Source organism: Amblyomma americanum, chromosome 1 (assembly GCF_052857255.1).
Source record: "Amblyomma americanum isolate KBUSLIRL-KWMA chromosome 1, ASM5285725v1, whole genome shotgun sequence".
Taxonomy (NCBI): Eukaryota; Metazoa; Arthropoda; class Arachnida; order Ixodida; family Ixodidae; genus Amblyomma; species Amblyomma americanum.
Genome location: NC_135497.1, coordinates 394,104,906 through 394,249,084, shown reverse-complemented (window position 1 = coordinate 394,249,084; position 144,179 = coordinate 394,104,906). Strand labels below are relative to the sequence as shown.

The following is a 144,179-nucleotide window of genomic DNA, read 5'->3' as shown; positions in this document are numbered from 1 at the left end:
CGAAACGTGAAAAGAATATCAGCGACCGTATTCGGGTATTATGAACGGCTCCCGCTCACCCGCCCACATTTCGTATTCGCAGTACGAGACTGTGAAGTAACCTCCTTATTTTGGCGCCTTTCAGTGAAAACAATGCTTTTAAGATGAAATATATTACTACTTCATACTCATGAGGTCTTCCTAAGAAGCCCAGAGTCCGATTATTTGTGTCAACACTGCAAAAGTTTAAGCCCATACATGAGTGTGCTAAGTTTTGTGTTTGCATGGAGGCTGTCGTGATGGTAAAACTTTATTTACCAAGAGAATTCGAGGCACACAGGCCCCGGGTGCTAATCTTCGAAGCATCGATGTGTGTGCAAGACATGGTACTCCGTGTACTGCGCGTAAAATCTTCGTGAGAGACGATTGCCAGTCATTGTGCAAGTGGACGTCTATATTGTATAAATTACCCTATAAAATGTATTTCATTGTGACGTCATGATCCTCCATTTGCTCTACCTCTGTCTTTCCTTCCGTTCCCATTTCCCGCGTGTGGACTAGTATTCCAGGGTCACGACCACCCTCTCCGCCGTTCCTCTGATTGAACTCTACTTTGTATCCCATGTCAATGTAATTTAATAAGCGAGGCTACAAGTTGACGCATCAACGAAATCAACGAATTCTGTATTACTGAAATTTTTTCAAAGGGCAACTCTTAATCACTTCTCCTCGGCACCGTCAACAGCACGAAAAAGCCAGCGGCTGGACCTGACCGTCGCTGCGCAAAAAAGAGAGATTACAGACACGACACTGATTCTCAGTGTAGCATGGTTCCAGTAAGTGTATACAATCCAATAGACTCATACTACTACTACTACTACTACTACTAATAATAATAATAATAATAATAATAATAATAATAATAATAATAATAATAATAATAATAATAATAATAATTGATTTTGGGGGAAAGGAAATGGCGCAGTATCTGTCTCATATATCGTTGGACACCTGAACCGCGCAGTAAGGGAAGGGATAAAGGAGGGAGTGAAAACTCATATTACATCCAAGAATTGATTTCATCAAGGCAGTAGCTCCTAGAGATGATGATACAACCGCCGAAGTTATGTATCTTGCTGCGTTTTTCACAAAAGATGCAACATGCGGACATAAACTTGACGCTATAAACTCCCAAGGGTCACTTCAGCGTACTTGCATTCAAAGAATCTTCAAAGGCAATTTTTCACATGATTAAAAATAATTACCTGAACACTGAGTTTGGGATTACAGAGAAGGCTTCCGATTTTTCGCATTCGTACTCGAGATCCTGCATGGTTGAAGGCCCTGCAATGTAACCATCTGTGTTAAACGTTCTCGTGCTTCTTGCTATGTTGACTATGGGGATGTGACAGACGGGGAAAGTGCGAGCTTTGCTGTGCGTTACCTGGAATGCAAGCCACTAGTTTGCCTTGGACAGGTCGTGCTGTAGGTTACAGTATTTACTCCAATATTGGGCGATGCGTCGTTTAGATTGAGCCCCTAGATTCGAAATGCACAGAAAGGAAAACAGTTTCATGTCATATATGCTGACGAAAGCAGGCTACAAGCCTCCAACATTCAATTGTTCTACCTGCTTAGTGCATAACATGTAAGAGCTGCAGCTGTGCGGTGAGGAACTTGCCACCAAAAATTGACACTTTGTCCTGAGCAACACGCGATAGAACACGCTAGGCGTAAATGCCTTTATTTCGTTTCATTAAAGAAATGCAGGCAGTCACAACGTCCGAAGTGTCGTCGATATCAGCCACAAACGGCAAGCGCAGATGGCGCATGCCACCATTGCGCACTAATGGTAGCGCCTGCCAGATTTGCTGGTGAATGCTCGAAGTGCGGAAGGCAATCATTTCCACAGCAACATCCTCGGTTTGATTATCTCCCTTCCATTACAGCTTTAACAGTTGAGCTTACACCTTGCCCTGGCCGAGATTTGTGTAATGTTCGAGCACAGAGTTTGGAGAGCGCAATTTTGGAAAAGCGGGTTGATCTATAGGAGAGTAAATGCGTTAGGTAACATGATAGCATTAATCTAGGGTTCACTGAACCACGCGTTCAAAATGGCGATCAAGGTATACCGTTAATTCTTGCTATAGCCTCAGCCGCTCTCAAATGGTGAAATTCTGTGCTTTACAGGCAATTTTTCAAAATTAAAGCGTTCACTAAGTGTTCGTTTAGGTATATCAAGTCCAGCAATTTGACAAAAATTTTGAAAACCGGAAAATTGTAATATAGTTTTTCGGTAATATTGAAGGTAATGGTCCCTTTTTCTCATATGCTCCTGTGTAGCAAAATCTTTCGTTTAAGGTGTTTCCATCGGTCGCATTTAACAGACTCCCTTGGAAATCCAAATGGGAACGCTTTTGGCGATAGCAAAAAGGTTAATAGATGAAAAAATTCAAGACTGCCGTCGGGTGACCTGCAGATATATTGTTATAGTGAAATGTTACATTATAATAAAAAATTGCAATCATAATTGGTTTCTCGCTCAAAAATGCTTTTGTGCAGAATTTCGGAGTATGCTGGAGATTTCTTCCGGTGCGTGCACTGAAGGCTCTTGCAATTTCCATTGCACGGCAACTCGTGCGACTGTATATGGGGAGGAATATTGAGACATTAAAAGTAGCCGATTTCTTAATTATTCACTATTAGAGAAACGCATTGATTCAGATCAGTCAGCCATACACATCGCCTGTAAGCACTCTGGTGCTCAAGCTCGAGGCATCACCCGCGTAAATACCTTGAGACCATGTCCGACGCTCAGGAGGCAGCATCTTCCAAAGCAGGCCTAATTACACGTGTCAAACGCTACACCGACAACAGATTAGGACCTATGCCTGAAGGTAGGAAGTGCGAAAGTTCATAACGTCATTGCGGATCAGCGAAAGTGCAGGAGCAGCTAATTCGTTGCAAATTAAACTAGAATGCCACCCACTACAGATAGACATAGGGTAGGGCAAAGTTAAGGAAGCCTGCTGCTTCACTGCTGCTGCATCGCAAGATGTCAGTGAGTAGTGGCTGTTTCCCTCTTTCTTGAACTCTTTAAGAGAGGAGGCCATATATAAAATAAAAATGTTAAAATATACAGTCATTATAAGTATCATTTTATCTAATGGGGGATGTGTCCTTAACTTGTCGTGCTATTTAAAACGTAAACAAAGGCGCAATTTATTTTTAGTATTTATTATTGCAAAAAATGCATAATTGTTAGCCCAGAGAAGAGATATAAAGTAATTTCTGAAATATCGAATTAAAGAAAACTGATCATATATTACCTGTAAGTGTGCCCTGTGCAGCGAAGTAAGATAATTAAGTAGAGATTAAAATTAAGGATGAAATCTTCAAAGACTAAACAAAATAAAAAAAAAACTCGCGTAATTTCAATACCGGTACTGAAACAATGAGCTGTAACGTCAGAACGTTCGGATCTATTTTATTTATACTAGTTCAGTGCATGTGCCTTTGTGTTGGGAAGAGGCAGACGAAATTTCACTTTAAAAATATTTATTCACAGAAAAGCTATCAATTCGCGCATAGCACAATGTTCACCGAAAAGTTGAACAGTTTGTATAAATATTTTATGCTTCTACGTAATGTAATAATTACTACTAATAATAATAATTGGTTTTTTGGGGAAAAGAAATAGCGCAGTATCTGTCTCATATATCGTTGGACACCTGAACCGCGCCGCAAGGGAAGGCATAAAGGAGGGAGTGAAAGAAGAAAGGAAGAAAGAGGTGCCGTAGTGGAGGGCTCCGGAATAATTTCGACCACCTGGGGATCTTTAACGCGCACTGACATCTCACAGCACCCGGGCACCTTAGCGTTACCTTAGCGTTTTTCCTCCATAAAAACGCAGCCGCCACGGTCGGGTTCGAACCCGGGAACTCCGGATCAGTAGTCGAGCGCCCTTACCACTGAGTCACCGCGGCGAGTTAATAATTACGTAAAAGCACGAAATGCACGAAAAGAATTTCGCTAAAACACAGTGAAGTCGACTTGTGTTTGAGTTACTGCTCGTCTCTTTGTTACTCGTTTCAGGTAGTTACCTTAAGAACAATAAGCCCTATGTATCCTATGGTAATCTTTGGTGATGCGAGCTTTGTTGAAAAATTCGGTGGTCCTATGCCAGCACATTCCTTATGGTATCCGTAATGCACCTGCTTCTAATGGATACCTGACCTAAATCATCATCAAATTCTGAGCTCGCTAAGCCCATTGACGCACTTCTTTGCATGTCACATTTTGCCGTGCAAACATTTAGAAAGTAGCCCACCTGAGAACGGATGACTTACTGGAGCTTCGACATTGTTATATCTCGTTTCGGAAGGCCACGTTTAGGCGCATAGCTCCCTTAACCCATCGCTTCTGATCTAATCCATTCTAATCCATGCGGTGAAAACCGTGCCTTTGATGTGCGTGTGAAACAGTGAAACGCACTGGTTTTTGGAGCTGTAATATTTCTTCTAAGATCTTCCACGTTTGTTCGAAAGGTGATGCATTATAAGATTTATAACTGACCAGCCAAGACATCAGCAAGCTTTCTTTTTCCACTGACATCACATATTGTCTTCGTTCTTCGCAAATTCATTTTGCGGCAATTCTTAAGCAATGTGTTTACCTAGTGTACGTATAGCATATTGCATAAGTAACGTTAAACATACAATATTAAGACAAATATTTACTATAAGAAAGTGAAGAAACAACTTTAGATGCAAAAAATGGCTGTGGTTTAGCTCTCGTTAAAGCTGGAGTGACGCGACAGCTACAGCTAGCCGAGTGAAACTCGTCAGTCGAATTGCCAAGTCAGTCTCGCTGCTGCGTTTCGCTGGGCGTTCCTCCTTCACCTTCGTCCCTGGACATGGATTCACTCTCGCCTCCTCTCCACTCCTCCCCAACTCGGCTTCGCCGGCGTGCCGCGCCGCCGGCAGCTGCCACGGTGGTCACGGCGCCGCCACGCTGAAGGCTCGAAATGCTAGCGTAATGTAAGCGCGCGGCGTGCACACCAGCTGGGTGCTCTGACATCACTCCGCGCATGCGCACAACTGAGAAGACGAGCGGCGTCTGCTCCGCTCCGAAGGGGCAGCACTCGCGGCGTGGAGCGCAACTGCTGCCGGATAACTGACTGCAAAACTTTATTTTCAAAATATATACAGGGAGCTCAGTCCTTAAGGGTCCTTATAAATGCTAGGTGGGCTGCTCATTACAGCAGCCAATTGGCGGTAGCTGCTGCTCGGGCGCGCGCGACCAGGGCCTTTTGGCTCGCCAGGTCAGAGCAGCCGAGCAGGGCCGCTTCCCAGTCCTCCCGGGTAGGGTTGGTGATAGGGGGAAGATGCGGAGTTAATTGGCATGCCCACACCATGTGGTAAATGTCCGAAGACTTTCCCCTCCAGTGCGGGCACTCCCTGTGCACGCAGGGCCGAAATGTTTGATGACTGCCGGGCACAGAACTGTTTTAGTATAAAGGCGAAGGAGTAAGTGTTCCTCCGCCTTCGTGAGGCCCTTGCAGGGCTTAGGAAAGATTTCGTGGCCGAATTGGTAATACTGGATGATTTCCTTGAAGATAAAAGGCGGATTAAGGTCTGAGTCCGCATCGGTGGGAGGCGAGGGTGATGCCCGGAGAGTGAGCGCGCGGGCAGCGGTCTCGGCAGCTTCGTTGCCCTCGAGACCCGTGTGCGCGGGAGTCCATACTGTTGTGCGGGACGCGGGAGCCCCTAGATAACTACTATGTTGAGGAATTCGGTATGCCAAATAGCGAATAAAGCCCCTTTCGATGTTCCTGCTGGCCCCCCGCGAGTCGGTAATGATAACCACGAGTCCTGATTGGCGGTGGCGAGCGCGATAAGATCGCCGCGCGCGGGCTCATACGGCAGCAACCCGATCGCGGTGGCGGGTCCCGATGCATTCTCTGTTTGCCATTTAAAAATAAACTGCTGAGTCGTCGCATCGTTGTGTATTGCAGAGGCTTGAAAATAGGCGATACTTCACCAGGAACTCTGTTTGGCAACTCAAGTCACTTGATCGTGCTTGTTCCACTGCAAACATTGCATCACACACTAACGTTTGATTGTTATCAGATAATGAAGCTATGAATGCAAATTGCATGCAAAGATAATTGAGGTTGGCTCCCCACACGTCAGTCGAGAATGTGTGGCAAGCTTTCTGTCGGGAATGCAGAGCCAATTGAGACTGAGCTGGTTTACTTCCGCTCGGCACTGTTATAAAAGAGACTGAGCTCTGGCTATGGGATCACTTTATAGTAGTGCAAATTTTTCTGAGAAAAAAAATTTCTTCAGAACTAATTTGTTTTCAGCACAAGTCCCGGAAACCTGCCTCATCGGATCTGCGCTGCAAAAAGAAACGTCCATCACGGACTTCTTCACAAAGAAAAAATTTTATTTTTTGACAAGCAACTGTCTTTAAAGCTGTGGTGCACTTACTACGAACTTCGGGATATAACAAACGGACGCCGCGTGACGCTCATGTTCGTTATAAACGGGCTCGAATGTACAATAGGAATATTTATTTACTTTAGAAACGCGTTTGACTTCATCAAGCATGACATCTTATTGCAAAGTGTAAATGAGTATGGGATAAGGAAAATTGCTCATTACCTAGTTCAAAATTATTTAAATTACAGACTACAGTACACAGAAATACTTAGTTTTTTTTTTATTCGAGAAGTGTTTCATGAGACATAAGTTGAAAAAGGAAGGGGGTAAGGAATGCACGGGATTGAAAGTTAAAAGAAGGAGTGAAGAACCGTTGCGCTGAGGTAGTCGCACAGGTTGCTAATGAAACGGTTGTCCATAGTCCACTTCACGTAGTCACTTTCGCGCTTCCACCGCAGGCCCAGCTCCCTGAGGAGCCGTTTTCTGATAGCAGCCGTCGCTGGGCACGTCCATAACAAGTGCCGCACATCACAAATGTCCGGTGCAGCGCTACAGTGAGGGCACCTGTCAGGTGCTGGCAGATCTTTGGCACGCCACCGATGACGGACAGATGGTGTCAGAGCCACCCCTGCCCGAATCCGGCGCACGGATACCTCCTCCTGCCGAGTAAGACTACGGGGGAGAGGGTGCGAACACGGAGGAATTAGAGCGCGTGTTCGCTGGCGCAGACCTTCGGAATCGGAAACTTGGGACAGGAACGGATCTGGGGGAAGAGGGGAAGATGGCGGATCGTCTAATGTATGAAGATGAGTCATAGTCAAGGTACACAACTTACAACAAGGGTAAAATACGAATTGTGGCATGCAACAGCAATCATTTGTTATAGCAGATTTTTTAAATCGCCATCCTGCCATTACGACCTTAGTAAATCGATCACCTTTGTGGAAATATCTGGGCGACAGTTTTCCGTCCCTGCCGCACTCCCACACCGCGGATGCAGCGTTCCCGCTCGCTAACCGCGGATGGGGTTCGTGCTCGAGGGACAAAGGGAAGGGACGACAAAGCGTTAACACTCATATGCTATTTATCACACTTGCAATTAATACACAGAGCGGGCCAGCTATCTACAAAACATCAACGAGGCATTCCTCGGAAATAGAGGGCTACGTGAGAAGGACTTCGATTTACCGGCGGGGGCAGGGACGCTACTTTGGAGGTATCGGCGGCGAACTTTCGTATGCGCCAATAATGGCGGCCGGGTTTTCCCGTGTGCGCCACATTCTTGGGGCAAAGTCGTTCTCTAGCATTTGCTGGGGAAGGCGACCAGAGCGCGCGTTTGTTGCACTCGCTTCGCTGCCTGGGACCAGAAGTCTAGCGGCAAGGCCCAACAGATCCCCGTGCGCCTGCCGCGGAAGGTGACGGGAGCGTGCGGCTGCAACCGGTCACTACGCTGGCCGGATCCAGAAGAGACTGTCCGGTCCCGCAGAATTCCGCGTAACCTCCGAGGTGGCGCTCCCGTCGCCGTTTCCTTTCCCCCATGAGGGAGACTTCCCTCCTCGCCCAGCCGGGGCTTCCGTCCCGACGGCCGGGGGACTCGCCCCGCGCCCACCGACCGGAGCAGACGTGCGCGGATGGGCTCCCGCCCGACCCCGAAAGCTGCGAGTATCTCTCCCCACCATCGCCTGCTGTGAGCCGGCTGCCCCGACCGCCTCCCTACCGACCCGACTGGTTTCGGCGTAAAACCTGCTTGCCGGATCGACGGCGCCGTGGTATGAGGGCCTTCCGCTCGCCTCGCGCCCCTCGTGCTCGAGCTTCGTGTTGGTGACTTTCATCGAACTGATTTCCTGTGAGGCTACAGGACCACCAAATGGCCACTGGGTCGTCGTTGAGCGGCGCGACACCGCTATGCGGCACCTACCCGAATGCATACTCTCCAAACCCGTTGCACGACGACTCCGAAATGGATTCCCGTGACACTTCCCCGCAGAACCAGGATCTTCTGTCCTCTTCGTCCGTGGAGAATGCGAGCTCACCTCTTGGCGGTGGTCCAGGCTGGCAGCACGCACTCAACAAGCGACGGGACCAGAATCCATCCACTGCGGACTCTTCTGCCTCCGTGGGCGGAAACCCGCCGAACACGTCAGGACAGTCATCGAACGCAATCCGTCAACCGGGCACTCGCCGTCCCAAGCTTCAGCCCCTTCCAAAAAATGATATAAAAGTCGTCATCCGACCGACTCGTGGGCTAGCGCTCAAGACCTACCCGACCCGCGTCATTTCGGCGGCGCTCGTCCATTCCTGCCGAGACCCGACCAAGGTGAAAGGCAAATACATACTCCGACCTCATGTCGGGTCCAACATCCTCGTAATCAGCACCCCGCACGGAGAAACAGCGGCGGAGCTCTGTACGATCACCCACCTCACCCTGGACGAGAGCCCCCACCCCGTGCGAGCGTACGTCCCTTTTCCAGCTACCACACTCCGAGGGGTCATTCACGGACTCGATCCCCAGGAGACACGCGACACCCTCATGGCGGGGGTGCGCATCAGGGACAACCGTATCGAACTGTTAGACGCCAGAATCCTTTGCTCTTCAACGACAGCCCTTCTCACGCTCGAAGGACCCCAACTCCCCCGATCCGTATACTACGACGGCTGCGAATACCCGTGCTTCGTGTACAGGCCAGCCAGGCAATTCTGCCATATATGCATGCAACCCGGACATCGCCCGGACGTCTGCCCGACACCAAAAGTCAGAGTCTGCCGCCTATGCGGGGCCCAGGACCCGCCCATAACACACCAGTGCCAACCCAAGTGCGGACTGTGCGCCGGCCAGCACGAGACGGGGTCTCGGGAGTGCCCAAATTGTCTAAAACCAGCAAGAACACCACGACCCGCTACTAACAAGGCGCCAAGAAGACGACTACTCACCAGTCCCGTAAAGACGCGGGACCCAGGATCTACAACAACAGATGGTTCTCATCGGACGACGAGGAGACTACAGGTCGTAGCCAGAGCAGCAGCCGCTCACGGAGCGGTTCCAACTCCAGACCCCGGACGAAGACACCAGTCCCACCCCCAGCCCTTCCGGCCGCGGACGAGGGAAAACGAAATAAGAAGACGCCACCACAAGGCCAAAAGCAGACAGCACCTCAAGGCAGCAGGCGGGCGAGCCAGTCTGGGAGCCGTTCCCGTTCAAAGACCAGGATCCCGGTGCCGCCCCGGACCACACCGAAACCGGCGCCAAGGAAAAACAAGCCGCCGCCGACGACGAAACAGGTGAGCTGGGCAGAGTAGGTTACGACCTCCCTTCCTCCTTCGTTAACTGACTCCCGAACTGCTAAACTACAGGCCCAAATCGCGGCCCAGGAAACCCGCCTAGCAACACATGAAAAGCTTATAGCGGATATCAACGCCAAACTAGATCGCCTCCTCGCGCAAAAAGAATCCCCTGTCCCTAGCCCGACGTACGTCACGCAGGAGCAGCTCTCCCGATTCACGGAGCGTCTTGACCAAACAATCCAAACCGAGGTAACCTCCCAACTCACGCACCTCCTTGAGACCAAAATCGAACCGCGCCTTGCTCGTATAGAAGCGCAGATTGAACACGTTCTCAGTACACAAACACAAAACGCGGCGGACATTCAGTCCCTCCGGTCTACGCAGCGAAAGCGTGCCGCCTCGAGCGACTCGGGCCCCACCCGAAATCGGGGTCGTGCAGAATCGACCAGCAGTGAGGCGGGCGTTTTCCTTGCCCCGCAAGCCCACCAACATGGCCCCACACCCTAGACAGACACCCACCGAACACGTCGAAATTTGGCAGTGGAACTGCAGGGGGTTCCGACGAAAGTTAGGTCTCCTCAAGCAGTTCATTGCTAAAGCTCCTATCAGACCCGATTTGATATGCCTGCAAGAGGTCAAGGCCGACAGAGCCCCCTCCGTGCCGGGATACTACACGGTCGTTCATCCCCTCATGCCGACGGTTGCAACCCTGGTTGCAAAAGATGTGACCGTTGTCGAGCACACGCTACCTGTGCCGGATGTAGAGCACTTAGCGGTCGAAATAGTGCCTAATAAGCGTGGCCGAAAAAGCACATTCTTCGTAAATATGTACAAACCACCAAACCCAGCGAGAGCTGACTTCATAGATTTCTTAACGGCGGCCGTGCAGAAGGCGCAATCTAACCAACTTGTCGTAGTCGGCGATTTTAACGCCCCGCACAAAGACTGGGGATATCGCACCAACTCGGCAAGAGGAGCCTCAGTGGCTAGGGCGATAGCAACTCTCGACCTCGAACTCCTCACCGATCCAGCCTATCCGACACGAGAGGGAAACAGCGTCACGAGAGACACTTGTCCGGACCTGACCCTTGTCAAAAATGTCACCCATGTCACATGGACGAATTCCGGAGAAACTCTAGGAAGTGATCACTGCATCCTCAGTACCTCGCTCACATCGACGAAAATTCGCAGAAACCTTGGCCCGGCACGGATAACTGTCTGGACTAAATTCAGACAATCAAAAATTTCAGAGGGCGCCATCGAGTCGCTCTCGGATTGGTGCGACGCCATAAGACAGGCGCATGCTTCCGCCACCGAGATAGTACAGCGTACGCCGGAATCGCCGGAAATAGATCGGCACCTGCTCAAGCTATGGCAGCAAAGAATCAAACTAGTGCGACGGTGGAAGCGTCAACGCCTGAATCGCCCCCTAAAGAAACGCATCGCAACACTTACAGAGGAGGCCCAAACGTATGCCCTACAGCTTTCTCAAAGGAATTGGCAACAGTTCTGCGAGTCGCTGAGAGGCACGCTGGGAACATCGCGTACTTGGACTATCTTGCGAAATCTAATCGATCCCACGAAGTCCAAGACTGAATCAACTCCTACGCTGAAGCGCATCGCTCATCTGTTCCCGGGAGACGATGCAGCGCTGCTCCGAGCCCTGGAAAACAGATACGTCGGCACAATGCCGACACCGCCGAGCACGGTCGAGTACCGAGGAAATCCCAATTCGGCCTTGGACGCTCCCATCACTACGGCGGAAGTCTACGCTGCGGCCCGTTCGTGCGTCCGGAATACGGCGGCGGGCGTGGACCGCATCAACAACGCAATGATCCGGAACCTCAGCAACGCTCAAATTCGAGACCTGACAAAATATATCAATGATTCGCTCTGGGAGAAGAACGTCATCCCTGAAGAATGGAAACATTCGGAGGTGATCGTAATCCCCAAACCCGGGAAAAAACCTACAATTGAAGCCCTCCGGCCCATCTCGCTTACATCGTGCCTCAGCAAGTTGTACGAACGAGTAGTGCAAACAAGACTGCAAAATTATTTAGAAGAAAACAACATTTTCCACCCATCGATGCTGGGATTCCGGGCGGGTCTCTCTGCGCAAGACGCCTTCCTCCTTCTGCATAACGAGGTCCTTGTCGGCATCCCGAGAGAATGCGAGCACTTCATCATGGCTCTCGATCTCAAGGGAGCTTTCGACAACGTCTCGCATGACGCCATCCTGAACGAACTGAATAACCTCCACTGTGGTGAACGGGTATTCCAATACGTGAAGAATTTCCTCTCGAACCGCACGGCCACGATTGGCATAGGCGAAACACGCTCCGACGTCAAGAGCATGCCCAACAAGGGCACGCCGCAGGGATCCATCATCTCCCCGCTCCTATTTAACATCGCCATGATTGGAGTGGCAAAGGCCTTGCAAGAAGTCCCCAACATCGAATTCACTCTGTATGCGGACGATATCACCATATGGACCACCAAAGGCTCTTTGGCGGCCAAGGAACAAGCGCTACAAGTGGCGGCGACATGCGTCGAAAGAGAAGCACTATGCCGCGGCCTGCAATGTTCCCCCGAGAAATCAGAAATAATCAGAGTCAAGGGGTTTGCTTACAGATCCCAAGACACCCCGATCAACGTCCTACTTCACGGCACCTACGTCAAGGAAACCCCTCTAGTCCGCATACTAGGTCTCTGGATACAAAGCGACCGCAAAGCCACACACACCTTCAAGCTCCTGTCCCACGCCACCCAGCAAATCGCCCGAATGATACGCCGGGTGGCCAGGAACAGAAAGGGCATGCGAGAAGAAGACACATTAAGACTGGTGCAGGCGCTTGTCCTCAGCCGCATCTCTTACGGTCTTCCGTATCACACACTTCTCAGACAAGACTTCAAGAAAGCGGACGCGTTGATCCATACGACATACAAACACGCCCTCGGACTGCCCCTGTATACGACCAACGCTAAACTCGAAGCACTGGGACTTCACAACACCTTCGACGAAATCAGACTCTCTCCTCCTGGCACAACGAGAGCGACTCCTTCGCACGGAAACCGGCAGGCAGATACTGAGTATAATCGGCTTCCCGGCCGATATCCAAGTCATTGAGTCGACGGAAAATCTTTCACCTAAATACTGCAATAGGGTTCATGTCAATCCATTGCCCAAGAACATGTCACGCTCGCACAACGAGGGCCGACGCAATGCTCGGATCGACTACCTAAAGCGCACAGTCGCCCGCAGCTCCAAGACTCTATATGTAGACGCCGCCCTACACAGAGACGCAACGCGCGCCACGGCAGTGGTGGTGGACTCGACATTCCAAGAAGTGGCCAGCGTTTCCCTGAGGCACTGCACGGTCACCGAAGCTGAAACGGCCGCGATAGTGCTCGCCGTCCAATACGGAGATACTCACGGCAAAGAAGTACAGATTGTGTCGGACTCCCAGGCGGCATGTCGACTTCTTCTCGCAGGAAGAATCCCAAAAAAGTTAGCCAGATTTGCAACAACCTCTCCTGTACACAATTCCGAACTCCAACACGAAATCACGTGGGCTCTGGGGCACTCGGGGCTCGAGGGAAACGAGGTCGCGGACCTGTCAGCTCGAGGGCACACCAACCGAGCGACAGACACCCCCGACCCGGATACCACACCCGAAATCCCCACTGCATACAGTGCACGGCTCCAATACTTTAGGATGCTTCGCCAGCATTACCCCCACCGCATAAACGGCTAAATGCTCAGGAGGCACGTGAATGGAGACAGCTCCAGACCGATACCTTTCCTAATCCATATAAGTACCACATTATTTTCCCAGGCCGTTACAAAGGTTCCTGCCCGTGGTGCGAAGAACGTCCCACAACCTACCACATTACAAGTGGATGCGTCGGACCAAAACCATTACAGCTAAAATTCCCTAGAACGAAGGAGCAGTGGGAGGCCACTCTGCTCGGCTCGGACATTGCCATTCAGCGAAAGCTGATTATGCAAGCCCGGGCGGCAGCGATAGCCACTGGGGTCCTGAAATGAGGACACCACCCGTTCTGCAACCTTTCCTTTTATGATTTTCTTTCATTTTTGTCAATAAATGTTTCAACAACAACAACCCGACGGCCGGCGATGAAGATGGGCCGCATCGAAATGGGGGGGGGGGGGGGGGGAACAGGTTTCCACATCCCTCCCTCCTTAAATGTTGGCCTACGGTTGAACTCATCCACGACGTAGGGGCCACGAACGTTGCGGTGATGACTGCAAGACAGTCGTACAGGCAGGGTGCCGGGGTCATCCGACGAGCAGCAAGGTCACCGGGCACCCGTCGTTGTCCCGCGGCAGGCATCCAAAATTAGCGTGTTGGGAGGGTGTTGTTAGCGCCGACGCGCCTTTGTTGGAAGGTAGAAGGAAGGGCTGGCCCCGCCGCTCTCGTAGCCGCTGCAAACTGCTCGCCGGAGACTCCGAAGCTCGATGACTCACGGCCGCAAGGCAGCAAGCAGGGACCCATACAATGGACAGCTGGCCGGGGCAGTTTTTCTTGAACTCTGCATATCGCATTTGGTAAAATGCGGAGCAATGCGAGTGCCAAACAATCCTATCTGGCACCGCCCAAACGCTCGGTTCATTTGAACGTGGCTGCCTCTCTTCACTCGAAGCAAATTCGCGGTTCGCTTTCCGGCATGGTGACATTAAGCTCACTTGAGCTGCGTTAGCGTCTCTGGTTCCGCGAAAAAATAAATTCTCTTCGCAGCCGTAAAAAAGTACGAAGTTCGTTTGAACAAAGTAAGCTTTCTATAGTTGAGCGAGACCTCTCGGCTTAGCGAGGTTAAATATACAACAAGCAAGCCTGTTTGCGCGTGCTTGTGCCATGGTACGACTATGTCCTCCCAAAAGCGACAGGCAGCTCCCGAAGAGCCTTAGGCTTACTCGCTCTGACACTTGCCGGTGCCAACAAAGGGCCAAGTACAACAGCTAGAACACGATGCCACGAGGAGATACGTTTCTGCCAAGGTGACCCTAACGCGAACTGCACCTACCGTTTCTCGCGGTGTCGCAGCGCCCCGGTGCTTTTCCTGTAATCACGACTGCAATCCATATCAGCTGATTACGGCACCCGGCTGCCAGAGCCAAAGAGACAGAACAGAGAATATTTACAACTATGTACAAGAAAAATCGGGCCACCCTCCCGGCTTCCCCATTCACTCGCTTCTGGCTTGCTGTTCTCCGTGGACGTCTCGGTCTCGCTCTCCATGAGCGGACCTCGCAGGTTCACCTTCAAAAGGTGTACCGATGAAGTGCTCATCAAAAGCGTAGCATGCATGGCAATTCTCCCATGCTGCTATTACGATCATCTCGCTGTTAAGAAAGCACCTTAGCCTTGCTAGCAACTCCGAATTCGGGTCAGGCCTAACACTGTTCCAAATCCGGGCGGACATTCCACAACTGACTGTCGTCTCTCGTCCCAAGAGCTTGCCCCACGTTGGGACGCCATTGTGGAAATATGGGGGGACCAAGGAAGGGACGACCAAGCGTTAACACTCATATGCTATTTATTACACTTGCAATTAATACACAGAGCGGGCCAGCTAGCTACAAAACATCAACGAGGCATTCCTTGGAAGTAGAAGGCAACGTAAGAAGGACTTCCGACTTACCGGTGGGGGCAGGGGCGCGACTTCGGAGGTATCGGCGGCGAACTTTTGTATGCGCCGATAATGGCGGCCGGGTTTTCCGTGCGCGCCGCATGCTTGGGGCAAAGCCGTTCCCTAGCATTTGCTGGGGAAGGCGACCAGAGCGCGCGTTTGCTGCACTCGCTTCGCTGCCTGGAACCAGAAGTCCAGCGGCAAGGCACATCGGATCCCCGTGCGCGTGCCGCGGAAGGTGACGAGAGCGTGCGGCTCCAACCGCTCGTAGCGCTGGTCAGATCCCGAAGAGACTCTGTCCGGTCCCGCAGAATTCCGCGTAACCTACCAGGTGGCGCTCCCGTCGCCGTTCCCTTTCCCCCATGAGGGAGACTTCCCTCCTCGCCCAACCGGTGTTGTCCTGATCCAGTATGAGTAGGGATCCAAGGCTCGATCCGAGAATTCGAAAGCGCGCCATGAGCCGGTGCCCGAGCGGACTCGCTTCGTGGGCGGGTGCTGCCGTTCCAGGCGCAGCTGGGCTCCAATAATTCCGATGTAGGGGGTGGGGGCAGGTACGCGCGGGATGCCGAGATTTCGGCTTGTACCCGGCGCGCTTCCACAGCTAAATCGTTCAAGTCTCCGCAGCGATTTCCCCGCAGATAGAGAGCAAACGTGGGGTGGCTCTGTCGGACTACCCTTTCCACTCGCTCCGCGTTTGAAGCTCCGGGATCGGCGTAGTCGGAAAGCTCCTGCATCGCCCTGACGTACTCGAACAAAGATTCGTCAGGGGCTTGCGTGCGCAGCTCCAACTCCCGGCGCATCCGCAGCTAGTAGTCGTAAGGAAGGAACTCCTCCCTGAACATCCTGCGGAAATCGGCCATCGTGCTCGCGGTGTGGCCGACCAACCGGTGCCACCGAGTGGCCTGATCGCGGAGCGCAACAGGAATCACTCTCCGAAACATATATCCGCGGAGTGGGAGGGCAGACAGAGGCAGAAGGCTGTCTCCCCGCCGTATTTCCACAACTTCGTTAGCAGCGTTCAAAAAAATTTTGAATGCATACTTATTGTCACTTTAGGAGTAATTTGACTTGTTAAATCATGTCCGGATGCTTTCAATGCCTGCACTATATTTTTTTTATCCCTCCAATGCCACTCTGTGTCAAGGCCTGTATTATTCTTAGTTTTTTTTCTGCTCTTCAGTGCATGTAATCGATTATTTTTTCGCACCCTATGCCGAGGCGTTGGGTGCATTGAGAGACTGACATTAGTCAGGCATCCGTGCCTTTTTGTCAGCCTCGTAGACAGGCGTGTACTTTTTTGTGCCTTATCTGCATGATATAATCTTTCAGATTCAAAATTCAATTCAAATCAGGAGTAATATCAGTACGCAAATTCTAAGTGCGTGACATGATTATATTAAATAAGAAAATTCTCAGGCAACCACATCGGGGGGTGGGCAGATCACCTTAATCGTCGGACAATGAAATTTATTCCATCCATCCATCCAGGCATCCATCCGATGAAATAATTTGCAGCAGATTGGCTCGAAAGCTCTTCCGATGAGAAGGTCGATGAGATGAGAGAGCATGTTCAGTCCGGCGGAAAAGACGCTTTCGACACGCGAGTGAAGTGGCACATCACATTGAGCCTTCCTCGGAAAATTACTGTTTTTTATGAGGAACTCCAGACTAATCTTTATAATCGAACTCTTCAACCCGCCGCTAGATATCCTTTCGCGGTTTCAAAAACACTGGCGGCGACATCGCTGCCCCACTGTCGTTTCTGGCGATAGACAAAGACCCCAATCGGTCTAAAACATGGACGGAAATAGGCACGTAAACAGCCGTATTTGCGTTCAGAGCTGTAGTGCGTCCCGATACCACTTTCACTTCGAACATGAAAAAGGCACGAGCGTTCGTTACACGGTTGCACCAAGTAAGCAGCGAGCTACGATATCCGCAAATAAGAGCCATTGGCGCCATCTGTCGGCACAGCCGCCACATTTAATTTTCTTTCGCAGATCATCCTTTCCAGTCAAAGTGCTTGACAAATGGAGGTAGGCTGGAAGAGGTTGGCACAATTCATTTTCCAACCGTTCTCACTGCACCAGACCTAAAGTAAACAGTTCAAACTTTCTACAAATCAAATGTAACCAAGATGGTTCAGTCTGATGCAATTCTGTGTGCGCGTGAGTGACAAATTTGAGTACACGAAGTCTGCAGATTTTGAGCTTGCAAACAATTTGGACAGACGAGTGCAACTGAGCGTATACTAGCAGTAATATTGCAGGAGCACGAAAGTGGCGAGAACTGCTAATCTCGACCTCGTATTAGCTCAGTGTAATTTGAGCGTCACCCATAGGCGTGCAAGGCCTCTCCATAAAGGCAAAGTTTACGGCACTGCCCGTTCACGTCTGCAGGGTAGCAGCAGACAATACGGTGCAAAATTCACGCCTACCTTCTCCACATCTATATTAGGGGGGGGGCACTGCAACCCCCACCCCCTCGGACCCGCCTATGGTGTGGGCACTCAGTCGCCTAAGCGCGGTGGCCTATACTCTCTCGCTCTACCTCGCCTGCTGGAGGTACGGAGTTCAAACCCCAGCGCCGCCGGGCACCGATCGGTCTCATCTGAGATACGTACAACACTTCTACCCCTGGCCTAGTGGAGCAGGCTTCTCTGTGGTGAACTGTTTTAAAAATGCCTGTCTATTCCCACACTGAATAGGCCAAAACAACTTTTTCATAGTGCTCTTTGGTCCACGGTGCTCTTGCCATTAAAATTTATCATCAATGGCCAAAAAAAGTGCAAGAAATTATAAAAATATTTGGAAACTATTGGCAGTCTGGCTCGTTTTTATAGTTTTTAATTGGTTTCAGTTGTGTTTTCTGAGCATGCTTGCAAGGCTGTAGCTTCATCGGCTTCATTGGCTTGGTTTAAAGCGGTGGAGACACCAAATTTTTGGTTGGCCTGTACTTTGTTTCAAATGTTACGTATTGTCCCAGGACGCGTGATACACTCTGCGCAAATCATACATGTGCGGTAAATAATTTATTATTGTATTATTTATACTGAGCGATTTCGGTTTCGGTTTCTGAGCGCCGGGGTGTGCTGCGACGTCACGATCAGGGAAGAGCAGCAACCCTGGTCACGTGGGCCCCAAAAGCTATGACACACGGAGTGCTGCGTCGTCTGCTCTCATACACATGCTGTGCATAGCAGCGTCTTTCGAAACCATGTGCCGACAAACTTAATTGGTCGGTACGGCAGTATGTTGAGGAAAGCCGAGCGAGCGAGGAACGACACTCAGTCCTTAAAGGGGCTGCGAAACACCGCTTGAACGGATGCTGGTTACACTTCAGATGGATTCTTTATGTCGCACAGATGCTGACTCAAAAAGGATTACGAGAATCGATGCATAGCAACGGGAGTTATTCACGAAGAAATTTCAAAATACGAGCAAACGAAATGCTGCCCTCAACTCTATTTTCGCGCAGCTTCCCATTCCTATTTCACTCTCCCAATGACGACACACTGTGCGACCAATCAAAACAGCCAATCTTAGCACGTGGCGGAAGTTTACACTCCATGGTTGCCTGTTCTCTGTAACTCGTTCATGCCAAGGCTGGCGGCGCCGTTTGCATGGTTACAATAACCATGTGAACGCCCAGCTGACTTAACGATGCTTCATCGTCACCTCGACGGCGCAGAAGGGAACACTGATCAGTGACGTTCCCTTACTTATGGATCCCAACTCGAGTGCGAGATACTGCGACGGTGTGACAGCCTGCGCAAGATATCTGACACATTTAGCATAGCGCGTACCTCTACTGATTACCGCCAACCATCGCCCCTAGCGCGCTGGTTGGTCACGGCGAGCAAGGAGCGCGCGCTGTTGACTGGGAACGTGGCCGCCATCTGGCGACGCCGCCCGGTGATCCTCCACAAGCTGACGATGCGCACCGTCTGCTAAATGTGAACTGAACGCATCATTCCTTGGGACCGAAACGAACGCTTATAGAGTACGATGGCTCGATCGGATCAACTCCGCAAAGCCGCTCTCAGATATATAGACAGTACCCATAAGTGTTAGTGCTAGGTCGTAGGATGTTTACAGAGAGGCGCAAAGTCCGTCGATTCAAAAAGTAGCCAGAGCCTCTACTGCTATATTTTTGTTTTACTTGCTTTACGGTGCTTTTATCTACGGCAAAGTTGGTTTTGTTAATGTAATATAGAACACAAAAACTTGACAAAACATATCTCAAGTTATTAACACAATTTGCAATATATTTACTCTTTATCCAATGATAAAGCTTGCCCTCCGTGATGTCATATCCGCTGCTAAAAACCGCCACTGTATGGTGACACCGTCAGTGCAATGAATTTGTTTTTGCGAGCTAATTAAAATATTAAAAACAGGAGTACACGTGGTATGACCGATGCTAATAGCATCACTATAACTCATTCTATGCAACCAACGGGCAAAACAATGCGTTTAAAATGTGTTTCGGGGCCCCTTTAAGAGGGTTCACCAGTGACAGTGTCCATAGGAAATACATGGAAACTTTCAGAAGCGTACCGTGTCTAAAAATGGCTCGATTTTAACGAGGTTTGTGGCAGCGTTTTCTTCTTTAATGAATGGAGGAAATGTTGCAGACAGATATTATTTTTTAATTTTCAGTTTTTAACAAATCAGAAGTAAATATCCAAAAAATTGCACTTCTAGATATGTCGGTCAGTCATGTCATCTCGTGAAAAAACTAAGCCAAATATCAGAATTTCGTCCGCAACATTTCCTCCCTTTTCTTTCTTGATTGTCAAGCCGCAATTTTCATTCCTATCGAGCGTAATATTTGCGTTTTACAGGCTCTGAAACTTGTGTATGCATTTTTTGTGGGGATTTGAAATTCGCGCCAAATTTAAAGCGCGACTTCGCTCCATCTGGCGTCAGAATATTTTGTCGCTACTACACTCCACTACCAGCCTCATGGTTGTCTGTGTTCGTGCGCGCAGGTTTTTACTCAGAACTTGGACGGACCTGAGCTCTTTCTTTCCTTTTTTCTTGCTTGGGCTGTATTCGGAAAGGATTTCTGCGTTTCTTTTTTGCTTGAGCTCTTGGTGCGGAAAGGAAGTGGAATGCAAGGCCACACCCAAAAGTGCCCCCCCCCCCCTTCCCCTCCCGGCAGCCACACAATAAGGCATTGTTAGTGCCAAAATACAGGAAGGGGGCTCTCTATTCAGTACAGTGTGGGAGAACAGCATTGTTCCTTGCCCAGCGCAAGTGTGCAGTGACCTAGGTGTGGATACAAGTCAAGGATGAAGCTGCAAATATTCCTCATAGGAGGGCTTCGAGCCGATACCGGCGCTTACATGAACCCGCAAGCCTGGTTGTTTGAAAACCGGTACTGGTACGCACGCCGAGCCGGCAGTCGACGGGTCAGGTCCAATCGATTCCGCCGAAAGGGGTACGTGTCTCAACTCGGCCTTGAACCGATGTGCTTGTAAACGCTGTTGGGTCGAAAGGTAGGGTTATTGAGAGGGAAGGGGATAATTGCGAACTTGCTTTCCACGTGCGCCGTCGCACCTCCGATACAGCGGTGGCGTGCCTTAATATTGGAGGCTGCAACTGCTTGCTCGACGCTTGGTTTCGCTACAGCTAAACCGGCCTCGAATCGCTAAAATCAAGTTCATGTAAACACGCAGTGGTTCAGTTGGATTGGCCATGCTCAACCCGACCCCCGAAACAACCCGACGCTATCGGGTTCATGTAAACCGGGCTAATGGTGTAAACTGATTGTCATGACGTAGCGATTAAACTCATTTCACTGAGGCACGTGCTAATCACCTGCGATTTCACGCTATACTCGCGGACAACTATATATGCCAGCGCAACAGCCCACATCAAGGGGAGAAAGGACCGTCTCCTTCCTTTTCTTTCTCAGCCCCTGCTGCACTGCAACTGCGACGTCATGAGAACCGGTCGAAGCCAACGTTCGGCTTTGGCTCCAAGCTAGTGAAACCAGAATGTGTCGTATCGGTATCGAAACATCGGTTCTCTAACGAATCTTTGGTCGAGCGTCGCTTGTTTTCCCCGATTCTCCTCGCGACCAGGCATATCTCTGCCAGCATGTTCGCGTTATCAATGCAGGTGCTGTCCACTGTACGCGGGTAAGGTGGATAGATTGGAAAGGTGTGAGAACCGGCCGGTGAAACATGGCCCCGCAGCGCGCCGAGGCCGTGCGGCGGCGCTGATGGCAGAGGCGCGGTAAGGCGCGCAGCCAAAATGAGCGAATCGCGTAGGCTAAATTTAACCACTCAAGCGAAAATGAGCCCGTTTTGCTTATCGCGCGTTTTCTGCTAGTGTCAAAGAATGGATCTTTATCATAAAATAGTGTTTCGTCAACCCGCATCATTATTCCCATGAAATGTGCTGCTTCACACGCCGAGTTTGTATTGCATAGCTGGACTGAAGCGCGTTTTGTGCGTGCACATTTCGAGACGCTGCCCAGGATTTGAGGGACGCTGTTAATGCTGAAGCGGAAGGTGTCGGAATAACTTAAATATTAATAATAATGGTTCTTGAGGGAAAGGAAATGGCGCGCGGTATATGTCTCATATATCGGCGGGCACCTGAACCGCGCCGCAAGGGATTCCACCTCAAGAGGCGGTAAAGCAAGACATACGTTCCTCTGAATTTCGTTCAGAAATCACTAGCATAATAAACACTATAGCTGCTGAACAACTCGGAGCGATGCACCAACAGCTCATACAAGCCCAGGCACAGCTGATACAGTCCATGATGGATAGGATAGAGGCTACGATCAACTCACGCTTGGAAAAACATGAAGCCGGCATCAATAAGCTTTTCGAAGTTGTACCTCATGAGGAATTGCTTCGCAAGCTGCGCGCAGTTCAACACGCTGTCTGTCCTGATCCAGTATCTCCAGACCAGCAACATGGCAAACAAAAGAAGCACGCAAAAAAGTTGGCGGCGACGCCAGTCCACTACACCAAAAGAAACAATTATATGGCAATGGAACTGTCGCATCATACGCTGAAACCAAGCACAACTAGCAGCATATATCGCAAACTCCCCTAATCCCCCCATGTCATTGCTCTGCAAGAAACGGAAACAAATCGCATTCATATCCGCGGTTATCGCACGGCAGTCCTTACGCCACGTACGGCAATCTTGACACTCGCATCCATGCCGGTGCTAGACCGCACACCGAAAAACACGCCAGCAAGCACGGACACTCAGTATAGGCGATGCGCGCGCCCCTCGCGGCGAAATGGGCAGACCGGGTGGGAGACGCGCGCCGGCCCGCGCCGCTCAGATGCGGCAAAACTGCCTGGGAGCGCATCGTATTTTTCCTTCGTTTGTTGTTTTGGTAATATTCTGTGGTCGCAGATGAATTGCAGCGCAGGAGTCAGCAATAGCACATACTTGAACTCACCAGGGACAATGTTTTTCACGTCCGCAAACAAGTTCCACGAAGAAAAGCGACAGGAACAGTGGATTGCTCTCGTCCCGACGGGCAGTGAGCCGGCAATCATGTCAGTATTCGCCGCTTGACGTCGTTCCCAAAAGATTAAAAGAAGGCACTCTACAAACCCCTGCATTCGCAATTTTTCTCACCTTCTGAAAAGAATCGAGCTATTCCGCAATGTTTCCCTCGTATTTTCTGTTCCCATTTAGCCTACCCGATAGAAGGAAAGGGCCTGCACTAGGAACCGCAGAACGCGTCTGGTGGCGTGCACCGACGTAGATAGTTATTCCAAAACGCTCAATTAACCCGTGGTTTGGTCTATATTCTCCAAACGGGTCACTGCGTCCGCTATAGCATGCGTAAGCACCAGCACCATGTAGAAAAATTAATGAACTGGCACAATGGCGTTCGCTGCAGTGACCGTGAAATACGGAAACGGCATCACCAGATTCATAGTGTGTATATTGTGTTTTCTTGACATTTAGGTCGCCAATTCAAGTGATTTTTTCCAATATGTGAAAAGAAGTAGCCGGCGCCGCTGTCAGGCACCAATCTTCGCTGTCATATCTGAGCAAATAAAATAAACTACATAACCCTTTGAATTTACTGCAGAAGACTACGTCATTGTTCCGTCTACCGAGAAATGCCGCTTCTTCTGCATACCTGGCAAGTTGGCCGATGTAAGGTTTTGATCAGCTTCCCGTATTTCAATGCGTTGTTTTCTGATGTCTCTCTTGCTTAGAATTGTATTTCAATACGTTATTTTTATTTCTCTTTCTTGAATAAAATAAGTTCATTTGCTTTAGTTTTTTTTTTTGTGCGTCCTTACACTCCTTGTTCTTTTTTTTTCCCCGCACCTACCCCCTTTTCTTCCAGCTTCACCGCCGTTTCTATTCTCGAGTGGTTTGACGACCCCCCCCCCCCCCTCTTCCCAGTTTTTTTCTACCCGTCCTTCGCTCTCCTCCTGCTGCCTTGTTACAGTGCTGCCTTCTAATTGTAAAGAAAGTCTTTGTCAGTACTTTTGTTCTCTTTTGATGATTGTAACTGTTTTTTCCCGGGAAGTGCCCCACAAACACTCGGCTTCGACACAGGCTAAAATGTGTTCATTTTCCAATAATAATTCAGTCTCTAAGTAAAACGATAATAAATTTTATAGTTGCGATGATTTCCTCTCTGACCATACAGACGCGAAAACAAAAATTTTTAAGTCATGTGTATCTTGACGGCAAGTAAAAAAAAATCGAAATCGTATGTTCCAATCGGAACATTTGTAAGGGTCTGCCTAGTATGCTGAATCAGCGACCTCCTGTGCGCATACCAGTGCGATGTGGAGGGAATGATCAAAAGGCGTCTTGTTGATGTTCGCTGCGGAGACCGCCGCTACATGCCGTCCTTTAAAGGCTGTTCTGTCATCAGGAGAAGAGGAATGCGCCCCACCGGAGAGACAATTGAAACCTTTGAAAATAATTCCGCCTGTCTATACGTGAGTTACCTCAATTATTCGCACAGACAGGGAGATGTCTCTATCTATGAACCTAGCCGGCCGACGTACGCGAATTTTCAGACATTTCGTCAGCTTCTCGTATTTTGTTTCCACTTCTCCGTTTCAGCTCCCCGTCCGTTCATTCCTTTCCTTCTTCTTCCGCACGTTTTCCTTCATCCTCCAGGGGCACCTTCTTGGCAGCGTTCTTTTTCTTTTCGCTTTCTGAGCTTTTGCCTAAGTGCGTCCTCACCTCTCATAACAATCTCCCTCCGGCTGTCGCGTTCGGTCGACGTGCTTGTGACTGGCTTTGTGTCGCGCTGTACCACACGTGGGGGCTGCCACAAATCTTATTCTGTATTTTTCTACTTCTTTTTTCATCGTGTTTTCTTATCCTCTCCCCATGGTTTTGTTGTGTTTTTCTCCTTATTCTTGGGCACCCTTATCCTTGGGTCGTCTGCTCTGTTTCTCGTGCTTTCCTACTTGGAAATAAACGCCCAGCATAAAGCCAGGGCTCGTCCTTGTCTCTCTATCTGGTGTATACATGGCTTGCACCGACGTCATCAACAGGAATGCTGGGATACGCGGCCGCCATATTCATGACCCACCGCCGCTCCGTGCGCACTGGAGTGGTCGCGGTAGTGCCAGCTCGTGTTGTTTTCCGCGTGTGCGTAAGCGTTGCAGTCTCAGCATGGTCAACTGCGCCGTTGTGGGCTGGTCCAATCGCAGCGACGTTACAGGGAGAAAGAAAAGGCCAACTAGCGCGAGGTTTTTCTCTCTGCCGAAAGTGATCGAAAAACAGTGCGAGCGAACCAAGACTCTGAGTGCGAAGCGCCGCAGCTTGTGGTTAGCACGCATAAAACGTGCTAATTTCAACCACGAAAGCCCCAATGTGCGCGTCTGCGGTGTGCATTTCATAAAAGGTGAGCCCACTGTATGTATCTCCGTTTTATAGAAAAAAAGCCAACACGACTACGTGGAACGCTTTGAAAACAGCTTTGCGTCCGCAGGAGAACCGTCCAACCTGTTCGACGAGACAAATCCAGACTGGGCCCCGTCTCTCAGTCTCGGCCACGGGACCAGGCATGCTGATTCCGCGCGGCACGATCGCAGAGCAAAAAGACTCGCTCACAAGCGACGGGCCGATGTTGAAGCGACAGCAGTGGCATCGGAGGCGTCGCCGCGTGCCTGTCCCGATTCCCCACAGCCACCGCAAGCCGAGGAAGTCAGCGCCGATGAAAATGAGACAGGTCAGTAGGCATTTTTTTTCCATAGTAATGCATGGTCATTTGTTTTTGCTTACGATGCATTCCAAGGCCTTTGGTGCGTCGGTCCGCTTACCTAGTGCTTGTGATGCCTAGCCAGCATGCAGTTTCGCTGGCTGCCACTCTAGTTTACGAGCTTATAAACTTTTTTTTTATACAGGAATCGCTGCTCAAACCGACATGACCATGCAAGATATACAGGCACTGGAGCAGCATTCTGTAGTGCTGAATGAACATCTGTACACATTGCAGAAAGAGAAAGAGCAGCTCGAGGTGACTGAAGACTCACTGAAAAGTTGTGAAGCAAAGGTGCGACTGTACACTGGGATGCCAAACTTTGCTGTTTTATTTGCTGTGTTCGAAGCACTAGCAAGCTTCATTTCACACAATGTCAACAATAACCTCACAAAATTTCAAGAATTCGTTCTGTTCACGATGAAGCTAAAAGTAAATCTGCAAAACGCTGACCTTGCATTTCGGTTCAATATTTCAGAGGCTACAGTATCGCGCATTTTCGACAAGTTGCTGCACGTGGCGTATTGCAGACTTAAAGATGAAATAATCTGGCCCACACGAGATGCTTTGCAAAAGACAATGCCACAGGCATTCTACGACTCGTTTGTTGCGAATGTAGCAGTCATCATCGATTGCTTCGAAATCAAGATAGAAAGGCCATCATCGTATCTTCCAAGATGTGAAACATGGTCCCAGTATAAAGGTAGCAATACAGCCAAGTTCCTGATTGGGATTGCTCCACAAGGTGTTGTTACATATATATCCGAAGGTTGGGGAGGCAGGGCAAGTGACAAACATATCACCGAACACTGTGGATTTTTGGACAACTTGGTGCCTGGAGACGTTGTACTCGCAGACAGGGGTTTTAACATCAGCGAAAGCGTTGGTTTCTACTGTGCAAAGCTTCACGTGCCAGCGTTTACCAGGGGAAAGAAACAACTTTCAGCAGAAGATGTGCAGAGCACAAGAAAGCTCGCAAACGTGCGAATACACGTGGAAAGAGTAATTGGACTCATTAGGAATAAGTTTATTTTTCTGAAGTCTGTCTTGCCAATAGATTACGTTGTGTGCCGGCCAGGAGATGAAGTCGCACCACTCGACAAAATTGTAACTGTGTTGTGTGCTATCTAACTTGTGTGCATCAATTGTTGCTGCACCAAAGGACGCCACTGGACAGCAGGCTTCAGGCTCAGTGGATGAGTGATTGTGAATCCTGCTTCAGCATGTCTGAATAAAGCACTGGACAGCAGGCTTCGGCCTCAGTGGATAAGTGATTGTGAGTCCTGCTCCTGCATGTCTGAATAAAGCAAACTCAGAATCTGCTGACGGCATTGTCATTTCTCAACGCCAGATTTCAGCGTGTCCCATATGGGCCACGTGTGTTCCAGCCTCAAGACGCACTTCCAAGGTTGAAACATGAGGCAGCTGTCCAAGTTGTGTTACAGGTTGCTTAGCCTTTGGGTCCTTTGCACTCTGGACAAAACCACAGTGTAGTTTTTGTGCTCGCTTGAGTGCCACGCATGAAAAGTGGAACCATTTGTAGTGGCAGGATGCGTTGTCGCAAGCAACCATCTTTCCAGTTTCTGGTCCACGGCAAAAACAGTAGACATCACTGGGAGAGTTTACCACTGGACCAGCATGCTGCCTGGTGAAGTAGGTGCTGAAAAGCTCGGGCAGGATTGCATGAATGAAGAATTTTCTTCCAGCAGCCAGAATTTCCTCACAAAAGTGCCTGTCTTTCTGTATTCTCTCCACGTGCAACAAATTAGGTGTCCACACCACGAAGTCGCACCACTGAACATCACATACAGCCATTTGTGTCTGCACTTGGTAGAAATATCCGTGTTGTCGCCGTAGCTGGACTACACCATTGACAGTTTCCAGGCAGGAACCTGCAGTAGCCATCTCTGTAACGTCCTTCACTTCCCTGAGCGAAAATGGGCACTTAAGTTCAACAACACCCTTCCCACAGCATGCGCAACAAACAAGACCGTCTGGTGTTGCTCCAACAAACGGATATCTTGTACTCAGGTGCAGCCCCGACTTGGAGCACTTGAACATGTCGTGCTTCTCGGCTTCACTGGTTTGGTATGCCCTGAAGGCACGGGGCTCATTTTTCACTCCCCATGTGATGGCAGGCGTCTTCAGCGACTGCTTTTCAGGATAGCATATCAGTTTTAGCAGTGATATGCTAGGGTTATCAATGCTTGTGTGGCACACTCTTTTCATTACAGAAGCAGTCACCCTGCCCGCTCGGTACAAAAACCAATTAGACGAGCTGCTCTGTTGCCTTGTCAAAGCTTCAACGGCCTTTACGGTCTCTTCACTTATAATTATTGATGGCATGACATCATTGGCTTTCTTAACCAAAACATCCAAATCATGCGCCAACATTTCTTCGGAGTAGAGGTTTCTCAAACGGGCATCATGCATCGGTACAGGATTTTGAAAGTGTCCATCATATCCGGGGAGGACTGAAAAAATTGAAGGAACAATGCCGGCATCCTGAATTGAGCCGTAAAGCTTGGTACGCTCCTGCTCTGAAAGTGGCGGGACATGAGCCCGCTCCTTGACTGGACCTGCCTCAAAGGAATTGCTATCAAGCTGCCGCTTTTTCCCTTTAGATGATGTGAAGTTTATGTCCTTGAGTCGCTTATATTGTACTTTTTCGACATAAGCGGGCAGCCACATATTATCCTTCTGGGTGCAACTTCTTGACTTCATCATTTTGATGCCGGTCTCAACTGCAAACAAACAGGCTCCAACATGGGAGCATGCTTCCCCTGCTCCAGCCATACATGTGCAGTGCGCAGTGATCACAGCGCCATCCTTCTTGCACAAAATCCACACTTGGAGAGGTTTGTGCCCCAGCCTCTGTGAGTGGTTCACCTGCGAAGACAACGAGAAAAAACGTCGGCTTTACTGACCTATCGTTTCAAAATTGCTGCGGTTCAGTTGCACTTTGCCTAGGGATGTCGTCTTAGAACAAAACATTTGAGCCGTTTTTTTTTTCAGAGTTGCGGTGCACGAACTTGTCTGTCTGAACCTGCTCATTTGCAATGCCATTCAGACTGTGCAAAATAAAAACAAAGGCACATAATGGGAGCTGCAACTCGGTTCTTTTAATCTGTGGGAGACTGCGCTGCCCAGCTCGGACTTGGCTGTTCAACGCCGGGTCCTCGAGCGAGCTACCGAGGTCATCACGAAGCAAAGTATTCTGATCACCTATATTTGACCTCAAGTTCCGTTTTTCTGTTTGTTTTTTGGAACCGATAAGGTTTTTCCGCCTCCTTTCACGCTTTGCGGGCACTTCACGTGCTCGCGTACATACATAACCGAATGTCGCGCTTCAGATGCGCCGCACAGAGCGCTTAGCGCAAACGGCGTACGGACCATTCGTCACAGCTTTGCTCATACAGATTAACAAGGTTTGCAATCATCAAATGGATTCGTAATGCTTACCTCGCCGAGCAGGACAACTTTGCCGTCCTGGAATTCCTTGGCAGAAAGGTGCTTCACCCAGCCGCTTGTAAAATAATTGTGGGACTCCAAAGCTTTGTACGCTTTCATGTTTTCCAAAGTCACAAAGTTCGCGGAAAACACAAGATACGTGACGATGTCGCCGTGCGAAATCTCGGGGAAGCCACTCACATCGGCACTTGTGTCCACTCCGGGCCGCAGCGTGTATGGATCGATATCATCGCACAGATTCAACTTGTCTTCGTAACGAAGGCGAATACTGCCGATGAGTTCAGAGTAATAACCCGCGTTTAAAGGTTCATGCGGCGCCATAGCAGGCACAAATCGGATGAAGAAGAGCTGTGAACGGTGCCGGTGCCACGAATTTGAAAGCATCCGCGGCAGCACAGCACTGAACGAAGACTGAGCGACTGGGTCACAAGCATGGTCGCCGGGTCAACGAGCAGGAGGATGTGACGTCACGTGCAAGCCATGTATTCATGTTCCCGCACAGTTTATCCATCGCTGTGTCACTCCAACCAGCCCAAATCGCCGCCACCTTGCTGCAGCAATCCCGAAAACCTTCCGACGGCCGCCCCAAACTAGGCGCTCGCACAACCCAGGCGGCCGCGACTCTCACAACGGATTTGCTCCGGTGGCCACCGGCGGCGCTGCCTGTTCGCCGAGAGTGCTGCCACCTGGGTTCCTGCACGGTGCCCATACCTCGACAGAGCTCAGCTCACGCGGGCACACATATGGCCTCAGTTACATTCGGGCGACCGCCCGTCTGTGTTGGCAGCGTGGTCAGCAAGACTCACCTGCACGCAACCAGCACTAAGCTGCTTCGGTATGGTTCCGAGCCACGCGGTAAGAATCGCTCCCACGTTCGAGACCCGAGTACTGAGAGCGTCGCCCATGTGGATTCCGGGAACCAAGTAGGGGGAGCGAAGGCCCGCGGAAAGTCGCCGCAGGGAGCGCCAAGCACCTGACAGCACCGAGTGCGGCTACACTGGATACACTCTTGGCGAAGCGGAGTGGCCGCCGCAGTGAGCCAGCGGCAACTATTTTTCCCAGTGGTCGTGACACATTTGAAAAGCCGCTGAGTCGGCTGTTAGCTGAAGTGTAGTCGGTACGTCTTTACATGCAGAGAAAAGGATTATTAAAGTGTAGCATTTCACTTCATAGAAATGATTGCAATGCATCCGTTTTTTTTTATCATTAAAAGCTGGGCATCTGCCGTCATCATCACACGTTTTAGCCCTACGGTAACTTGTTACAGGAGAGGCTGTACGCTAAAACGTCTTCTTGCGTGCGCCGCGCTAACCAGAAAATCCGGCGTCCGATAACACGGTAACGATATGCTACAACTCTTGTTACGTCTCGCCTACAACGCGCGGTATAGCCGGCGCGGATGCAACGGACGCCGCGGCTTCGTTCATCGCGGCCGCAACGCCTCCCGCCAAGCGCGTCCAGGCAGGTTTCAGTGCCACGTGTCGTCGTGCGTGCGTGTGTGTGTGTGTGCATGTTTTGCCCACGCTTGTCAAAGCGCGGCAGCCGGGGAGAGGAGCTCCCCAACTGGGAGGCGAGGAGGTCTGACCGGCGCCGGCCTGGCGGACGCGCCCGTCACGTCTGGACATGTTCAAGCGTCGCCGTCTTGTGCGACTCATCCCAAGCCGCTCCTTCTTGCCCTCGACTCCGAGGGTATATAAAGAGAGCTGCCCCGGACGCCAACGAGAGACTCCGATTTCTTCCTTCGAGTAACGTGGTCGCCCTGACCGGCTGCTCTTTTGCGATGCCAGAATAAACAAGTTGTTCTGTTGCCAGTCGACTCATCCTTTGCCGGAACCTTCGGATGTTTCCAGCTTTGCCCCAGGCCGCCAGGCCAACGCTACCCTTGGGGCTTGAAACCCAAATGCAACAACTGGTGGCAGCGGTGGGATCCCGACAACGGAGGCCTGCAGCGAAGATATGCGTTCAACTGTATGCTGAGCAGCACAACGACCATCCGGGAGCAGTGCAACGAGCCCTGTGTGATGACTGGTTGCCTGCAGCGGAACGACTGCGCTGAATTCTTGGCTGCGAGGTTTGGTGAGTGCGGGACTTTCTTCTTCTGAGTTTTGCCAGGCTTTTGTTAGTGTCAGAAACAGAGCTGGTAATTGTGTTGTCGTTGCTGCCGGGTTAGTTTGCGGCAAGACAATAGTAGGCAGTAGAGAAAGCAGCATTCGGAGCAGCCATGGATTTGAAGTCGTTGCGCAAACCGAAATTGCTGGAGCTTGCAAGAGAGTTGGGTCTGGATGTCTCAGACAAACTCAGAAAACCAGAACTGCTAAGGGCTATTCTTGAGTTGGAGGCTGAGGATGACGAGCTGTCGGAATGCCTTGAGACGATTGAGGAGAGGGAACAAAAAGTAAAAGAGAAAAACGAGCGCGAACGTAAAGAACAAAAAGAGAAAGAGGAGCGCGAACGTAAAGAGCAAAAAGATAAAGAGAAAGAAGAGCGCGACCGTCAACACGCTTTGGAAATGAAGCGTCTCGAGGTAGAGATGGAACGCGCTCGTAATGGAAGTCAGGCACACGGTGCAGGAGAACGGGTATCGTTCAAAATGACTGACCTGATGCGGCCGTTTAAGCTTGGAGAGGACATTGGTTTGTTCCTGGTTAACTTTGAGCGAACGTGCGAGAAGCAGGGGTTCTCTCGGGAAACGTGGCCACAGCGCTTGCTCACTTTGTTACCCGGCGAGGCGGCCGACGTAGTCGCTCGCTTGAAGAGAGAGGAGGCAGAGGATTTCGACCAAGTGAAATCGAGTCTGCTAAAAAAGTACAGGCTGTCAGCGGAGGCGTTCCGTCGGAAGTTTCGGGAAAATGAAAAAGGCAGAAACGAGTCATATACAGAGTTTGCCTACAGGCTTATGTCAAACATGCAGGAGTGGCTCAAAGAAGAGAAAGCGTTTGGTGACCACGAGAAAATTCTGCAGTGTTTCGGGCTGGAACAGTTTTATAGTCGGTTACCTGAGAACGTGCGGTACTGGGTCTTGGATAGGCCAGACGTTAGTACAGTGGCTAAAGCCGCCGAGCTAGCCGAGGAGTTTGTGACGCGTCGGGCTCGCGGAGCTAAGGACGGTCAAAAGGGTGAATTTGGCTCCAAGTCTGAGAGGCCGAAGTTCACACCCCTGAGAGCAAGGGGGGACACGCGTAGTGCGGATGCGAGTGAAAGCAGTCCGACCGAACGTAAGGAGACGGCGGCAGCCGCAGCCGAACGCAGAAAGCGGTTCGAGGCGAGGCAAGCGCGCGTGTGTTATACGTGCCAGAAGCCGGGTCACTTTTCGGCGCAGTGTCCAGAAACAAAAAGAGAAGTCGTGTGTTTGTCATTATGTAGCACTGACGAGAACATGAAGCTTCTCGAGCCTTACATGCGAGACTTCCTCGTGAACGGGAAAGAGTGCCGAGTGCTTCGTGATTCCGCAGCTACAATGGATGTAGTTCACTCCTCTTACGTAGAACCCGATATGTTCACGGGCGAGTGCGCATGGATCAAGCAAGCCGTGGAAGCTCATAGCGTGTGTCTGCCCGTAGCAAAAGTGCTTGTTGAAGGACCTTTCGGAGCACTTGAGACGGAGGCCGTAGTGTCATCTAGGCTGCCCCCCCAGTACCCGTACCTATTTTCGAACAGGTCCGATCACCTCCTGCGCGAGAAGGGGCTTTTGTTTGGTGAGGCTAGCGTTCAGGCCTTAACCGGATCGAGAGTTCGGGAGCTCGCTGCAAAGGCGGTAGTTGCGGGGCCGACGTTGTCGAACAATGAGAAAGGGTCGGAGGCGCAGCAAGGTGGTATTGAGAGCACGTCCGAACTGAATAAAATTGAGCCTGTAGCGTTGAAGGCACCAGGTACTGGAGAGGAAATGCCCGACAAGGGAAAGTTAGAAGAGCTTCCGGTCGAGCTTCCGGGACTAGGCTCAGTGACGAACAGGGAAGACACTGATCAGGTCATTAGTGACTTACTCAGTAAAGCACCGCTGTCGCCTGAGCAGAAAACCGAACTACACCAACTCTTACAAGAGTTTCAAGGTCAGTTCTCTGAGAGGCCTGGTAGGACTTCTGTCCTTACTCATGATATAGAACTTACCTCGCCAGAGCCAGTACGATCCAAGGCGTACCGGGTGTCACCCCGCCAGCGCGATATTATGGAGGCTGAGGTAAAGAAAATGCTACAGCTCGGTGTTATTGAGGCGGGTGAGAGTAATTATACCTCCCCTTTGATTTTAGTTGAGGTACCGGGCAAGGAACCTCGTCCTTGCGTCGACTACCGCAGGCTTAATTCCATTACTAAGGATCAAATTTATCCGATCCCTAACATCGAGGAGCGCCTTGAGAAAGTTAGTAGCGCTCAGTTTATTTCCACCCTAGATCTTGTCAGGGGTTATTGGCAGGTTCCACTTACAGAAGAGGCTAGTAGGTATGCGGCGTTCATTTCACCAATGGGAACATTCCGTCCTAAAGTTTTGAGTTTTGGTTTGAAGAACGCGCCATACTGCTTTTCAAGCCTCATGGACAAAGTGTTGCGGGGACAGGAAGAATTCGCTTTACCGTATTTAGACGACGTAGCGATATTCTCCGCATCCTGGTCTGAGCATATGGCACACTTGCGGGCAGTGCTAACCCGCCTGCGCGAAGCGGGCTTGACAATCAAGGCTCCCAAGTGCCAATTAGCACAGGCCGAGGTTGTCTACCTCGGTCACGTGATTGGACAGGGTCGTCGCCGCCCCTCTGAAATAAAGGTAGCCGCTGTGCGAGACTTCCCGCAACCGCGCACGAAGACCGATATTCGGTCGTTCTTAGGTGTCGCCGGCTACTATCAGAGGTACATCCCCAGGTACTCCGATATCGCGGCTCCCCTGACGGATGCTCTAAGAAAAACAGAGCCCCAAACAGTCGTCTGGAGCGAGACAAAGGAAAGAGCTTTTAGCGCCCTAAAGAGCGCCCTAACAAGCCAGCCTGTGCTACGATCGCCAGACTACACAAAAGGGTTCGTTGTTCAGTGCGATGCTAGTGAGCGAGGCATGGGCGTTGTACTGTGCCAAAGGGACAATGGAGAAGTGGAACACCCCGTCCTGTATGCTAGTCGTAAGCTGACCTGTCGTGAGCAGGCGTACAGCGCCACCGAGAAAGAGTGTGCGTGTCTCGTGTGGGCCGTTCAGAAATTGTCATGCTACCTAGCCGGCTCGAGGTTTATCATTGAGACGGATCATTGCCCTCTCCAATGGCTGCAGACCATATCTCCCAAAAATGGCCGCCTCCTGCGCTGGAGCCTCGCTTTGCAACAATATTCCTTTGAGGTGCGTTACAAAAAGGGGAGTCTCAACGGTAACGCCGATGGCTTAAGTCGAAGCCCCTAACGTAGGAATCCGCCTCAAAGTTGTTGGTTACTGATGTTTTCTTCCTGAGGCAGGATTTTTAACATATTGCTTTTGTTTAGTGTTTCAAAGTGATTATGTGCTTTCTAGTGCAATTTTCCAATTTGTGGACGCGTTCTGAGTGCTGCTTGACTACTGTAAGGAACTAGGCAGTAGTATAAAAGGGGAAAGAGCCTGGCAGAGCTTAGTGAGGGTTGTCTCGTGCTTGCTGACTGAGCGGTTGCGTTTCGGCGTAGTTCTAACGCTTGCTGGGAACGAGCACAAAAATGGCAACTCTCCCGAAGTGACTTTGCAGTGTCCTATGTGATCCTGAACCCGAGAACGAGGCCTTCTCTGTGCGCTGCGCTCAAGCAACGTCGAGGGACGATCGGTTTCGATTACGAGCATCATCGAGCGACATCCCTCTGGACAGCGGATGCAGTCCCCTGACCATCGGGATCTCCTTCTCCCGGCGGGGCGGTCTGTTACGTCTCGCCTACAACGCGCGGTATAGCCGGCGCGGATGCAACGGACGCCGCGGCTTCGTTCATCGCGGCCGCAACGCCTCCCGCCAAGCGCGTCCAGGCAGGTTTCAGTGCCACGTGTCGTCGTGCGTGCGTGTGTGTGTGTGTGCATGTTTTGCCCACGCTTGTCAAAGCGCGGCAGCCGGGGAGAGGAGCTCCCCAACTGGGAGGCGAGGAGGTCTGACCGGCGCCGGCCTGGCGGACGCGCCCGTCACGTCTGGACATGTTCAAGCGTCGCCGTCTTGTGCGACTCATCCCAAGCCGCTCCTTCTTGCCCTCGACTCCGAGGGTATATAAAGAGAGCTGCCCCGGACGCCAACGAGAGACTCCGATTTCTTCCTTCGAGTAACGTGGTCGCCCTGACCGGCTGCTCTTTTGCGATGCCAGAATAAACAAGTTGTTCTGTTGCCAGTCGACTCATCCTTTGCCGGAACCTTCGGATGTTTCCAGCTTTGCCCCAGGCCGCCAGGCCAACGCTACCCTTGGGGCTTGAAACCCAAATGCAACACTCTCCAGTAGATCAGTTTCCGCGTAACGCAGCTTTAAATGTTTGCGGTTATTCCTTCTTTTCTAAGATAAGGCCGGAGTTAAAAAAGAATTCCTGTGGCCATGTTGGCGAAATTTAAAAAACCAAATCAAGTTTTAAAATTTACACGAAAAACTGCTCGTATTCTACAATAACTATACATTCCCCGCCTTAAAATGTGAACACATGTTTCCGGTACCCTAAGTTGGCAGACGCAGCAGTCCTGACGTTTGCCAACGCCCGTTCTTGTAGAGTGCCGGCTATGCTTTATGGTCGTCATTTCCCCTCTTTTGCCCTTTTGATATGCTTTTAATCGTTCTCTCCGAAGCCTAGCTGTGGCGTTCCTTTATACCTCTTTTTTGATTACAGTCCAGAAAAGGCGCGCGAGCCTCCATTTTTGGTGTTTCTCTTGGGACACCTTTAATATACGAGAAAAAACGTTGCCTCCTTCTCTTTTCTCCGGCAAATCATACCGCAGACGCACTGCAGCCGTTTTCATGGCAGTGTGGCTCTCTGGGTGTTTACCCTGTATAAATTCGTCCGAAGCGCTTGACAATGGTTTTCATAACCAGAAAACAAAGCAAAGCATAGACTCCTGCGAATTATGCTCATTAATTAAAAAGCTTATTTACTTGACTATCCTATTTCGACAGGTAGGCATACACAAACATTAGTTGCGGTTGCATTTATCTGGGACCCAAATAGCTATGTGGTCCTATCGTAATTCGTTGAAATGGATCGCATCACACTACTGGCCTCGGCTTTCAGTGCACTACAAGTCTACAAGCTTTTTGACGGGCGGATTTATTAGGCTCGGTCTGGGTGGTGGCATGGTTGAAATTTCGTCATTTCGGCAAGGACTGTCTACAAGCAAATGTGACGCCACGGGAAGGTGCCACACTTTCCTTACTAAGTGTGGCGGTCTAGACTTTTTCCTAAATGTAGTCGGCAATTTATGAGAAAGCGGAAGTTCTCGCGATAACACTGCGTAGATCTCGAAGTTCAAGACTGAAAACCTCAAGCGTTCCTCTCAGAATTGTTCGCTATCTTCAGGCTGTCATTCTTTTACTGCCGTGCCATCACCAGTAATATTACGTCATATATAGTGTGCAGAGTGCAAAGTTTGCTCGCAATCCTGAAGGATGCTTCTACGGATATGAGGAGCCTGAGTGTGCTAATAAACATTTTAGCTCGAGCGAAAAAAAATTCCTGTCCAAATTTCCAGGGGGGGTGCAGCCGACGAAGCCAGTGGTGCCTGTTAATGCGTCCGTGCTAGCGGTGCACGGCAGTTGTTGTGAGCCCGACGAATGGGGCTACCGGCCGTCAATGTGTTCCTGGCTGCTGTAACGTACTAGTCTCGCCATGTAACCTACTGTACCTCTCCTACCACTAGCACATGCGAAAAAAAGGCCAAGGACACATATATGCGTCGCCTATCGACAGGGAATGAGAGTAGCCTAAACGCGAAAAAGCAGGAAAATTGCTCGCTGTAATCGTCCCGCTATCAGAAAGTCAGCATGTATGTATACGCACGCCTGACCTGTTGTCTGTGAAAATGTTCAAGGCAATTCTCGATATCATGTTTTACCGTTTCAGTGTTTTAGCAGCACAGTGAGCTGCTGCTGATCATAAAATATTTTACGACTTCGTTGATTGCCTCCGCCGTAAATTTTATGATAGCGACACGTGAACATCTCGCTAAATATAGAGAACAGCGTACGCAGCTTAAGGCACAATACAGCCGCCAGTGGGTTTGAACACGGACGCCCAGAAAGGGAGCCCGCGCGGGCCGCTGCTTCGCGCTTTCGCTTGAATTTTACGACGGAGCAAGAAGACGGGTATCTGTCAGTTGACGTGGCGTTATAGCCCGCGACGCCACGGATTGGGTGAGTATTTCTGCAACATGAACTCGCGCCACAAGAATTCGGTCAGCGAGCCACTTCCCCAAATGTGTGCACTTGTTCAGGACTCCCCCTCCGTGACCCATGGGCTTAATTAACTCGCGCGAACTCCGCGACTCGCTACTGTGAACGCACCTTTAATACCCATTCACACTTGCAACTCGAAGCAGTTCCGGGGCACCGTTTCTCACACTTGCAAGGGTGACCTGCTGGTCTCCTCTATAGTTTGATTCTCGCCTGAGATGAGAAGTCTTGGGAATCACGCCAATCGCGCGCTTTCGAGAGTTTCGTCTGCATTGGCCCAGTGTCCTGCGCCCTCGCGCTCTGTCCTCTAAACTGTTCTGGTCCCTCGCTTTAATAGTGTACTACAACAACCTGAGCGAAGAGGGGGATGTCGTGGCGGTTTTGATGTGCACCACGGCCATGAGCGTAAGGGCGCGTTTCTCGAGGCCGGCTTGCCAGCCTGAGTGCCGGCGGCCGGCGTCCGAGAAATGCACTAGTATTGTTTTTGCACGTCGATACTGAGGTCTGCGATAGAGTATCGTTTGCCAATATTGAGTTGTTTGTAGAAGTGATAACAGCAGTACAAATTTCTACTAATTTCTTCGCCTGTCCTCTGCTATAGCTCCGCTCTTGAAGGGCGTCGCGGAAACAGAGCACTTTATTTCACTATGCCACGCGTTCGCAGTAAGACGGTGACGAGAGTAGCACCTCAGTGCTAGGCATTTCCAAAGCGCACTAAGCTGCGGCATCGATGTGAAACCATCTATGCTTAGCGACGGACGAATAGGGCAGTTAGGGAGCAGTGCGCAGCCCGGAGCGCCCGAGGGTGGCATCGTTGCCGAAAGCTCGGCTCGCTCACTGATTGGCTCAGCAGCTTGCGACTTCCATTCGCAAGTCTGGAAAATTCAGAAGCGATCGAACAACTGGCCTGAGCCTGGACGAGAGTTTATGCCCACATTTGCAGTGTACAGGCGAACAATTAACCTTTAGCGCACATATATGCTTGGGATATCGGCTGCGTTGCGGTGATTCTTAAGCTCGTCCTCGATGCCATCGTCACCGTTCGTGCGGAAACCGAGCATATTCTGACTTGGCTATGAGGCGGGGCTCAAAGTAAATCAGTGAAGAGAGTAGCACCTCAGCGCTAGCCAGTTCCGAAGCGCACTCAGCTGCGGCATCGATGTGAAACCGGCTAGGCTCAGCGACAACTAGGCCAATCAGAAAGCAGTGCGAAGTTCATCGTCCGGCGCGCCCGCGGGCGGCGTCGTTGCCGAAAGTTCGGCTCGCTTGCTGATTGGCTCAGCAGCTTGTGACTTGCCCTCGCAAGGCTGGAAAATCGAGCAGCGAGCGACTGGACTGCGACTTAGACCGCATTTACACGGGCTACCTTATATCGGCTGCTTTGCGTTGAATCTTAGGTTCATCCTCGACGCCATCGTTATTTCGTGACACACAGGCTGAGATCTTCAATTCGAGTACGTGCCAAAGCAAGCTGCTCATAATTTTAAAACACGATTGCTTCGATCCGCTTCCACGTGGGCTCTTGCTGGCGAAAGTACACGAGGACAGGATGCGGCGAGTGCGAGCCGCTGTTGCATATGACCTCAGGTGTCGACATATTTTCATAACGCAGGTGATAGTAAAGCAATCCGCTTGTACAGGTCACATTAAGCTCTCAGTTTCATGTAGATCTCACGTGAGCATGCCAGTATCGCAGCTGCTCTCCGTCGTGTCACTCGCGTCTAACTTATCTTTGACATGCGCCAGGTTGAGAAACGGTGCATTTATTTGCTATTTTTCTCGCAATGAAGTGATTTTAGCAGACATCCAACGAAATTGCATTCCGTCAACATCGTCGTCTGCGCCGTCGTCTGCTACGACATCCGGGGCACCTATGTGTGGGTGGATGCGATCACAGGATCGCAGCTTTTACAAACGGCTTGCCAGAAAAAGTAGCTAAAAGCGCTTTGATATCCACAAATGGTGAAGAAATAAACTTATGCAATTTGCTACGTTTTTTTGTTGTGAAAATAATTCAATTATTATTGATCCAAGAAATTGCGTTTGTGCAATGCCTTCTGAAGGACATTACTGATGCGTCAGGGGTTTTACTGCATAGAGCTACTACTACTGCCCGCCGTAGAGCGCGCGTCAGCCGTATGGCGGCGCTGTCAGATGACCCTCTGGCAGACGCCCCGCAGACAGCACAGAATTTTCTTGTGACTACCGTTGCAGGAAAAAGTATGTCTTCTGGTGCACTGTTTCTTATATTATTTGTGTGATGTGTTTAGTGTTACTGTTTGATAAGTGACGCGTCGATGACTGCAGTATCTGGAGGGAGCAGCGAGCGAAAATGCGTTGCTATTGCTTCAGTTTTGCATGTTCAGTCAGCAAAACAAGAAGTCCGGCGTTTCGTTCCATGAAATTCCTGCCGACTTAGAACTCAGGGAAAGACGGCTCAAGGTAATTAGAGGAAAAGGCTGGCAGCCAGGCACAACATCAAATTATTGTGCAGTTTGTAGCTTGCATTTTAAGCCCAGGAAATGCTACTGTAGACAGTTTGACTGCCCACCAAGACAGGGGTGGACTCTTTTACCCGACGTCAGAGCTCCGAAGAGTGTTACATGGCCTCAAGAAGTTCGTCGATATCATGCTCAAAGACCGAGCGCATCTTCAAAGGCCACTGGACACATGCTTGCTCTACAACTAGTGTGAATAAAATCGCGGGTTTGCCTGTCCTGACCTGTGAGAACAAAAATATAGCATCCACAGGGAAGCACTACTGCATATTATATGCAAGTGGCAGCGATGGCGTAGAGGTAGAACATCCGCCTCGCGTGCAAGAGGACCGGGGTTCAAATCCTGGTGCCGCGCAATTCTCCACCGGGTTTAAAAAAAAAAATCCGCGTGTCGATGGAATTGCATAACCAGGCCTGGAGTGCGGCCTGATCTCGGTGACCAAAACCGACAACACACTCCCTCACCAGAGCAGGATTTGGCCACCCTGGTGTTGTACTCGGCCACAACCTTCTATGATCAAACCAATTAACCCTCGGCCCTCAGTCCCCAGCGGCTGCAGAGCAACTGACCACGGCGGCGGTCAGACCTGTGACGCAGCGGAGGGTGCTAAGAATCTCTGGCTCCGGACAGGCCGCCATTGGAATCTGAACCTGGCAACGTTTAACGCTAGAACTTTAGCTAGTGAGGCTAGCCTAGCAGTGCTGTTTGAGGAACTAGCGGGAATTAAATGGGATGTGATAGGGCTTACCGAAGTTAGGAGGACAGGTGAGGCGTATACAGTACTAAAGGACGGACACATACTGTGCTATCGCGGGTTAGAGGATAGACGAGAACTAGGTGTGGGTTTCCTCATTAATAAGGATATAGCTGGCAAAGTAGAGGAGCTCTACAGTATTAACGAGAGGGTAGCAGCTATAGCAATTAGGCTGAATAGGAGGTACAAGCTGAAAGTGGTGCAGGCCTACGCACCCACATCCAGCCATGATGACCAGACCGTTGAAAGCTTCTATGAGGACGTAGAATCAGCAATGAATAAAGTACAATCACAGTACGCTGTACTGAGGGGCGACTTCAATGCGAAGGTGGGCAAGAAGCAGGCTGACGACCACGCGGTAGGTGACTATGGGATAGGCTCTAGAAATAGCAGGGGAGAGTTATTAGTCGAATTCGCTGATAGAAATAATTTACGGATCATGAATACCTTCTTCCGCAAACGAGAAAACACGAAGTGGACCTAGAAGAGCCCCAATGGTGAGATTAAAAATGAAATCGACTTCATACTATGCGCTAAACCTGGCATCATTCAGGATGTGGCCGTCCTCGGAAGGGTGCGTTGTAGCGACCATAGAATGGTAAGGTCTAGAATTAGCTTAGACTTGATGAGGGAACGGAAGAAGCTAGCGAAGAAGAAGACCATTAACGAGTTAGCCGTAAGAGGGAAAGCACAGGAGTTTAGGATAGCGCTGCAAAACAGTTATTCGGCTTTAACTGGGGAAGACGATCTTGATGTTCATTCAATGCACGATAACCTGACATCAATAATTACGGAGTGCGCAGTAGAAGTAGGCGGTAGGACAGCTCGAAAAGATACCGGGAAGCTATCTCAGGTGACGAAAGATCTGATTAAGAAGCGCCAAAACATGAAGGCATCTAACACTACCGATAGAATAGAACTAACGGAGCTATCAAAGTTAATAAATAAGCGCAAGGTAGCCGACATAAGGATGTGTAATATGGAGAGAATCAAGCATGCTATAAAGAACGGAGGTAGCCTAAAAACAGTGAAGAGTAAACTAGGCATAGGTAAAAACCAGATGTATGCATTAAGAGACAAGCAGGGCAATGTCATTAGCAATATGGATAAGATAGTTAACGTAGCCGAAGAGCTCTACACAGACCTGTACAGTAGCCAATGTAATCAGAGCGCTAATGAGAAAGACAGCAGTGCACAGCAATGCGTCATCCCGCCAGTAACGAAAGATGAAGTAAAGAAAGCCTTAGAAGCAATGAAAAGGGGGAAAAGCAGCTGGGCAGGATCAGGTAACAGCACATCTGTTGAAGGATGGAGGGGACATCGTTCTAGAAAAACTAGCCACCCTGTATACGCAATGCCTTATGACCTCGACTGTACCAGAAGCTTGGAAGAATGCAAACATTATCTTAATTCATAAGAAGGGAGACGCCAAGGACTTGAAAAATTACAGGCCGATCAGCTTACTATCCGTTGCCTACAAAGTATTTACTAACGTAATCGCTAATAGAGTCAGGGCAACGTTAGATTTTAATCAACCAAATGATCAGGCAGGCTTTCGTAAAGGATATTCCACAATAGATCATATTCACACTATCAATCAGGTGATAGAGAAATGCGCAGAATATAACCAACCTCTATATATAGCTTTCATTGATTACGAGAAAGCATTCGACTCAGTGGAAACCTCAGCAGTCATACAGGCATTGCGTAATCAGGCGGTAGAAGAGCCTTATGTCAAAATGCTGGAAGATATATATAGCAACTGCACAGCTACTATAGTCCTCCATAAAGTCAGCAATAAAATTCCAATAAGGAAGGGCGTCAGGCAAGGAGACACGATCTCGCCAATTCTGTTCACCGCATGTTTGCAGGAGGTTTTTCGAGGCCTGAATTGGGAACAGTTGGGAATAAGAATAAATGGAGAATACCTAAATAATCTGCGATTTGCTGATGAGATTGCCTTGCTGAGTCACTCAGGAGGTGAACTGCCAATCATGATCAAGGAGTTAGACCGGCAGAGCAGATCGATGGGTCTTAAAATTAACATGCAGAAAACCAAGGTAATGTTCAACAGCCTAGCAAGGGAACAACAACAACAGTTCACAATTGGCAGCGAGAGCCTAGAAATTGTGCCGGAATACGTCTACTTAGGGCAGGTAGTGACAGCTGATCCGGATCATGAGAGGGAGATAACTAGAAGGATAAGAATGGGGTGGAGCGCATATGGCAAATTCTCGCAGATCATGAGTGGCAGTTTACCAATTTCCCTCAAGAGGAAAGTGTACAACAGCATAATCTTACCGGTACTCACCTACGGGGCAGAAGCGGGGAGGCTAACGAAAAGAGTTCAGCTTAAGTTAAGGACAACGCAGCGAGCCATGGAAAGAAAAATGATAGGTGTAACGTTAAGAGATCGGAAGCGGGCAGAGTGAGTGAGGGAACAAACACGGGTTAATGACATCCTAGTCGAAATCAAGAGAAAGAAATGGGCTTGGGCAGGGCATGTAATGCGAAGGCAAGATAACCGCTGGTCTTTAAGGGTAACGGAGTGGGTTCCAAGAGAAAGTAAGCGTAGCAGGGGGTGGCAGAAGGTTAGGTGGTCGGATGAGATTAAGAAGCTTGCAGGCAAAGGGTGGATGCAGCTGGCAAAGGATAGGGTTAATTGGAGAGACATGGGAGAGGCCTTTGACCTGCAGTGGGTGTAGTAAGGCTGATGATGATGATGATGATGATGATATGCAAGAAGTTCATCAAACCGTTGCTAACAAACCATGCACTTGACATAACAGACAAGAACGCAGTTGCGAAGAAATACAACAATAAACGTCGTTGCCGCAAATTCTTGAAACTGCAGTAAGAGACGATTTCAGCCGCCTTCATCGCACCGACGCATGCCATTTTTCCTTGTAAGTGCGCACGTGTCTGTGTCTTCAAGCGCAGTTTTTTAATATTCACAAGTCGCTCACCATGTCTGATACTCCCCTTGTTCTAGTTGTCATTTTATCAACGCACGTCCTTGTCATTAATTTGGAGAAATCCGGTCACTCAGGCCTGCTGTGCTACTCCCAAAGTCACTGCAGCCTGTGCATCACACAGGAACCTGTAGAGGTGTGTTTCTTGCGGAAAGAATAGAGAGGAGGGGCATGGGTTTATCTGAAATTTGTTAAAGTTATTCAAGGATGTACTTTTCGGCGAAAGCTCGTGGGAAAAATGACAAGAAACAGCGCAGGCTTGGCCCTCCAAGATCTGCTTCACTCTATCGAAACATCTCTCGCAATGCTGCGCAGAAAGACTGGAACAGCCGCGCGCTTCGCAATGTTCTAAGAACATTAGATATGAGGGATGTGTCCCGTGCGGGCCAACGACTGCCCAGGCAGGTTACCGCGACGGTTTTGGCAAGCTTCCATCGATTGAGCACCATGCAGTCTTCCTTACCCACGGGGCACCTGGCTACAGTTGAGGGCTCAAGTGATTCCGGACTTCCTCCGCTCCTTATTCTATCTCATAGTTTTTTTTACCTTTTTGCTTGTCCGAAGTAGTTGATTTCTTTCCCGTGGCAACAGTACAATGTATCCATGCATCATTCAGTGTAAATACTTATTTTGCGGCATTTTAGAAACTTCAAGCACTCGTTGCAATATGGATGTTTCGAGGATGTTCCTTTTGTTGTAAATCGTCCAAAAGTTACTGGTTCTGCAGCAGACAAAAGGTCCTAACGGCATAATAGAACTGCGTGCACAGGCCGCTTTCAGATTTCGAAATCGAAACGGATGATCTTTCAGTATTATGTGGAAGTCAGCTCAGACTTCTTAAGCATTTGCTGCACTCTGAGACATTCAAAAACATGCTTTTGTCATTATCAAAATAAAATTTGTTGCTCAAAGCCCGATAAAAAGATGAAACAGCATGATCGCGGGCGCCGTGCATCACAGTCTCCTAGCCATTGAAACCGAAATTGAGGGTCATCTTTTACCGCCGCTTAGCGGGTTTGCTCAATGTCGAGGCTATCTCGGGGCTCATTGAAATCGAGGAGACGCTTCAGACATGATCTTCAGGTGGCATTATTTTGTGGTTCAGGCCAAAGCAAACACTATTTTTTCTGTGCTTGGTCGAAGGCTGCTGAAGCGCCGTCTGACTCCGCCGTGTTTCTCCGCGGGGCCGCGCTGCCAGCCCTGGATGGATGGTCGTGGGCGTAGTTGCAGCCGGCTGCAGGGGCTTCGGCGGCGGCGGCGGAATAAACGTGGGCATTGCCTATTTCTCAAAGGACCAACTCGTCCTAAGCCATTACCAATTCATGGCTACAACAAAGAGGAACGCTCTCTTATATCATCTGGAAAATAAACGCCAGTTAATTATCAGTCCGCAGCGCCGAGCTCCTCGACACCAAATTTTTTCTTGTGTGTTTTCTTCTTTCAAATTTTTGCATTACTTATCTCGAAGTCAACCTTGTTCATATGCCTCGCAGTGTTCTGCGCTGTTCATTAACAGGGAAAGGAGCGCGATGGCGGAACACTCCCTGGCTGACTCTAGGGAACATGCATTGTGCTCACTGCCGAGAAATCAACGCATAACAGTCAACGCCACCACAAAAATTACGTCACTGTGCTTTATGCCTAAGTGCCAGCGAAACCATCGCCCGAATCCTGGGAAAAGGGTGGTCTCCAGGTTGGGCCCAATTCTACAAGCACTGCTGCGCTTGCTTATCAGGTGTTCCCAAAATCGGCCACGGAGAAAAAGAGCCCAAGGCATTATCTACAAAATTCCTTGCGCCGTCTGCGACGCAAGCTACATGGGCGAAACCAAAAATATATATATATAAAAATTCGGCAACACAAAAACGACGTCGGCAACTATACGCGGCGGCTGCGTTTTTATGGAGGAAAAACGCTAAGGCGCCCGTGTGCTGTGCGATGTCAGTGCACGTTAAAGATCCCCAGGTGGTCGAAATTATTCCGGAGCCCTCCACTACGGCACCTATTCTTCCTTTCTTTCACTCCCTCCTTTATCCCTTCCCTTACGGCGTGGTTCAGGTGTCCAAAGATATATGAGACAGATACTGCGCCATTTCCTTTCCCCAAAAACCAATTATTATTATTAACTATGCAAGAAAGCGCAGTCCTGTAACTGAACATTCCTAAGACACACAATCAACTTCGATGAAACCAGGATACTCAGTGCTGGAACAAGTTCGCAAAATGCGCTTCCTTGAATCCTGGCACATTCAAACGACCCCGAACAACATCTACAACACAAAGGGAAACCTGCCCAAGACAGACAATCAACTTCGACGAAACCAGCATGCTCGGTGCCGGAACAATTATACACACAAACCTGCAGTCACCCAGCGCGCGGACGAGTTTCCACCGGAGGTGAAAAGTCTCACCGAAGACATTCTCAGGACACAAAAAACGTTGCTGCCAGCGCCAGACCCTGCAGCACTTGCGATGTTAGGAGGTTATTTGGCTCGCGTTGTTAAAAAAAAAATGATTGCAGAAGCTGCACTGCTCTTCTAACTCGACCAGCCTCATCTCCGCCCAGTGACAGTTTGATCCGTCATCAGGACAGAGGAGGCCTCCTTTATCCTTCAACGCAGTTTGTGTACGTTCTGTACGTCCTGAAGAACTAGGTCGAGGTGTTGCTCAACAAAAGAAGATTTTTAGCAAAACCCCTGCAACTGCAGCCAACAATGTAGTTGATGCTCTTGCAGAACATGGAGCATTGAAATGTGAGCTTGCTTGCAGTAATCACCACGGCCAGCTTCTGAAACTCATCTTTACAAAGTTGTTCCGGCCTGTTTTTGTGAACTATGTGTTATCATTGACAAGAACGAGGTAGTGAAGCCGCTCACATCAAAGCTATCTAGAAAGCTGTTAAAGTTGTCAAAAATTTTTGGCATGTATGTTTTATTCTAACTACGACAGTAAAGATTTTTCCATTCACTCATTGCTCACAAAAATGATTCCTTAAGGTTTCTGCTTATACAGTATTGTTCGTTTTTATCGCGAAGACTGAAAAATTTCCCCACCTCTACCGCTGGCTCATTTGCCGTGGAACTGCACACAGAGCTTGCATATTATAGTAACTTTTGTATCGTACCAAGTTTGACAACGGCACTTACTGAGTTGAGCCGTGCATGATGCGAAAACGTAATCGTCTACGTAGAGATCGGCAAACCAAAACCCGCAGACGAGGTTTTTTCGCTGAAGGGCGGTGGTGGCGTCATCTGTTTTCAGCAGGGTAAAGCGTCATGACAAGACCGCCGAGGCGAGCGTTGCAAACAATATCCTTTGAAAGGTAAAGCCTCGTTAAATCAGTTGTTCTGATATTTTTTCCGCTCATTTAGCCGAAAATGTTGTAAGCGCTTCAGTTGAAGCAGACGAAACTGCCGGAACGGCCTGAACGTCATATTCAAAGGGCCCGCGCATTTTGCAGCGCTCACCTCGGCGGCCTTGTCGGGACGCTTTCGACTGCCGTAAACAGACGGCGCCACGGCCGCCATTCAGCGAAGGAAACGTCGTCTGCGGGTTTTTGTTCGCCATTCTCTACGCAGACGATTACGTTTTCGCATCATGCACGGCTCAAGTAAGTAAGTACCGTTGTCAAACTTGCTACGATACAAAAGTTACCATAATACGCAAGCTCTGTGTGCGGCTTCATCGCAAATGAGCCAGCAGTTGAGGCAGGGAAACTTGTGAAAATCTTCACGATAAAAAACGCACAATACTGTATATTGGATCAGATACGACTTGTGCTGAGAATGCGTGTTTTGTACAAAGAAGCACATTAATAATTACCGTCGATAAAGCTGAAAACTCAGGCATTCATCTAGCCACTGCAGCAACGTTCGATCTGTATGCCCGGCCGCCGCTTTCATAATTTCCTTGATGAGCAGCTTTTATTAAAGTAAATGTGCACATGGCTTAACAAAACCAACTTAGCACTTTAACGACCGTGCATATCACTCTTACCAAAAAAAGAAGAGGAGTATACGCAGTAGCAGAATTGTGCGCCGCATTTTACGCTGCGTGCAACTCCTGCCGCGTCGTCTGCTCCATCCAGGGCTGCGCGCGCTACTCGTCGGCAGCTACGCGTACTAGCGCGAACGGCGCCTAAGAACGGCGTTCCCCGCGGTTGAGCGGGCATGAAAAAAAATAGAGGTGCCTATGTTCAGGCGCTGGTGGGTTGCACATTTTCAACGACGCAAAAGCGCAGCCGTCGGCGCCATGTCAGCGCAATTAATGCATCCCGTTTTGTGTTATTTGGCTCTTCGTGGCATTGCGCGGCGGACATGTATGAAGAACAAAAGTGAGTTTTGGAAGTCAATGACAAGAGTTACGCCCTGTCAACACTGGCGAGTTTGAACGGGTAAAACTATGAAAGGCAGCGCTGCACCATGTCATCTGGGAAGGCAATGAAGACTCCTGCGTTGTATTACTAAGCCTGGATGAATCGCATGACCGGTGAGTCCCGCTCTACGTTTCCCTACTACTGATCTGTATTCACACGCGTTATTAGTATGCGGCTATACAAGGATGGGAGTGGCGATAGTCTGCGTGCGGTTGAATCAGCTAAAATGCGTCGCCAAAAAAGAACGGGCGTATAGCCTGCGTGACACAGTGTTGCTCATAGTCTCCATGTGCGTTTAGTACTCAGGTGCCGTGGTAAATAAAAATGCCACTAGATATCACAACAGAGTTACGCTGTTGCTTGCTATCGCTTTAAAATTACTATGCAGAGAATGTTTATTGTATTCGAGTCAGTGCGAAAGCATGTATTTGTACTGCGTAGAACATGACGATGAGCGGGCAGTGCCACGCTGTATAACTTTCGCGCTAGGCCTTCTGCGAGCAGCCAAGAGAACGAACGACGGACGATTTTTTGCTCGCGGCTGGTGCCTACCGGATAGATTTGTGCTACTTAGAAGACGATGTGCGGGCAGTGCCGCGCGACAGTGCGCTCCGCTAGGCCAGTTGCGAACAGACAACGGATCGCGTTCGTCTTGGTCGCCTGGGTTTGTCAGTTGGAACTTAGCGCCTGTGTTGTGTGCGTCTTTCTTTGTCCTGTTTTGCGCTACACTCACATACCATGGATCACTTATTTAAGATTTCAAGCTTTTTGCTGTATGCCTCGCTTGTGCGGCCCACTCTTAAGTCGTTCGCCATTGGCAGTGCCGCAATCGTTTATTTATTTTCAAATTGTTATATATTCTTGGTTGCCTGCCACCAGCTGTGTTGCCGGCGGTTCCCCGAGCGTGGAACTTTTCTCCGGCACGAGACCGTACCCACAGACCTCAGTGCACCACACTAACCAGTTTTATTAGGAATTTTTTGTTTCTCTTGCCCCTACTTGCATTGCCACTCGACAAATTTTTTTGCAGTTTTTAATTGTATGCAGATTTGTTAAATGGCGGTACCAATTTTCGTATGATGCCAAGCTGTGACACGAGATATCAGGCTTCCTGCTAGCGAAAGCATGCTTTTTTCCATTCTCTCTTCTCATTTATGCAAGGAAGACAAGTTGCAGCGTTCAATTTAAGAATACCTTAGACGCTGGTGCAAGGCACCCTTATGGGAATTGACGAAAACCTGTGCTTCCTATATTCGAATAGTTAGCCTCTTTTCATCACGCATAAAAATAGTGGTACTCCAGCCAGCTCATCTTTCAGTGTTGTTATGACAGTCATCCTGGCTGTCATCAAAGAATGTATATGGGTGAATTATGTGCAATCTGTTCATTTTTGTCATGCCTGCCTCTTTAGGTATTTTCGACATAGGCTCGCAGCCGGGTTTAGAAATGCGTGCAGAACTCTGCATGTGCCTCACAGCAGTACCCATCTTTGTTATTACATGCACTGCAGATTTCTGTGAAATACAGTTGCTCACGTAGTTCTTGACTGAGCTGCTTTAACATAAAGGAGTTGGGCCCACTCTAGGTGCAGTGACCATTAGACACCTGTTGCATCTTATGCATACGTGTCCTCAATGGATGAAAATGTTCCTGAATCTCTTTAAAATCATTGTGTTCTACAACGATGCTTTTCCGGTATTTCTGGTGCATAGACCAAAATGTCACTCAGTAATGTAACATTGCATGATGACACCAATCCTTGTATGTCATAACGTCCTTGCAGAGCACTTGGCAAGCTGCACCTGTTAGCATAGATGTATTGCTGGTTTATTGCCATGTCTTATGGTTATACTACACAGTTTGTATCTCTGCCTTAAACCTGCATCATTGAATAATTGAAAATTGGTTTTTGAGGAAAGGAAATAGTGGAGAAACTGTCAAACATCTTGGTGGACACCTGACCTGTGATGTAAAGGAATGGATAAAGAAGGGAGAGAATGAAGAAAAAAAGTGCCGTAGGGCAGGGCTCCAGAATAATTTTGACCACCTGGGGATCTTCAAAGCACACTGACTTACATTGCACAGCACACGGTTTAGCCTGAGTTCTCGTGGCTCATTAACCCCCATAAAGAATGGGAAAACCTTCTTTGGACTAACATTTCATTGTGGTAGCTACTGTCAATGTGTCGTGCAATCAGTTCTTTAGTTTTGAGAATGTACAAATAGATAACGTCCTGAACACAGTGATACGAGATTTTTTTGCTCTGAAGCTACAAAGTCATAGGCTTTTGCATGTGGGCTGTATATTGTATGTATTTTGGGTATAAAGAAAAGGTTTATTTCATGTTAGTACTATCTCAAATGCTTTCTTATTGTATCATGACAGCTATTCTAAAGTAACTTGGTATATTCATTTAATTTTGCATCACTTATGTGTACCTTCTCTTGAGCATGACAAGCTGAACGACATACCTCACAGATCAGAGATAATGCTTTCGCCGACGGCGAGTGTTTTTACAGTACTGTGCATCATTGCCTGTCAAGAATGTACTACGCTGATGGACACTGTAGTCATGACAGTATGTCATACGTTTAGGGATGTCTTACATTTTTTTATTGTAGTTTGATGTCAGTTCTCCATCAGCTATAAAATAATTACACTACTAATTGCTCATTGATAACAGCAAAAAATTAAAAAGAAGCATTTCCTTATGCCGTTCTCGGTTTTGGTGACTTGGTTTTCTCAATATATACATTGAAGGAGTTGTACACAAGTTTTTAGCACAGTTTCTATGTACGTTTTTTTTTTCTTGCTGTGATCTATGCTGTGATCTTGAGCTGCACGCCAAATTTTGCTCTCACTGTTCTAGGAGAGGCTGCAGACTTTAAAAGGAAGGCAATATATTTTATAGCATTTTTTCTCGGTCTGATTTTACATGAATAAATATATTTATACAAATGAAATCTGCTATGGCCAGCCATTAGCATAGACTCTGTCAGTATGCACCCGCTGCTTCTAATTGCTGCTTTATTGAGACCATTATATGGCTGTTGAAGCCACTTAAGATATTCTTATCTAGATGTGCATAGGTTTGCAATTATTGGTTTTGCAAGTGTGCTTTCATATGTGTCAGAAGGATTGAAAGAAGGACCAGAGTCCGTTTTAAACTAGATGGCAGTATGGGAAAGTAAAACCTTGTGAACCTTGTCCACAAACAGCTTTGTCAAGTTTACCAATATATCTGGTGTATGCTAATGGTTTCCGATTTTTAAAGGAGAGTGCTTTGTTGTAGGAAACTTGATAGTCACTGAAGTTAAGTCTATTAAACATCAGTTTTATACTGAGCAAGTGAAAAATCTGTATAACTTAATACTACCAATGTTGCACTGCTTTGCCCATCTCTTGCAATGAAAGACAGAAATAACCTGACACCAAACTTTGGGCATGACTGTTTAGGGCTTCTGGAGTGATTTGGAGGGGGAGGTATTCAGCATACATGAAAATGGTAATGCTTGCACTTGAAGTGTTTGTTTATGCTGATTATGTTTTCATAATTGACTACCTGAAATGTAGCATGGTGGCTACGTTATGCGCAGTGAACCTTAGGTCTGCACCTACTGGCATTTATGTTTAAATGTAAAGACTGTGTCACTTCCAGTGTGAGCTGAGTACACAAAATAACGGAGAGCCTTCTATTAAGCTATGCCATAACGCACGTGAAGGTTTCGCACTTAAAATACAGCTTTTACTTAATCATGTTAATTTGCACTTTGTGGAGCTCTCTCTGCTTGTATATTTAGCCTTTACATAACAGGCCATGAACCCTTGCAGCCGTCGGGGTAGCGAAGTCGTTCTGGTGCTCGGCTGCTGGCCAGAAAGATCCGGGTTTGATCCCGGCCGTGGGCAGTCACATTTCTATGGAGCCAAAATGTTAGATGCCTGGGCACTCTGCAGTGTCAGCGCATGTTAAAGAACATTATCCAGAGCCTTCCACTACGGCGTCCCTCATAGCCTGAGTCCCTCTGGAACGTTAAGCGCCATAAAACCAACTATAAACTCTTGGCATTACTGAAAACTTCAATAATCAAAGAAGCGGACTGGAGCAGTTTCCGTGAGCAGGTTGTGGTCCATGAGAATTTTTGCCCTCAGTGGAGTGCTGTGGAATAATTTGAAGCATATGGGGCTCTTTAACCGCTAACCGGGCTAACTGCACTAAATCATCCACCATTTGTTTAATGATACTTCCGCAATGTGGAGGAGCAATTCAAGGCATATAGAAAGATACTACTAGGTAGTATAGCTCCCCATGTAGAGTTGTCTTCTTCTTACCTAGTTCCTTGGTCTTTGGTTGAGCATAAGCATTGTTGCAACTTAGTTTGGTTGCAAAACTGAAGAGACGCCACGGTGGCTCAGTGGTTATGGCGCTCAGCTACTTACCCGAAAGGTACGGGTTCGATCCTAGTCGCCTCGGTCACATTTCATCGAGGTGAAATTCTAGAGGTCCGTGTACTGTGCGATGTCAGTACACGTTGAAGAACCCCAAGGGGTTGAAATTTCTAGTGCCCTTCACTACAGCGTCCCTTATCGCCCGAGTCGTTTTTGGACGTTAAGCATCCATAAACCATAAAACTATAAAGCTTCATCGCTTCGACCCTGGCACAATTCTCAACAATTCATCAGCTAAAAATACATTAACACTGATCCGTATGCGGAAACATATTTACAATACTCCGAGATAACAGGCCAGAGGCGCGTTTGTCTTAAAAAAGCCTTAGCAGCTTTCACCTAGCCGTTGGAATATTAGGTGTCATGAATTGAGCTGTAAACACTCCTTGCTTGAATATAACCAGCTGGCGGGCTAGCTCTTCAAGCAAAAGGTTCACTACGCTAGGTAAAGTTGATGTAGCCATGCATTGCCAGTTGACATTTAAGTAGACAAGGCTCAAAGGCAGTCACATAACATGCCCATTAACCTTTTTCGTAATTAATCAGATTTAATCTTTGGGCAAAGAAGAATGCAAAATTCTCGATCAAGGAACTGTGGAGAAAAAAATTCTCACATCTTGGTTTGGGTGTCCGCCGAGATATGTGACAGTTACTGTGCCTCAACACTGCACTGCACTCAACATTGACACTGCCACCATACCCGTCAGTCCAACCAGAAGCATCACCACAGCATCTCTGCCAGTCTTGGGAGGCGTTCCGAGCAGCTCATGGTGGAAAGGCCGACTCATACGGGCCTTCGCGGCAGAAGAGAGGAGCATCTCTCACCTTTCAATCGATACACCTCCAGAGTTATAAAAGCTCAAGAATGTGTAGTGCAGTAGGGTCATTGGGAACCCAGGGACCGGCGTGCCCGAAATTCCTTGGTCAAATAAGGTTATTTCTCTCTCTTGCTCCCCGTCTCTCTGACGTCTTTCCTTTAGACCAATGTAGTCATAACAAAAAGAATAACGATTTGTTGTTGCTTTTCATGTCCTCATAATACATTCACGAGAGGGAATTGGTCAGTGCTTGGCGAGTAGAGACTTAGATAACCTGCAGGATTTTACACATATAAGCTCGAGAATAAAGTAGAACAAAAAAATTGAACCCAAAAGAGAGGCCAGCCGTAACTTTGTAACGATTAATTCGGCACTTTTTTATTCCTTACTTCGCCTTTAGTCAGCCATGCCTTTGATACGGCGTCTGGCCTTGCCTGCTATTTATCGTTTGCCAGCAGATGCATAGACAACAACTGATAATGAAGTCCAAAGAATTAATCTCAAGGTAAAGCAATACGACGCCCGTAGGACAGCTTTTAATCGGTCCGTCATAATTATGGTAGATAAAACAAATCTCCCACTATCACTATCACCACTATCGCTGTGATACGAGCTGGCGTTCTAACCACGTAAAGAGCGGCATACGCACTCTTGCTTTCAGACTGCTTCTCGGCTATCTTCCGCTGCCATGAGTTGCCCGGCTGGCTTGATTCCAGGGGCCACACATAGCCTGAGGTACGACAGCGACTGCCAGACTCAGCAGGAGGATGCGCGATGGCAAGAGTTCAAGGGAGAGGGCCGCCTGCAAACCCATCATCTTTCCGAGGCAGTCGTCTCCGGAGTAGGTTCGTGAAAATTCGCCTGCCACTTCTTCGTTCGGTACACTAGGATAAGAAGTGCTTTTTTCTGCTTTTACAGTATACGAGCTATGTTTATTCACTGTGGCGACTTCAATAACATATTCATGTTCCAGTCAAACACCTGTCGTTTCCAGTCGTGTAGTTCCTGCAGTTTCCTGAAAAAAAAAAAACCTGTCACTGCAGGCCGTCCGCATGACATAATCGGAAGAAGCTCAGGGAACCGTGCCCCGGTCCCAGTATCAGCAGAGAATCCAAACGTGCGCGTCGTTCAGTTGTAGTACCTGGTTCCTACAAGGCTCGCTCACGCGCTGGGAGAGCAACCCATCAGAACCCACCAAAGCTAGGAACCAATTCTGTGTGGATGCACTTGTGCCCCCGTCCGCAGAACTGACACGCATGCTCGAGGGTAGGGATTTGACTGACTTTCGCGCCGCTGAGCTCTGGCACCTTGTCCAAGCTCCCAACGGGCACTTGGTTGGACATGGCAAATGTCCTTACGATGTCCAAGAAAGTTTCAGATCCCATTAGGAGGACATGCTCGATGTGTTTGTGACGGCTCGTCATCCACCCTAAAATGTCCTCTGGCCCACCGACCAAAGCTCAGCGGTGCTAATGTCGGTCCAAGCTGTGTTCGTGCATTCGGATTAAGTCAGCGGGTGGTGGTACATTTATAGGACATTCTCTTTCGATCTTGTGAGATATCCCTCTTCCCACCCTACATCTACATCGCATCTTGGCGTTCACGGGAAAGCTTCAACATTTTTTGCTCGATAGTTTAATGTGATTTCCACCATCTCTAGTGGCTAAGTATGATCAGTAAGCATCCTGCACCTGCTCAAGGTGTTTTTGTTGTGTCATGAACAGGGTCCAATAGACTTCTCCTTTCTTGATCGATCAAGTGTTTGCACGTGCCATATTTGGACTTGTTGTGACAGCTTCATAATTAGTTAATTTTCGTTCTTATGATCTGAATGAACGCCTACCTCTTTTATTTAAATTCCAGAAGCTTCATGCACCTCTCGCGCATTTATTTAGGGTGAACACGCAAGCTCGCTCTGGCGCGCCAGTGCAACCCCTGCGAACGCGTAACTAAGCAAACAGGCGCAGGTGTAGAGGGGCATATATGGGACACTTGCAGTCGTCTGCACGCTCTATTGAAGCGATGAGGCCAGTGCACCCTCGAGTGCTACAGCCAACGATGCGAAGCACTTCCTCGAGGTTCCTTTGCGCATGTGCCACTTTGATAATTAGTACTGGTCACTGGCCAAAGTCAATAAAGATGGAAAGACATTTTGAGAGCTTTACAGCTCCCTTGTTCACTATGAAGCAATTGGTGCACGGATCCATTCTTTTGTAACACCTAGCAGCGTTTTTAATGATTTAGCATAGATAGGATGTAGAGCTTCGTAATTCCTGTTTGGTGTGTTAGGTGATCTCTGTATGATAAGAGACTCAAGATTGTGCCGTGCTGATGTGTTCTTTTCTGTTGTCAATATCTTCACTTGACACCAGTTAATCTCGTAGCCGGTAGCCGGCGATGGCGTTACATTTTTGGTTTCAGACGCGTTTCTGGTGCTTTCTCAGGCGTCTCATGAAGTCCTTTTTTTTCACCAATGTATATTGATTAGCAACCGGCGCAGTCAATTTTGTACACAATGCCTGGAAATCTTTCAAGAAGGAGCTAGTCCTTCACATTCACCAGTTCTGTTCACACCTTGCCAGCGATGACTTGCGCGATGTTGATGCCATGCTTGCAGAAAATCTGTGCAAGCGCTTCGCTAATTCCTGCTACGTGTAGGACAGGAGCACGTTTTTCTTTTGGTTTTTTGGTGCTCTCGCTTTCTTCAGAGGCAGGATGTTTTGCTGGCATTCTTCTTTTGGTGTTCCTGATGAAGGAAAGTGGGTAGCCATTTCATTGCAGGTCGGACTCTATTTATTCTTTTCATTTCGCTCTTTTGATTGGAGTCTTGACTACAGACGTGTCTTGCACGGTTGATCAGGGAGACAACCACAGCCTGTTTGTGAGTGACTGGGTGAACAGAACCGAAATGTATCTTCCAGAGTTCCTGCGGTATGCGTTATAATCGGTCTATGCTGTATTGCGTTTCCACAGATAGCCTCTGGCAGCAACCATATGGTGATGCTGACAGCAGACGACAATTGGTGTCCAGGGCGTGTGCAGAGCAGGGACAGCTGGGATAGGTGGCTCCCATGTTCGCATCGCATGGCGGACGCAGCTCATCCACCTGCCTGCTTGAGCCTGGCACAGTGAGGGTGCAATGCCCCAGAGGTGAGTCGATACCGTGGTGTCCAGGAATGGGAGGCAGCCGTCGGTTTCTTCCTCAACAGTGAACTTGATTGATGGTTCAGTGTTGTTCAGGTGGTCCAGAAAAAGGGCCGTGTGCTTGCGCTCTAGGACACAGAAGCAGTCGTCTACGTACCTTAGAAATATTTTTGGCCTTGGCTGGAAAGTGGTCAGGGCTTTGTTTTCAGTGACTTCCATCGTGATGTTTGCCGCTGGGACAGAGATTGCTGCTCCCATTGCTATGCCGAAAGGCTGTTGGTAAAGGTTGCCATTATATGTAAATTAGGTTTTAGTAAGATAGAAGCGCAATAACTTGCATAGCTCTGCTGCGCCGAAAGGGGTTCGTTCTTGCCATGAGTCCTCATCTTCGAGGCATTGCCTGCAAGCTTCAACAGCCAAATTGACCGGTACGCTGGTAAAGAGTGAGCAGACATCTAAAGAAACAAGCATGTCGTCTTCAGGGACAATGCCTTTTACCTTGTTGATAAAGTTGGACGACTTCTTGACGTTTGTTTCTGTATTTCCAGCCAGTGGAGCCAAAACATCGTGTAGGTACTGCAACAGTGAATGCACCGGAGACCTCCTGAAGTCTACAATTGGGCGTAGAGGGGCGCCTTCTTTATGAACCTATAGAAGCTCGTGTATGGCAGGTGCCGAGCCGTTCATACATAGTAGGTGATAGTAGAGGCGTTTCATGGATGGTGGAATGTTCTTGAAGACTTTTGCAAGCATTTTCTGAAGAGACGTCTGCACATTTGACGTGGGGTCTTTTGGTAGTCTGCGATAGGTATTCTCATCCTGCAGCAAGGCTTCCATTTATACCCGGTACGAAGAGTGGTCAAGGATTACCTTGACATTGCCTTTATCCGCAGATAGGATTACAATTTGATCTTTTACCTATAGGCTACGAATTGCCGTGCTTTCTTCTTGAGGCAGGGAGTAGTCAGGGGACGCCTTCATACGAGACGCCTTCGCCCTAACTTCGTGTTGAACGCCTAGGTACAGTAATCGCACCACTCCTTCGACGGCACAAGCAGCCTTTCATGGGTTGGGAACTTTCCCTTGGTCGAAGTTCAAACCTCGGCTGAGTAAGTTGGCCTCAGCAGGTTTCAGACTAGGATAACAAGTTCTTTGTTTCGAAGATCATTGTTGACGTGGTGCCTGTTTTTTTTTCAACAAGTAATGCGTGCATCCTCTGTTCTTGTGATTTCGAGTTTTTTCTCTCGTGCGCATTTCCTGGTTGGAAACTAATTGAACGCTGGCAAGAATGTCCGAAGCAATGAACTCCAGCTCACGTTTTGCGAAGAACAATTCTGTTTCCAGGTGTTTCTTTGTTAGCTTGCATTCTTCTATCCGTGTTTGAAGCAGTTGACGTTCCGCCTTTGCGATGACTTGGAGACCGAAGCAGGTTCTGATGGGTTTCTTCAGACGCAATGATTTCGGGATAACTTGAGAAAACTTGCAATTTAGGTTAAGTGCAAATGCGTGCAGAATGCAGCGTGGCTCACGGAGTTCCTTGCAAAACTACGAATTCCGGTGTTGGCCAGTTGTCCAAACTGATGGCACAGATTGATGTAGTCGAGGGTTTGACGGCATACCATCTGGTGAGGAATCATGGCGATGAGAACTGGTCACTGGCCAAAGTCAGTAAAGATGCAAATGCGTGTCGGGAGCACTACAGCTCTCTTGTGCACTATAAAGCAATCGTCTCATGGATCCGTTCTTTTGTAGCACCCAGCAGCGTTTTAAATGATTTAGCATAGATAGGATGTAGAGTTCCGGCGTTCCTGTTTAGTGTGTTAGATGATGTCTGTATGATAAGAGACTCAAGATTCTGCCGTTCTGATGTGTTCCTTTCTGTTGTCAATATCTTTACTTGATCCCAGTTAATCTCGTGGCTTGTTTCTTGCACATGCTCGGCGATGGCGTTTGTAGTTACATTTTTGGTTTTGGACGTCGTTCTGGTGCTTTCTCAGGCATCTCCTCAAGTCCTTTGTTTCAGCAATATATATTGGTGAGCAACCGGCGCAGTCCATTTCGTACACAATGCCTCGAAATCTTTCACGAAGGAGCTAGTCCTTCACGTTCACCAGTTCTGTTCGCACCTTGCCAGCGGGGACGTATGCCATAAAACCTCGACTACATGTGCCACTGTGCTTCAATGTACGGCTTTGCTGGCAGTCTGCGGACTGTTGCCACGCGCTCGTGTGTTCAAATCAAGAATGGACGGTGCTGTACGTGCACTTACAAAACGACAGTAGTGGTTCAGGTCCTCCTTGTATTGGTCTTCGGTCATCTGTGCGGCACATCGCGAATCATAAAAGCACTTTATGTGATGCATTTTAACCTTGCGGACTGCTCAGGAGACGTTTGCAGAGGTCGCTCCTGAGCCGAAAGAGCCCGGCGCCGTACCTGCTGCCGTGCAGAGACCCACGTCCATTCCCTCCTCTTGAAGATTTCGTGACATTTCGTGACGCCCCCTTCAAGTCGTGAACCCAGCCCTGAGCGCTTCACACCCGAGGACGAACCAGCAGCTCAGCGAGCCAGCCGACGTCTCCAGGGAGAGGAGCCTGAGTTCGGGAAACTGCCGGACCGCACCAGACAGCGAAAAGACGCTGCTACCAGCACTGCAAGCTCGCCAAAGATGTCGACACCGATCATACTGCAGCAGCCGCGGGTGCCGCCAACTTTCAATGGATCCCTAGGCGAAGACCCTGAAGAATGGTTGGACCAATTTGAGCGCGTGGCGTCATTCAACAAGTGGGATGATGCGGCAAAGATTGGACACGTTTTTTTCTCATTGGATGGCTCCGCACGCACGTGGTATGAAAACTACGAGTCGTCCCTTACGACGTGGGAGCTATTCAAGAGAGAACTATTGAAGATATTCACCAGTGTCGTGAGGAAAGAAAGAGCCGAACGACTCCTCGAGTCCAGGATCCAGCTTCCGAATGAGCCCGTCCGCAGTTACGTCGAGGAGATGAAGCGCCTATTTCGCCGCGCCGATCCCGGGATGACCGAGGAAAAGAAAGTTCAGTTTTTAATGCGTGGCGTAAAAGAACAACTCTTTGCAAGCCTCGTCCGCCAGCCGCCAAAAACAGTCGAAGAGTTTATGCAAGAAGCCTGCACGATTGAGAAGACCCTCGACGTTCGAGCTCGGCAGTACAATCGCCCTTCCTCTGCCTGTGCAATCCGTTCGGACACGCCGGCCACCACCAGCGACAGCTTGCAGGAAGTTATCCGCGAAATCGTCCGAGAGGAGCTACGCCGATTACTGCCATCTTCCCCACAGCCACAAGCAGCGACTCTGATGGATGTGGTACGGGAAGAAGTGCTACAGGCACTTGGCACCCCGACGGCCACAGAACCCCAGGCCATGACCTACGCCGCTGCAGTAAGTACTGCTCAGCCCCAGCGACAACCCCCACGTCCTCCCCGAGATGAGCCAATCGTTCCACAACGCCGCCTCCCAGCCCCCGCCCGCCCAGCCTATGACCGACGCTCAAGCCCCAGGAAATGCGACGCCTGGAGGACTTCCGACAACCGGCCGTTGTGCTTCCATTGCGGTGAGGCCGGCCATATTCTTCGTCACTGCCCGTACCGACGTATCGGTCTTCGAGGATTTGCCGTTAACGCCCCACGACCACGCTTCGGACAACGTCCGCACGAAATCGACGAGTACCTGCGTCGAGAAGAGTACACGCCGAACCGCTTTTCGCGCTCACCATCGCCGTCAACCTCGCGCTTTGCGTCGCCACGCCGCAGCTACGCAGCCGAGGTACAAGGAAGGTCGCCCAGCCCCCGTAGGGGAAACTAAAGGCAGCAACCTCTGGAGGTGAGGTTGCTCACGAGCTAAACGCCGAAGATCCTCCACCGACCACGCCCCATGAAGACGCTGCACCCGCGACGCCGCATGAAGAACCGACACTCGCTGCACCGACGCCGCACACAATGAGAACCTCGACCACGACGCAAGCTACCTTGAAATTGACGCCGCCACCCAGAGGAGCTTCGACCACACGCCCAACCCGTGACTCGCATACGCGACGAAGCCGTGACCCGACGCCGAGAGCGACATGCAATGCAAGAGCCAGGACCTCCGACCTAGAAGTGACTATCGACGGCCGGAAAGTTACCGCTCTAGTCGACACAGGAGCCGATTACTCGGTGATGAATGGAACATTCGCTGCGCAGCCCAGAAAAGTCACAACGGCTTGGGACGGCCCACAAATTCGCACCGCTGGGGGCCACCTCATTACGCCATCAGGACGATGCACAGCGCGAGTGACTGTCAAAGGACATACCTATCCTGCGACCTTTGTTGTGCTACCGCAATGCTCCCGCGAAGTGATCTTGGGTATGGATTTCCTTAATGAGCATCAGGCGATCATCGACCTGCGATCCAAGCTGATCACGCTTTCGACAGACGAAGCCATCGCTTCGATGAAAACTCGGGAAAATCATGTTGCCCTAAGTGTCCTGGAGGAAGAAGTGAGCGTCCCACCCCGTTCAAGCGTTATCGTGACCATAGGCGCCACGAAAGCCATAAACACTGAAGCCATCATCGAGGGGAACATGCAGTTGCTACTAGACCGAGGAATCAGCATCGCAAGAGGCATCGCACATTTCCGCAATGGCCAGGCCGAAGTACTGCTGACTAACTTCAGCGAAGAATACCGGCATATTAACAGAGGAACGACGATTGCTTTCTACGACGAAATATCTGGCGTATGAGATTCCTTCGCCCTCTCCGACCCCTCCGCAGAAGATCCGCCTGACCAAGAGAACTCGCCCACTTTCGACATCAACCCAGCCCTGCACCGGAACAGACAAGACCAGATCCGCAATCTGCTTCAAAACTACAGAGAGTGCTTTTCGACATCGCCGAAGGTGCGACAGACGCCAATTGCCAAGCATCGCATTATAACGGATCAACACGTCCGACCTCTCCGTCAAAGCCCCTACCGTGTGTCTCCGTGAGAACGACAAGCCATCCGGGACCAAGTCGAAGAAATGCTTCGCGACGAAGTCATCCAGCCTTCAAACAGCCCATGGGCGGCACCGGTTGTTCTAGTGAGAAAGAAAGACGGCGCACTTCGATTCTGCGGGGATTACCGCCGCTTGAACAACATAACAAAGAAGGACGTCTACCCCCTCCCCCGCATCGACGACACACTGGACCGCCTCTGCAACGCCAAATATTTCTCATCGATGGACCTCAAGAGCGGCTACTGGCAAATTGAGGTCGACGAAAGAGATCGCGAGAAGACAGCATTCATAACTCCGGATGGGTTGTTTGAGTTCAAGGTGATGCCATTTGGTCTCTGTTCCGCACCAGCGATGTTTCAGCGGGTAATGGATACAGTGCTGGCAGGCCTGAAGTGGAAAATTTGTCTGGTATATTTAGATGACGTCGTCGTCTTCGCCTCGAACTTTGAAGAGCACCTCAAAAGACTTCGAACAGTACTAGACGCAATCAAGTCGTCTGGCCTAACCTTGAAAGCAGAGAAATGCCACTTTGCCTACGAAGAGCTGCTGTTTCTAGGCCACATCGTTAGCAAGGAAGGAGTACGCCCAGACCCGCAGAAAACAGCTGCTATTGAACAGTTTCAACCGCCGGCCGATAAGAAAGCAGTGCGCAGATTTCTCGGACTATGCGCATATTACCGACGATTTGTGAAAAACTTTTCGCGCATCGCCGAGCCCCTGACCCAACTGACGAAGGCAGACGTGCCGTTTAAATGGGAAGCGCCGCAAGCAGAAGCCTTCAAGGAACTTCAGCGTCGTTTACAGTCCCCACCGATCCTTGCGCATTTTGATGAAAACGCCGATACTGAAGTTCATACCGACGCAAGCAGCGTGGGACTAGGCGCCGTTCTCGTTCAAAAAAGTGACGGGCTGGAGAAGGTCATCGCATACGCTAGCCGTTCTCTTTCCAAGGCCGAGGCTAACTATTCGACCACTGAGAAGGAGTGCCTTGCCATCATCTGGGCTACGTCGAAATTCCGCCCCTACCTCTACGGACGGCCGTTCAAGGTGGTCAGCGACCACCACGCACTCTGCTGCTTGCCAATTTGAAGGATCCCTCTGGCCGACTCGCTCGATGGAGTCTGCGTCTCCAGGAGTTTGACGTCACCGTCGTTTACAAGTCCGGACGCAAGCACACTGACGCCGATTGCCGCTCACGAGCCCCTGTAGATGCACCGCCGCTGGACGACGATGAGGACGCCTTCCTGGGACCCATCAGCGCCAGCTCTTTTGCTCAGCAGCAACGCTCGGACCCCAACCTAGAAGGCCTCATCGAGTACCTGGAAGGCAAGGTTTCTTCACCCCCCGCTTCATTCAAGCGAGGACTGTCTTCTTTCTGTGTGCAGAATGAGGTCCTTGTGAAGAAGAACTTTACAGCGAACAAAACAGCCTACCTCCTTGTTGTACCTACTTGTCTCTGCGAAGAAGTTCTACAGGCTTCACACGACGAGCCGACAGCTGGACATCTCGGGTTTACTCGCACCCTCCGCCGCATTCAAGACAAGTATTACTGGCCCTGACTGTCTGCAGATGTCGCACACTATGTGAAAACATGCCGAGATTGTCAGCGACGCAAGACTCCTCCCACACGACCAGCAGGATTTCTGAACCCCATTGAACCTCCCTCAAGACCCTTTCAGCAGATTGGCATGGACTTGCTTGGCCCTTTTCCAACGTCAACATCTGGAAATAAGTGGATCATCATAGCGACCGACTACCTGACCCGCTACGCCAAGGCGAAAGCACTACCGAACGGAACAGCAGCAGAAGTGGCCAAATTTTTCGTGGAGTGCATTCTTCTTCGACACGGCGCCCCCGATGTGCTCATCACGGACAGAGGAACAGCATTTACAGCGGAACTCACGCAAGCCATCCTGCGCTACAGCCAAACCAGCCACCGGAGGACAACTGCATACCATCCGCAGACCAACGGACTGACCGAGCGCCTGAACAAAACCATCGCCGATATGCTCGCTATGTATGTTGATGCCGAACATAAAACCTGGGATGTCATCCTGCCTTACGTCGTCTTCGCCTACAACACCGCAGTGCAGGAGACCACCCAGATGACGCCTTTTAGGCTCGTCCATGGCAGGGAGGCCACGACCACGCTAGACGCCATGCTGCCCAACGTTACAGAAGAAGAGAACGTCGACGTTGCCGCCTACCTTCAACGCGCAGAAGAAGCTCGAAGGCTTGCCCGATTACGGATCAAAGATCAGCAGCGGTCCGACGCCAGACGCTACAACCTACGAAGACGCAACGCGGAATACAAGCCAGGAGACCAAGTCTGGGTGTGGACGCCCATTCGCCGCCGTGGATTGAGTGAAAAGCTTTTGCGCCGCTATTTCGGCCCGTACAAGGTTCTTCGTCGGCTGGGTGAACTGGATTATGAAGTCATCCCTGACGCAATGACTGCATCCCAGCGACGCCGCGTACGACCAGAAGTTGTCCATGTAGTCCGTCTGAAGCCGTATTATGCGCGCTAAAGGCCGCTGAATTTCCATGCTCTATTTTCGCAAGATCTGTCTTTTTCCCTTACTAGTCGCATTATTTGTTTTAATGCATCGGGTCGATGCTTCTTTGAGAGGGGAGTAATGCCGCCAATATTTGCAGTGTTTGTTCGTTTTTCAAATCTGCCGCGACACCACCTTATCGCTTTGTTTGCGACGCAAGATGCGACTAGATTTATCTCGATTGATCGCAGCCAGGCAAAGCTGATTCTACGTTGTTCCGGAATGTTCTAGTAACTTTGCGCCCTTTATCTCGAATGTTCGCTATCAGCTTTAAATTGAGCACGGCCGACAGCGGCGGTCATTCTGTTCGACGACCGCCGAGCACGCTTGTCGCTTCGCCGCCGCCGTGTGATTCAGTCCATTTTGGGTGCAAGTCAGCCCAATAAACAGTTCTTTTAGAAGACCCTTTCGTCCGTCTTCATCGCTGCTTCGACTGCCGTCACCACTACCATAGCCTCCTTTATACTTTCTGTGCCTGTCAACGCGCCGCGCGAACCATACAGCGGCGCCGTCGGGTAAAGTTGCGCGGCGCTGCCGCTCCCGCTGCTGAGGGCGCCACTGACGTAGGTGTCGAGGCGCACTGGTGCGAATGCCGGCGCGAGGATGGGAGCGCTGTTATTCGCTCGCGGGATAACTGCTACTAAGCATGAATCGTACAAACTCGTTATATTTACTCGTAAAGCAGACATCCTCTAAGCATAACAAGTGATCACGTTAGTTGTTAGCCAGTAACACCAACGCTATGACATGTTATGTGAGGCAGTTTCAAGATACGTGGGCATGGCTCGAAAAACTACATGACTGCTCCGCTAGCGTAAGTGGTTATAGTACAGTTACAATGCTAGTCTACGCTGCGCTAAAACAAAACTTAAGAAGAAAGGCACCAACATTTATTTACACATTTCACAACAGCCGCTGTGCTACAAGAGTAGCTACTTTTACAGCTTCATTACTTTTCGTGAGAGTGGCTTCTGCCGAAACAGCGGCTTATACAAATCATTCTTGTCTGTTATCGAACAGGCGTAGTTCACCAGCAGCGGTCTGATGAATCTAGTTGCCACAAGTAGAGAAAAATGTTCACGGTGACTGCTGTCACTGAAAGGGCACTTCAGCAGCCTTGATTTACAGATGGCTGGAACAGCTGCATCTGTCAGGTTCTTCAGTGGATTTTTAAGTCGTGGGTTTTCTTTTAAGCTTGTCTCCACAAACAGCCGCAGCGTGTCTAAGACATAGAGTAATTCGTCAGATGGGTAAAGCAGCCCACCACGGTCCTGCTCTCGCGTGAACTGCTCGAGTGGGTTACCAGTAGGTGGCTTGGTTGTGAGTAAACAGCACTGCTCACATTCCATATGTTCACTTATCACACGAGCAATGTAGCCACCTACATAAAACGTGGCCGACAGCTGCAATGTAGGTAGAGAAGCAGGGACATGCTGCACGTCTAAGCGTCCCAAGATTTCCAAAGCAGCCTTTGGAAGCTCATCGATCCTCCCAAGTGCACATAGCCCTGCAGTCCTAAGTCCAGTGCTGTGGTGACTCTCATGATATAGCACGTTGCTGTGTTCAGATGTCGCGGCAATTCCCGTCTTCAAGACTTTTTCTAGTCCTGAGAGTACTGACCGCACGTCAAGTTGGTCGTTGCATCCCAGTGACCGCCTCAGGGTTCCAAACAGCGCTTCAATCGGGTCACTGCTGAATTTCCGCGTTAGTACAAAACAGAACTTCTCCTCAGCTAACAGATAGCGAATGCAGCAAGCAGTCGAGTATGTTGTGAGCAGAAGGGCCTCGTACGTTTCGGCTGTGAAAAAGGCACGAGGATAAGTTGCATCTTTCTTCAGTTAGTCGATATATAGCGGAAATGTAACTTCCAGCCATTCCAGCCTAGAATCATTTTTGTCGTCAAAGTGCCTGACGTCAGGGAAATTTTGCTCGATATGTTGGTACTTGTTGCTGGTGTCGTGCAGTAGGAACCACCGATGGATGTTCTTCATAAAGAGTATTGTGGGTCCCGCATAGGCAAATGATGAATGGCAGCTTTGTCCTGCGTGCTCTTTCAAAAACTCCAGAGCAGATGTAACGCCTGGAGAAAAAACTTCGACAGCTCGTTTGACGTTCATTTTTTCAATATTGTTCGGAAAAACATGTTTTCTGGTTAGGCTCCTCACAGGTTTTACAATCCAATCTTTCTGCATCTCGTAGAGTTTCTTCAAGTGAGATGACGAAACCTCGCCTTTCTTTCCAAGGTCGCGTGCAAGGAACTGAGAGCGGATGTTTTTCAAGACGTGGCAATAATCAAAGCTTAAAAAAAGCAGCCGATCAGGATTACACGGATGCTGTATCCTGTACGTGAGGAATTCGCCGCAGAGGTCCTTCATGGCACTCACGTTTACTTTATGGTTGTCGCTCACAAGGCGCACCACCTTGAAGCCTGCCTCTTCAACCTTAGTGAGAACATATCGCATCAATTTGGACAGCTGTGCGCCATTCAGTCCTTTCGTAAAAAAGTACGATGCTGGTATTCTGTATGAAGTAGACAGGCCGTTAATTACAAAACAAAGCAAGGAATTTGCCAGTACCGGCGCACTGTCAAGATCGGTGGCCACACCCATGTCCACATGGCCTACGAAGCTATCTTGCTGCTTGTTGTACTGCAACCTTGGCTTTATTCGCATCTCGTCGACGATGAGAGAACATACTCTGGACTGCGGCGATTCAAGCTTGTCAAGCTCTGCTTTCAGCCGGGCTTGTACCAAGCGACTAAAACCTGTCTCTCCAGAGGTACTTCCAATGAAGTTTTGTAGTGTGTTCCTACTTGGAAGCTTCAACAATTTTTCCTTTCGGACGTGCTCATAGGCCTTTGTAGAAAGATGCCTAACTACAATGCAGTGTCGCACTACATCTTCAGACCATGTTGGCATTTTTCGCTTGAAATTGACAACTTGGTTGAGCAGGAAAACTGCAGCAATGTTTTTTTCTTCCGCTTGTTCCCGGATATATGTTATATCTCCAAAATTACTGTCTTCTTTAAGCCTTTTCAGCTCCATTTTATATTTATCTACCGTGGTGCGAAGCCTCTCTATTTGCTTTTTTAAGTCTCTCTCCTTCCTCTTCCACTTGATTCTTTCCACTGCCAGCCAGTAGGAAGATCTGATGTCAGCTTGCGTTGTTTTGTCGGCGTGGACAAGTTCTTCTTCATGCTTTGTACAAGTGGCTCTTGATTGGTGTTGCGTCACTTCAAAATAGTTGACACTTGTAGTTGGAGCGGCTTCAGAGACCTCACTGTCAGCATCAGACGCCGGCATTTCCACGTTCGTGCTTTCGTCATGCTTCATGAGTTTTTTCGCTGGCTCATCTTGGCTATGGTGGGGCTGAAAAGCTGCTCTTTTTCTTCCGCTTACACTGTGCCTCTCCTTCAATACTCGAGGTTGCAAGTACGACGGGTAGTCACTGAACACTGATGGTACAACTCCCTTTTTCAGACGGCGCCGTTTGCCCTCTGCGAAGTCAGAGATTTTGAAATGTTTGCTGCATACCCTTGAATAGTTGGAAGTGCAGTTAGGTACCCAGTCATCTCTTCGTATTGCTTTCAGCCATTGCTCACGCTGTGCAGCTTCGACGGGGATCTCATGAAAAGAAACGCCGGGCTCCTTCTTTTTACTGTCCGACCGGCACAATGGTACGCAGCAGTATGCCATTGGGAGCTGTAAGAAGAACAATTTCGGTATCAGCTGTTACATTAATTGATTCATCGCGTCCTGCAAACAATTTTTTTTTCTAACTTGAAAAACAAGGAAAACAAACATACGCGTTGCATCTTTCGGTTTCGCTCACTCCAAAGCAATGGTCATAATAGGTAAAGCTTGTGTTTTTATTTTATCAAAGAATTTCACAATTAGCCGATACATTGCAAAAAAAAATACTGCCCTGGAGCACATGTAGCATACCACACAGACGAGCTAACCAGGGAAGAAATTAGCACCGCAGACCAGAGAACACTAGCGCACATTTAATATTATTGCCTTTCTGGCGCGTAATAAACAGTTTATGGTAATGTCGTTATTTTTCACAGGCCTCAATGCGGCTGAATACGAGTTTGGCGGTTTCCGATGCAAGAGAGGGACACAACGATTGAGTTGACAACATTTTAAACTAATATAGCTTTCCATCGTTCGGTTAAGCTCACTTTAAAGTAGCCACCATAACAATAGGTAAATCTTCTGTTTCTATTTTTTCACAAAATTTCACAATTAGCGTATGTTGTAAAAAAAAATGCGCAGGAGCACATCCAACATACTACGCAGACGAGCTAGGCAGAGAAGCAATTAGCATTGGTGGTAGTGGAATTTTTATTAAAAATAATACAAAAAGGAGCATTTGCAGTCCAAAAAAAAAAAAACACGTGCACATCCCGAATTACTATTGCAGTACTGACGCGTGATAAACGCAGTTTTTTGTGCCGCCACTATTTTTCACAAGCCTTAATGCAGCTGAACACTACGCAGCAATAGCCGGAAGGATAAATCAAAGCTGGCACTCACCACTTGGTGCAATGCTGTATTCCTGCGGCATCGGAAGGCACAGAAAAGTGGAAGTAAGACCTTGCACACTGCAAAAAAGCCCACGTAACGACGACAGAGCAACAGCACGTGGCACGCGGCTATCCGGGCTGCTGTGGGCAGGCTGTGGGTGCCCCAACGTCGCTGTCGCCATCTCTCGGCAGCCAGCGGCGTAACTTCTCAAAGGAGGAGGAGCGGCGACGACGGCCGCGGAGCGCGGAGTTGACAGGCCGAGAAAGTATAAAGGAGGCTATGCCACTACGTGACACTATATAGGTCGAGTGGGAATATAGGTCGACCCCCTTACCTTCAAGTGAAGAAAATAGAAAAAATAGAGAAGCAAATATTGCCGAAACACATTTATTTGCAATGTCGGCTGCGTCCCTGGACCACCGGAGCAGCGACTTCACTCCGAACTTTCATCAGTGTCGTCGGAAGACGATTCCTTGTTGCTCACCGCCTCCCACAGTGCATCGTCCTCAGTTCCATTCAGCGTGTTGCTTATGCAGCACTTCTTGAAAGCCTTTTGCTCCATGGCATCTGGCAAAGAACGCCAGGCCGACAACACCCAGGTGTAGACGGTCGCAAGCGGAGGCCTTTGCAGGCGGCCCGTCGGCATCTTCGGATTGTCGCCGGACATTCACTCATTGTACTCCTGTCGCACTCTGTCCTTAAAGGGCTTGTTGAGTGCCACGTCAAGTGGCTGAAGGGTAGACGTGGCCGCGAAAGGCATCCAAAACCAGCGTGCTCCGATGACGCAGCAATGCACCGGGCCGACGATTCCACACCACAAGAATCCAATCAATCATCATAGCCTCGTCCATGTACCCTTTCTCATTCACGTGCACAACATTTGAAGGGAAGGCTTCCTTCGGCATGGTTTTCCTTTTGAAAATGACAAAAGGAGGCAACTTTGTGCCATCTGCCGTCCACGCAAGCATGACAGTAAAGCGCGAGTGCTCACTTCCTGTCGACAGAAGTTTTACTTCTTTGGCGCCGCGTTCGCTGACTGTGGTAGCCGAAGGCATATCAAACCAGACAGGGGTCTCGTCAGCGTTCGCAGTTTGTCCGAGCATGTAATCGTGCTCCTCACGAAGCCGAATCACATACCGCTGGAAGCTGACGATCTTATCGGCGAACTCCTCTGGCAGCTTCTGGCATATGGATGTGCGGCGACGGAGAGAAAATTCCTTGCGCCTCAAAAACGGCACACCCATGACTTCGGTGCACTGAACTCTTCTTGGTGTAGTCCAGCTTCCCGCGCAGGGTCCAAAGCTTTGCATTTAATGGAATGCACAGTCACGGGTAGTTACCGCGCACGAAGGTGCCGCACAAAGTCCGCAAGTGCGTCCTCAAGTTTTGGATGCACTGCACGACGTCCGCGAAAGGACATTTTGCTTGGCTTGCATGCGAACAACTTATCTTTCTGTCTGCGCCAATACCGCACGCTCTTCTCCGAAATGCCGAACATGCGCTTAGCGGCCATGTTCCCGTTCGCTTCAGCGAATTCTTGAAAGCCACTGTGAACTGCCTCCGCGTGCCGCAGGTACTCATTGCTAACATGGAATTGCGCACGAGGTCAAACAAAGCAGTGCACGCAAAGACCAACAATCCGGTGGCTCTGAACGAAAAGAAAACATCAAAAGCAATCGCGTTTGGATGTCGATACGGCTTTGGCTATCCGTTCGCGAACAGGCTCCGTGGGTTGCCAGACTGCGACTCACATTCTGCTAAGGCCGCTTTATAAGAGGAGGGGCGACTTTCGCTCGCTGTTTTTAAGAAAAAATCTCGACATATATTCCAGTTTATACAGTACATTAAAACTTTCTATAAAACAACAAATACGCAGAACATAACTAGCGAACACGTTTTATAAAAGAGCACTTGTATTTGGTAATTACAGAATATTATTGGTTTCGGCAGTGGCGGTCCAGATTCGATGGAGGCGAAATTCTAAAGGCCCGTGCACTGTGCAATGTCGGTTCATGTTAAAGACCCCCAGGTGGTTGAAAATTCTTAAGCCCTAATTCATTACGGCATCTCTCATACATAGCCTGAGTCACAGTGGGGCATTAAACTATAAACCAAACCAGAATATTTTTTGCCTTCCTTGAGTGTGATTGGTAAAATTATGCACTTGTGGCAGGTGGAGTGAAAAAAGCGGCACCCGTGCTAGTATCGGTAAATTTTTGTCTTTTCCTCTGCCTGAGCAAGAAATGTAAGAACAGGTTTCTAAACAACCATGATACATATATACACCCAAGGGGGTACAGCCAGTCAAAGTGTGTGGTAAACCTTTTCTGTAAAATATTTGATGAAATATGTTAAAGCTATTGACATGTGAACATTCCATAGGGGAAATGGTGACATAATATCTTTTAACTCAAGACTCATGGCTGGGACGAAGCTGTGAATGGTGAAAAATATGTGTGTTTTGTGTTGTGTAAAGGAGTTTGAAATGGGAGCTTTACCACATGCTACTCCTGTCATTTGGGCGAAGTCTCGTCGCGGCTCTATTGCATAACTAGCACGGAGTCTTTCGGTGCTACTAAAATCTTTGTCATGAAAACAGCAGAAAAATGGTGCGACAGAAATTCCTGTGCTTGGCGAGACCATATCGTCATAACTACAGTTCTACAGTACTGCACGTAATTTCATTCGTTTCAACGCGGTGCAAAGTGCAGGATGCAGGATGAAGCACTGTAAAAGGACGTTGAGATATCTTCCTGATCATGGCTACAAAATACTTGTACCATGTAAACGAGCAAGGGATCGCAAATGCGGCAGCCATGGAATGAGATTTCGCACCGAAAAACTCCTTTATCAGATACATTTGATACCTGCAGTGGCATTAACAAGCATGCTCAAATTCAAATCGTTTTCCTTCTTTCAAGCTCTCAATAAGGGGAAGGTCACTGCGAGCTTGTTTCATGGGTGTGTTAAAAAAGAACTTAGCTTTTTCACTTGCATTTTCAATGATGCCGTAAAGAACATGTCAGGAGAATAACACTTTATCAGTGCAACGAACAAGCGTAAATGCACATTTCAGTGTAGAGCAGGTTCTAATTTTTCTATATACTTCTAAAATTTCATGCTTGTCTCCGTAATGGTCATTTCCAAACCCGCAGGCAAAATTCGAAATGAAGCAGGACAATATTGTCATCCAAGAAATTTTCATTTCCTAAGCGCTTGAAAAGAAAAATCAGCGACACATTATTCCTGCTCTCGGGAGGTCATATGGCCAGCTGTAGGGTGTTTCCGTAGCGTTCGTCAATGAAATACCATTCACTGTGCACGCTCAGGGATCAACTAACAAGAAGGGATCTTTTCAGCTATGTCGTTCGGCGCAGCCTATTTCGTACACAATGCCTGGAAATCTTTCACGAGGGAGTTTGTCCTTCACTTTCACCAGTTCTGTTCACACTTTGCCAGTGGGGACGTGCGCGATGTTGACATGCTTGCGGAAAATACTTCCTAGCGCTTCACTAATTCCTGCTACGTATTCGACAAGAGCTCGTTTTCCTTCTGGTTTTTCGGTGCTCTCGTTTTCTTCAGAGACAGGGGTTTTGCTGGCCTTCTTCTTTCGGTGTTCCTGATGAAGGAAAGAATGTAGCCGTGTCTCCGCAGCTCGGTCTCTTTTCTTTTTAGTATTTCGCTCTTTAGATTAGCGTCTTGGCTGCAGACGTGTCTTGCACGGTTGATCAGGGAGACAACCACAGACCATTTGTGAGTGACTGGGTGAACAGACCCAAATGTATCTTCCAGAGTTCCCGCTGTATACACTGTAAGTGGTCTGTGCTGTATTGTGTTTCCGCAGATCGCCTCTGGCAACGACATTGTGGTGATGCTGAGAGCGCACCGAAACTTGGTGACCATGGGATGTGCAGAGCAGGGACAGCTGGGACGAGTGGCTCCCATGTTCACATCACGTGGTGGACGCAGGTCATTCACCTGCCTGCTTGAGCCTGGCACAGTGAGGGTGCAACGCCCCACAGGTGAGTGTATACTGTGGTGTCCAGGAATGGGAGGCAGCCGTCGGTTTCTTCCTCAACAGTGAACTTGATTGATGGTTCAGTGGTGTTCAGGTGGTCCAGAAAAAGGGCCGTGTGCTTGCGCTCTAGAACACTGAAGCAGTCGTCCGCGTACCCGAGAAATATTATTGGTCTCGGCTGGAAAGTGGTTAAGGCTTTGTTTTCAATGACTTCTATCGTGATGTTCGCCGCTGGGACCGAGAATGCTCCTCTCATTGCTGTGCCGAAAATTGTGTTGGTAAAAGTCGCCATTATATGTAAGATGGGTCTTAGCGAGACAGAAGCGCAATAAGTCTCATAGCTGTGCTGCTTCGAAAGTGGTCCCATCTTGCCATGAGTCCTCATCTTCGAGACTTTGCCTGCAAGCTTCAATGTCCAGGTTGACCGGTACGCTGGTAAAGAGTGATCAGTGATCGAAAGAAACAAGCATGCCGTTGTCTTCGGGGATAATGGCTTTTACCTTACCTTGTTAAGGGGAGACACTGGTCTTAAAACAAAAATTTTATTAGAGATATTGTCACGGAATTGGGTATGCGTATGTATTTCTTCTTTCTGTTTTCAAAAGCGTAATTAGTTTCAGCTTATCTCAATTACTTCTCTACTTTTGAGAAATTAACTGAAGCCTAATTAGGTAATTTCTTACGGGTCATTAAGACACTTTCCCTCAACATTTGTAGCCATAGCTGAAACCTGACATGAGCTATTCTATTTATATTGTTATTAAGGTACATCATCATTAGGGGTGTGCGAATATTCGATATTTCAAATACGAATCGAATATGTTTCATATTCGGTTCATATTCGTATTCGAGAAATGATATTCGTGATTTTCCGAATATTCGAAAATTTCCAAATACCCGGCAGCGATCGTATACCGCGCCGACTTTTGTTAATTTGATTGTCGCAAATGCGCAGTATCTGGGCAAATTATCTGAATATAGAGTTTAAAGTTCTAGGAAAACAATATAAAGGCCCTGTTCTTTCTTCTCCATGGTTTATCGCGTGGACCGATCGCATTCCGATGCCGCCAGGCTTGACCTTGTGTGCAATTCCGCAAGTGGGCTTTCCCACATACCACACGTGCTGCAAGCAAGATGGAGGACAACCCGCTTCTAACAACTGCTACGCGAAAGCACGTTAATTTTTTTTATCCTTCGGTAATGTGTTATCTAATTATTGCCTACACCTATGACATTCGTTTTTTCACCTTAACTCTCCGACCGTGACCACCGCCATCTTGTTTTGGTCAACTACGCTATGCGGGAAAGCCTACTTGCGGAATTTCACGTGAGGGTCCCGAAGGGGCGAGTCGAGGTGTCACAACAGGGCAAGCGATCCTGTAAAAATCCCGCCTATTTATTGCATGGTGCACTGTAACCCATGCAGCTCTTAAGTGGGCGTAACGGCAGGCGTGACAACATTTGGAGGGCCCCTGTCACTAGGTCAAAAAAGTAACCTGGCCGCGTAGTTTTGGTTTCTGAGCTTTGCCACTCGCCCGTGGCAGTGGCAACTGTCGGTCCGTGCATTCGCCAGTAGTCCAATCTCAGCACCGTGCCGCTTTCAGACGCTGACTGACGCGTCGCTGGTCAATTTTTTTTTCCTTTTTAGAAGCAGTCTGGCCATTCCGATGTCAATGTGCATTCCCATCTCGCTTACGTTCGCGATGTCTTCCAGCATGCCGAAACTCGGTGCTCGTCACATGATTACAGGTGCTTTCACGATAGAGCCGCCTCATAAGACTACCGCATTTTCGTTAGTTTTTTTTTTTTTTTCGGGGCCGCGGGGCATTTTATAAATCGACCTTCTAATAACCCGGGCGTTTGTGTCGGTTCTTTGAACTTCGAATTAATGAGGTTTTACTATCCATCATGCAGTGGTGGAACTGTTGCGCCGATTGTGCCAAACTGCGCCAAATCAGAAATCCTGCTACATGCTGCTACAAAATCGATTTTTTGCCTACTTTTGCGCCACGTCTGCGCCAAAACGCCGCTGAATAACTCTGCCGAGAGCAGAACCGAAATTCTCTGTCGCGGAACCCGACATCTGCCGGCAACACTGTTCAAAACCTGTGCTGATTGGAAGAAAATGGCGGGACGAAAGTGTCCATCTTCATCCATGCTGGTCATCGCTGCCGGAGGTCATCGCAGTTCACGAGGTCTCCGCCTTGATGGATGAGTTTAGTCTTTGTGTCTCGGAAGATATTAGCCAGAAAATCCGAATGACTTGGCAAAATGACTTCTGGCAAAAATTTTTCGAACTCAAGCAAGACGATGGGGCTCGAAAATATCCCTTGTTGGCAGCACCCGTAAAAGCACTTCTGTGCCTCTCGCACAGCAAAGCTCATTTGGAGAGGGGCTTCAGTGAAAATCAGCAAGTGCTGAGAGGGCGATCGTCCTTTTCAATACAAATTGTAAATGGGCTTAGGTCTTTAATGACATATTGCCAGCGTTTCGGCCGAAATCCAGCTGCCATTCCCAAGACACAACGATTAATCGGAGCGCTGAAAGTATCGCGGAAGTGACAGCTGCAGTGGTTGGAGGCAGATGCAGCAGAGGAGACGTGCAAAACAAGCAAAAGGCTGGTGTACCGCACAAGGACACCCAGAAAAGAGGTCAGAATGAAGAGAAGGTACTGGAAAAGATCAGGCTGGCCAGGAATATGATGACGAATGCCGAGCTGCTTTTCGCAACAGGTGTCAAGTCTAAAAATTTTGCAGATGTTGCAAGCCCTTCTGAAGAATGGACAGGAAAGGCTCGCAGCGGCGCTGTCTGAGATGGAGTCATCAAGGAAAAAAAAGAAATATTACCTTTATTTTGCAGTTCTAAGAATGGTATAATTTTTTATAGCTTTGTTGCATATCTCGTTATGTCGTCCATATGAATAAAAAAGGCTTTATTCTTAGCAAAATCTCCTGTTTGCATATTTTTGCAGCTTTTTAAGGAAAGAACAGAATTTAGACTGAATTTGGGATTGAAGCTTGTTTTTGCATGGCTATGGTCGTCATAAACACCGGAGCAATTGACTGTTCCAGAAATAAAACAAGCCTTCTTTATTTAAGTGCTTCGAGACATGAAATTTTGCTAAGAAAGTTTTTTTCCTCCTACAAAAGCTCAAATATCTGCTGCAAAATGCCATTTTTCCTGCTACAAAACTTGAAATTGCTGCTACAAACTGCAATTTCGTCTGCTACAATAGCTGCTACAAGAAGCCAGTTGTCAGTTCCACCACTGCATCGTGTTACTTTTGTTTCCAGTCCTGTCATGCTATGGATTTCATTTTGTCTGACCACGTTGCAGGTTGGATACTGTTATGCTGTTCAATTAAGTAGTATGCATTTCTGTGCACATCATGAATTTTTTTTTATACGGTGCTCAGGCAGTGTAGTTTTGTTTATTGCAGTTGCAAAGGCCATTCACTATTTTGAAAAAAATATGAGCAGCAATGTTTGCTTGTTTATCTTTTCTGAATTTATTTTGTGTGCTGACCATATACTCGATATTCGAAGCCATTTTTTTCTACATATTCGGATTCGATTCGTATTCGAAAATTTCAGTATTCGCACACCCCTAGAAAAATGTTCAATTATGTTGATGCATTACAAATCTAGAATATTAATAGCTGGTATTATTGTTAACAAAATTTGATATGTTCACTTGGCCACATAATAGCATAGCTCCACATTTCAATTCTTTCTAAGGTCAACGGTGTAAAGTTTATTAAAATTGCATCTTCAGAACATAATGAAAAGTTCCATAATGCTAGTGATGATGGCCAAAAACATGAACCTGCGAAAATCACATTTAACTTTTTGACACTGACTACTAAAAATTTTGGAGGAAATCTTGAGCAGTGGATTTCATTTAGATGTTCCCTATCTGTTTCCCTGCAAAGCAAAACAAAAAGTATTATTCCATCCATGGAAGCATTAATAACAAAAATGTCGAAGGTGTAAGCGTGATGAAGTTGTAAGAAAAATGATTACTCATGAAGTTAATGTACCCGTTGGAATAAGTTCCCGCCCTTCTGCCGCCAGCCACTCGTACTCGTGCCAAAGCAAGTCCTTGAATGGCTTGTTAATGCCAACGTCTGGGAGCTGTGGCTGCCCCGTCAGACCGCTGGGAATCACCAGCATATCTGTATCTTCATTTCGGAGCTCTGCCTTCACTTTCGCGGTAAGGCGGCCGCGAAATGAATCCAGCATGAGGAGGTTCGGATTGCAATTTTTGAGGGATGCCCCTGGCCTCAAAAGCCACACCCGGGCGGTACCAGTCAATAACTAAGTCATTCGTCATAAAACCTTTTTCGTTCACTCGCACAATCACTCCTTTCGGGAACATTTCCTTTGGCATAGTTTTTCTTTTGAAGACGATGTACGTTCGGAGCTTAGTGCCATCTGCCAAGCGTGATAGCATAACAGTGAACCGAAGTTTCTCGTTTCCTGTCTAGAGAAGCTTAACCTCGCGAGCTCCGCTCACGCTCACTGTTGTGTTGCTCGTCATGTCGAAGTAGACTGGAGTCTGGTCCGCATTGCCGATTTGACAAGCAGGTATCGCTGCGAGTCGCGGAGCTTGAGGTTGTGCCTATGGAAGGCGAGAACTTTCTCCTCGTAAGCAGCAGGCAGCTTCTGGCTGGCATACACTAGTACGCCGACGAAAAGAGAAGCCAGCCCTCCATAAATTTCGAAGCCCAAGCCCTGCTGGCTTTGAAGTCTGTTCGGAGTATTCTAGCTTCTGCAGCAAAGAGCAGGGCTTGTTGCGTGATCATTTCGCATGTCACTGGAAGGGACCGATCACGTATTTCGGTGACATACGCTGCAAGCTTGACCTCCAGCTCCAGAAAGCGTCCCGACTTCGGCCCGCGGAAACCTCTTCGCTTGGAGTCGCAATCGAAAATTTTGTCTCTCTGCTTTCACTACTCCCGCACCAACCGTTCAGAGACGTCGAGCTTGCGGCCCGCCGCGCATTTGTTGGTTTCTTCGGCGTAAATGATGGCCTCCCTCTTAAACGCTGCAGTGAATGAGCGCCGAATGCTTTTCGAACCTGGAGAGCTCATGGCGAAGCACGCGACCGGCAGTCGAGTCAAAAGCACCAACTCGAAGCACTGCCAAACAAAGAGTAATCGGCGTCGGCTCTTCCAGCAAACATCGGCATTCCCAAGAAGTGCCGCTGTCACGTATTGCACAACCAACTGAAATAGCAACTCTTGCATCAGCTAGCGACACTCCCGGGCACTGGCGCAGACTCCGCGATTGGAACAGCGGGACAGTGGCCCTTCCCGCGAGTGAAATGAAATGAAAGTGGTTTTGGGGGAAAGGAAGTGGTGCAGTATTTGTCTCAAATATTGGCGAAACCCAGTTGTAAAGGAAGAGATAAAGGAGGGAGTGAAAGAATAAAGGAAGAATGAGGTGCTGTAGTGAAGGGCTTCCGAATAATTTCGACCACCTGGGGATCTTCAACCTGCTGTACTGACATTGCACAGCTAACGGGCGCCTTTGCGTTTCGCTTTCATCGAAACGCTGCCGCCGCTGTCGGGTTCTAACCCGGGTATCCTGTTCAGTAGCACTGAACCATCGCGGTGGGTAACTATGTGTACAGTAAAAATAAAAAATGAGAAATCCTGGCCAAAAAGCCCGCGGAATACCTGAATGCTACGCTTGGAGCCGTAGAGCAAACAAAAACTTCTAACATCGCTGTAGCGTCCCTGATAGATTGTTTTTCTTGCTTTTATTGGCAGTTCAAGGTTTCGTTTCGAATGTAAGTCGACCCCCCACTTCGGAATTTTAAATTTCAAAAAAATTGTCGACTTACAATCGTGTACATACGGTATTCTGTACTTTGTCAGCACCATGGAATCTGAGAGCAGAAAAGCGCAAAGAAATTAGCCACTCTAGCTCTGCGGTGTCCCCGCCACTACGCTTCAAAGTGTAGTGGTCAACCATCCATGTGTGCATTGTCGTCAGTGAGGGGCCTTTTGCCAAATGGGGATTATAATTTCAAGTTGAAGAAGTATTTCTCACTCTCGACATTCGAATTGTAATGTGTACCGTGCTACTGTTTTAACCCAATACATACTCTTTGTGTTGGAGATGTATCACTTGTAGTGATGCAGTACCGTAATTAGAAAATACATCTATTAATACTGCAGATAAATGGTGCATACCTCTGGAACTCACCTACGGAGCAGATGTGTGATGGCTGACGAAAATGGTTCACCTTCAGTTGAGAACGCGGAAAGCTAAAGAAAGAATAATGATAGATTAAAGTTAAGATACACGAAGAGAGCAGAATGGATCACGGAGCAGACGCGAGTTGATGACATCCTTGCCAAAATAAAGAAATGGGCATGGCCAGGCCATATAATGTCAAGGGAAGATAACCGATAGTCTTTTATGTAATTCCAATGTTGGTAAGCGTAGCAGAGGGCGGTAGAAAGTTAGGTCGGAGGATGAGATGAAGCTTGCGATATAGAGTGGCCGCTGCTGGCACAGGGCAGGGTTTATTGGAAAGAAGCTGGTGGCATTTGTCCTGCATTGGACGTGAGGCGGATGATATTAAAACATGCCGTACGATACGCTCCCTGTAGGCATGTTCAAAATAACGACATATTTGGAAGGGTTGAAGAAATGCACCACTTCTAGCAGCATTGAATTTTTGAGCACATTGCTGAGCCGGCACTTATTGGTGGCCAAGAAGCCCCATAAAGAAAACCACTGGCACGAGACAAGCGCTTTCGTAGGATAGCTTCCAATAGACATTACATGAGTGAAGTACATAAAAACTTTCTTTAAACAACAAATACGCAGAGCGTAAGTAGCGAACACCTTTTATAAAAAAGCAGTTGTATTGGGTAATTACAGAATATTTTTTGTTTTGGCTGCAGCGCTCGAATTTCGATGGAGGTGAAATTGTAGAGGCCCGTGCACTGTACGATGTCTGTGCATGTCAAAGAGCCTCAGGTGGTTGAAATTTCCTAAGCCCTAATTCACTACGGCATCTCTTATAGCCTGAGTCGCTTTAGGGCGTTAATCCCCCTGAAACCATAAACAAAACCAGAATATTTTCAGCCTTCCTTGAGTGTAATTGGTGGAATTACGCACTTCTGGCAGGTGAAGTGACCAAAGCAGCACCTTCGCTAGTATCTGTACATTTGTATCTGCCTCTGCGTGAGCAAGACGTAAGAACAGGATGCTAGAGGACCTTCACAATACATATATCCACCTAGGCTGTACAGCCAGTCAAAGTGTGGTAAACCTTTTCTGGTAAAATATTGGACGAAATTTGTTAAAGCTATCGACATGTGGACATTCCACGGGGGAAACAGTGACATAATATCTCGTAACTCTAGACACCCACGGCTCTGGTGAAGCTGTTTATGGTGATGAATATGTGCATAGTGCGTTGTGTGTGTTTTGTGTTGTGTAAGGGAGTTGGAAAGGAGAGCTTTACCACATGTCACTCAGGTCAATTGGGCGAAGTCTCTTCATGGGTCTATTGCCTAAGTATAGCACTGAGTCTTTCGGTGCCACTGAAATCTTTCTCGTTAAAACAGCAGAAAAACGATGCAGCAGAAATTCCTGTGCTTGACGAGACCATATCTTCGTAACTACAGTTCTACACTACTACACATAATTTCTCCAGTATCAACAAGATCAACGCGAAGCGCAGGATGTAGGATGAAGCACTGTAAAAGGACGGTGAGATAGCTTCTTGATTATGGCTACAAAATACTAGTACAATGTAAACGAGCATGTGATTGCAAATGTGGCAGCCACGGAGTGAGAGAAAGCTTGGAAAACTCCTTTATCAGACATTTGATACCTGCAGTGGCATTTAGCAAGTGTCCTCAAAGTCAGATCATTCCCTTCTTTCAAGCTCTCAGGAAGGTGAAGGTCACTGCAAGCTTGTTTCACAGGCGTGTTAAAAAAAACTTAGCTTTTTCACAATGAGGCAGTAAAGAAATGTCAGGATAATAACACTATCAGTGCAACGAACGAGCATAATTGCACATTTCAGTGTAGAGCAATCTCTAATTTTTCTAAACACTTCTAAAATTTCGTACTCCTCTCCATATTGGTCATTTCCAAGCCCGCAGTCAAAATTCGAAATGAATCAAGGCAATCTTGTCATCCAAGAAATTTTCATTTCCTAAGCGCTTGAAAAGAAAAATCAGCGACACAGTTAGTATTCCTGCTCTCGGGAGGTCATATGGCCAGCTGTTGGGTGTTTCTGTAGTGTTCGTCACTGAAATAGCGATCACTGTGCGCGCTCAGAGATGAACAAGAAGGAATCTTTTCAGCTACGTCGTTCGCAGGAGTCAACCTTGACATCTCCTTCACGGGCGATATTCTGGGGCGAGCCCTTTCAACTGGGAGCAGCTCTGTTGCTACGGGTAAGTGAGCAATGTGTAATTTGTTCAATTTTCTCACTTCTCGATCGGCACTCCTCTAGAGCTCCATAAACTCATGAACGTGTAGTGCAGTAGGGTCATGCGGGGACCCAGAGACATGCGTGCCCGAAATCCCTCGGTAAAATAGTTATTTCTCTTTCTCTGTGCCTATTTCTTCGTCTCTCCTTTAGACCAATGTAGTCATAACAAAAACAATGATTTGTTCTTGTTGCTTCAGTGCCAAACAAATGATAGTAAAGACAAAGATAAGCTGCAGAATTTTACGCATATAAGTTCTAGAACAAAATAGAACTGAAAAAAAATGAACCCGAAGGAGAGGCCAGCCGTAACTTTGTAACAATTCGGCACATTTTTTCTTCCTTGGTTATTCAGACATGCCTTTGATACGGCATCTGGCCTTGCCTGCTGTTTATCAGCGTTTGCTGGCGCCAGCTTAGACTGCAGCTAATAATGGAGTCAAAAGAATCAACCTCAATAAAAAGGGATATGACGCACATAGGAAAGCCTTTAATGGCTCCGTTGTAATTGGGGTAGATTAAACAAATCTCCCTCTATCATCACCACCACTATCGCCACCGCACCTCCTGGCGTTCGAACTGCGTGAAAACCGGCGTACACACTCTTGCTTTCAGGCTGCGTCTCTTGTGCGCTCCGCTACCAGGAGTTGCCCAGCCGGCTTGACTCCAGGGGCCACACACAGCCTGGGTGTGGGACAACCGTGACTGCCAGGCTCAGCAGGAAGATGCCCGATGGCACGAGTTGAGGGAGTCAGAGGGCCACCTCCAAACCCGCCATCTCGACGCCGGCGTCTTTTCATCAGGTTCGTAGAAATACCCCTGCCACTTGTTCGTTCAGTACACTAGGATAAGAAATGCTTTTTTCTGCTCTTTAGAGCATACGTGCTATGTTTAATCCCTGCAGCATATTCAGTGACATATTCACATTCCAGTCGTTTGTTCGTTCCTGTCGTGTCGTTAGTTCGGTCCTGTCGTGTACAGTTCTTGCAGTTTCCGGAAAAAAAAAACCTGTTGCTGCAGGTTGCCCGCATGAGATAATCGGAAGCTCAGAGCCGTGCCCCTGTCCCAGTATCATTAGAGCATCGAAATGTGCGCTTCGTTCAGTTGCAGTACCTGGGTCCTACAAGGTTTGCTCACGCACTGGGAGAGCAACCCATCAGAAACCACGAAAGCTACGAACCAATTCTGTGTGGATGCGCAGAACTGACACGCATGCTCAAGGGTGTGGATTTGACTGGCTCGTGCCGCTGAGCACTGGCACCTTGTCTGAGCTCCCATGGCCACTTGGTTTGAACGTCTGCAGGACGTCTCAAACATCCTTAGAACGTCCAAAGACGTTTCAGTGCCCATTAGGAGTTTATGCTCGATATGTTTGTGGCAGCTCATCATCCGCCCTAAAATTGTCTTGGGCCCACCGACCGAAGCTCAGTGGCACTACTGTCAGTCCAATCCACGTGTTCGTGCATTCGGGTTAAGTCAGCGGGCGGCGGTACATTTATAGGACATTCTCCTTTGATCTTGTGAGATATCCCTCTCCCCACTCTACATCTACATATCGCGTCATGGCGTTCACGGGAAAGCTTCAACATTTTTTGCTCGATAGTTTACTGCGATTTCCACCATCTCTAGTGGCTAAGTACGAGCAGTAAGCGTCCTGAACCTGGTCAAGGTGTTTTTGTCGTCTCATGAACAGGGTCCAATAGACTTCTGTTTTGATCGATGAAGTGTTTGCACGTGCCATATTTGGACTCGTGACATTTTCATAATTAGTTTTTGTTCTTATGTACCGAGTGAACGCCTCTTTGATTTAAATGCCGGAAGCTTCACGCGCCTCTCGAGCATTATTTTAGGGTGAACATGCGAGCGCGCTCTTGTGTGCCAGTGCAGCCGCTGCGGGCACATGACGAAGAAAACCGGCGCAGGTGTTGAGAGGCATATATTGAACACTTGTAGTCATCTGCGTGCTCTATTCAGTTGATGAGGCCAGTGCACCCTCGAGCGCACAGCTGAGGATGCGAAGCACCTCCTCGTGGTTCCTCTGCGCATGTGCCACTTTGATAATTAGTACTGGTCACCGGCTAAACTCACTAAAGATGGAAAGACATTTTGAGAGCACTGCAGCTCCCTTGGTCACTATGAAGCAATCGGTGCACGGATCCATTCTTTTGTAGCACCCAGCAGCGTTTTTAATGATTTAGCATAGATAGGTTGTAGAGTTTCGTCTTTCCTGTTTAGTGTGTTAGGCAATGTCTATATGATAAGAGACTCATGATTGTGCCGTGCTGATGTGTTCTTTTGTGTTGTCATAATCTTCACTTGATACCAGTTTATCTTGTGGCCTGTTTCTTGCACATGCTTGGCGATAGCGTTTGTTGTTACATTTTTGGTTCCGGACGTCGTTCTAGTGCTTTCTCTAGCATCTCCTGAACTCCTTTGATGGTTCACCAATATATATTGACGAGCAACCGGCGCAGTCTATTTCGTACACAATGCCTTTAAATCAATCTTTCACGAGGGAGCTTGTCCTTTACTTTCACCAGTTCTTTTCTCACCTTGCCAGCGGGGACGTGCGCGATGTTGACGACATGCTAGCGGAAAATCTATGCAAGCGCTTCGCTAATTCCCGCTACGTATGGGACAGGAGGACGTTTTTTTGTTGGTTTTTCGGTGCTCTCTCTTCAGAGGCAGGCTGTTTTGCTGGCATTCTTCTTTCGGTGTTCCTGATGAAGGAAAGAGGGTACCATTTCATTGCAGGTCGGACTCTTATCATTTCGCTCTTTAGATTGGAGTCCTGACTGCAGACCTGTCTGCCACGGTTTATCAGGGAGACAATCACAGGCCGTTTGTGAGTGACTTGGTGAACAGAACCGAAATGTATCTTCTAGAGTGCCCAGTGTGCCTTATAAGCATTCTATGCTGTATTTTGTTTCCACAGATAGCCTCTGGCAGCAACCATATGGTGATACTGACGACGGAGGGCAACTTGCTGACCAGGGGCTGTGCAGAGCTGGGACAGCTGGGATGGGTGGCTCCCATGTTTGCATCTTGTGGCGGACGCAGGTCATCTGCCTACCTCCTTGAGCCTGGCACAGTGAGGGTTCAATGCCCGGAGGTGAGTGGATACCGTGGTGTCCAGGAATGGGAGGCAGCCATTGCTTTCTTCCTCAGCAGTGAACTTCATTGAGGGTTCAGTGGTGTTCAGGTGGTCCAGAAAAAGGGCCATGTGCTTGCGCTTTAGGACACTGAAGCAGTCGTCGAAATATTTTTGGGCTCGGCTGGAAAGTGGTTAGGGCTTTGTTTTCAATGACTTCCATCGTGATGTTCGCCGCTGGGACAAAGATTGCTGCTCCCATTGCTGTGCCGAAAGGCTGTTGATAAAGGTTGCCATTATTTGTAAAATAGCTTTTGTTGCCATTATATGTAAAATAGGTTTTAGCGAGACAGAACCGCAATAACTCGCACAGTTGCTGCGTCGAAAGGGGTCCGATCTTGCCATTAGTCCTCATCTTCGAGACGCTCCCTGCAAGCATCAGCAGCCTGATTGACCGGTACACTGGTAGACAGTGAGCAGACATCGAAAGAAACAACCATGTCGTTATCTTGAGGGACAATGGCTTGTAGCTTGTTAATAAAATCGGAGGAGTGCTTGACATTCGTTTCTGTATTTCCAACCAGTGGAGCCAATACACCGTGAAAGTACTGCGACAGTGAATGCAGCGGAGACCTCCTGAAGTGTACAATTGGGCATAGAGGGGTGCCTTCTTTATGAACCTTTGGAAGCCCGTATGTGGCGGGTGCCGAGCAGTTCGTAGATAGTAGCTGATGGTAGAGGCATCTCATGGATGGTGGAAGGCGCTTGGAAGATTTTTTCAAGCATTTTCTGTAGAGACGCCTGCACCTTTTGACTTGGGGTGTTTTGGTGGTCTACGATAGGTATTCTCGTGCTGCAGCAAGGGTTCCAATTTTTCCTGGTAGGAAGAGTGGGCAAGGATTACCGTGACTGCCTTTATCCGCAGGTAGGATTACAATTTCATCGTTGGCCTATAGGCTGTGCATTGCCTTGCATTCGTCATGAGACAGGGGCTAGTCATTTGACGGCTTCTTCATATGAGATGCATTCGTTCTAACTTTGTGTTGAACGTCTAGGTCGAGAAATCGCACCACTCCTCCAACGGCAGAAGCAGCCTTTCGTGGGTTGGGAACATTCCCTTGGTTGAAGTTCAAACCTCGGCTGAGTAACTTGGCCTCAGCAGGTTTCAGACTGTAGGATTACAAGTTCTTTGTTTTGAAGATCATAGCTGACGTGGTGCCTGTTTCTTTTACAGCAAGTAATGCTTGCAAATTCTGTTCTTGTGATTTCGAGTGCTTTTCCTCTGTTCTGCCCATTTTCTGGTTGGAAAGTAATTGAACGCTGGAAAGAATGTGCGGAGCGATGAACTCCAGCTGACGTTTTGCGAAGAACAAGTCCGTTTCCAGCGTTTCTTTGTTAGCTTGCATTCTTCTATCCGTGCTTGAAGGAGTTGACGTTTGGCCTTTGCGATGACCTGGAGACCGAAGCGGGTTTTGATGGGTTTCTTCAGGCGCAATGATTTCGGGATAACTTGAAAAAACTTGCAATTTAGGTTGAAATGCAAATGCGTGCAGAATGCAGCGAGTCTCGCGGAGATCCTTACAAATCTATGAATTCCGGTGTTGGCCAGTTGTTCAAACTGGTGGCACAGATTGATGTAGTGGAGGGTTTGACGGCATAGCGTCTTGTGAGGAATCATGGCGATCAGGAGAACTGGTCACTGGCCAGTCAGTAAAGATGCAAAGACGTTTCGGGAGCACTGCTGCTCCGTTGTTCACTGTGAAGCAATCGTCTTGCGGATCCGTTCTTTCGTAGCACCCAGCGGTGTTTTTTTATGATTTAGCATAGATAGGCTGTAGAGTTGAGTCGTTCTTGTTTAGTGTGTTCGACAATGTCTGTATGATAGGAGACTCAAGATTCTGCCATGCTGATGTGTTCCTTTCTGTTCTCAATATTTTTTACTTGATCCCTGTAAATCTCGTGGCCGGTTTCTTGCACATGCTTGGCGATGGCGTTTGTTGTTATATTTTTGTTTTCGGATGTCCTTCTGGTGCTTTCTCAAGCATCTGCTGAAGTCCTTTGTTTCACCAATATATATTGATGGGCAACCGGCGCAGTCCATTTTGTACACAACGCCTGAAAATCTTTCACGAGGGAGCTTGTCCTTCACTTTCCCCAGTCTTGTTTGCACCTTGCCAGCGGGGGACGTGTGCGATGTTGACGACATGCTTGCAGAAAATACATGCAAGCACTTCACTAATTCCCGCTACATATGGGCCAGGGGCTCGTTTTTCTTCTGGTGTTTCGGTGCTGTCGCTTTCTTCGGAGGCAGGCTGTTTTGGTGGCAATCTTCTTTCGGTGTTCCTGATGAAGGAAAGAGGCTAGCCGTGTCTTTGCTGGTCGGTCTCTATTCTTTTTATTTCGCTCTTTAGATTAGCGTCTTGGTTGCAGACGTGTCTTGCACGGTTGATCAGGGAGACAACCACAGACCGTTTGTGAGTGACTGGGTGAACAGACCCAAATGTATCTTCCAGAGTGCCCACTGTATACACTATAAGCGGTCTGTGCTGTATTGTGTTTCCGCAGATAGCCTCAGGCAACGACATTGTGGTGATGCTGACGGCGGACGGAAACTTGGTGACCATGGGATATGCAGAGCAGGGATAGCTGGGACGGGTGGCTCCCATGTTCGCATCGCGTGGCGAACGCAGCTCATCCACCTGCCTGCTTGAGCCTGGCACAGTGAGGCTGCAATGCCCCAGAGGTGAGTGGATCCTTGGTGTCTAGGAATGGGAGGCAGCCGTCGGTTTCTTCCTCAAAAGTGAACTTGATTGATGGTTCAGTGTTGTTCAGGTGGTCCAGAAAAAGGGCCGTGTGCTTGCGCTCTAGGACACAGACAGAAGCAGTCGTCCACGTACCTTAGAAATATTATTGGCCTTGGCTGGAAAGTGGTCAGGGCTTTGTTTTCAGTGACTTCCATCGTGATGTTTGCCGCTGGGACAGAGATTGCTGCTCCCATTGCTATGCCGAAAGGCTGTTGGTAAAGGTTGCCATTATATGTAAATTAGGTTTTAGTAAGATAGAAGCGCAATAACTTGCATAGCTCTGCTGCGCCGAAAGGGGTTCGTTCTTGCCATGAGTCCTCATCTTCGAGGCATTGCCTGCAAGCTTCAACAGCCAAATTGACCGGTACGCTGGTAAAGAGTGAGCAGACATCTAAAGAAACAAGCATGTCGTCTTCAGGGACAATGCCTTTTACCTTGTTGATAAAGTTGGACGACTTCTTGACGTTTGTTTCTGTATTTCCAGCCAGTGGAGCCAAAACATCGTGTAGGTACTGCAACAGTGAATGCACCGGAGACCTCCTGAAGTCTACAATTGGGCGTAGAGGGGCGCCTTCTTTATGAACCTATAGAAGCTCGTGTATGGCAGGTGCCGAGCCGTTCATACATAGTAGGTGATAGTAGAGGCGTTTCATGGATGGTGGAATGTTCTTGAAGACTTTTGCAAGCATTTTCTGAAGAGACGTCTGCACATTTGACGTGGGGTCTTTTGGTAGTCTGCGATAGGTATTCTCATCCTGCAGCAAGGCTTCCATTTATACCCGGTACGAAGAGTGGTCAAGGATTACCTTGACATTGCCTTTATCCGCAGATAGGATTACAATTTGATCTTTTACCTATAGGCTACGAATTGCCGTGCTTTCTTCTTGAGGCAGGGAGTAGTCAGGGGACGCCTTCATACGAGACGCCTTCGCCCTAACTTCGTGTTGAACGCCTAGGTACAGTAATCGCACCACTCCTTCGACGGCACAAGCAGCCTTTCATGGGTTGGGAACTTTCCCTTGGTCGAAGTTCAAACCTCGGCTGAGTAAGTTGGCCTCAGCAGGTTTCAGACTAGGATAACAAGTTCTTTGTTTCGAAGATCATTGTTGACGTGGTGCCTGTTTTTTTTTTCAACAAGTAATGCGTGCATCCTCTGTTCTTGTGATTTCGAGTTTTTTCTCTCGTGCGCATTTCCTGGTTGGAAACTAATTGAACGCTGGCAAGAATGTCCGAAGCAATGAACTCCAGCTCACGTTTTGCGAAGAACAATTCTGTTTCCAGGTGTTTCTTTGTTAGCTTGCATTCTTCTATCCGTGTTTGAAGCAGTTGACGTTCCGCCTTTGCGATGACTTGGAGACCGAAGCAGGTTCTGATGGGTTTCTTCAGATGCAATGATTTCGGGATAACTTGAGAAAACTTGCAATTTAGGTTAAGTGCAAATGCGTGCAGAATGCAGCGTGGCTCACGGAGTTCCTTGCAAAACTACGAATTCCGGTGTTGGCCAGTTGTCCAAACTGATGGCACAGATTGATGTAGTCGAGGGTTTGACGGCATACCATCTGGTGAGGAATCATGGCGATGAGAACTGGTCACTGGCCAAAGTCAGTAAAGATGCAAATGCGTGTCGGGAGCACTACAGCTCTCTTGTGCACTATAAAGCAATCGTCTCATGGATCCGTTCTTTTGTAGCACCCAGCAGCGTTTTAAATGATTTAGCATAGATAGGATGTAGAGTTCCGGCGTTCCTGTTTAGTGTGTTAGATGATGTCTGTATGATAAGAGACTCAAGATTCTGCCGTTCTGATGTGTTCCTTTCTGTTGTCAATATCTTTACTTGATCCCAGTTAATCTCGTGGCTTGTTTCTTGCACATGCTCGGCGATGGCGTTTGTAGTTACATTTTTGGTTTTGGACGTCGTTCTGGTGCTTTCTCAGGCATCTCCTCAAGTCCTTTGTTTCAGCAATATATATTGGTGAGCAACCGGCGCAGTCCATTTCGTACACAATGCCTCGAAATCTTTCACGAAGGAGCTAGTCCTTCACGTTCACCAGTTCTGTTCGCACCTTGCCAGCGGGGACGTATGCCATAAAACCTCGACTACATGTGCCACTGTGCTTCAATGTACGGCTTTGCTGGCAGTCTGCGGACTGTTGCCACGCGCTCGTGTGTTCAAATCAAGAATGGACGGTGCTGTACGTGCACTTACAAAACGACAGTAGTGGTTCAGGTCCTCCTTGTATTGGTCTTCGGTCATCTGTGCGGCACATCGCGAATCATAAAAGCACTTTATGTGATGCATTTTAACCTTGCGGACTGCTCAGGAGACGTTTGCAGAGGTCGCTCCTGAGCCGAAAGAGCCCGGCGCCGTACCTGCTGCCGTGCAGAGACCCACGTCCATTCCCTCCTCTTGAAGATTTCGTGACATTTCGTGACGCCCCCTTCAAGTCGTGAACCCAGCCCTGAGCGCTTCACACCCGAGGACGAACCAGCAGCTCAGCGAGCCAGCCGACGTCTCCAGGGAGAGGAGCCTGAGTTCGGGAAACTGCCGGACCGCACCAGACAGCGAAAAGACGCTGCTACCAGCACTGCAAGCTCGCCAAAGATGTCGACACCGATCATACTGCAGCAGCCGCGGGTGCCGCCAACTTTCAATGGATCCCTAGGCGAAGACCCTGAAGAATGGTTGGACCAATTTGAGCGCGTGGCGTCATTCAACAAGTGGGATGATGCGGCAAAGATTGGACACGTTTTTTTCTCATTGGATGGCTCCGCACGCACGTGGTATGAAAACTACGAGTCGTCCCTTACGACGTGGGAGCTATTCAAGAGAGAACTATTGAAGATATTCACCAGTGTCGTGAGGAAAGAAAGAGCCGAACGACTCCTCGAGTCCAGGATCCAGCTTCCGAATGAGCCCGTCCGCAGTTACGTCGAGGAGATGAAGCGCCTATTTCGCCGCGCCGATCCCGGGATGACCGAGGAAAAGAAAGTTCAGTTTTTAATGCGTGGCGTAAAAGAACAACTCTTTGCAAGCCTCGTCCGCCAGCCGCCAAAAACAGTCGAAGAGTTTATGCAAGAAGCCTGCACGATTGAGAAGACCCTCGACGTTCGAGCTCGGCAGTACAATCGCCCTTCCTCTGCCTGTGCAATCCGTTCGGACACGCCGGCCACCACCAGCGACAGCTTGCAGGAAGTTATCCGCGAAATCGTCCGAGAGGAGCTACGCCGATTACTGCCATCTTCCCCACAGCCACAAGCAGCGACTCTGATGGATGTGGTACGGGAAGAAGTGCTACAGGCACTTGGCACCCCGACGGCCACAGAACCCCAGGCCATGACCTACGCCGCTGCAGTAAGTACTGCTCAGCCCCAGCGACAACCCCCACGTCCTCCCCGAGATGAGCCAATCGTTCCACAACGCCGCCTCCCAGCCCCCGCCCGCCCAGCCTATGACCGACGCTCAAGCCCCAGGAAATGCGACGCCTGGAGGACTTCCGACAACCGGCCGTTGTGCTTCCATTGCGGTGAGGCCGGCCATATTCTTCGTCACTGCCCGTACCGACGTATCGGTCTTCGAGGATTTGCCGTTAACGCCCCACGACCACGCTTCGGACAACGTCCGCACGAAATCGACGAGTACCTGCGTCGAGAAGAGTACACGCCGAACCGCTTTTCGCGCTCACCATCGCCGTCAACCTCGCGCTTTGCGTCGCCACGCCGCAGCTACGCAGCCGAGGTACGAGGAAGGTCGCCCAGCCCCCGTAGGGGAAACTAAAGGCAGCAACCTCTGGAGGTGAGGTTGCTCACGAGCTAAACGCCGAAGATCCTCCACCGACCACGCCCCATGAAGACGCTGCACCCGCGACGCCGCATGAAGAACCGACACTCGCTGCACCGACGCCGCACACAATGAGAACCTCGACCACGACGCAAGCTACCTTGAAATTGACGCCGCCACCCAGAGGAGCTTCGACCACACGCCCAACCCGTGACTCGCATACGCGACGAAGCCGTGACCCGACGCCGAGAGCGACATGCAATGCAAGAGCCAGGACCTCCGACCTAGAAGTGACTATCGACGGCCGGAAAGTTACCGCTCTAGTCGACACAGGAGCCGATTACTCGGTGATGAATGGAACATTCGCTGCGCAGCCCAGAAAAGTCACAACGGCTTGGGACGGCCCACAAATTCGCACCGCTGGGGGCCACCTCATTACGCCATCAGGACGATGCACAGCGCGAGTGACTGTCAAAGGACATACCTATCCTGCGACCTTTGTTGTGCTACCGCAATGCTCCCGCGAAGTGATCTTGGGTATGGATTTCCTTAATGAGCATCAGGCGATCATCGACCTGCGATCCAAGCTGATCACGCTTTCGACAGACGAAGCCATCGCTTCGATGAAAACTCGGGAAAATCATGTTGCCCTAAGTGTCCTGGAGGAAGAAGTGAGCGTCCCACCCCGTTCAAGCGTTATCGTGACCATAGGCGCCACGAAAGCCATAAACACTGAAGCCATCATCGAGGGGAACATGCAGTTGCTACTAGACCGAGGAATCAGCATCGCAAGAGGCATCGCACATTTCCGCAATGGCCAGGCCGAAGTACTGCTGACTAACTTCAGCGAAGAATACCGGCATATTAACAGAGGAACGACGATTGCTTTCTACGACGAAATATCTGGCGTATGAGATTCCTTCGCCCTCTCCGACCCCTCCGCAGAAGATCCGCCTGACCAAGAGAACTCGCCCACTTTCGACATCAACCCAGCCCTGCACCGGAACAGACAAGACCAGATCCGCAATCTGCTTCAAAACTACAGAGAGTGCTTTTCGACATCGCCGAAGGTGCGACAGACGCCAATTGCCAAGCATCGCATTATAACGGATCAACACGTCCGACCTCTCCGTCAAAGCCCCTACCGTGTGTCTCCGTGAGAACGACAAGCCATCCGGGACCAAGTCGAAGAAATGCTTCGCGACGAAGTCATCCAGCCTTCAAACAGCCCATGGGCGGCACCGGTTGTTCTAGTGAGAAAGAAAGACGGCGCACTTCGATTCTGCAGGGATTACCGCCGCTTGAACAACATAACAAAGAAGGACGTCTACCCCCTCCCCCGCATCGACGACACACTGGACCGCCTCTGCAACGCCAAATATTTCTCATCGATGGACCTCAAGAGCGGCTACTGGCAAATTGAGGTCGACGAAAGAGATCGCGAGAAGACAGCATTCATAACTCCGGATGGGTTGTTTGAGTTCAAGGTGATGCCATTTGGTCTCTGTTCCGCACCAGCGATGTTTCAGCGGGTAATGGATACAGTGCTGGCAGGCCTGAAGTGGAAAATTTGTCTGGTATATTTAGATGACGTCGTCGTCTTCGCCTCGAACTTTGAAGAGCACCTCAAAAGACTTCGAACAGTACTAGACGCAATCAAGTCGTCTGGCCTAACCTTGAAAGCAGAGAAATGCCACTTTGCCTACGAAGAGCTGCTGTTTCTAGGCCACATCGTTAGCAAGGAAGGAGTACGCCCAGACCCGCAGAAAACAGCTGCTATTGAACAGTTTCAACCGCCGGCCGATAAGAAAGCAGTGCGCAGATTTCTCGGACTATGCGCATATTACCGACGATTTGTGAAAAACTTTTCGCGCATCGCCGAGCCCCTGACCCAACTGACGAAGGCAGACGTGCCGTTTAAATGGGAAGCGCCGCAAGCAGAAGCCTTCAAGGAACTTCAGCGTCGTTTACAGTCCCCACCGATCCTTGCGCATTTTGATGAAAACGCCGATACTGAAGTTCATACCGACGCAAGCAGCGTGGGACTAGGCGCCGTTCTCGTTCAAAAAAGTGACGGGCTGGAGAAGGTCATCGCATACGCTAGCCGTTCTCTTTCCAAGGCCGAGGCTAACTATTCGACCACTGAGAAGGAGTGCCTTGCCATCATCTGGGCTACGTCGAAATTCCGCCCCTACCTCTACGGACGGCCGTTCAAGGTGGTCAGCGACCACCACGCACTCTGCTGCTTGCCAATTTGAAGGATCCCTCTGGCCGACTCGCTCGATGGAGTCTGCGTCTCCAGGAGTTTGACGTCACCGTCGTTTACAAGTCCGGACGCAAGCACACTGACGCCGATTGCCGCTCACGAGCCCCTGTAGATGCACCGCCGCTGGACGACGATGAGGACGCCTTCCTGGGACCCATCAGCGCCAGCTCTTTTGCTCAGCAGCAACGCTCGGACCCCAACCTAGAAGGCCTCATCGAGTACCTGGAAGGCAAGGTTTCTTCACCCCCCGCTTCATTCAAGCGAGGACTGTCTTCTTTCTGTGTGCAGAATGAGGTCCTTGTGAAGAAGAACTTTACAGCGAACAAAACAGCCTACCTCCTTGTTGTACCTACTTGTCTCTGCGAAGAAGTTCTACAGGCTTCACACGACGAGCCGACAGCTGGACATCTCGGGTTTACTCGCACCCTCCGCCGCATTCAAGACAAGTATTACTGGCCCTGACTGTCTGCAGATGTCGCACACTATGTGAAAACATGCCGAGATTGTCAGCGACGCAAGACTCCTCCCACACGACCAGCAGGATTTCTGAACCCCATTGAACCTCCCTCAAGACCCTTTCAGCAGATTGGCATGGACTTGCTTGGCCCTTTTCCAACGTCAACATCTGGAAATAAGTGGATCATCATAGCGACCGACTACCTGACCCGCTACGCCAAGGCGAAAGCACTACCGAACGGAACAGCAGCAGAAGTGGCCAAATTTTTCGTGGAGTGCATTCTTCTTCGACACGGCGCCCCCGATGTGCTCATCACGGACAGAGGAACAGCATTTACAGCGGAACTCACGCAAGCCATCCTGCGCTACAGCCAAACCAGCCACCGGAGGACAACTGCATACCATCCGCAGACCAACGGACTGACCGAGCGCCTGAACAAAACCATCGCCGATATGCTCGCTATGTATGTTGATGCCGAACATAAAACCTGGGATGTCATCCTGCCTTACGTCGTCTTCGCCTACAACACCGCAGTGCAGGAGACCACCCGGATGACGCCTTTTAGGCTCGTCCATGGCAGGGAGGCCACGACCACGCTAGACGCCATGCTGCCCAACGTTACAGAAGAAGAGAACGTCGACGTTGCCGCCTACCTTCAACGCGCAGAAGAAGCTCGAAGGCTTGCCCGATTACGGATCAAAGATCAGCAGCGGTCCGACGCCAGACGCTACAACCTACGAAGACGCAACGCGGAATACAAGCCAGGAGACCAAGTCTGGGTGTGGACGCCCATTCGCCGCCGTGGATTGAGTGAAAAGCTTTTGCGCCGCTATTTCGGCCCGTACAAGGTTCTTCGTCGGCTGGGTGAACTGGATTATGAAGTCATCCCTGACGCAATGACTGCATCCCAGCGACGCCGCGTACGACCAGAAGTTGTCCATGTAGTCCGTCTGAAGCCGTATTATGCGCGCTAAAGGCCGCTGAATTTCCATGCTCTATTTTCGCAAGATCTGTCTTTTTCCCTTACTAGTCGCATTATTTGTTTTAATGCATCGGGTCGATGCTTCTTTGAGAGGGGAGTAATGCCGCCAATATTTGCAGTGTTTGTTCGTTTTTCAAATCTGCCGCGACACCACCTTATCGCTTTGTTTGCGACGCAAGATGCGACTAGATTTATCTCGATTGATCGCAGCCAGGCAAAGCTGATTCTACGTTGTTCCGGAATGTTCTAGTAACTTTGCGCCCTTTATCTCGAATGTTCGCTATCAGCTTTAAATTGAGCACGGCCGACAGAGGCGGGCATTCTGTTCGACGACCGCCGAGCACGCTTGTCGCTTCGCCGCCGCCGTGTGATTCAGTCCATTTTGGGTGCAAGTCAGCCCAATAAACAGTTCTTTTAGAAGACCCTTTCGTCCGTCTTCATCGCTGCTTCGACTGCCGTCACCACTACCATAGCCTCCTTTATACTTTCTGTGCCTGTCAACGCGCCGCGCGAACCATACAGCGGCGCCGTCGGGTAAAGTTGCGCGGCGCTGCCGCTCCCGCTGCTGAGGGCGCCACTGACGTAGGTGTCGAGGCGCACTGGTGCGAATGCCGGCGCGAGGATGGGAGCGCTGTTATTCGCTCGCGGGATAACTGCTACTAAGCATGAATCGTACAAACTCGTTATATTTACTCGTAAAGCAGACATCCTCTAAGCATAACAAGTGATCACGTTAGTTGTTAGCCAGTAACACCAACGCTATGACATGTTATGTGAGGCAGTTTCAAGATACGTGGGCATGGCTCGAAAAACTACATGACTGCTCCGCTAGCGTAAGTGGTTATAGTACAGTTACAATGCTAGTCTACGCTGCGCTAAAACAAAACTTAAGAAGAAAGGCACCAACATTTATTTACACATTTCACAACAGCCGCTGTGCTACAAGAGTAGCTACTTTTACAGCTTCATTACTTTTCGTGAGAGTGGCTTCTGCCGAAACAGCGGCTTATACAAATCATTCTTGTCTGTTATCGAACAGGCGTAGTTCACCAGCAGCGGTCTGATGAATCTAGTTGCCACAAGTAGAGAAAAATGTTCACGGTGACTGCTGTCACTGAAAGGGCACTTCAGCAGCCTTGATTTACAGATGGCTGGAACAGCTGCATCTGTCAGGTTCTTCAGTGGATTTTTAAGTCGTGGGTTTTCTTTTAAGCTTGTCTCCACAAACAGCCGCAGCGTGTCTAAGACATAGAGTAATTCGTCAGATGGGTAAAGCAGCCCACCACGGTCCTGCTCTCGCGTGAACTGCTCGAGTGGGTTACCAGTAGGTGGCTTGGTTGTGAGTAAACAGCACTGCTCACATTCCATATGTTCACTTATCACACGAGCAATGTAGCCACCTACATAAAACGTGGCCGACAGCTGCAATGTAGGTAGAGAAGCAGGGACATGCTGCACGTCTAAGCGTCCCAAGATTTCCAAAGCAGCCTTTGGAAGCTCATCGATCCTCCCAAGTGCACATAGCCCTGCAGTCCTAAGTCCAGTGCTGTGGTGACTCTCATGATATAGCACGTTGCTGTGTTCAGATGTCGCGGCAATTCCCGTCTTCAAGACTTTTTCTAGTCCTGAGAGTACTGACCGCACGTCAAGTTGGTCGTTGCATCCCAGTGACCGCCTCAGGGTTCCAAACAGCGCTTCAATCGGGTCACTGCTGAATTTCCGCGTTAGTACAAAACAGAACTTCTCCTCAGCTAACAGATAGCGAATGCAGCAAGCAGTCGAGTATGTTGTGAGCAGAAGGGCCTCGTACGTTTCGGCTGTGAAAAAGGCACGAGGATAAGTTGCATCTTTCTTCAGTTAGTCGATATATAGCGGAAATGTAACTTCCAGCCATTCCAGCCTAGAATCATTTTTGTCGTCAAAGTGCCTGACGTCAGGGAAATTTTGCTCGATATGTTGGTACTTGTTGCTGGTGTCGTGCAGTAGGAACCACCGATGGATGTTCTTCATAAAGAGTATTGTGGGTCCCGCATAGGCAAATGATGAATGGCAGCTTTGTCCTGCGTGCTCTTTCAAAAACTCCAGAGCAGATGTAACGCCTGGAGAAAAAACTTCGACAGCTCGTTTGACGTTCATTTTTTCAATATTGTTCGGAAAAACATGTTTTCTGGTTAGGCTCCTCACAGGTTTTACAATCCAATCTTTCTGCATCTCGTAGAGTTTCTTCAAGTGAGATGACGAAACCTCGCCTTTCTTTCCAAGGTCGCGTGCAAGGAACTGAGAGCGGATGTTTTTCAAGACGTGGCAATAATCAAAGCTTAAAAAAAGCAGCCGATCAGGATTACACGGATGCTGTATCCTGTACGTGAGGAATTCGCCGCAGAGGTCCTTCATGGCACTCACGTTTACTTTATGGTTGTCGCTCACAAGGCGCACCACCTTGAAGCCTGCCTCTTCAACCTTAGTGAGAACATATCGCATCAATTTGGACAGCTGTGCGCCATTCAGTCCTTTCGTAAAAAAGTACGATGCTGGTATTCTGTATGAAGTAGACAGGCCGTTAATTACAAAACAAAGCAAGGAATTTGCCAGTACCGGCGCACTGTCAAGATCGGTGGCCACACCCATGTCCACATGGCCTACGAAGCTATCTTGCTGCTTGTTGTACTGCAACCTTGGCTTTATTCGCATCTCGTCGACGATGAGAGAACATACTCTGGACTGCGGCGATTCAAGCTTGTCAAGCTCTGCTTTCAGCCGGGCTTGTACCAAGCGACTAAAACCTGTCTCTCCAGAGGTACTTCCAATGAAGTTTTGTAGTGTGTTCCTACTTGGAAGCTTCAACAATTTTTCCTTTCGGACGTGCTCATAGGCCTTTGTAGAAAGATGCCTAACTACAATGCAGTGTCGCACTACATCTTCAGACCATGTTGGCATTTTTCGCTTGAAATTGACAACTTGGTTGAGCAGGAAAACTGCAGCAATGTTTTTTTCTTCCGCTTGTTCCCGGATATATGTTATATCTCCAAAATTACTGTCTTCTTTAAGCCTTTTCAGCTCCATTTTATATTTATCTACCGTGGTGCGAAGCCTCTCTATTTGCTTTTTTAAGTCTCTCTCCTTCCTCTTCCACTTGATTCTTTCCACTGCCAGCCAGTAGGAAGATCTGATGTCAGCTTGCGTTGTTTTGTCGGCGTGGACAAGTTCTTCTTCATGCTTTGTACAAGTGGCTCTTGATTGGTGTTGCGTCACTTCAAAATAGTTGACACTTGTAGTTGGAGCGGCTTCAGAGACCTCACTGTCAGCATCAGACGCCGGCATTTCCACGTTCGTGCTTTCGTCATGCTTCATGAGTTTTTTCGCTGGCTCATCTTGGCTATGGTGGGGCTGAAAAGCTGCTCTTTTTCTTCCGCTTACACTGTGCCTCTCCTTCAATACTCGAGGTTGCAAGTACGACGGGTAGTCACTGAACACTGATGGTACAACTCCCTTTTTCAGACGGCGCCGTTTGCCCTCTGCGAAGTCAGAGATTTTGAAATGTTTGCTGCATACCCTTGAATAGTTGGAAGTGCAGTTAGGTACCCAGTCATCTCTTCGTATTGCTTTCAGCCATTGCTCACGCTGTGCAGCTTCGACGGGGATCTCATGAAAAGAAACGCCGGGCTCCTTCTTTTTACTGTCCGACCGGCACAATGGTACGCAGCAGTATGCCATTGGGAGCTGTAAGAAGAACAATTTCGGTATCAGCTGTTACATTAATTGATTCATCGCGTCCTGCAAACAATTTTTTTTTTCTAACTTGAAAAACAAGGAAAACAAACATACGCGTTGCATCTTTCGGTTTCGCTCACTCCAAAGCAATGGTCATAATAGGTAAAGCTTGTGTTTTTATTTTATCAAAGAATTTCACAATTAGCCGATACATTGCAAAAAAAAATACTGCCCTGGAGCACATGTAGCATACCACACAGACGAGCTAACCAGGGAAGAAATTAGCACCGCAGACCAGAGAACACTAGCGCACATTTAATATTATTGCCTTTCTGGCGCGTAATAAACAGTTTATGGTAATGTCGTTATTTTTCACAGGCCTCAATGCGGCTGAATACGAGTTTGGCGGTTTCCGATGCAAGAGAGGGACACAACGATTGAGTTGACAACATTTTAAACTAATATAGCTTTCCATCGTTCGGTTAAGCTCACTTTAAAGTAGCCACCATAACAATAGGTAAATCTTCTGTTTCTATTTTTTCACAAAATTTCACAATTAGCGTATGTTGTAAAAAAAAATGCGCAGGAGCACATCCAACATACTACGCAGACGAGCTAGGCAGAGAAGCAATTAGCATTGGTGGTAGTGGAATTTTTATTAAAAATAATACAAAAAGGAGCATTTGCAGTCCAAAAAAAAAAAACACGTGCACATCCCGAATTACTATTGCAGTACTGACGCGTGATAAACGCAGTTTTTTGTGCCGCCACTATTTTTCACAAGCCTTAATGCAGCTGAACACTACGCAGCAATAGCCGGAAGGATAAATCAAAGCTGGCACTCACCACTTGGTGCAATGCTGTATTCCTGCGGCATCGGAAGGCACAGAAAAGTGGAAGTAAGACCTTGCACACTGCAAAAAAGCCCACGTAACGACGACAGAGCAACAGCACGTGGCACGCGGCTATCCGGGCTGCTGTGGGCAGGCTGTGGGTGCCCCAACGTCGCTGTCGCCATCTCTCGGCAGCCAGCGGCGTAACTTCTCAAAGGAGGAGGAGCGGCGACGACGGCCGCGGAGCGCGGAGTTGACAGGCCGAGAAAGTATAAAGGAGGCTATGCCACTACGTGACACTATATAGGTCGAGTGGGAATATAGGTCGACCCCCTTACCTTCAAGTGAAGAAAATAGAAAAAATAGAGAAGCAAATATTGCCGAAACACATTTATTTGCAATGTCGGCTGCGTCCCTGGACCACCGGAGCAGCGACTTCACTCCGAACTTTCATCAGTGTCGTCGGAAGACGATTCCTTGTTGCTCACCGCCTCCCACAGTGCATCGTCCTCAGTTCCATTCAGCGTGTTGCTTATGCAGCACTTCTTGAAAGCCTTTTGCTCCATGGCATCTGGCAAAGAACGCCAGGCCGACAACACCCAGGTGTAGACGGTCGCAAGCGGAGGCCTTTGCAGGCGGCCCGTCGGCATCTTCGGATTGTCGCCGGACATTCACTCATTGTACTCCTGTCGCACTCTGTCCTTAAAGGGCTTGTTGAGTGCCACGTCAAGTGGCTGAAGGGTAGACGTGGCCGCGAAAGGCATCCAAAACCAGCGTGCTCCGATGACGCAGCAATGCACCGGGCCGACGATTCCACACCACAAGAATCCAATCAATCATCATAGCCTCGTCCATGTACCCTTTCTCATTCACGTGCACAACATTTGAAGGGAAGGCTTCCTTCGGCATGGTTTTCCTTTTGAAAATGACAAAAGGAGGCAACTTTGTGCCATCTGCCGTCCACGCAAGCATGACAGTAAAGCGCGAGTGCTCACTTCCTGTCGACAGAAGTTTTACTTCTTTGGCGCCGCGTTCGCTGACTGTGGTAGCCGAAGGCATATCAAACCAGACAGGGGTCTCGTCAGCGTTCGCAGTTTGTCCGAGCATGTAATCGTGCTCCTCACGAAGCCGAATCACATACCGCTGGAAGCTGACGATCTTATCGGCGAACTCCTCTGGCAGCTTCTGGCATATGGATGTGCGGCGACGGAGAGAAAATTCCTTGCGCCTCAAAAACGGCACACCCATGACTTCGGTGCACTGAACTCTTCTTGGTGTAGTCCAGCTTCCCGCGCAGGGTCCAAAGCTTTGCATTTAATGGAATGCACAGTCACGGGTAGTTACCGCGCACGAAGGTGCCGCACAAAGTCCGCAAGTGCGTCCTCAAGTTTTGGATGCACTGCACGACGTCCGCGAAAGGACATTTTGCTTGGCTTGCATGCGAACAACTTATCTTTCTGTCTGCGCCAATACCGCACGCTCTTCTCCGAAATGCCGAACATGCGCTTAGCGGCCATGTTCCCGTTCGCTTCAGCGAATTCTTGAAAGCCACTGTGAACTGCCTCCGCGTGCCGCAGGTACTCATTGCTAACATGGAATTGCGCACGAGGTCAAACAAAGCAGTGCACGCAAAGACCAACAATCCGGTGGCTCTGAACGAAAAGAAAACATCAAAAGCAATCGCGTTTGGATGTCGATACGGCTTTGGCTATCCGTTCGCGAACAGGCTCCGTGGGTTGCCAGACTGCGACTCACATTCTGCTAAGGCCGCTTTATAAGAGGAGGGGCGACTTTCGCTCGCTGTTTTTAAGAAAAAATCTCGACATATATTCCAGTTTATACAGTACATTAAAACTTTCTATAAAACAACAAATACGCAGAACATAACTAGCGAACACGTTTTATAAAAGAGCACTTGTATTTGGTAATTACAGAATATTATTGGTTTCGGCAGTGGCGGTCCAGATTCGATGGAGGCGAAATTCTAAAGGCCCGTGCACTGTGCAATGTCGGTTCATGTTAAAGACCCCCAGGTGGTTGAAAATTCTTAAGCCCTAATTCATTACGGCATCTCTCATACATAGCCTGAGTCACAGTGGGGCATTAAACTATAAACCAAACCAGAATATTTTTTGCCTTCCTTGAGTGTGATTGGTAAAATTATGCACTTGTGGCAGGTGGAGTGAAAAAAGCGGCACCCGTGCTAGTATCGGTAAATTTTTGTCTTTTCCTCTGCCTGAGCAAGAAATGTAAGAACAGGTTTCTAAACAACCATGATACATATATACACCCAAGGGGGTACAGCCAGTCAAAGTGTGTGGTAAACCTTTTCTGTAAAATATTTGATGAAATATGTTAAAGCTATTGACATGTGAACATTCCATAGGGGAAATGGTGACATAATATCTTTTAACTCAAGACTCATGGCTGGGACGAAGCTGTGAATGGTGAAAAATATGTGTGTTTTGTGTTGTGTAAAGGAGTTTGAAATGGGAGCTTTACCACATGCTACTCCTGTCATTTGGGCGAAGTCTCGTCGCGGCTCTATTGCATAACTAGCACGGAGTCTTTCGGTGCTACTAAAATCTTTGTCATGAAAACAGCAGAAAAATGGTGCGACAGAAATTCCTGTGCTTGGCGAGACCATATCGTCATAACTACAGTTCTACAGTACTGCACGTAATTTCATTCGTTTCAACGCGGTGCAAAGTGCAGGATGCAGGATGAAGCACTGTAAAAGGACGTTGAGATATCTTCCTGATCATGGCTACAAAATACTTGTACCATGTAAACGAGCAAGGGATCGCAAATGCGGCAGCCATGGAATGAGATTTCGCACCGAAAAACTCCTTTATCAGATACATTTGATACCTGCAGTGGCATTAACAAGCATGCTCAAATTCAAATCGTTTTCCTTCTTTCAAGCTCTCAATAAGGGGAAGGTCACTGCGAGCTTGTTTCATGGGTGTGTTAAAAAAGAACTTAGCTTTTTCACTTGCATTTTCAATGATGCCGTAAAGAACATGTCAGGAGAATAACACTTTATCAGTGCAACGAACAAGCGTAAATGCACATTTCAGTGTAGAGCAGGTTCTAATTTTTCTATATACTTCTAAAATTTCATGCTTGTCTCCGTAATGGTCATTTCCAAACCCGCAGGCAAAATTCGAAATGAAGCAGGACAATATTGTCATCCAAGAAATTTTCATTTCCTAAGCGCTTGAAAAGAAAAATCAGCGACACATTATTCCTGCTCTCGGGAGGTCATATGGCCAGCTGTAGGGTGTTTCCGTAGCGTTCGTCAATGAAATACCATTCACTGTGCACGCTCAGGGATCAACTAACAAGAAGGGATCTTTTCAGCTATGTCGTTCGGCGCAGCCTATTTCGTACACAATGCCTGGAAATCTTTCACGAGGGAGTTTGTCCTTCACTTTCACCAGTTCTGTTCACACTTTGCCAGTGGGGACGTGCGCGATGTTGACATGCTTGCGGAAAATACTTCCTAGCGCTTCACTAATTCCTGCTACGTATTCGACAAGAGCTCGTTTTCCTTCTGGTTTTTCGGTGCTCTCGTTTTCTTCAGAGACAGGGGTTTTGCTGGCCTTCTTCTTTCGGTGTTCCTGATGAAGGAAAGAATGTAGCCGTGTCTCCGCAGCTCGGTCTCTTTTCTTTTTAGTATTTCGCTCTTTAGATTAGCGTCTTGGCTGCAGACGTGTCTTGCACGGTTGATCAGGGAGACAACCACAGACCATTTGTGAGTGACTGGGTGAACAGACCCAAATGTATCTTCCAGAGTTCCCGCTGTATACACTGTAAGTGGTCTGTGCTGTATTGTGTTTCCGCAGATCGCCTCTGGCAACGACATTGTGGTGATGCTGAGAGCGCACCGAAACTTGGTGACCATGGGATGTGCAGAGCAGGGACAGCTGGGACGAGTGGCTCCCATGTTCACATCACGTGGTGGACGCAGGTCATTCACCTGCCTGCTGGAGCCTGGCATGTGAGGGTGCAACGCCCCACAGGTGAGTGTATACTGTGGTGTCCAGGAATGGGAGGCAGCCGTCGGTTTCTTCCTCAACAGTGAACTTGATTGATGGTTCAGTGGTGTTCAGGTGGTCCAGAAAAAGGGCCGTGTGCTTGCGCTCTAGAACACTGAAGCAGTCGTTCGCGTACCCGAGAAATATTATTGGTCTCGGCTGGAAAGTGGTTAAGGCTTTGTTTTCAATGACTTCTATCGTGATGTTCGCCGCTGGGACCGAGAATGCTCCTCTCATTGCTGTGCCGAAAATCTGTTGGTAAAAGTCGCCATTATATGTAAGATGGGTCTTAGCGAGACAGAAGCGCAATAAGTCTCATAGCTGTGCTGCTTCGAAAGTGGTCCCATCTTGCCATGAGTCCTCATCTTCGAGACTTTGCCTGCAAGCTTCAATGGCCAGGTTGACCGGTACGCTGGTAAAGAGTGATCAGAGATCGAAAGAAACAAGCATGCCGTTGTCTTCGGGGATAATGGCTTTTACCTTACCTTGTTAAGGGGAGACACTGGTCTTAAAACAAAAATTTTATTAGAGATATTGTCACGAAATTGGGTATGCATATGTATTTCTTCTTTCGGTTTTCAAAAGCGTAATTAGTTTCATCTTATCTCAATTACTTCTCTACTTTTGAGAAATTAACTGAGGCCTAATTAGGTAATTTCTTACGGGTCATTAAGACACTTTCCCTCAACATTTGTAGCCATAGCTGAAACCTGACATGAGCTATTCTATTTATATTGTTATTAAGGTACATCATCATTAGGGGTGTGCGAATATTGGATATTTCAAATACGAATCGAATGTTTCATATTCGGTTCATATTCGTATTCGAGAAATGATATTCGTGATTTTCCGAATATTCGAAAATTCCCAAATACCCGGCAGCGATCGTATACCGCGCCGACTTTTGTTAATTTGATTGTGGCAAATGCGCAGTATCTGGGCAAATTATCTGAATATAGAGTTTAAAGTTCTAGGAAAACAATATAAAGGCCCTGTTCTCTTCTCCATGGTTTATCGCGTGGACCGATCGCATTCCGATGCCGCCAGGCTTGACCTTGTGCGCAATTCCGCAAGTGGGCTTTCCCACATACCACACGTGCTGCAAACAAGATGGAGGACAACCCGCTTCTAACAATTGCAACGCGAAAGCACGTTAATTTTTTTTATCCTTCTGTAATGTGTTATCTAATTATTGCCTACACCTATGACATTCGTTTTTTCACCTTAACTCTCCGACCGTGACCACCGCCATCTTGTTTTGGTCAACTACGCTATGCGGGAAAGCCTACTTGCGGAATTTCACGTGAGGGTCCCGAAGGGGCGAGTCGAGGTGTCACAACAGGGCAAGCAATCCTGTAAAAATCCCGCCTATTTATTGCATGGTGCACTGTAACCCATGCAGCTCTTAAGTGGGCGTAACGGCAGGCGTGACAACATTTGGAGGGCCCCTGTCACTAGGTCAAAAAAGTAACCTGGCCGCGTAGTTTTGGTTTCTGAGCTTTGCCACTCGCCCGTGGCAGTGGCAACTGTCGGTCCGTGCATTCGTCAGTAGTCCAATCTCAGCACCGTGCCGCTTTCAGACGCTGACTGACGCGTCGCTGGTCAATTTTTTTTTCCTTTTTAGAAGCAGTCTGGCCATTCCGATGTCAATGTGCATTCCCATCTCGCTTACGTTCGCGATGTCTTCCAGCATGCCGAAACTCGGTGCTCGTCACATGATTACAGGTGCTTTCACGATAGAGCCGCCTCATAAGACTACCGCATTTTCGTTAGTTTTTTTTTTTCGGGGCCGCGGGGCATTTTATAAATCGACCTTCTAATAACCCGGGCGTTTGTGTCGGTTCTTTGAACTTCGAATTAATGAGGTTTTACTATCCATCATGCAGTGGTGGAACTGTTGCGCCGATTGTGCCAAACTGCGCCAAATCAGAAATCCTGCTACATGCTGCTACAAAATCGATTTTTTGCCTACTTTTGCGCCACGTCTGTGCCAAAACGCCGCTGAATAACTCTGCCGAGAGCAGAACCGAAATTCACTGTCGCGGAACCCGACATCTGCCGGCAACACTGTTCAAAACCTGTGCTGATTGGAAGAAAATGGCGGGACGAAAGTGTCCATCTTCATCCATGCTGGTCATCGCTGCCGGAGGTCATCGCAGTTCACGAGGTCTCCGCCTTGATGGGTGAGTTTAGTCTTTGTGTCTCGGAAGATATTAGCCAGACAATCCGAATGACTTGGCAAAATGACTTCTGGCAAAAATTTTTCGAACTCAAGCAAGACGATGGGGCTCGAAAATATCCCTTGTTGGCAGCACCCGTAAAAGCACTTCTGTGCCTCTCGCACAGCAATGCTCATTTGGAGAGGGGCTTCAGTGAAAATCGGCAAGTGCTGAGAGGGCGATCGTCCTTTTCAATACAAATTGTAAATGGGCTTAGGTCTTTAATGACATATTGCCAGCGTTTCGGCCGAAATCCAGCTGCCATTCCCAAGACACAACGATTAATCGGAGTGCTGAAAGTATCGCGGAAGTGACAGCTGCAGTGGTTGGAGGCAGATGCAGCAGAGGAGACATGTGCAAAACAAGCAAAAGGCTGGTGTACCGCACAAGGACACCCAGAAAAGAGGTCAGAATGAAGAGAAGGTAATGGAAAAGATCAGGCTGGCCAGGAATGTGATCACGAATGCCCAGCTGCTTTTCGCAACAGGCGTCAAGTCTAAAAATTTTGCAGATGTTGCAAGCCCTTCTGAAGAACGGACAGGAAAGGCTCGCAGCGGCGCTGTCCGAGATGGAGTCATCAAGGAAAAACAAGAAATAGTACCTTAATTTTGCAGTTCTAAGAATGGTATAATTTTTTATAGCTTTGTTGCATATCTCGTTATGTCGTCCATATGAATAAAAAAGGCTTTATTCTTAGCAAAATCTCCTGTTTGCATATTTTTGCAGCTTTTTAAGGAAAGAACAGAATTTAGACTGAATTTGGGATTGAAGCTTGTTTTTGCATGGCTATGGTCGTCATAAACACCGGAGCAATTGACTGTTCCAGAAATAAAACAAGCCTTCTTTATTTAAGTGCTTCGAGACATGAAATTTTGCTAAGAAAGTTTTTTTTCCTCTTCAAAAGCTCAAATATCTGCTACAAAATGCCATTTTTCCTGCTACAAAACTTGAAATTGCTGCTACAAACTGCAATTTTGTCTGCTACAATAGCTGCTACAAGAAGCCAGTTGTCAGTTCCACCACTGCATCTTGTTATTTTTGTTTCCAGTCCTGTCATGCTATGGATTTCATTTTGTCTGACCACGTTGCAGGTTGGATACTGTTATGCTGTTCAATTAAGTAGTATGCATTTCTGCGCACATCATGAATTTTTTTATACGGTGCTCAGGCAGTGTAGTTTTGTTTATTGCGGTTGCAAAGGCCATTCACTATTTTGAAAAAAATATGAGCAGCAATGTTTGCTTGTTTATCTTTTCTGAATTTATTTTGTGTGCTGACCATATATTCGATATTCGATTCGATATTCGAAGCCATTTTTTTCTACATATTCGGATTCGATTCGTATTCGAAAATTTCAGTATTCGCGCACCCCTAGAAAAATGTTCAATTATGTTGATGCATTACAAATCTAGAATATTAATAGCTGGTATTATTGTTAACAAAATTTGATATGTTCACTTGGCCACATAATAGCATAGCTCCACATTTCAATTCTTTCTAAGGTCAACGGTGTAAAGTTTATTAAAATTGCATCTTCAGAACATAATGAAAAGTTCCATAATGCTAGTGATGATGGCCAAAAACATGAACCTGCGAAAATCACATTTAACTTTTTGACACTGACTACTAAAAATTTTGGAGGAAATCTTGAGCAGTGGATTTCATTTAGATGTTCCCTATCTGTTTCCCTGCAAAGCAAAACAAAAAGTATTATTCCATCCATGGAAGCAATAATAACAAAAATGTCGAAGGTGTAAGTGTGATGAAGTAAAAAAAATGATTACTCATGAAGTTAATGTACCCGTTGGAATAAGTTCCCGCCCTTCTGCCGCCAGCCACTCGTACTCATGCCAGAGCAAGTCCTTGAATGGCTTGTTAATGCCAACGTCTGGGGGCTGCGGCTGCCCCGTCAGACCGCTGGGAATCACCAGCATATCTGTATCTTCATTTCAAAGCTCTGCCTTCACTTTCGCGGTAAGGCGGCCGCGAAATGAATCCAGCACGAGGAGGTTCGGATTGCAATTTTTGAGGGATGCCCCTGGCCTCAAAAGCCACACCCGGCGGTACCAGTCAATAACTAAGTCATTCATCATAAAACCTTTTTCGTTCACTCGCATAATCACTCCTTTCGGGAACATTTCCTTTGGCATAGTTTTTCTTTTGAAGACAATGTACGTTCGGAGCTTAGTGCCATCTGCCAAGCGTGATAGCATAACAGTGAACCGAAGTTTCTCGTTTCCTGTCGTGAGAAGCTTAACCTCGCGAGCTCCGCTCACGCTCACTGTTGTGTTGCTCGTCATGTCGAAGTAGACGGGAGTCTTGTCCGCATTGCCGATTTGACAAGCAGGTATCGCCGCGAGTCGCGGAGCTTGAGGTTGTGCCTATGGAAGGCGAGAACATTCTCCTCGTAAGCAGCAGGCAGCTTCTGGCTGGCATACACTAGTACGCCGACGAAGAGAGAAGCCAGCCCTCCATAAATTTCGAAGCCCAAGCCCTGCTGGCTTTGAAGTCTGTTCGGAGTATTCCAGCTTCTGCAGCAAAGAGCAGGGCTTGTTGCGTGATCATTTCGCATGTCAGTGGAAGGGACCGATCACGTATTTCGGTGACATACGCTGCAAGCTTGACCTCCAGCTCCAGAAAGCGTCCAGACTTCGGCCCGCGGAAACCTCTTCGCTTGGAGTCGCAATCGAAAATTTTGTCTCTCTGCTTTCACTACTCCCGCACCAACCGTTCAGAAACGTCGAACTTGCGGCCCGCCGCGCATTTGTTGGTTTCTTCGGCGTAAATGATGGCCTCCCTCTTAAACGCTGCAGTGAATGAGCGCCGAATGCTTTTCGAACCTGGAGAGCTCATGGCGAAGCACGCGACCGGCAGTCGAGTCAAAAGCACCAACTCGAAGCACTGCCAAACAAAGAGTAATCGGCGTCGGCTCTTCCAGCAAACATCGGCATTCCCCAGAAGTGCCGCTGTCACGTATTGCACAACCAACTGAAATAGCAACTCTTCCATCAGCTAGCGACACTCCCGGGCACTGGCGCAGACTCCGCGATTGGAACAGCGGGACAGTGGCCCTTCCCGCGAGTGAAATGAAATGAAAGTGGTTTTGGGGGAAAGGAAGTGGTGCAGTATTTGTCTCAAATATTGGCGAAACCCAGTTGTAAAGGAAGAGATAAAGGAGGGAGTGAAAAAATAAAGGAAGAATGAGGTGCTGTAGTGAAGGGCTTCCGAATAATTTCGACCACCTGGGGATCTTTAACCTGCTGTACTGACATCGCACAGCTAACGGGAGCCTTTGCGTTTCGCTTTCATCGAAACGCTGCCGCTGCTGTCGGGTTCTAACCCGGGTATCCTGTTCAGTAGCACTGAACCATCGTGGTGGGTAACTATGTGTGCAGTAAAAATAAAAAATGAGAAATCCTGGCCAAAAAGCCCGCGGAATACCTGAATGCTACGCTTGGAGCCGTAGAGCAAACAAAAACTTCTAACATCGCTGTAGCGTCCCTGATAGATTGTTTTTCTTGCTTTTATTGGCAGTTCAAGGTTTCGTTTCGAATGTAAGTCGACCCCCCACTTCGGAATTTTAAATTTCAAAAAAATTGTCGACTTACAATCGTGTACATACGGTATTCTGTACTTTGTCAGCACCATGGAATCTGAGAGCAGAAAAGCGCAAAGAAATTAGCCACTCTAGCTCTGCGGTGTCCCCGCCACTACGCTTCAAAGTGTAGTGGTCAACCATCCATGTGTGCATTGTCGTCAGTGAGGGGCCTTTTGCCAAATGGGGATTATAATTTCAAGTTGAAGAAGTATTTCTCACTCTCGACATTCGAATTGTAATGTGTACCGTGCTACTGTTTTAACCCAATACGTACTCTTTGTGTTGGAGATGTATCACTTGTAGTGATGCAGTACCGTAATTAGAAAATACATCTATTAATACTGCAGATAAATGGTGCATACCTCTGGAACTCACCTACGGAGCAGATGTGTGATGGCTGACGAAAATGGTTCACCTTCAGTTGAGAACGCGGAAAGCTAAAGAAAGAATAATGATAGATTAAAGTTAAGATACACGAAGAGAGCAGAATGGATCAAGGAGCAGACGCGAGTTGATGACATCCTTGCCAAAATAAAGAAATGGGCATGGCCAGGCCATATAATGTCAAGGGAAGATAACCGATAGTCTTTTATGTAATTCCAATGAAGGTAAGCATAGCAGAGGGCGGTAGAAAGTTAGGTCGGAGGATGAGATGAAGCTTGCGATATAGAGTGGCCGCTGCTGGCACAGGGCAGGGTTTATTGGAAAGAAGCTGGTGGCGTTTGTCCTGCATTGAACGTGAGGCGGATGATATTAAAACAACATGCCGTACGATACGCTCCCTGTAGGCATGTTCAAAATAACGACATATTTGGAAGGGTTGAAGAAATGCACCACTTCTAGCAGCATTGAATTTTTGAGCACATTGCTGAGCCGGCACTTATTGGTGGCCAAGAAGCCCCATAAAGAAAACCACTGGCACGAGACAAGCGCTTTCGTAGGATAGCTTCCAATAGACATTACATGAGTGAAGTACATAAAAACTTTCTTTAAACAACAAATACGCAGAGCGTAACTAGCGAACACCTTTTATAAAAAAGCAGTTGTATTGGGTAATTACAGAATATTTTTTGTTTTGGCTGCAGCGGTCGAATTTCGATCGAGGTGAAATTGTAGAGGCCCGTGCACTGTACGATGTCAGTGCATGTCAAAGAGCCTCAGGTGGTCGAAATTTCCTAAGCCCTAATTCACTACGGCATCTCTTATAGTCTGAGTCGCTTTAGGGCGTTAAACCCCCTGAAACCATAAACAAAACCAGAATATTTTCAGCCTTCCTTGAGTGTGATTGGTGGAATTACGCACTTCTGGCAGGTGAAGTGACCAAAGCAGCACCTTCGCTAGTATCTGTACATTTGTATCTGCCTCTGCGTGAGCAAGACGTAAGAACAGGATGCTAGAGGACCTTCACAATACATATATCCACCTAGGCTGTACACAGCCAGTCAAAGTGTGGTAAACCTTTTCTGGTAAAATATTGGACGAAATTTGTTAAAGCTATCGACATGTGGACATTCCACGGGGGAAACAGTGACATAATATCTCGTAACTCTAGACACCCACGGCTCTGGTGAAGCTGTTTATGGTGATGAATATGTGCATAGTGCGTTGTGTGTGTTTTGTGTTGTGTAAGGGAGTTGGAAAGGAGAGCTTTACCACATGTCGCTCAGGTCAATTGGGCGAAGTCTCTTCGTGGGTCTATTGCCTAAGTATAGCACTGAGTCTTTCGGTGCCACTGAAATCTTTCTCGTTAAAACAGCAGAAAAACGATGCAGCAGAAATTCCTGTGCTTGACGAGACCATATCTTCATAACTACAGTTCTACACTACTACACATAATTTCGCCAGTATCAACAAGATCAACGCGAAGCGCAGGATATAGGATGAAGCACTCTAAAAGGACGGTGAGATAGCTTCTTGATTATGGCTACAAAATACTAGTGCAATGTAAACGAGCATGTGATTGCAAATGTGGTAGCCACGGAGTGAGAGAAAGCTTGGAAAACTCCTTTATCAGACATTTGATACCTGCAGTGGCATTTAGCAAGTGTCCTCAAAGTCAGATCACTCCCTTCTTTCAAGCTCTCAGGAAGGTGAAGGTCACTGCAAGCATGTTTCACAGGCGTGTTAAAAAAAACTTAGCTTTTTCACAATGAAGCAGTAAAGAAATGTCAGGATAATAACACTATCAGTGCAACGAACGAGCATAAATGCACATTTCAGTGTAGAGCAATCTCTAATTTTTCTATACACTTCTAAAATTTCGTACTCGTCTCCATATTGGTCATTTCCAAGCCCGCAGTCAAAATTCGAAATGAATCAAGGCAATCTTGTCATCCAAGAAATTTTCATTTCCTAAGCGCTTGAAAAGAAAAATCAGCGACACAGTTGGTATTCCTGCTCTCGGGAGGTCATATGGCCAGCTGTTGGGTGTTTCTGTAGTGTTCGTCACTGAAATACCAATCACTGTGCGCGCTCAGAGATGAACTAACAAGAAGGAATCTTTTCAGCTACGTCGTTCGCAGGAGTCAACCTTGACATCTCCTTCACGGGCGATATTCTGGGACGAGCCCTTTCAACTGGGAGCAGCTCTGTTGCTACGGGTAAGTGAGCAATGTGTAATTTGTTCAATTTTCTCGCTTCTCGATCGGCACTCCTCTAGAGCTCCATAAACTCGTGAACGTGTAGTGCAGTAGGGTCATGCGGGGACCCAGAGACATGCGTGCCCGAAATCCCTCGGTAAAATAGTTATTTCTCTTTCTCTTTGCCTATCTCTCCAACGCCTCTCCTTTAGACCAATGTAGTCATAACAAAAACAATGATTTGTTATTGTTGCTTCAGTGCCAAACAAATGATAGTAGAGACATAGATAAGCTGCAGAATTTTACGCATATAAGTTCTAGAACAAAGAACTGAAAAAAAAATGAACCCGAAGGAGAGGCCAGCCGTAACTTTGTAACAATTCGGCACATTTTTTCTTCCTTGGTTATTCAGACATACCTTTGATACGGCATCTGGCCTTGCCTGCTGTTTATCAGCGTTTGCTGGCGCCAGCTTAGACTGCAGCTGATAATGGAGTCGAAAGAATCAACCTCAATAAAAAGGGATATGACGCACATAGGAAAGCTTTTAATGGCTCCGTTGTAATTGGGGTAGATTAAACAAATCTCCCGCTATCATCACCACCACTATCGCCACCGCACCTCCTGGCGTTCGAACTGCGTGAAAACCGGCGTACACGCTCTTGCTTTCAGGCTGCGTCTCTTGTGCGCTCCGCTACCAGGAGTTGCCCAGCCGGCTTGAATCCAGGGGCCACACACAGCCTGGGTGTGGGACAACCGTGACTGCCAGGCTCAGCAGGAAGATGCGCGATGGCACGAGTTGAGGGAGTCAGAGGGCCACCTCCAAACCCGTCATCTCGACGCCGGCGTCTTTTCATCAGGTTCGTAGAAATACCCCTGCCGCTTGTTCGTTCGGTACACTAGGATAAGAAATGCTTTTTTCTGCTCTTTAGAGCATACGTGCTATGTTTAATCCCTGTGGCAATTTCAGTGACATATTCACATTCCAGTCGTTTGTTCGTTCCTATCGTGTCGTTAGTTCGGTCCTGTCGTGTACAGTTCTTGCAGTTTCCGGAAAAAAAAACCTGTTGCTGCAGGTTGCCCGCATGAGATAATCGGAAGCGCAGAGCCGTGCCCCTGTCCCAGTATCATTAGAGCATCGAAATGTGCGCTTCGTTCAGTTGCAGTACCTGGGTCCTACAAGGTTTGCTCACGCACTGGGAGAGCAACAAATCAGAAACCACGAAAGCTACGAACCAATTCTGTGTGGATGCACAGAACTGACACGCATGCTCAAGGGTGCGGATTTGACTGGCTCGTGCCGCTGAGCGCTGGCACCTTGTCTGAGCTCCCATGGCCACTTGGTTTGAACGTCTGCAGGACGTCTCAAACATCCTTATAACTTCCAAAGACGTTTCAGTGCCCATTAGGAGTTTATGCTCGATATGTTTGTGGCAGCTCATCATCCACCCTAAAATTGTTTTGGGCCCACCGACCGAAGATCAGTGGCACTACTGTCAGTCGAAGCCACGTGTTCGTGCATTCGGGTTAAGTCAGCGGGTGCCGGTACAATTACAGGACATTCTCCATTGATCTTGTGAGATATCCGTCTCCCCACTCTACATCTACATATCGCGTCATGGCGTTCACGGGAAAGCTTCAACATTTTTTGCTCGATAGTTTACTGCGATTTCCACCATCTCTAGTGGCTAAGTGCGATGAGTAAGCGTCCTGAACCTGGTAAAGGTGTTTTTGTCGTCTCATGAACAGGGTCCAATAGACTTCTATTTTGATCGATGAAGTGTTTGCACGTGCCATATTTGGACTCGTGACATTTTCATAATTAGTTTTTGTTCTTATGTACCGAGTGAACGCCTCTTTGATTTAAATGCCGGAAGCTTCACGCGCCTCTTGAGCATTATTTTAGGGTGAACATGCGAGCGCGCTCTTGTGTGCCAGTGCAGCCGCTGCGGGCACATGACGAAGAAAACCGGCGCAGGTGTTGAGAGGCATATATTGGACACTTGTAGTCATCTGCGTGCTCTATTCAGTCGATGAGGCCAGTGCACCCTCGAGCGCTACAGCTGAGGATGCGAAGCACCTCCTCGTGGTTCCTCTGCGCATCTGCCACTTTGATAATTAGTACTGGTCACCAGCTAAACTCACTAAAGATGGAAAGACATTTTGAGAGCACTGCAGCTCCCTTGGTCACTATGAAGGAATCAGTGCACGGATCCATTCTTTTGTAGCACCCAGCAGCGTGTTTAATGATTTAGCATAAATGGAATGTAGAGTTTAGTCTTTCCTGTTTAGTGTGTTCGAAAATGTCTATATGATAAGAGACTCAAGATTGCTGTGCTGATGTGTTCTTTTCTATTGTCGATATCTTCACTTGATACCAGTTGATCTCGTGGCTGGTTTCTTGCACATGCTCGGCGATGGGATTTTTACATTTTTGGTTTCGGACGTTGTTCTGGTGCTTTCTCTAGCATCTCCTGAACTCCTTTGTTGGTTCACCAATATATATTGATCAGCAAACGGCGCAGTCCATTTCGTACACAATGCCTTTAAATCTTTCACGAAGGAGCTTGTCCTTCACTTTCACCAGTTCTGTTCTCACCTACCCAGCTGCAACGTGCGTGATGTTGATGCCATGCTTGCGGAAAATCTGTGCAAGCGCTTCGCTAATTCCCGCTATGTATGGGACAGGAGGCTGTTTTTTTGTTGGTTTTTCAGTGCTCTCGCTTCAGAGGCAATCTGTTTTGCTGGCATTCTTCTTTCGGTGTTCCTGGTGAAGGAAAGAGGGTTGCGTTTGATTGCAGGTCGGACTCTATTCTTTTCATTTCACTTTTTAGATTGTTGTTTTGACTGCAGACTTGTCTGGCTTGGTTGATCAGGGAGACAACCACTGGCTGTTTGTGAGTGACTTGGTGAACAGAACCGAAATGTATCTTCTAGAGTGCCCGCGGTATGCGTTATAAATGGTCTATGCTGTATTGTGTTTCCACAGATAGCCTCTGGCAGCAAACATATGGTGATGCTCACGACGGACAGCAACTTGCTGACCAGGGGCTGTGCAGAGCAGAGACAGCTGGGACGGGTCGCTCCCATGTTTGCATCTCGTGGCGGACGCAGGTCATCGAGCTAGCTGCTTGAGTCTGGCGCAGTGCTGGTACAATGCCCCAGAGGTGAGTGGATACTGTGGTGTCCAGGATTGGGTGGCAGCCGTTGCTTTCTTCCTCAACAGTGAACTTGATTGAGGGTTCAGTGGTGTTCAGATGGTCCAGGTAAAGGGTCATGTGCTTGCACCCTAAAACCCAGAAGCAGTTGTGCCAAAGAAGTGTGTTTAGCAAATAGCTAGAGAGTCCTTAAATTTTTTGGTGTATCTGCAAGCTTTAAGGCTGAAAAGTACGAGCATGTGCTTTTGTACCTCTTAGTTCAATTTTCCGATGGTCCCGCTAGCGACGTGGAAGCAGCTCTTACCTCGAAAACATTCATTTCGTCCTTACATTTGCATATAAACGAAACCAGGTGGGAGCAGTGCCTGTTGTCTGTTATCCTGCTACACAGTAGTGGTTGAGAAGGAGGCCTTCTTCTATCTTAGCCCCAAAGTCCATTGTCTCTGCCGCAACAATGGCGTAGAGATGAAGCATCCGCCTCGCAAATAATATTACCGGGGTTCAGATCCTGATGCTTCGCAAGTCTTCACCGAATTTGAAAAAGAAAACTCCACTTGTCCTTATAATTGCACAACCAGGACGTGTGTGACCTGATCACGGTGAACAGAGTCGACGACACACTCCCTTACCAGAGCAGGATTTGGCCACTCTGTGTAGTAGTCGGCCACAACCTTCTATGATCAAACCAATTAACCAGCGGCCCCGACTTCCCAGCGGCTCCGGAGCAACTGACCAAGGTGGGGGGCTCAAACCTGTGACGCGGCGGAGGGTGAAGAGTATCTCTGGCTCCGGACAGACCGCCATTGGAAACTACACCTGCCAAAGGTTAATGCTAAAACCTTATCCAGTGATTCTAGCCTAGCAGTGCTGTTACTAGCATGTAATAAATGGTATGTCAAAGGGCTTCCTGAGGTTGGGATAGATGAGGCATATACAGAGCAAAGGGCGGGCACATACTGAGCTAGTGTGGAATGGCGGACATTAAATGCGATATCTTACTGCTTAGGGAGCAGAGGACAGATGCGGCGTATATAGTACAGAGGGGCGGGCACGTACTTGCTATCGTCAATTAGAGCACAAAGCAGAACGTGTGGGATTCCTCATGAATCATTATATAGCTGGCACAATAAATGAGTTCTAAGTATTAACGAGATCATACTTAGGCTTAATACGAGGTTCAAACTGAAGGTGGCGCAGGCCTACATGCCTACATACAGCCAGGATGATTGTTGAAATCTATGAAGATGTGAAATAGTGAAACAGTCAACGAACAATGTAAAATCACTGTATGCGGTAGTGATGGGGGACTTCAATGAGAAATTAGGCAAGAAGCCGGCTGGAGTTATTAGTAGAGTCCGCTGAGAGAAATAATTTGCGGAATATGCATACGTTCCTCCGCAAACCAGATAACAGGTAGTGGACGGAGAAGAGCCCCAATGGTGACAATAAAAATGAAATAGACTTCATACTATGCGCTCACACTGGCATCGTTCAGGATTCAGAGGTCCTTGGAAAGGTGCTTTGCAGCGACCACAGAATGGTAAGGTATCAAATTAGCTCAGGCTTGAAGAGGGAACAGAAATGAGTGAGGCGGAAGCCTATTAACGAGTTCTCAGAGGGAAAAAAAAATTCAGGATATCGCTGCAGAACAAATATTCGCCTTTAACTGAGGGAGACTATCTTAACATTCGAACAATGAACGATAATCTGACTGCTATCATTACAGAGCGTGCATTATAAGTAGCAGGTAGGATGGTTCCACGGGATACCTGCAAGCTATCTCAGGAGATGGAAGATCTGATTAAGAACCCCCAAAGCTTGAGGGCATCTAGCCCTAGAGACAAAATAGAAAGGGCAGAGCTGTAAATGTTAATAAATAAGAAGATAACCGACATAAGGGAGTTTCATATGGGGAAAATCGAGTGTGCTCAAAAGAACAGAAGTAGCCTAAAAGCGGCGAAGAGGAAAGTAGGCATAGGTAAAGGCCAGATGTATGCGTTCAGAGACAGAGGGCAATGTCATTAGGATTAAGGGTAAGATAGGTAAAGTAGCCGAAGAGTTCTACTCAGATTTATACTGAAGCGAATATAAAAAGAAAGTCAATCAGAGATGCAGAAGCTCACAGCAATGGGATATCCCAGCAGAAACGAAACAGGAAGACAGCCTTAGGAGCAAATGTGGAACGCAGCCAGTAAGGATCACATAACAGCAGGTCTTTTGAAGGACGAAGGGGAGATTGTCCTAGAAACACTAGCCGCCCTGCATAAATATTGTCTTACGACCTCGAGCGTACCAGATGTTTGTAAGTGCACTGAAGTTATCTTAATTTATGAGAAGGGAGACAACACGGGCTTGAAAAATTACTGATCAGCTTGCTGTCTGTTGCCTACAAGATAATAACTAAGACAATTGCTAATAGTGTTAGGACAATCCTAGACTGCAATTAATCAAATGATCAGACAGGCTTTAGCAAAGTATATTCGACAACACACCATGTTCACACAAGCAATCTGGTGATAGAGAAGTCCGCAGAATATAACCATGCCCTATACAGCGTGTTTCACCGAAGTCCTTAAACAAGCTAGAAGAGCAGTTTTTCGGCATAGCATTGTCAGCAGTGCAGTACACCAGAATACAGAAAAGATGTGCTAACTATGTGAGGCCGGTTAATTGATAATGAATAGTTACCTTTCTTACTATTACTTTAGGCTCTCTAATTACTGAGGACACTGTAGCTGAACAAATATTTGGATACATCGCGGCATAATGCATGCACATTAGATGCTTGCAAGGAAAGCAACCTGTCCAGTGCACGTAAGTTATCGAAAGATCCAAGATTTCTAGGGCCACAGCGGCAAGGGTAACCATCTTTTTGAAACTAAAAACTAATCGGGACCTTACGCCGGCCTAAATGACTGTCGGTGATTATACAGCCTAGAAATAAGAGTTTAAAAGTTAAGCATTCAATATTAGATAACCAGACTGCTAGTCAGCACATCCTAGCTGTATTATGATGCATGGCACCGCTTACAATGCAATGACGGAAAAACTTCTAACTCAAAAAGCCTGTTTTAAAATTTTTAAAAATCTTAGGTGAAACACGTGTACATTACTTTGATTATGAGAATGCAGATGACTCAGTGGAAGTCTCAGCAGACGTGTAGGCATTGCGGAATCAGGGTGTACAAGAATCTTATGAGAAAATATTGGAAGATATCTACCATACTCCTCCATAAAGTCAACAATAAAATTCCAATAAAGAAGCGTGTCAAGCAGGGAGGCACGATCTCGCCAAAGTTGTTCACAACCTGTTTAGGTATTCCGAGGCCTAGGTTGGGAACAGCTGGGGATAAGAGTTAAAGGAGGATATATAAATGATCTGCGATTTGCTGATTGCATGGCCTTGCTAAGTCAGTTTGGAGATGAACTGCAAAGCATGATCAATGAGTTGGTAGAATGGTTGGTCTAAAAAGTAACATGCAGCAAACCAATGTAATATTGAACAGTCTCGCAATGAAACTGCAGTTCACAATTGAAAGAGAGGTGCTGGAAGAGGTAAGCTAATACACATGCTTTAGCCAAGTAGTGCTACAGGTAGTGCTTTTCGCGTGCTACTGCGACATTCGTTTTGTGCCGCTGTTGATGACTACTGCTGGTAATGTACGGCATCGGTGATGCTTCGAACGTTCCTTGTGCCTGCCTTACTTCAATCGAACGAAATTAAGCCTCTTTCGTCTCGTGTATTTTAGCGTGTTGCTCAGGACTAAGTTTCACAATTCGGTGGGAAAGTTCAGCACAATGCTGTCACAGCTCTGATGTACTATGCGTTGTGCTTATTGCCTTATCTGAATGCTGGTGGCTTGGATCCTGTGTTTCTCTCCGACACAACATTCGTATTATTCTTCCTTTTCTGCTATGCGAATTTAGGGCCTCCATTTGTACTACACATCGACCAATATTGAAGTGAATACAGTAGCCTAGGGGCCAAGGAAAGCTAATAGCTTCCATTGCAGGGAACGCATGATAAAAGGGGTACTTCTCTTTAATAGCAAAAAGCACAAGACAGCACCTATTATGTATAGGCCGGGCCCTTCAATTATGAAGGATCGCGTGTCAAGACCAAAAAAAAAATCTCGTAAGCCTTGTATATAATTGCGGGCTCCGTGTTCTGGTGGCTATTCTTAATGATGTGATAAATCACCTTTTAAGTTCGTTTGAGTAGACGTACGCTGAAGTGACTTGTTTGTACTGGCGTGTTGCAGGAGAACATTAGATGCGGTATTGGAACTGTTATGAAAAATGCAGCAATGTACGCAAGTGTGATGTTTGTATTGGCATGTGCTGCAAGTACTCAACTAAAATCTTTTCTTTTCTTGGGTATTGAGATACTGTATTAGAATGGTACTTTTACTGGAACCATTCCTTACTGAGAATCAGCGTCGTATCTGTACTCTTACTTCTATGCAGCTTGGGCCAGGTGGAACGGCCGGCTTCTTCGTGGTCTTGGCAGCGTTCGGGGAAGCACCGATGAAGAATTTTGGACTATATTATTGTCCTTTAAGAAATTTTCAGTAATACAGAATTGATTGATGTATCAAATAAGTCTCGCTTATTAAAACTGCCTCGACAAGAGGTAAGAGCTAGTATTGTTTAATGAGAGGAAAGGCGGACAGGGGTTGACGTGTCCCCGGCATGCTACTACACAGAGAGGAAATTTGAAGAAACGGAAAGACAGCTAGAGCAAATCGAGGATGATAATGTCACAATACAATGAATATTACGATGTCCCCCTGCAGGCAAGAAAGATGTCCACGCACGCACTGCCTGGCATTCAACACTCACAGCGATTTCACTTTAGCACACGCAGTCCGTCTTTTACACTCTCACACACACAAACCTCGTAGCCATACAGCTTTCGCTGCGTTGACACGAGTTAACTTTAAGTTAATGCCTCTCGTCCCACCCAACGATGGGCCGGCTTCCTATAACCTTCCCATAATTTGGCAAAAGTAATCCGTTATACCTGGCTCCCAGAACTGTCCTTCTTCAGATGGCTTGACGAACAGACGAGGCATCGCTGCCGCACTGTCTTGGTTGTGAAGGTTACCTACCTTAGTAGAGGGAAGCGTACGCTGAGATCTGTTTGTCTGAAAAAAGGCCACGGATAAACCCGCACTCACCCACAGTGTCAGGCGTGATGCGCATGCTAAGACGTGAAAGGAGTTTTCTGCGCCACTTGACCAAAAATATTCGGGAGGGTCTTTCCTCCAAGCGTGAGCTCGACACTTCGCGATCAGCTCAAGCTGTCTGCAAGTGTGAGGCACCAGTCTACGACTGACGAACGCGAAACACACGCTCAGATTCGCCCCACAGTCTTCCCCGTCACCTGTTAGTCGGTCGACACTCCCACCGCCTTGAGCTGTACACGGTTACTTTCCTTTGTTCAGACACAAGGAGCTGAGTCGACTCTCCCTTCGCACTCTATATTCGCGCGTGCGCGAAGCAAACCTCGCTTGACCAGTGCATTTATTTTCGAAAGATCTGTAATTAGTGCTGTTACATTTCGTCAGGATGCTTACGTCAGTCGAAGGATGCTTATGTCAGTAGAAGGGCTAGGGCAAAAGCTCTACACAACATATACAACCAAGATGAGCATGCAGTATATGTAGATGCCACAGAATATCCCCAGAAACAAGCGTTCGCAGTAATGGCGGTGGATACGCAAGGTAAACTGATAGTCTCCGGCACTACCATAACGAAATCCTCGGAAACGGCAGAAGAGGCGACAATCGCCCTTGCTATCATTAACACAGAAGCTACTACCATACTCAGTGACTCTAAATTTGCCGTGCGCAATTATGCGAGGGGCAGAATTTCTCAGGCAGCAATGAGCATATTGGGTCAAACCAAAGACTTAGACAGAATTATTGAATTGATATGGGTCCCGGCTCACTCGGGGAACCCTGGTAACGAAGCGGCACGCATAACAGCTCGAGGATTCCTCAGCCGAGCAGGGGACGCTGTCGTTGCTGAGAGTTTTTCGAAGGACGGCCTATCATCTTTTCACGATATTACTAATCATTTTAAACTTGAAAGGAGGATATTCCCTCCTCCAGACAAAGCCTTTAATAAGGAGCAGGAGACCACTTGGAGGCAACTCCAGACGCGATCCTTCATGACGCCTTACCTGTTGTCAAAATTCTACCCCGCTGAATACGACCCTGCATGTACATTATGTGGTGATTTAGCCACTTATGATCACCTATTGTGGAATTGTAAAGAGGAGCCGCCCCCGAAATCTCTAATACAGGTTCCTACTCTCGAGCAGTGGGAGGCCGTGTTGGTCAGCTCAGACTTGGGAGTTCAAACCCGGGTCATTGAATGGGCTACCCAGGTCGCTGTCAGCCATGGGCTGATAGCCACCTAGCACGGATCGTCTGCATTCTGCCTTTTCTGACGAATTAAATGTTTTCCAATCCAATACGTCAGTCGGCGTTCGTGCCTCTCCGCGAGGCCGGTGCAAGAATAGCTATTGTGACTGTGCTGAATATGTTCGCGATACTGGATGGGCCACCAACTGATGGCAAAAGAGCTGGATTTCCTCATGGATGGTGCACTTACTGCAGCCATTCTCCAGCTAATCATGGACGGTTGGAGGATCATGGTAAGTACAATGCATTTGTGTACCTGCCTCTATGTGTTCTTTATTCTCTTTGTACCTGTTTGTAAGTCTTCGCTGTAGGGTTTAGTAAAGTAACTGTTAAGTGCTGCCTGTGTTTTAAGATGTTTTTATACTCAGACTTTATAGAGGTCTGGTTCAGCCCAGTCGCACCAAGGCAGCGACGGCTCCGTTTCTCTCTTTGCAGGCAAGCAGTGCCGAGGAAAGCGCGCACGACCAAATCGATGAAACAGGTTTTTCGTGGAGCCCCCTTAGATGGCGAGCTGCTTCCTTTGTCTCGAAGCATGATTTGTGGGCAACTCATAATATTAGTGATGAGGATGCTGTTTCTTAAAATATGCCCCTGCACATCAAGCATATTCTCCCCTCTGCTCATTCCATGACTGAAAGCGCCGGATTAGAGATACAAATAGGTGCCGTTCGTTAAGGCTTTCAGAGATACGACGGTGCTGTTTGTGTAGGGGAATTTTATGGCATGATGGGCATTATGTACTTAGTAGCAGGTAGCTGTGTGGCATATTGAGTTTAAATTTTTCGCTTTTTTGGGCAATATTAAACTACGAAACCAAAGGCATTGAACGAGAAAAATACTTCCCTAAATTTCTGAATGTGTGTTGTAGTTCAAGGTATCCAACATCAATTACATGCCAAAATGACAGAATATAGAAACTGTCCCATAACATGCGCCGCAAGTGGTATCACGCTGCTCCGTGCAAGGGGACTGTCAGCAATGACAAACGCCTGGAAGTTCAGCTTTCTCGGATAAAAAATTTTTATTGAAAAATTGTAAGATACTTTTATGGAAATATTGAATGTAATGGTCCATTATTCTGATATGTAGTAAAATCTTTCTTTTAAAGTGTTTCCAGTGGATCACATTGGACAGTTAAGACTGCTATGGAAAACCAATAGGGAACGCTTTTGACGATAGCAAAAACGTGAACAGAAAAAAAATGCAAGACAGCTGTCGGGTGATCTACGAATATATGGATTGTTATAGTCAAATTTTAATTTATAAAAAAAACTGCGTTAATAAATGGTTTCCCGCTCAAAATGCTTTTGTACAGAAATGGTAGATATGTTCTCTAAAAAGCGAAAAACACTGCATACAGGCAGCTCCTTCGCCTCATCCAAGCAGTTCAGTAGGCCCCCAGCAGAGCTGAGATCAGGTGGGCGCAAAAAAAATTGTTACCTACTCCGTGATGTACATTTTCGGCTCAGAATAATGATAAGCGTATTTTCAACTCATTATGAAGCTGGACTCGACTTGGAAATGCGCTCGAAGTGTATTTTTCTTCTGAGAAGTGCATTGACTGAAAAAAGACACATTTAGGTTAAATTCTTTTTATTGGGTATTAGGGTTGCGTGTGCACGTTCTGGCTCGAGCAGAAACCGAGCAGCAATCTCTTGCATGCATCGTTTGTTTCTGAAGTCGAGAGTGGGACGAAATCGCTTCTGGTCGGGGACAATCATAATAAAACTTCAAAATGGGGAACGCCGACCAAAAGTAAAAACAAACAAAACGACATTTTGGCTCCCCTATGGGAGCCTTGTTCACAATCTTGTTTGTTTGTTTTGTTTCTGTTTCTTATATCATTAAAGCCCAATTTTCAATACGTTTACGGGGCTGAATAGTTCCCCTTGCGCCTGCCAAGCATGAATTAGAGCATCTTGTCAAACCTAGTGCGTGATAACACCTAGTAAGCGTGAAATTCATGTGTGTAGAAACATCACGCATTAAATAAGCATGGAAAGTTCAAAAAATTCAGGCTTGCTAAGCGTCATCCTTTTTGAAGGGATGCCCTAGGCATCGAGAAACCACACCTGGATTAAGCATGTAAAAATCAAGAAAGTCACGGTTGCTAAGCATTGAATTTTTTACTAAAGAGTGGGCAGGTATGGCAGCTGGCTGCTTATGAGAGCCCATGGCATCATGACCGTTGGTCGGCTGTGGGCTGAAATTGCAGAATTGGTTCACGATTACACAGACACGTTATAGCCGCCGCGGTAATTCAGTGGTTATGGCGCTCTGCTACTGACCCGAAAGATGCGGCTTCGATCCTGGTCCTGGCGGTCGAACTTCGATGGAGACGAAATTCCAGAGGCCTGTGTACTGTGTGATGTCAGTGCACGTTAAGAACCCCAGGGGGTCGAAATTTCAGAAGCCCTCCACTACGGCGTTTCTCATAGTGTCTTTGGGACGTTAAACCCCCATAAACCAAACCGAGTGAACGCGTTACCTGCGTCGACGGACACCGGCAGCTAAATCCGCATCCGCCTAGAGAGGCGTGGTGCAGTGACACACCTCAATAAGTGCCAGGGTGAACAATGCCGTTTTAAGGGCAACCAATGTCAGTCGCTTCCCAGAAATTTGCCTAGACATCGTCTAGTGGCACACATCCCGCAGCCAATCCGTATTAAGTGGGTCCCACGTGACCACCTGAACTCACAAAACCGTGCCGATTCTGCAACCCGTCTTTGAAGCCAAACCTCGTCTTTGCCTCAACTCTTTATTCTGGATGACAGCACCCTCCTTTCATCAAGAAAGGAACATCTCTGGCGCCGCACATGTGCTCCAATCCCTCCGTGTGCGCTAACCCTCCCCCGCGGTCTTACCCGTGAAGAGGATGCTGCGCTTCGGAGGATCCAGGTCGAGGTTACCCCAACTCCAGCCGTGACACGAAAGTGGCCGCAATTTCAAGGTTTATATCTCCACCCCGGGTGTACAGACTGCAAGAACAGAGACACTGAGGCCGATATTCACCATCTGCTGTGGGTCTGCCTGGCGCTGAAGCCGACGAGAACTCGGCACCTGATGGCAGCGGGTCTTTCGCCGAACAATCCGGATTCATATACCGCTTGGACACAGGAACCACATGATCGTTCACTCCTTGACTGCATTAGATCAGCAACCCTTTTTTATTTCTTTAAGCATCCTCATCATCCATCATTACATACACTTTTGTGCCCTGAGGCAATAAACATCGCTTAAAAAAGTGAAACATCTTTAAAAGTGCCATGAATACGAAGTCTCCTACACGCGCTGCTTATTGCATTAAAATTAAAAACACCAGATTCCAAATCGGCGAAGCTTTAGTGGATTAGGTGGGGTGGAAATTTTTAAGATGATTTTTATTTGTGTTTTGCAAACAGGTTACTTGCCTGAAATCTCGATTTGGCTCCCCTTTCTGCACTATTTCACGAAAGTGCTTGCCAATGCAGCACCAGTTCTTGCAGCGTAAGTGCAGCCTGACACTATAGCGCTGTCAGTACAGCAGCGAAATCGAGTCAAAAAGTTCAGAAACGTTCGTCTACTGCGGCCATTGTGTTTGCCGCATGGTTTGACATAAGCGCGAGATTGTGCTAGTTGTACTGAACTCTAGCACACTTTTTATCGTGCAGCTGCGATAGCGACTGCTTTTTGTGTGGTTTCCTTCTTCCATGTATGGCTGCCTTGAATCGGTGACGTCATAAGGGCATACCCACTTTTCGTGGTCTGGTGTGTGCTGTTCTGTACATGGATTTGTTAGGTGAAGTGATGGGCTTCAATTTTGATGCGTTTTTTAAGATGGAAATTTTGGCTTTGTAGTTGAAGAACTTAATTACTTTCAGGTGGATTCTATAACACTGGTGCCTACTAATGCGATGAACGCACTCAATTTCTACCGCTTCAAACTTCAAGAGAGTGACGAAAAATTCCTTGGCGATTCTTTCCGTGTCTTTTCAGTTTTCAGTTTCCAGCTTTGGTAAGCCCTTAACTATCAGGTTTTCACTCTGTCCACTCTGATCAGCAAGTTTCTAAGTTAGCAAAGCGTAAGTGCATTGAAAGTTTTTTCCCCAGAAACACTTAATAGTTTGAGTCCATATTAACGAGGACTGCACTAATGAGGAATGGCTATATATGTGAAAGTATCATTAATTTTTAGTTCTGATGGTGACACAAGCAATAAATCTGTGTTATTTTGAATACAGGACTAAAAAAGTACATTTATCTTGCAAATTATGAAGATGATTAGAAGGATGTGTTGTATGGCACAGCAGTTTGTTGGTTGAAGAATAGCGATTGGCTTTACCTGACACCACTTAAAACAGTAGACTGCAAAATGAGACCTGTGGAACTGGTAAAAGTATGTTAGGAACACACAGACGATGCAAAACCACACCACTGCACATAGTAGCAATTCTTGCTCTGTTTTCCTCGTACCTTAGCGCAGTTGCAGCATGCCAACTTACCGCTGGTTCACCCAACAGTACACTCGTATCAAGTTTTGTGAAATTTGCAGCAATCAACAAGACAGGAAGCACGGTGTACGCATATCTAGTGCATACTGTGCTGATAGCTTCCTGCGTTTTCATAGCTTGGCCCCTCTGTTTCTTACCCATCATTACCCAGCACCTATGGCCCTATTTATGCAATTGCCATGTGCTGCAAATCAAACACATCTTGTACTCTTGCCCAGCTAGATTGTTTTGGCCCATTAAGTTGTTTCATCCAAATTGGCAATTTTTTAGAAAACATTCCTGCAATAGCCAACTTGCTCTTGTTCTTCACAACATGCCCCTTGACTGCAATATCCCCCTCGATGCTTTTTTTCTTGGCTTTGAAAAAATGTGATATGCCCATTTATGTATGTCTTTTTGTCGTGCTTTATCTCGTATCCAATAGCTCTTAACTGGATCCAAGCCAGCCATTGGAAGATTTTCCTTGCCAATTATTAAGCATCCTGCCTTTTCCTGCAATCTTGGACGTCTCCCAAAGCATTGCCCTCGGGCCTCAGCTTTTTTACTACCTACATTATGACTTTCCCTTCAGTGTTTTGTTACATGCCTTCACTGATGGCTATATTAAGGGGTCTGCCATCTTGCAATAATTACCCATGTTTTAGTTCTCCAAAACAACATTTTGCATGGTCTAGAATGGCCTGTTTCCTAATGTTACTAAGAATGCCGCAATATTTTTTTATTGCGAGCAAAACTGCATTTTGCCTACTTACAAGGCCTTAGCGAGAAAGGTATATTCACTGTATACTGGTTGAAACACTCAGCCATTCACATGGCTCGCAATATAGCATGATCTCACCTCACAATGCTTATACACCCACCTACAAGCTAGGATATTCGCACCATAACATGTACTTAGCATCGCCGTCTTCCAAGTTACTTGCGTTCAGATCCTGTGTGGCATCACGTTGGGCGTTCTAGTGGCACATGGCACAAACCGAACTAAAGTCCTAGAATGAGTTCAGACCTGAGCCCTGTTTTATTATCTCAGACTATTGTTGAAGCTCCAGTTTCACAGCACCAAAGGTGAACCTTCAAATTTCACGTGCAGAACCTGCAGGGTTTTTTTAAAACTATTTACTGTCAGATAACCAACTAATCTGTTCTGACTCATGGTTCCTTCTGCACTAGCCGCACTAGTACTGTTGTGCCTCAGCTCATGCCACTGCATTTCAAGATTGATTTTTGTTTTTGACACTAAAGGCTGGAATGGCCTACCACCTCACAAGGCTTACTAAGCTCTTGTCCTTTGAGCTGGTCACCACTGAAATCCACCCAGTAAATGATGTTCATCCACTGATTAAAGTGATTCCCCCAAGGCAGAGATTATTTGTAATAAGGGAGTAAATACTCATTAATGTCCACCCAAGTGCAGCCATAAGGCCACAAAGACCTACAAAGCTTTCCTTTGTAGCCGTGTGGCTATGCTTAGATGCTAATGGTTGATTACTTTTTATTAGTAAATTACAAACTCGTCAAGTTTCCACCTGGCACATCATGTCAAAGCTGACCAATCAAGTGTTATCATTTAGTACTGTTTAGGTATAATAAATGTTAAATTAAATATTTCTAATGAAGTGCTCAGTCGCTTGCTCAGCTCGGCAAACCAATACAATGCTCTCTTATGCACAAGAACTTGCCTCACAATCTATTTCAAGTAATATTGGGGCAGATTTACACAATATTTTTTTTGGGTGGTATACGCATTTACGCTAACTTGCACACTGTGCACAAGCTTGTTTTGCCAACTGAACCTGTGCACTGAAAAGCTAAGCATGCATTATTGTGCCTGTCAGATTTTTCTTGGTATTTCTCCTTTATCGTCTCTTCAGCTGAGCAACACACCGCCTTCATAACTTGTCTCATCATAACATGGCTCAGTGAGAATGCTACGAATGCATGGTTATGCATGTGACTTTTATCTATTCAGGATAGTGTTAACAGGGCCATTGGTTCATCTTGAACGCAAAAGCCGTCAACTTCAAGTTGCAGCAAAGAGACACCAGTAAAGAAAAAAGCCATATCTGCTTTTCTGTTTTTTTTTGGCATTCTTCGGCCTAACTTCAAATTGGTCTTTTTGAAATTTCTGATGCCTATTTGTCTCAATTAATTTCTTTCTTTGAAAACCAGGCTTGCAGTTAATACGTATATTTTGCTGAAGATGTTTATAGTCAACAACTAATAGCACACTCTAAAATTCAAGACATGTTGAGTGGTATAAACATCAGTTAACAGTAAGCAATGCTCACTTTTGCTAGCGAGATTGGGAACTGGTCACCTTTGCATTCAATCAGTCTACATTTTACTAATGAGTGAAAATAATTCTTAAACATTGCTTTAAAGCTGTATCAGAGAACATATGCATATATGCCTGTCACATACATAAATGGCTCAATTTTTATTTCATTTTATTGTGCAACATCATAAATCTCATACTGGAAATCCAATTTTACAAATTCTGTTTGAGATGTTGGTGTTTGCTTGAGATAATCAGATTATAGGGTCATTGTATCCTGTTTCCCTGACTCTACAAATTATTTTTCCCAGCCTAAGCCAGGAGCCATTGCAATGGAAGCCCTCAAAATTGGTTCTTGCATTTTCTCTACCTGTAATCTACTTTACTGGCTCCCACATCTCATTATGTTTATAGTAACAGATATACATGTGTAGACTTTTATGCAATACAAAGGCACCCACTTTGTTTTGCATTCACAGCGACATTTGAGATTGCTTTGGATTTGCAGAGTATATGCCAGCTTATTTTGTACATGGCAACATTGATATGACCTTCAGCAGAACTTCTCATACTTGTTTTAATGCTGCAGTCTGACTTGTGCAATGACAATATGAGCTCATGAAGGAATGCTACAGGACTACCTGATGGCCCGCTGTCACTGTAGAGAACAAAGCCTTGCACTATAGCCAAGTGATGCATGTCTATGCCCTTTTGCAGCCACACAGTGCTATTTCTATTCTGGCTTTAATAATGGACTGAAAAACAACAAAAATATGTCACTATTGCATTATCACTGTTCTGTAAAATGCAGAACTGCTTTAAATACAACTGATTTTGCCTGTTACAAATAGCTGGAAAAGTCATGATTTCTCATGTGCATTTGTGTTTGACAGCAGTGTGCTAAATTGTGAGTTTTTAATGCATGCACAATTCACACACATACGCGCGCGCGCACACACACGCACACACACACAACTCATATATTGAATAGATAAGCATGTCTTTTGGACTAACAGTCAGCTGACTGTAGGTAGCTGGGGGAGGTTATTTACATATTAAAGTGACAACTGTGCAAATGCTTAGGAGAGCCTGCAAGTGCAATGATTTTTTTTCTCTTTCAGCAGTGCAAAAACACTGCAGTGTGCAATGTTGAATAACTGACTAAAAATTTTAAGTATGTAATCTGAACTATTTGAAAAATGTAGTTATCTGGTTATAATTACGGACGGTTGATAGCAGCCTGTACTGTGGCCTGAGCTGATCGAGAATTCGCAATAAGTCGTTCTGAAATCGTGAGGGTAGCCTAACTTCAAGAGGGGGCAGCCTTCTGTTATTTTGACAAATCGTTGTGAAAACATAGCTATCGAATGAGGAGGAGTTTGCGATGGCGATGTGACGCATTTTTCGGTCTCTTGGATATAAATGGTCCACATGTCGTTTCCCACAGCATCGCTTCAGATGATCAGGCTCTCCTGAGATGTTGCAAAGTTTTGTCACGAATGGGTTCGCAGCCGTTGGAGTCAGCCGCACCGAGATCCATGCCATATCACAACCGACCACGATTGTACCTTCGACGAAAATCCCGCAGCAAAAAAAAATGACGCAACGTATGTCTCGAGTACGCCGCAATTAATACGGGCAATTTCTACTGCAAGGTATCTGCGTGTTTTGCTACAAACATGCATACCTGTTCCGCCGCACGCGATTAGACGACAGGCACTTCCAGGCGCGCCAATCGGAATGCTGGGACCATCCGCCTCGCTCGCAAGCGCCAAAGTGATCGTACAACATATTTTCGCCGCACGTACTCCTGGCGGCCGAAAACTGGCGGCCCGCTCGCCAAGCGGGCCTGGCGGTCGCCGCTCCAAAACGATCGTACGACTAGTCGCTGACTCGCAGGTTAAGAGAGTCCCGGCGTTTGCCAGCTCCCGTTCTTGAAGAGTGCCGGCTATGTTTTATGGTCGTCATTTCCCCTCTTTGGCCCTTTCATATGCTTTTATTCGTTCTCTCCAAAGCCTAGCTGCGGCGTTCCTTTATGCCTGTTTTTATGCGAAGCATACTAGCCGCACAACCGAGCTCTTCCTTGCTGCGCCGCGCGCGGCCGCGTAGCTACCACTTGACCTACATCGGCGCACCACGTGATATGACGTCACAACAGCTGTGAAAGCTAGGGCTCAACTCGTGCGCTCGCTTGCGGACGCGCAGCCTCCGCCGGCAAGGCCGGTCTTGATGCGCGCTATCGCTCTCGCGCGCTCCGCTCGAGACCGGCCGTGCCGCCGGCGGCCGAACTCCCGCTCCTACCGCTAGGAGATACTGACGTCACGCAATTGTATAAAAGGCGACGCACTCGTTGAGTCAGTTGAGCAGCGAGATGTCGGCCAGGGAGAGGGCGGCTCGCCAGACCGCAAAGCGCAAGTTACAAAGAGCCACGGAAACTGGAGAAGAACGAGAAGTACGGCTTGCCAAGCGACGTATGCTTCGCATCCTAGGCTTAACCATAAGCTAAGCCAGGCCATTTTTCGATTACAGTCCAGAAAAGGCGCGCGGGCCTCCATTTTTGGTGTTTCTCTTGGAACACCTTTAATATACGAGAAAAAACGTTGCCTCCTTCCCTTTTCTCCGGCAAATCATACCGCAGACGCACTGCAGCCGTTTTCATGGCAGTGTGGCTCTCTGGGTGTTTACACTGTATAAATTCGTCCGAAGCGCTTGACAGTGGTTTTCATAACCAGAAAACAAAGCAAAGCATAGACTCCTGCGAATTACGCTCATTAATTAAAAAGCTTATTTACTTGACTATCCTATTTCGACAGGTAGGCATACACAAACATTAGTTGCGGTTGCATTTATCTGGGACCCAAATAGCTATGTGGTCCTATCGTAATTCGTTGAAATGGATCGCATCACACTACTGGCCTCGGCTTTCAGTGCACTACAAGTCTACAAGCTTTTTGACGGGCGGATTTATTAGGCTCGGTTTGGGTGGTGGCATGGTTGAAATTTCGTCATTTCGGCATGGAGTGTCTACAAGCAAATGTGACGCCACGGGAAGGTGTCACACTTTTCTTACCAAGTGTGGCGGTCTAGATATTTTCCTTAATGTAGCCGGTAATTTATGAGAAAGCGGAAGTTCTCGCGATAATACTGCGTAGATATCGAAGTTCAAGGTATAAAACCTCAAGCGTTCCTCTCAGAATTGTTCGCTATCTTCAGGCTGTCATTCTTTCACTGTCGTGCCACCACCACCAATGTTACGTCATAGTGTGCAGAGTGCAAAGTTTGCTCGCAATCCTGAATGACGCTTCTACGGATATGAGGAGCCTGAGTGTGTTAATAAACATTTTAGATCGAGCGAAAAAAAATGCCTGTCCAAATTTCCAGGGGGGGGGGGGGGTGCAGCCGACGAAGCCAGCGGTGCCTGTGAATGCGTCCATGCTTGCGATGGCGGCAAGTTGCCAGCCACGCGAACGTCTGCACGGCAGTTGGTGTGAGCCCGACGAATGGCGCTACCGACAGTCAATGTCTTCCTGGCTGCTGAAACGTACTAGTCTCGCCATGTAACCTACTGTACCTTTCCTACCTTATATAAAGTTTTACCACCATCACCTCTCCTACCACTACCACATGCGGAAAAAAGCCAAGGACGCATACATGCGTCGCCTATCGACACGTAATGAGAGTAGCCTAAACGCGAAAAAGAAAAATTGCTCGCTGTAATCGTCCCGCTATCAGAAAGTCAGCATGTATGTATACGCACGCGTGACCTGTTGCCTGTAAAAATGTTCAAGGCAATTCTCGATCTTTTACCGTTTCAGTGTTTTTGGCAGCACAGTGAGGTGCTCCTGATCATAAAATGCGAAAAAAATATTTTACGACTTCGTTGATTGCCTCCGACGTTAATTTTACGATAGTGACACGTGAACATCTCGATAAATATAAAGAACAGCGTAGGCAGCTTAAGGTACAATACAGCCGCCAGTGGGTTTGAACACGAACGCCCAGAAAGGGAGCCCCACGGGCCGCTGCTTCGCGCTTTCGCTTGAATTTTCCGACGGAGCAAGAACACGGACATCTGTCAGTTGACGTGGCGTTATAGCCCGCGACGCCACGGATTGGGTGAGGATTTCTACAACATGAAGTCGCGCCACAAAAATTCGGTCAGCGAGCGACTTCCCCAAATGTGTGCACTTGTTCGGGACTCCCCCTCCGTGACCCATGGCCTTAACTCGCGCGAACTCCGCGACTCGCTACTGTGAACGCGCCTGTGATACCCACTCACACTTGCAAGTCGAAGCAGTTCCGGGGCACCGTTTCTCACACTTGCAAGGGTGACCTGCTGGTCTCCTCTATAGTTTGATTCCCGCCTGAGATGAGTAGTCTTGGGAATCACGCCAATCGCGCGCTTACGAGAGTTTCGTCTGCATTGGCCCAGTGTCCTGCGCCCTCGCGCTCTGTCCTCTAAACTGTTCTTGCCCCTCGCTTTAATAGTGTACTACAACAACCTGAGCGAAGAGGGGGATGTCGTGGCAATTTTGATGTGCACCACGGCCATAAGCGTAAGGGCGCGCTTCTCGAGGCCGGCTTATTGCCGGCCTGGGTGCCGGCCGCCGGCGTACGAGAAATGCACTAGTTTTGTTTTTGCACGTCCATTCTAAGGGCTGCGATAGAGTATCGTTGGCCAATATCGAGTTGTTTGTAGAAGTGATAACAGCTGTGCAAATTTCTACTAATTTCTTCGCCTGTCCCCTGCTAGCTCCGCTCTAGAAGGGCGTCGCGGAAACAGAGCACTTTATTTCACTATGCCACGCGTTCGCAGTAAGACGGTGACGAGAGTAGCACCTCAGTGCTAGGCATTTCCAAAGCGCACTAAGCTGCGGCATCGATGTGAAACCATCTACGCTTAGCGACAGACGAATAGGGCAGTTAGGGAGCAGTGCGCAGCCCGGAGCGCCCGAGGGTGGCATCGTTGCCGAAAGCTCGGCTCGCTCACGGATTGGCTCAGCAGCTTGCGACTTCCATTCGCAAGTCTGGAAAATTCAGCAGCGATCGAACAACTGGCCTGAGCCTGGACGAGAGTTTATGCCCACATTTGCAGTGTACAGGCGAACAGTTAACCTTTAGCGCACATATATGCTTGGGATATCGGCTGCATTGCGGTGATTCTTAAGCTCGTCCTCGATGCCATCGTCACCGTTCGTGCGGAAACCGAGCATATTCTGACTTGGCTATGAGGCGGGGCTCAAAGTAAAGCAGTGAAGAGAGTAGCACCTCAGCGCTAGTCCCGAAGCGCGCTCAGCTGCGGCATCGATGTGAAACCGGCTAGGCTTAGCGACAACTAGGCCAACCAGAAAGCAGTGCGAAGTTCATCGTCCGGCGCGCCCGCGGGCGGCGTCGTTGCCGAAAGTTCGGCTCGCTTACTGATTGGCTGAGCAGCTTGTGACTTGCCCTCGCAAGGCTGGAAAATCGAGCAGCGAGCGACTGGACTGCGACTTAGACCGCATTTACACGGGCTACCTTATATCGGCTGCTTTGCGTTGAATCTTAGGTTCATCTTCGACGCCATCGTTATTTCGTGACACACAGGCTGAGATCTTCAATTCGAGTACGTGCCAAAGCAAGCTGCTCATAATTTAGAACACGATTGCTTCGATCCGCTTCCACGTGGGCTCTTGCTGGCGAAAGTACACGAGGACAGGATGCGGCGAGTGCGAGCCGCTGTTGCATATGAGCTCAGGTATCGACGTATTTTCATAACGCAGGTGATAGTAAAGCAATCCGCTTGTACGGGTCACAGATTAATCTCAGTTTCATGTAGATCTCACGTGAGCATGCCAGTGTCGCGCAAATCAATGCATCGCAGCTGCTCTCCGTCGTGTCACTCGCGTCTAACTTATCCTTGATATGCGCCAGGCTGAGAAACGATGCATTTATTTGCTATTTTTCTCGCAATGAAGTGATTTTAGCAGACATCAAACGAAGTTGCATTCCGTCAACAGCGTCGTCTACGTCGTCGTCTGCTACGACATCCGGGGCACCTATGTGTGGGTGGATGCGATCACAGGATCGCAGCTTTTACAAACGGCTTGCCAGAAAAAGTAGCTAAAAGCGCTTTGATATCCATAAATGGTGAAGAAATTAACTTATACAATTTGCTACGTTTTGTTGTTGTGAACTTAATTCAGTTATTATTGATCCGAAAAAGTGCGTTTGTGCAATGCCTTCTGAAGAACATTACTGATGAGTCAGGGGTTTTGCTGCATAGAGCTACTACTATAAGTGTACACTTTACTACTACTGCCCGCCGTAGAGCGCGCGTCCGCCGTATGGCGGCGCTGTCAGATTACCCTCTAGCAGACGACCCGCAAGCAGCACAGAATTTTCTTGTGACTGCCGTTGCAGCAAAAAGTATGCCTTCTGGTGCACTGTTTCTTACATTATTTGTGTGGTGTGTTTAGTGTTACTGTTTGAAAAGTGACGCGTCGATGACTGCAGTATCTAGAGGGAGCAGCGAGCGAAAATGCGTTGCTGTTGCTTCCGTTTTGCATGTTCAGTCAGCAAAACAAGAAGTCCGGCGTTTCGTTCCATGAAATTCCTACCGACTTAGAGCTCAGGGAAAGACGGCTCAAGGCAATTAGAGGAAAAGGCTGTCAGCCAGGCACAGCATCAAATTATTCTGTAGTTTGTAGCTTGCATTTTAAGCCAAGGAAATGCTACTGTAGACGGTTTGACTGCCCGCCAAGACAGGGGTGGAGTCGTTTACCCAACGTCAGTGCTCCGAAGAGTGTTACATGGCCTCAAGAAGTTCGTCGATATCATGCTCAAAGACCGAACGAATCTTCAAAGGCCACTGGACACATGCTTGCTCTACAACTATTGTGAATAAAATCGCGGGTTCGCCTGTCCTGACCTGTGAGAACAAGGATAGCATCCACAGGGAAGCACTACTGCATATTATATGCAAGAAGTTCATCAAACCGTTGCTAACAAACCATGCACTTGACATAACAGACAAGAACGCAGTTGCGAAGATATACAAGAAACCTCTTTCCCGCAAATTCTTGAAACTGCAGTAAGAGACGATTTCCGCCGCCTTCATCGCACCGAAGCATGCCATTTTTCCTTGTAAGTGTGCACGTGTCTGTGTCTTCAAGCGCAGTTTTTTTAATATTCACAAGTCGCTCACCATGTCTGATACTCCCCTTGTTCCAGTTGTCATTTTATCAGCGCACGTGCTTGTCATTAATTTCGAGAAATCCGGTCAGTAAAGCCTGCTGTGTTACTCCCGAAGTCACTGCAGCCTGTGCATCACACAGGAACCTAGTGACCTGTGTTTCTTCCGGAAAGAATAGAGAGGAGGGGCATGGATTTGTCTGAAGTTTGTCAACGTTATTCAAGGAGATACTTTTCGGCGGAAGCTCGTCGGAAAAATGACCAGAAACAGCGCAGGCTTGGCCCTTCAAGATCTGCTTCACCCTATCGAAACATCTCTCGCAATGCTGCGCAGAAAGATTGTAACAGCCGCGCGCATCGCAATGTTCTAAGAACATTAAATATGAGGGATGTGTCCCGTGCGGGCCAACGACTGCCCAGGCAGGTTACCGCAACGTCTTCGGCTTCCATCGATTGAGCGCCATGTAGTCCTTACCCACTGGGCACCTGGCTACAGTTGAGAGCTCAGGTGACTCCGGACTTCCTCCGCTCCTTATTCTATCTCATGGATTATTTTCCCTTTTTGCTTGTCTGAGGTAGTTGATTTCTTTCCCATGGCAACAGTACAATGCATCCATGCATCATTCAGTGTAAATACTTATTTTGCGGCATTTTAGCCACTTCAAGCACTTGTTGCAATATGGATGTTTCGAGGATATTCCTTTTGTTGTAAATCGTCCAAAAGTTACTGGTTCTGCAGCAGACAAAAGGTCCTAACGGCATAATAGAACTGCGTGCACAGGCCGCTTTCAGATTTCGAAATCGAAACTGATGACCTTTAAGTATTATGTGGAAGTCGGCTCAGACTTGTTAAGCATTTGCTGCACTCTGAGACATTCAAAAACATGTTTTTTGTCATAAGCAAAATAAAAATTGTTGCTCAAAGCCCGAAAGAAGGATGAAACAGCATGATCGGGCGCCGTGCATCAGTCTCCTAGCCATTGAAAATTGAGGGTAATCTTTTAGCACCGTCTAGCGGGTCTGCGCAATGTCGAGGCGATCTGGGGGCGCATTGAAATCGAGGAGACGCTTGAGGCATGATCTTCAGGTGGCATTGGTTTATGTTTCAGGCCAAAGCCTACTCTATTTTTTGCGTGCCTGGTCGAAGGCTGCTGAAGCGCCGTCTGACTCCGCCGTGTTTCCCCGCGGGGCGGCGCTGCCAGCCCTGGACGGATGTAAAGTCACTGGAACGTTCCATTGACTTTTGAGCAGTTCGTGGTGGAAAGGCCGGCTCATACGAATCTCTGCTGGGGCCCTGGATTGCATCTTCACCCCCGAAGGCTGTGTCGGTAGAAGGGAGAGCATCTCTCACTTTTTGATCGACACTCCAGCAGAGTTATAAAAACTCAAGAACGTGTAGTGCAGTAGGGTAATTTTGGACCCAGGGACCTGCGTGTCCGAAATCTCTTAGTCAAATAAGGTTATTTCTCTCTCTACCTGTCTCTTTGACGTCTTTCCTTTAGACCAGTGTAGTCATAACACAAACTATAACGATTTGTTGCTGATTTTCTTGTCTTCTTACATGATACATCCACGAGAGGGAATTGGTCGGAGCTTGGCGATCAGGGCCAACCTAATGATTGCAGAGTTAGATAACCTGCAGGATTTGACGTATAAGCTCTGGAATAAAGTAGATATTTAAAAAATCGAACCCGAAAGAGAGGCCAGCCGTAAATTTTTAACGATTCATTCGGCTTTTTTTTCTTCCTTACATTGCATTTAGTCAGCCACGCTTTTGATACGGCGTCTGGCCTTGCCTGCTATTTATCAATGTTTGCCAGCAGAAGCATTGACAACAACTGATAATGAAGTCAAAAGAATTAATCTCAAGAAAAAGCGATACGACGCACATAGGACAGCTTTTAATGCGTCCGTCGTAACTATGGTAGATAAAGCAAATCTCCATCTTCCATCATCACTATCGCCGTCTTACGAGCTGGCATTCTAACTGCATAAGTGGCGTATGCACTCGTGCTTTCAGGCTGCGTCTCGGCTGTCATCTGCTGCCATGAGTTGCCCGGCCGGCTTGATTCCAGGGGCCACACGTAGCCTGGGGACGACAGAACTGCCAGGCTCAGCAGGAGTTTGCAGGACTGCACGAGTTGAAGGCAGAGGGCTGCCTCCAAACCAGTCGTCATCCCGAGGCAGTCGTCTCCGCATTAGGTTCGTGAGAATTCCCCAACCACTTTTTCGTTCGGTACACTAGGATACAAGCGCTTTTTTTCGCTCTTTACAGCATACGAGCTATGTTTATTCACTGCAGCGACTTCAGTAACATATTCACGTTCCGGGCAAACTCCTGTCATGTACAGTCGCGTAGTTCCTGCAGTTTCCTGGAAAAAAATACGTCACTGCAGGCCGTCCGCATAACATCAGTAGAGAATCCAAATGTGCGCTTTGTTCAGTTGATATACATGGGTCCTACAAGGCTCGCTCACGTGCTGGTTGAGCAACCCGTCAGAACCCACGAAAGCTAGGAACCAATTCTGCATGGGTGCGCCCGTGCCCCCTTCCGCAGAACTGACACGCATGCTCAAGGGTGCGGATTTGACTGGCTCGGGCTGCTGAGCGCTGGCACCTTGTCTGAGCTCCCATGGCCACTTGGTTTGAACGTCTGCAGGACGTCTCAAACATCCTTAGAACGTCCAAAGAAGTTTCAGTGCCCATTAGGAGTTTATGCTCGATATGTTTGTGGCAGCTCATCATCCACCCTAAAATTGTTTTGGGCCCACCGACCGAAGATCAGTGCCACTACTGTCAGTCCAAGCCACGTGTTCGTGCATTCGGGTTAAGTCAGCGGGCGCCGGTACATTTACAGGACATTCTCCATTGATCTTGTGAGATATCCCTCTCCCCCACTCTACGTCTACATATCGCGTCATGGCGTTCACGGGAAAGCTTCAACATTTTTTGCTCGATAGTTTACTGCGATTTCCACCATCTCTAGTGGCTAAGTGCGATGAGCAAGCGTCCTGAACCTGGTCAAGGTGTTTTTGTCGTCTCATGAACAGGGTCCAATAGACTTCTGTTATGATCGATGAAGTGTTTGCACGTGCCATATTTGGACTCGTGATTTTCATAATTAGTTTTTGTTCTTATGTACCGAGTGAACGCCTCCTTGATTTAAATGCGAGAAGCTTCACGCGCCTCTCAAGCATTATTTGAGGGTGAACATGCGAGCGCGCTCTTGTGTGCCAGTGCAGCCGCTGCGGGCACATGACGAAGAAAACCGGCGCAGGTGTTGAGCGGCGTATATTGGACACTTTCAGTCATCTGCGCGCTCTATTCAGGTGATGAGGCCAGTGCACCCTCGAGAGCTACAGCCAACAATGCGAAGCACCTCCTCGAGGTTCCTCTGCGCATGTGCCACTTTGATAATTAGTACTGGTCACCGGCCAAAGTCAATAAAGATGGAAAGACGTGTTGAGAGCACTACAGCTCTCTTGGTCACTATGAACCAATCTGTGCACGGGTCCGTTCTTTTGTAGCACCGAGCAGCGTTTTTAATTGTTTAGCATAGATAGGATGCAGAGTTTCGTCTTTCCTGTTTAGTGTGTTAGACAATGTCTATATAAGAGACTCAAGATTGTGCCGTGCTGATGTGTTCTTTTCTGTTGTCAATATCTTCACTTGATACCAGTTAATCCACATGGCTGGTTTCTTGCGCATGCTTGGCGATGGGGTTGTTGCATTTTTGGTTTCGGACGTCGTTCTGGTCCTTTTTCAGGCGTCTCCTGAAGCCCTTTGTTTCACCAATATATATTGATAAGCAACCGGCGCTGTAAGTTCCGTACACAACGCCTGTAAATCTTTCATGAAGGAACTGATCCTTCACGTTCACCAGTTCTGTCCACACCTTTCCAGCGGCGACCTGCACAATGTTGATGCCATGCTTGCGGAAAATCTGTGCAAGCGCTTCGCTAATTCCCGCTACGTATAGGACAGGAGCACTTTTTTCTTTTGGTTTTTCGGTGCTCTCGCTTCAGAGGCAGGCTGTTTTGCTGGAATTGTTCTTTTGGTGTTCCTGATGAAGGAAAGAGGGTAGTATTTCATTGTAGGTCGGACTGTATTCTTTTTATTTCGCTCTTTAGATTGGAGTCTTGACTGCAGACTTGTCTGGCACGGTTGATCAGGGAGACATCCACAGGCTATTTGTGAGTGACTGGGTGAACAGAACCGAAATGTATCTTCCAGAGAACCTGCTGTATGCGTTATAAGCGGTCTAGGCTGTATTGCGTTTCCACAGATAGCCTCTGGCTGCGACCATATGGTGATACCGACGACGGACGGCAACTTGCTGACTAGGGGCTGTTCAGAGCGGGGACAGCTGGGACGGGTGGCTCCCATGTTTGCGTCTCGTGGCGTACGCAGGTCGTCCGCCTACCTGCTTGAGCCTGGCACAGTGAGGGTGCAATGCCCCAGAGGCGAGTGGATACTGTGGTGTCCAGGATTGGGAGGCAGCCATTGCTTTCTTCAGCAGTGAAATTGATTGAAGGTTCAGTGGTGTTCAGGTGGTCCTGAAAAAGGGCCATGCGCTTGCGCTGTAGGACACTGAAGCAGTCAGAAATATTTTTGGTCTCGGCTGGAAAGTGGTTAGGGCTTTGTTTTCAATGACTTCCATCGTGATGTTCGCCGCTGTAACTGAGATTGCTGCTCCCATTGCTGTACCGAAAGGCTGTTGATAAAAGTTGCCATTATATGTAAAATGGAGAGATAAAGGCTACACTCTCATGTAGCCTTTATCTCTCCAGCCTGCGGCAGCGTTTAGGACTACCTCATGCAAAATAATGCATAGAAAAAATTGGCAGCATCAAAGCAAACGGCACTTAAGCTTACATTTGTTGGGGGTTCTTGGGAACATGTGGGAAAAATCGGAACTTATCAGTGAGTTCAGCCAGTAGTGTATTCGCACCGACGTGCTAGGAAGAAAATGGCTTGAGTATATAATGCGTCACTTCATAATAAACGAAAAGGCGGGCTGCATAATACAAAACAAAATAAATTGTGAGTTTTTATGCAAAAAAGCGATCAGGTCGAAAAAAAATCCGCATAGAGGATACAACGTTAAAAATGAAATAAAAAAGTTCGTCATGATGTAAAAATGCGTAGTTATCAGTGCTTCCACTTTTTTTTCCAAAGCATGATTCTCGAAGCCCAGGCAAATTTTTGCATGGAACACTCGCTTGCGTGAGCGTTTATTAACATTTAGAGTATTTCGGAGGAGTATCTTAGGAATCAAGCGATTTGCGAGCTGGACCTTTGTGAAAGTCCTTCTGTGCGTGCATGTGCCAAGTAGCCCAGGGTGCTGTGTGTGTGTGTGTGTATTCCGACCCACTTTTTTGATTCACCCTACGTTTCTTCAGAGGCTGTAGTGGAGCTTATCGCACACTGAATGTTTTGGGCCCGGTTTTAGCGCACATTCCGTTTTTTTTAAATGAAATGCCAGTTACGAATTCAGCTCAAGTCTCTTGCATTTATTGACAGCCTTCATTATCTATGCGTTCATTATCAAAAGAACAGAATTACAGCTGACGTTCGGGATAAAAGCCTCGCGCATTGTCACACTAATTCAGGATTGGTCGAGAGGGCTGCGACGTCAGCTGTTAAAGTGTGCAATGACAAATTATTAAAACGAGTTAAATTTTGACTATAAAGTGGTAGCATGACTTAAATGTCATTATGACATAAGGCTGTAATGTAAATCAATGCTGAAAAGAAAATTGGAGGGAATAGTTTGGATTTGAACTCATGACAATTGGGTCGTCAAAACCTTCGTTCTGTCTGCGTTCGGTATCAGTGTGTCTTGTGGTGTATCACGTGGTCCAGAATGCCTGCTGATGTATGCTAATGAATGTGTGCATTTAGAAAGCGGCACTCATTAAGAATGTAGCAAATGAACGTTAATGTTATCGCATCACATACTTAAGACGTTGCTAAGTGTACCCCTATTTCTCCCATCACGAGCAAGAACCAAGCACCCTTCGTTTAACTCCAGGAAACCAAACGCACAAGATACCCCCTGTTTGAATTGCTTTGGCTCTCGGTAGAAGGGTTCTTTCAGTGAAAAAATATTGCATGACACATAAGGAAACTGGTGCATTCTTTGTGTGTTCTATGCGGTGCACCAAAAAGTTAAGTTTAGGTATATAAACTGCCTGACTAAAGCCTTTATTGCTTGGAATGTGGGTAAAGTACACATTCTAGGATATGAGTGTCCATCGTCTCCAGGACATTAATGGCACAAAGTGTGAAATTATAAGTGGCCTCTGTATAATTATTGGAAAACACATGATGACAAGCACCCGGAGTGAATGTATGCGTAGTGTAGTTGATTAGCGCACACTGTGTATGTTGTTGCCATTGCCGCCAGTGATCTTCGATGTGTTCGGAATCTCAAAGCAATTTATGCCTTCCTGCAGTATAGCATAGGCCAGTGTTAGAGAGATCACGGCTGCAAGTTTCTTGTGTCCTCAGTCTCTTGCAGTTGCTCCACGGGCACGACTGCCAAGAAACCAAAGTCCTCCAAACCGGGTTGCGATATGCTGCCTGTTGTTGTGCTGGACACTGCAAACATTGTGATGTTGACTTTGCCCTGTAATATTTGGGCCATTTTATGCAACGGGCAATGAGGTGAGCGTATCCCAACTCCACTGACTTAGCACTTGGTTATTGTGAGCTCTGCAGTTAAAGGGGTTTGGACATCAAATTTAGAGGCTAGCATAAGCTTGTTATCGGCTTGCTCTGTATGTAAGGTCACCCGTGGTGAAGTATTGGATGCAGCAAGCACTTAAAAGATATTTTAAATGAGCTCCAAAGAGTCCCTAAATGCTCTTTCTCACGACCGAAGTCCATCGCTACTGCTATAGGTGGTGACGTAGAGCCCTGGGAACGATATCATGAATAGTAGTGACATCGCAGCACAGAAACGTGACGTACTATGAACGCCGATGTCGCGCTGCTTCGGCGACTCAGCGGTCGGTGTGCTGATCGGCATGTATGTCATTGGTGACGCACCAGCCGGTACCTTATATCGGCGGCCGAGCGAATCCTTCATGCCGATGACACGATGACTACAGTGGCTCTACTTTACACCTTCTCTGTAATACGAATAATCGAAACGAGCGACTATACTTTATTTTTCACCCTTTGTCACACCTGCAATACAAATAGGCCTAGTGAGTCCACCGGGTTCGTATGTGCAATGTCGGCGATTGTGGAGAGTGGGTTATGAAGTTTTAGCAAATGCAAATGGTCATCGAGTGTAGTTTTGACAACAGTGACCTGAAATCGAGGATTGTTTGCATCTTAGGACGCAATTGCATCAAGCGGGAAGCGCCGCTGCTGGGCGGTGTGACCCAGTCTGTTGGTCAATGCTGCAGGCGCCCGCGGCGGCAGCTGCACTCGTCGGCATTGCTTGAGGGTAACAAATTAAGCCATTTCCTTTATTTCAATTGGGCGTCGAACATACCTCTAGATAAACCAATTAAAATTCATGTAGTGGACACGCTGGAAAAAGCAAAAAAAAGCAGTTACAACGAGTCAAAAACGCCGGTCCTACATGTTGTCAACAACCTGGCTATGAAGCGTTGCCCAGCCTGGCACTCGCGTTCTTTGGCGATTATTGCAAAGTTATCACTCTGCGCAAACAAGGTACAACCAGCGCAAATGAGAAGAGCTTGCTTAACGTAAGTGGAACGCGGCTTGCAATTCATGCTGAACTAATGCGCAATTCCTGCCTGTATACACATTGTTGCAAATGGGTTGCAAGCCCCAAGGGTAGCGTTGGCCTGGCGGCCTGGGGCACAGCTGGAAACATCCGAAGGTCCCGGCAAAGGATGAGTCGACTGGCAACAGAACAACTTGTTTATTCTGACATCGCAAAAGAGCAGCCGGTCAGGGCGACCACGTTACTCGAAGGAAGAAATCGAAGTCTCTCTTTGGCGTCCGGGGCAGCTGCTTTTATACCCTCGGAGTCGAGGGCAAGAAGGAACGGCTTGGGATGAGTCGCACGAGACGGCGACGCACGGACATGTTGAGACGTGAAGTGACGCGTCCGCCGGGCCGGCGCCGGTCAGACCTCCTCGCCTCCCAGTTGGGGAGCTCCTCTCCCCGGCTGCCGCGCTTTGACAAGCGTGGGCACCAACATGCACACACACACACATGCACACACGACGACACGTGGCATTGAAACCTGCCTGGACGCGCTTGGCGGGAGGCGTTACGGCAGCACTGAACGGGCCCAAAATGACCGCCACTTTGAACGAAGCCCCGGCGTCCGTTGCATTCGCGCCGGCTATACCGCGCGTCGTAGGCGAAACGTAACAGACCGCCCCGCCGGGAGAAGGAGATCCCGATGGTCAGGGGACTGCATCCGTTGTCCAGAGGGATGTCGCTCGATGATGCTCGTAATCGAAATCGGTCGTCCCTCGGCGTTGCATGAGCGCAGCGCACAGAGAAGGCCTCGTTCTCAGGTTCAGGTTCACACAGGGCACTGCAAAGTGACTTCGGGAGAGTTGCCATATTTGTGCTCGTTCCCAGCAAGCGTTAGAACTACGCCGAAACGCAACCGCTCAGTCAGCAAGCACGAGACAACCCTCACTAAGCTATGCCAGGCTCTTTCCCCTTTTATACTACTGCCTAGTTCCTTACAGTAGTCAAGCAGCACTCAGAACGCGTCCACAAATTGGAAAATTGCACTAGAAAGCACATCATCACTTTGAAACACTAAAAAAAGCAATATGTTAAAAATCCTGCCTCAGGAAGAAAACATCAGTAACAAACAACTTTGAGGCGGATTCCCACGTTAGGGGCTTCGACTTAAGCCATCGGCGTTACCGTTGAGACTCCCCTTTTTCTAACGCACCTCAAAGGAATATTGTTGCAAAGCGAGGCTCCAGCGCAGGAGGCGGCCATTTTTGGGAGAGATGGTCTGCAGCCATTGGAGAGGGCAGTGATCCGTCTCAATGATAAACCTCGAGCCGGCTAGGTAGCATGACAATTTCTGAACGGCCCACACGAGACACGCACACTCTTTCTCGGTGGCGCTGTACGCCTGCTCACGACAGGTCAGCTTACGACTAGCATACAGGACGGGGTGTTCCACTTCTCCATTGTCCCTTTGGCACAGTACAACGCCCATGCCTCGCTCACTAGCATCGCACTGAACAACGAACCCTTTTGTGTAGTCTGGCGATCGTAGCACAGGCTGGCTTGTTAGGGCGCTCTTTAAGGCGCTAAAAGCTCTTTCCTTTGTCTCGCTCCACAC

The 144,179-nt window shown here is 48.0% G+C and overlaps 2 protein-coding genes across 5 annotated transcripts; one reads left to right on the top strand and one right to left on the bottom strand.

Moving 5' to 3' along the window:
• Nucleotides 1-26,716: 26,716 nt before the first annotated feature.
• LOC144123399 (uncharacterized) lies at nt 26,717-29,493 on the bottom strand. Its single transcript, XM_077656239.1, has 3 exons — nt 29,052-29,493; nt 27,810-28,478; nt 26,717-26,740 (listed from the first exon to the last, which is right to left on the bottom strand). The coding sequence occupies exons 1-3, from the start codon at nt 29,442-29,444 to the stop codon at nt 26,717-26,719; spliced, it is 1,086 nt and encodes a 361-aa protein (XP_077512365.1). The 5' UTR covers nt 29,445-29,493.
• Nucleotides 29,494-47,860: 18,367 nt separating this feature from the next.
• Nucleotides 47,861-119,140, top strand: LOC144115728 (uncharacterized). 4 transcript variants are annotated; one of them, XM_077650216.1, is made up of 14 exons: nt 47,861-48,122; nt 53,936-54,119; nt 56,248-56,424; nt 72,357-72,534; nt 80,866-80,958; nt 81,609-81,796; nt 83,929-84,105; nt 86,650-86,827; nt 102,764-102,940; nt 111,280-111,372; nt 112,024-112,211; nt 114,341-114,518; nt 115,224-115,334; nt 118,977-119,140. In XM_077650216.1, exons 8-11 carry the CDS (start codon nt 86,749-86,751, stop codon nt 112,152-112,154), a joined length of 480 nt encoding a protein of 159 aa, XP_077506342.1. In that variant the 5' UTR covers nt 47,861-48,122; nt 53,936-54,119; nt 56,248-56,424; nt 72,357-72,534; nt 80,866-80,958; nt 81,609-81,796; nt 83,929-84,105; nt 86,650-86,748; the 3' UTR covers nt 112,155-112,211; nt 114,341-114,518; nt 115,224-115,334; nt 118,977-119,140. The 4 variants fall into 4 exon arrangements, with proteins under 4 accessions (XP_077506342.1, XP_077506340.1, XP_077506339.1 ...); XM_077650214.1 differs by lacking the exon at nt 115,224-115,334 and having other exon boundaries at nt 53,991-54,119; nt 118,977-119,134; XM_077650213.1 differs by lacking the exon at nt 115,224-115,334 and having other exon boundaries at nt 118,977-119,134.
• The last annotated feature ends 25,039 nt before the right edge of the window (nt 119,141-144,179 follow it).

Excerpts from the sequence above, each read along its gene's own strand:
- LOC144123399 (XM_077656239.1), bottom strand. The coding sequence starts at position 29,444 with ATGCTTTCAAATTCGTGGCACCGGCACCGTTCACAGCTCTTCTTCATC. Across the intron at positions 28,479-29,051 it reads AAGTTGTCCTGCTCGGCGAG|GTGAACCACTCACAGAGGCT; the intron begins GTAAGCATTACG and ends TTGTCTTCGCAG. Across the intron at positions 26,741-27,809 it reads CTGCTTCTGTAATGAAAAGA|CAACAATTGATGCACACAAG; the intron begins GTGTGCCACACA and ends CCTTTGGTGCAG.
- LOC144115728 (XM_077650216.1), top strand. The coding sequence starts at position 86,749 with ATGTTCGCATCGCGTGGCGAACGCAGCTCATCCACCTGCCTGCTTGAG. Across the intron at positions 102,941-111,279 it reads GAGGGTGCAACGCCCCACAG|CTACGTCGTTCGCAGGAGTC; the intron begins GTGAGTGTATAC and ends GAATCTTTTCAG. Across the intron at positions 111,373-112,023 it reads GAGCAGCTCTGTTGCTACGG|GCTGCGTCTCTTGTGCGCTC; the intron begins GTAAGTGAGCAA and ends TCTTGCTTTCAG.